Source organism: Papilio machaon, chromosome 26 (assembly GCF_912999745.1).
Source record: "Papilio machaon chromosome 26, ilPapMach1.1, whole genome shotgun sequence".
Taxonomy (NCBI): Eukaryota; Metazoa; Arthropoda; class Insecta; order Lepidoptera; family Papilionidae; genus Papilio; species Papilio machaon.
In genome coordinates, this window is record NC_060011.1 from 1,174,873 (window position 1) to 1,319,051 (window position 144,179).

Genomic DNA, 144,179 nt, shown 5'->3' on the forward strand with positions numbered 1-144,179 from the left:
TAGGAACTATTTTATCTTGTGTGCGTTTTTTTATTCCGCGCGGACGAAGTCGCGGGTAAAAGCTAGTTATATATAAAATTGTCAACACTCAATTTAAACGTATGCTATATTTGAAATAACACCCAATGTAAGGTCACATCAATTCGCGATGATTGTACTTCCCCTGTTATTGTATTGTTGTGTAATTTGTCACCACTTTTACTTGACTTGTCACGTCAGGAATAAGAGTACTCTTCTGCTTGATGTGCCAACTCAAATGATGCGTAGTTTATTCTATTTAAAGCTCGCAAGATATTTTCAATGTAACGGAAATGTCATCAAAATAAGATCAACAGAGTTATTATGAAACACAATTGCATGTTTATTTTTATTAATTTACGTACATGTCTATACTTTCGTTATTCTTTAGCTTAGGTATATTTTTTACTGCACGCCTTTTTACTTATAGGATATAGAAGTAGTAGTAAGCAACTGAGTGTCTAGCACGAACATTTGCGATACGAACCTTCGTAACGTTATCGACAAAATATGTCAAAATTTGTATGAGATTTGTTGGTGTACTTTACGAACTATAGGGCAATATAATTTTTGTCAATGACGTTCCGAAAACGTTATCAAGAACATTCGTGCTAGGCTCTCTGGCAGTAGAAACGTGTTAAAACGTTTTAAAAACATCTATTTACAGTATTTTAACTACTCATATCATAACGGTAACACGCCCGCGACTTGTTCCAATCTTTTGCCGTATGCTAGCAACCTTTTCTAATTCATATTGCATATTGCCACGATGTGCTGACAATGATAGCATAAAAAATACCAACCAATTCCATTAAACATTTCTTGTCCGGTGAGAGTGGCGCTGTTATCGCCTTCAATTGTATCAAAAATAATACGGAAATGTTCAAAGTAAGCACACAAGACAGCCCACAAGGATCTTATGGCACTTTACTATTCATTTATTGTCGTGCCTATATCCTAACATTAGTCTTAAACTTATTTGGTTTTTAAGAAAATAAGTAAAACAATAATAATATCGATGTATTATAGGCATCACTAGAGGTGCGTCAAGTGGGTCGTCGTGCGGTAAGCCAGCTGGCCGGCCGAGGGATGGGCGACGACGTACTCATCGTGCACTACAACGATGTCTACAACATCGAGCAGACTACTAGTGAGTGACGCAGCTATCGATAGTCGATTTTGACACATGTCATAAAATAATATCAATAGTTTGATAAATTAAAACTTTTTAATAAAAAGGTGGCTTTCGACTGAATGTATAATAGTAATGCGAAAATGTTAAATAAACGCCTAAAAATATCTATTAGTTTGGTAATCTGACAACAAAGAATACTTGAAAAACGGTGTATGTTTTCGACCTTGCAAAGTCTAGACTTCCCATTAGACCAAGGTGCAACGTAAGATATTTTTTTCGTACTACCACTAATTACTAATTTGTAAAGGTTATTAATGTAGGCCAAGGTAACTCTAGTACCATTTTAAAGATTATGCTGCTATTTTTAGTAGGTCCAAGTGATGTGCTCCGTACACGTTGGTGCTTGCCTTTGTTCGACCAACTATGTACAATTCACTACTGTCCATACATTGATATTGGCCGAGTAACGTTGGCTATATTTATTTGATTTTTATTTTCAGACACAGAACCGGTGGGCGGAGCGCTAAGATTTAGCACCGCCGTCAAAGCCTTGCAGCATCTTAACCCTCTTATATTGTTTAGTGGAGATGTTTTCTCGCCTAGTATGCGTGAGTATGTTTTTTATTTATTTATTAATAATTAAGATTGGTTTTCACTTTAAAAAAAGTACACACGAAAACATTTTGTTAGAACAATTTCAGATTTGTTTTAACCTTACGATAATTTTCACTAGTATGTATGTACAATCGGAGTTTTAAATAATATTTTTTTTTTCAGTCAGTACATTCACAAAAGGCGAACAGATGGTGCCCGTTCTTAATGAAATAGGAACTCATTGCGCTGTGTTTGGAAATCATGATTTTGGTAAGTTATTTAACAATCAACCAGACTTTAATAATAACATTTAAAATAACAATTGTGCATGCTCCTTTATTTGTATTACTCCATTTTTCACTATAAAGGTGTATTTCCACTGTCGAAAAACTAGTATAAAAATAATGACATTCATATCATATTATTAAAAAAAAGATATCGTGTTTTATAAAACTGTATTAGTTAGTTTATAAAATGAAAAATTATTTCTATTAATATTTTTTTGTATACTCCGCCCTAGGTCTAGACCTAGAGTCTGCCCCTAGTTAATCTGGATCATATATAGTCATTCCATACAATTTTATCAACATTTTCGTCCACAGATTTCGGATTAGAAGTCCTCTCAGGTTTAGTAGCTCAGTGCAACTTCCCTTGGCTGATGTCTAACGTGATCGACAACGAGACAGGTCGTCCCTTGGGGGATGGCAGGATAACACACGCGCTGATGTGCAATGGTCACAAGATCGGCTTCATAGGCCTTGTCGAACAGGTATAGGAGGTATAGTCGATTCACCTCATTTGGTGTTGGTAGGGGCGGTGTTAAACTAGCCATCTGACTTTTGGTCGGTTGGCAAATACACGTTTGATTTTTTTTTGTCATAATTCTATGTTAGAAATTTTTCGTTTTCGATTAAAATGGCGAAAGAATTTTTGAAATTCTTCCAGTAGTTTTTAAGTTTATTTGTTACAAATTTACTAAACTTTATAACACAAGTTTATTGGCATTCTTTTTTTTAAATACTTATTTAAAAATGTAAAGTTAACTCTTTTGTTAGTTTTTTTCGTGTATATAATACAGTTTAGTAATAAAATTGTTTAAACTTCCGTGAGACATAATAATAAATTTAATTAAATTCTTAATTAATTTATCTTACTAATATTATAAATGAGAAAGTTTAAATGAATGGATGTTTGTTTGAAGATATCTCCAGAAAGACTCAACAAATCTTGATGACATTTGGCATAGATATAGAACATAGTCTGGCTACTTATTAAGTACTAGCTTTTACCCGCGACTCCGTCCGCGCGGAATAAAAAAATATCCTATGTCCGTTTCCTGGTTCTAAGCTACCTGCCCAACAATTTTCACACAAATCGATTCAGTCGTTCTTGAGTTATAAATAGTGTAACTAACACGACTTTCTTTTATATATATAGATTTTAAAACCGCGCACACGGAGTCGCGGACGACAGCTAATAAATACATATATACGTTACATTGTAACTGTTTATACCTAGAATTTATATATTCCGAAATAAGACACAGGACATATACTAGTTATATTATTTTATTTCAGGAATGGCTAGACACATTAGCAACTATTAACCCGGAAGAAGTGACATTTATAGATTTTCTACAAGCAGGAACTAAACTGGCATCACAGTTAAAACGAGAGGTAAAACACAGAACACTATATGTAACACAGTTTCACTCGTTACTTAAAAGATAAAGGTTGAAATGTGATATTAAATAGTCTAAAACACACCTTAATAAATAAGGTTTCTAAGGAAAAAAGAATTTTTCAAATCCGATGACTAGTTTTTGAAATAAAAACGAACAAACTTTTTCATTCTTATAATCATTTTTATCTTGATATTGAACCTTATTACAATCGATATAAGACTCAATTTACTATGTTTTAGGGTTGTGAATACGTTATAGCATTGACACATATGCGTACCCCCAATGATATCAAACTAGCTGAAGGATGTACTGAGATTGACCTCATACTTGGGGGTCATGATCATGTCTATGAGGTCTTGGAGGTCAGTTTACTTTTAATCCGAGTTTTTATCGTTTTGTGCTATTTTTATACCTTTAACTATATAAAAAATATATAGTCATCTGTGTTTTGAATTAAAAATGTGTTTAAACCTCATAATATACATTTAAAATAGAATAATGTCTAATTTTTTTACTATAAAATATCTTAAGATGATATTAATTAATGTGTTATCACTAAATATTACAGATAAATAATAAATACGTAGTCAAAAGTGGTACAGACTTTAGACAGTTCTCTAAGATCAACCTCACATTTGGTCCTGAAGGACCACGTGTGGATATAGAAGCTGTAGATGTGACCAGCGCGTACGAAGAGGACCAGGCACTTAAGGCCAAAGTTGAGAAATACTCTGGTAAGACATTCTATGCCTAGGTCTAGATTATTTTACTAAAGAAAGTTATAGAAAGTATTTTTTTACATCTCTTTTAGTGTAACTATGTTACTTTTATTGTTATCGATTGACTATTTCGTATATAACTAGCAGAATATCTTGTTATATGCATGCACGCATATGCATGCATCAGGTATCCAAAAGTCCTGTCAAAATCTGCCTAACGGTTCTGGAGATTACCTGTAACAAACACAGATTTATGGACAGACAGACAAAAAATAAAAATTAGTTTATTGTTTTTATTAAAAATTTAAATAAAAAATGTGTTACGAAATATTTTTTTTTCGTTATTTCATAAAGACACTTATTTTATTAATGTTTATTAGTTTGATCCTTCGAGTCCGATTATTTTTTATTTTTTTTTATTCTACTATTGTAATTTTTAGATTAATTATTTTACCTTATATAATATATTCCAGCAATGATAGAAGGTAAAATGGACGAGATATTGGGCAAGTTCTGTGTCCCTCTAGAAGGTAGGTTCTCCTGCGTGCGCCGGCAGGAGAGCAACCTCGGCAACTGGGTGTGCGATGTGCTGCTCGCAGCCACTGGTGCTGACCTCGTCATCCTCAACTCTGGCACCTTCAGATCTGATCAGGTAAGACAAATGGTACCAGAAGACTAAAAGAAGACAAAGACACTTTGGCATATTTTAGATACAATTGTAATAATGTTTTTTTTTTTTATATTTTCCTTTTAATTTTTAATAATGCAATTAATGCCTCCTTAACCCATGTGGGTATGTAGAGATAAAGGATTGTCATTCAAAGCGGTCATACGATTTAAAAAAAATGAATTGGAGAACCAAGATAAGAGACCAAATACTTAGCGTATTTAACGCACAAAAACACAGAAGAATTGATAACCTTCTTCTTTTTTAAGTCGATTAAAAAATGTATGGATTTCGGATGCAAATGTAGACCCGAGAAAAACAAATCTCTAAATAGGTGGCTAGCTAGTATCAAGAGTGGGCTGTCATTTGTCAATTTTATACGTAATTTTCGGGTTTTTTTTGAAAAATTCAAAATTGATTTCTTATTGATTGTGACAGAATAAAAAAAAAGATCCGAAGTAGGAATGCATCCATAGCTGAAAAAGAAATCCATCTTTTACTTAAAATAATTTAAGTTCCCTTAATTTTTTTTTTTACTGAAATTTGTAGGAAGTCGTTGCTATGACTACAGTCCACAGAGTACTTTGTGTATTAAGTGTTTTTTTTTTTGTATATCTGTGGTATATTAAATGCTACTGTCGATTATTCTGACATCTGTAGTCAGTAAAAGGTCAGTTTTTTCTCCCTATTATGTACTCTGTGGCGTAATATTTTCAAGTTTTTAATCAAATTTCAGCCTTAACAGAATAGAAATAAGACATAATTTTGTCCTAGGTACATCCAGCTGGTGACTTTACTTTACGCGACTTGTCCACAATAATTCCTATGAGAGATCCGTTGGTGGTTGTCGAGGCGAGTGGTGATACCATACTCAAGGTTCTAGAGAATTCCGTCTGCAAATATCCCAGCTTAGAAGGAAGGTTTCCACAGGTAATATTAATTTGTTTTATACAGGTTGTTCCAAAATTTAAAAAATTAATTAATTTTCTTTTTTGTTTGAAAAATTTTGCTTTATATTAAATTAAAAGAATTAAACATCATTTTTTTTATTTATTTGATTTGTTTATCTTCAAACTTTAGAAATTTTTTCGTTGTTAGAATCTTCTGAACTATACAGGATGTGTATTATAGTACCAAACTTCTGAGTTGGCACGTCGCGGAGAAGAGTACTAATGTTTTTGACGTGCCAAATCAAATTTCGAGTACTAACTTATATAATCAAACCCAGGTGGCAGGTATATCTTTCGCATTCGACCCCTCCAAACCCCCGGGTCAGAGGGTCGAGGAGCAGGTGGTGAAGATAGGTGATGAATACCTGCAGCGGCAGCAGAAGTACCGGCTGGCGGTGAAGCAGTACTTACACGCCGGGAATGATGGCTTCACCATGTTGCCCAGCTGCCCTGTTCTGGTGAGATACTTTGATGAAGTGAGGAAGATTGTGAGGAAGCACTTTTTATAATACCAGCTTTCCTGTGGAGTTCGTAGTAATATTTTCTTCTTCAAGTTTTAGGATAAGTTGATTATTTGATGAAGTAAAGAAGAAATTAAGGAAGTAAAGGTAGCGGATTTTGTAACAATATTTTCTTTGCATTTCCTGTGTTGTGTTTTTTTTGATGAAGTAAAAAAGTATGACATACTTTCAAATGAAATTTCACATTTATTTTGAAGAAGTGAAGAAGAAAATGAGGAAGCACTTTTTCTTCTTTGTGTACAATTAGAACTTCGTCTTTACCCTTCCCATGTACTTAGGTGTCAGAGGACATGTGTCCGGAGGTGGGTATGGCTGTGCAGAACCACTTCGCTGCCATCAACATGCGCACGGGCAAGTCCCGTCCCTCCAAACATCGACAGTCACTGGTCACACTCAGCAGACGGTCAGATAATTATTTCAAAACATTTTACTTATTAGATACTAGCTATTGCCCGCGATTTCCTCCGCGCGGAATTAAAAAAAAACTTGATAACCTATGTGTTCTTCCAGACTATGTTCTACATCTGTACCAAATTTCATTGAGATCTGTCGAGCCGTTCTGGAGATATCTTCTAAGAAACATCCATCCATCTAAACATTCGTTTTTATAATATTAGTAAGATAGTATAGTTACCTAATCCGAGGCTAAAAAATAAGGCGAAATTACCACTTTTCCTGGTGTAAATTTCTTTAGTGTTGCCATTAATAAAAAATAATTTCCAATATTCTATGAGTAAATCATTAGACGTCAAATTTGTATAAAACACTCTATCCATAGATTATATATCCTATGGTTTTACTTAACAAATTATCTTGCAAAGTCAATCTTATATATAAAATTCTCGTGTCACGGGGTTCGAACTTGAACTCCTCCGAAACGGCTTGACCGATTCTCATGAAATTTTGTGAGCATATTCAGTAGGTCTGAGAATCGGCCAACATCTATTTTTCATAAACCCCCCCCCCCATTTAGTTTTTTTTTTTAACTGCGCGCGGACGGAGTCGCGGGCAACAGCTAGTAATATATGTAAGAAGGGAAGGGATCCAGATATGACGACTGATAGATGTATGGAAGTACTTATATATGTTTGCAAATGAGCAAGCAGCCACCTGATTCGACGAAATAGCGAAAAACTCTGTCCATAGACTAATATTATTTCTCCATTCTATGTATCTCCCCCCCTCTTTCAAATCCGTATCATTTCCTTATAAGAAAATGGTGGGAAAGGATTGTGGACTAAAATTAGTCCTCCGGCACCACACTCATCAGACTGTACGTGGAATTACTTCCACTTGACGCCAGTCTTCTGTGTGGTCGTGGTAATTCATCAGACGAGCTCCATTCTTGCACCCAACATTGTTGTTGGGATCTACCACTGTCAAATTTATGGTGTACTAGCTTTTACCCGCGACTCCGTCCGCGCGGAATATAAAATAGAAAACGGGGTAAAAATTATCCTGTCCGTTTCCTGGTTCTAAGCTACCTGCCCACCAATTTTCAGTCAAATCGATTCAACCGTTCTTGAGTTATAAATAGTGTAACTAACACGACTTTCTTTTATATATATTGATTAAAGTGTTATTTTTTTACGATTGTATTATTATTGTAGGCATAGTTTAGTAAAGATGTTGGATGGCAGTGAATTAGATGGTCCACCTCCGCTGCGGAGAACTTCTTCCGCTGCTGTTGAACCTTCAACACATCATCACAGGTGATTTTTTATATTGCCAAAAATATCCCCCTCTCGTTTCAATCTCAATGAAAAGATAAATAAATTTAATTTTAATGATTTTAAACTTATATGTGAAATAGTTTAGTCCTTCGAGTCGGATAAATTTGTGTTTGTATGTTTGTTGCCCGCAACTCTGCGTGGAATTAAAAATAAGAAATAGCTTATGTATTCTTCCAGACTATGATCTACATCTGTATCAAATTTCATCAACATCCATCCATCCAAACATTTATAATATTAGTAAGATTTCTTCAGATTGACTCGTCGTGCTTCGTTAGATGACTTGGAACAGAACGCTTGCGAACTTGCGCCTAAAATCGAGAACAGAATTATAGTATTAGATAAACCTGAGGTAAGTCTAGTATTTAATAGACGAATTTCCTTTATATTGTTCGTAAGAAACGAGATTCTTACCATGATTAGGTTGTTTGAGGTCCCGATATTTGCAGTTGCATTCGCCATGTTCACGGGTTGACTGGTGTTTTACGATAGTGTGAAAAATGTTAAAGATTACGGTCTACCTTCTTTCTGATTCTATCTTTAACAAACATTAGTCAACCCGTGAACATGGCGAATGCAACTGTGCCGAAATATTAAGAACTCAAACAACCTAATCGTGGTAAGAATCCCGTTTCTTACGAACAGTATTTTAGTAAAAATTACGAAAGTTTGAAGTTATGAATTTCCTTTACTAAACAATTTAATTAAAGTCCAAGATATATTTTTCTGGCTTATAAAAGTTTCTAACTTACCCGATTTTCTCGCTTATGGAGGTCGTCCGTCGGAACCGGACAATGACTCTCGCTTATAGAGGTCTCTCGCTTATCCAGGTTCGACTGTATTAGACAATACGGCAGGCAGGTACCGATAATTTTACAAATACCAACAATCAACGCTTGCTTTTCGCCGTTTCTGATAGACGACGTCTATAAATGGGAAATTCTGGTAAGAGAGGTACTATAAGCGAGAAAATTTTCGCGATCTCTCGCTTATCCAGGTTCGACTGTATTAGACAAAATGGCAGGTACAATTTATCAAATGTGTACCAACGATCAACGCTTGCTTTACACCGATTCCGATATATGACCTCCATAAGCGAGAAACTTCTATACGCGAGAAAATTTTCGCGGTCTCGCTTATCCAGGTTGGACTGTAGTGTTATTTGTGATTTAAAAAAAAACATTTCTTTCAGAAACTTCAATCACTTTTAGCTGAGAGAGCTCGTTGGGAATCTGATACGGTAATAAAAGAAGTTGATGATGAAAGTTCACCTTAAATATTTATTATTCAAATTTCAACCTAATCACTATTGTAATAGAGTTTATTTTCACAAGGATTACTTTAATTCATTATACGTATTCAAAGGATTTTGAATCAAAAGTTAGGTTTTTTTTTTCTTTTAATTTGAAAAATAATGACACTTAAGTTTAAACAAAAGAGATAAATTTTTTAAAATCTGTTATAAACACGATTTTTTTTTTAATTATTTTTATGATAAAAGTAACTAGTATCTCAATATTTTTGAGCATTATGTTATTACGTATTAATAATTCATTGTTACCATTATTTTTTAAAATATAAGTTTTGTTAAAATAATAATCGATTAATATTCCATTACATCGATAAAATATCGATTCTAAATTTAAAAAAAAACGATTTTTTTTACTATTCAGTAGAAAAAACTATCACGATTACTTTAAACATAGAACAAAGTAATTTTTTTTTATGCTTTTTTAAAGAGTAAATTATTTAGGTTATTATTAATATTAATTCACTACGTAATCTATTTTGTACACCGTACCATGTGACGTCACGTATAACCAAATAATATTAAATAGTGTTTTCAAAATGTACGCTATGCTTATAGTAATAAAGTCTATAATCGCTTATTGAGTCATCTACCTCATAATATTGCTTAGAGTAGTGAGTAGTTAAACGGCTTTAAAGTTACGTCTTCCTTGTTATAGCGGGACAGGTGTCAAGTCTCTTCAAATTTAATTGTACCTCTCGCTCGCGTCAAAATGACGTCATAATATTTGGAAATTCCAAAATTCTGCTCTTTGACAATTAAAAAAAAATAATAAAAAAACTGAAATAAGCTCCGTCCGAATGTCGTCTCTAATTGTAATTAATAATATCAGTATTTGACTGCCATTAAAAGTAACTCTTAACTTGTGAAAGACATAAATTGAAATAAAGCTAAGGGTATATTCCGATATACACTGCGAGCACTGCACAGTGCTATCACTGTAGAAAAATTCGTTCTGTTATGGACTGCCAGTATACTGCCGCAGTACCCTAGGGAAATACATGACATATTTTTAATTTGACAGTACTCCAAAACAGTTTTTTTTTTAATGAACTAGAAAACTTGAATACACTCATTTGAATGCTGAAAAATGTGGCTGACAGTATACGGGATTGCGTTCCATTTTAAATCGTAACCAGTATAACTGGCTATAAAGGAACAGCTTCACAGTATACTGAATTGACGTCACACTGTACAGTGGTCGCAGTGCATATCGGAACATACCCTAAGAGACTTGATACCGTCATTATATAGTGCATCTCGCTCGCACTTGCAGTTCTTATGATGTTTGTGAGTAGGATAGATATCGATAAATTGCACGCTGTGCACGATATGCCTCATTTGCTAGTAGCGTTGTTATATAATCGTAAATAAACGTATATAATTCTTTATTTACCTACTTTTTACATAAGTAATTTAGATGGTATCAAGAATTACTAAGTAAGAAGTAACACGACCGTTTCTTTGTCAAACATATCGTTCTGTATACGTTTGTTTTGTTCACTCTTTACATAATGGTCCGGGAGCCAGGTGCATTTTCGGTCAATTATTTCCTCGAGCGAAACTTCGTAAAATGCATAAGGGACTTATACTATGAATACTCGCGACCGTCAGCTGTGGCTACGTGGGTGGGGTGGGCAGTGGTAACCTCCCAAACATGGAGAAAAAAATAAATTTTTCAGTCATTTCCTCTCATTTGAAAATTTATCAGAGTATAGTTTATGTAGTACTAGCGACCCGCCCCGGCTTCGCACGGGTGCAATGCAAAATATACCTACTACAGAATAAATGCACAATTTATTTAAGGTACTTAAATGGATAAGGATTAATGCTGTATTGTTTAAAATCACTTCGTAAAAGAATAAAAATGGTTATGCTGGGTTATCCCTAAGAGATAGACATATACCATCGCGGACTTTTTTGTTGAACTTTTTAAGGTGAACAATACTGTAGTACATTATTTTGGTCTATCTCGTAGGGTTCAGCCAGCGTTTGCAATATAAGCGCAAAAAAACGTGCTTATTTACGACATCACATTAGAAAACTTTAAATTTATCAGTGTTTCTCTACTATATTATGCATTTATTATAGATACAAACCTTCCTTAAGAATCACTCTATCTATTAAAAAAAACCGCGTCAAAATCCGTTGCGTAGTTTTAAAGATCTAAGCATACATACGGACATACAGCGAAAGCGACTTTGTTTTATACTATGTATTGATTTTGAAAGAAAAACATAGTCAGCTGACCATAACACGGTGGATTATACGTCAGCTGGCTCCTTAACATGAAAAAAAAAAATTTTTTTTTCATGTTAAGGAGCCTTTTCGAAGGAGTATTTTCGATTGGGAGGGACTTGGTCATGAAAATCAGTTGCTGGCTCCCGGACCATAATAAATTAAACACGCAAAAGATTTTTGGCGGGATTTATGTGATTAAATGCTTTACAGTGCCTTCAATACTTGTTTATTAGTTTTAAAAATGTTTATGTAGAAATTAAACATTTTAATAATTATATAGTGAGCCTTATTCGCTATGCAATAAGATTGCTTTTGGAGTGTTACGAAATATCTTTCACGTATGACATTTACTGTCAATTTGTTTTTTTTTTTATTGCATAACTTGGTACATACGGCCAGTAAAAATTGTTTATTGTTTTTTTTTAATATTTATTTAATATATTGCTTACGCAAATTAATAATTCTTTTGATATTGTGATATATTGTTGTGAAAGATTAATTTCGAGATTTATGTGCTAAACATTTTAAAAGACATTATCTGTGTATAAATAGCAATAAAATTATTCGTTTGTAGTGTGATTTTACGGCCTAATAACCTTCCACTAATCGTGGGTTTCCGTGACAAAATCTCTATTAAACATCATCGTGGACAAAACATAGATAACAATATACTTATATAAATATATATTTATTTATTCAATATATATATATATATATATTTATTTTAAACGAAGATTTTGGTCTCAAAAACCCACGGTAATTCAACTACATAGCAATTACTATTGACCACAAGTAAATCGATGTTTACTATTACTGTGTTTCAATACAAGTAAAGATTTTTTTATGGCCAAAAATTTAAGTCTCGTTTTCATCAAAATTTAGTGGAAGTACACCTTAACAAATAAAACTGCCAATAAGTTGACTAGTTACAGAGGAGAAATTTAAAATCTCTAATTAATAAAAATATATTTTCAGTCATAATAATACTAATTGAATTAAATTTAAGTATTTTGTAGATTTCCATTTATGCGTTAGGTTAAATCTTTTACCAATCGGTTGTATAAAAGTTTGTGATATTTTTGAATAAATCAATAATAATTTGCTAATGTTATGTAGTTATTTTGTTTCTAATATACTATACGAAGATATGAATTTTTCTTTATAATACTCCTAAATATCCTATCCCTTCCCTTTTTCTTTTACGCAGCAATTAAATTGTAAGGCGCAATACACATTGAGCTCGCCGGGCCTCAGACATATGTCGGCAACTTTTTGTTTGCAGTCTAGTTGGCAGCTTCACTTATTACAACTCGGAAAATTTGGTCGGCGGCTTGAGATGAGAAATGTAAATGTCGTAAAAAAATACAAGCCTTCACTACAGGTCGAGCGTCGCCGGACAACTGAGCACAGGCGTACCCAAGCCGCTAACATGTCGGCGGGTAACACGCGCGGACGCATGTTGCCGACATGATTCTTTTCATACAGGCTGCCGGGTTGTGTCGGCGGCCCGGCGGGCTCAATGTGTATTGCGCTTTACAATTCATACTAAGCGTTGAATTAATACTGGCGAAACATTCACGTAAAACATGTGATAATTTCATAGGCAACTTCTAGTACTGTCTAATTATAAGGTTGGATTAACCGTAGGTTTCATTAGTGAGCAGAGCAGTGTTTCCCAAAGTGGGCGATAACGCCCTCTTGGGGTTTGAAACCTAGGAGGGGGCGATAAGAGGCCAAAAATATGCCCCCCATTGAAATTAATTAAAGTAATGAAATTGTGGTTTTTAAGTTTTAGGGCTGAATAAAAATTAGGGGGCTCTGAAATATAATTGATTTTCAAAGGGGGCGGTGAAAGAAATAAGTTTGACAATCAATGATATAGAGATAACAATATGTTTTAACCGAGATATTTGTCTCAGAAACCCACGGTTAGATTTTCAAGGATTAAGGAAAATTAAAACTACAATAATGAGATTAAAATTATTTCACATATTTATCGAAAAAACTGCCGACAGAAGGTTGTATTCATTCCATAATCATTACAATCATTGACACAATGTCACATTTAATGACAACATACAAAGCAAAGTGATACCACGATTAGAGGCTATCAACCTTACTCTAGAAATTCACTGTGGTGACACTTGTATTAATAAATATTGTTATCTCTTACGTTTTCTTTAACAAAAGAGAGACAACAAGATGTTCGAATCTGGATAAGCAAGAGTTATTGACCTCCATATGTGAGAAGAGTTAGAGTGAAACCTCTAAAAGCGAGGAAAATATCACGGACCCTTGAACTGTTGCTTATCCAGGTTAGACTTTTAGATACTAATTCGAGTGCAGTTACGCACAGTTACTAATAGTGGATATACAAAAATGCAGAAAGGTCGCCATTTTATCGTCTACCCGCAAATTTTAGTACAGCCAATAATTTACCTAATAGACCGATTAGAAAATAAATTGTTCTACATTATACACATGGCCTTAAAGCAACGAAAACGAAAATCGATTTTCAACATAGCTCATATTCCTAAATCGATTTAATAATTAAATCGATTTCTCAACAGGAATTTTTCAAAATTCGATGCTATTCCAATTCTAAACTTGATTAAAACATTTTACACCCAATCAAGATTTAACTAAAAAAAATACATTGAATCCAATAATTACTTGACTTCACAATTCAATTGCCTTATTTACAAAATTCATACCGATTAATATAGAGTAATATTTAAAATGAACACTTTGTAATGTCAATTTGTATGATCTATGCTTAGGCCAAGTAGACAAGGACACTTCGGATTTGAATGTATGGATTTGGATTTCAGAACGTGGATAGTATGGAACAAGTTGCTGGGTAACTTTTTTATATTTTTTGTCATCGGTCAAGGGTTGACAAGAGATTACTGGGTATCCTATTTTTAGCTGCCAGTCTTCGTGTCTACGGTTATCGTTACTGAGCAGATTATGAAAAATAATTATACAATTAAAATTGACATTACAAAGTGTGTCATTATGTGAAAATTAAGTAGACATTATGACACTTACAAACTACACAGTCACATAGCGGACTAATTGTGAAATACATGCGTACATTTTACGCAATTTTTTTTTACGACTACCCGAATTTCCTTTTTATATTGAATCTTTAAAACACACGACATTGAATAGAATATAATGCCTATATAAATATGTAATGCATTTAGAAACCATATTAGTGCTGTTTGAAACTTAAATTTTAAGCCGATTGTAAAAGAAATGAAAAAGTAACAAAAACAAACGCTGTGTGACACAGCCGCTTGGCTAGTCGCGCTAGTGGAAACGAGGTCTTAGATTTATTGCTTTTCGCCTACTTGATGTAGCTAGCTAAATACCTTAGTGACCGTTTCCTATAAACATTTGCAGTTATTTAAAATTGATTTCTCAATATTTTCGTATGGTAATTAAACACTGGTATACAACCCTGAGAAGTCAGGACTTGAAATCCATGGGTGGATTAGAACCCAACTATTTAATATACTTTTAAGCCTTTCTAACTACCCACATTAATTTTGCAATGAAATTTTGTTGCTCGGCATAAATATTTTGGTCACTAATACAATGTAAAAAATATTAGAAGCAAGTGTTTTGAACAAAGAAAATATGAAATTCTCATATAAAATGAATACATAATTTTCATCATAGTTTCGAGTATAATCATTTAATATGTAATATTTTTAATCACTAACAATGTAATTCTTATAAAGACTTATACAAAAGTCTACTACATTTTAACTTTAGGATAGTCATTTATGTTGCAGAAACTTCCATACAAACACATACCGAAAATCGAATTTAGTTGTTCCTAATACCTTAATTAATATAATTCCTTGTGTAAGTTAATAGCAATGTTCTTCGACATTAATTTGGCTATTGAAACATTACAGGGGTTGCACATTAATTATTAATGTATGGAAGTTTCAATTAATTTTTTAAATACTATTTGAAGTCAAATGGCAAGTGAACACAAACAGGATTAGGGTTGCCAATCCTTTCAATATTTTTACCGTACAAAATATACTTGCTACAAAACTAAATAAGTTTCAATCCATATAATATAATCATAAAATACCTTACAAACCCAATGTTGTACACGCAATTATTTACAAAACGCCCTGTTAGTGTTGAAAAAGTACATTTATTGCTTAGCTTATCACATTTTAACTTTACAAAGATATCATTCTTATTATGGCAACCCTATCTAAGAAAATAATGTTTTTTTTCCGAATAGAAATAAAAAACCCGTCTGCCAAATAGTGAGGTAGAAAAGTTTCTCAAGAAATATTTTCTTTTGTGTAGAACATGGGGTAAGTTCAAATCACATTTTGCTCAATTTTCTTTCAAAATTTCTTTCAAAGTTGAACCCATGAAAAAAAAATGTATAAAAGAGGGATTTAGAACATACTATATTATAATTTAGAAAAGTAATATCAGTTATACAGAATGTTCAATATTTCAACAATAAAAGCCCTGTAACTGTTTATAGAAATATTACTCAGATATGTTTATTTTTAAAGAAAGTTTTATTTGTAATAATTATCATTGCTTATATTATTTTTACATTCTTTGCCCAGAAAAAGTCATAACATTTTCTATTCAAATGAATGTTTGTAATCAAAGACTCCTTTCAACATTATTTCCTACAACATCAAAAGTTCAATTTTGAATTTTCCAGTGAATTCTCATTAGTGAAAAACATGCATATAACCGAAAAAAAATCATCTGTTTTCAAGGAAAATTACACGACGAATGTTTTTTTACGTATTTAAGATATATCATGCTAATAAAGACATTTATTTTTAAATTGAAAACAACACTGTCTGGTTATAAATTATAACAAAGTGCATGTTTTGTTTTTATATTATGATGATTTAAAGTCATTTACAATCCAAAGAGGAAAATTAAACAGGACCACATCAAATCCTTTCAAGGTGGCTTTTATATTTAAAATCTTTAGTTTTGCAAAAATCTCGAGATAAAAAGTGCTGTTTTATTATATGTTTACACACTGGCATCTATTTGATGCACGTGTCAAATAGTTTGAAGATATCCTGTTTATCAAGTCCATTTTTAAAAGAGTTTCTTGATGGAGCCATTATTACATTCTCTGGCAGTTTGTCTAGTTAAGAGTCTTGATTAGAATCTATTATAATATTGAACCCTACAAGCTAGTTTTCACTAGATCACTGCTATATCTTTTAAAATTATAACTTATTATATCCTTGTTTTCGTAGACTTGTCAGTAATAAAATATTCTATATAAACTACAGTCGAAAATAACTTGAACAGTGAAAGTTGCCAAGTTTATGAAAACAAATTGTGTTTGCACTTTTTATAAACATAAATCAGTGAACTTTTGAACTCCTGCCAGCTTGTTTAAAAAAAAACAAGGAATCATATGGCAGTGATTTATAATCATTAAGGCACTCTATTGGAAATCTAATTACAGCATAATATTTAAACAAAACCCTAAGTAACTCTCATCATTTGAGATAGGCAGAATGTGGAATTCTTGCAAAATTTATAATGAAATTTTATTTAAACTGTTAAATATTTCAATGCAATTGTGAATTTAAAGTTATTAATACTGAAAATTGTAATATTGAACCTACACAACAATGCAAATTGTTACAATATCATAATTAAGAGTAGTATGCACAAAAAAAATGTCTGTTGAAAGAATAACTCAAAATGTTCACAGTTTTCACAAAATAAATAGAAGGGCATTACATGGGTTGAGTGTTAAATTGTATGTGCAATTGTGTAGCCTAAACATGTCAACCAATTTTGAAATATCATTTTTTTACCCTATCTTTCTATATCAAATAGAATTAAAGAATTGTCTTATAGTGTTGACAGAAACACAATCAGTAACTTCTTGTTAAACCACAATCAATATGATTGGCAGACAGGATTTTCTAAATAAAAAAAAAAATAAAAACAATAAAATGAGACATCAAGAATTACTTATTTTCGAAATAAGTTGGGCCATTAATGATATATGAGTATTGACACTGTAGCTTAGTCGAATTCAGCACTTTCCTCTTAATTCTAGGTGTACTTGCAATAACTATATTACTTGCTTAATAAAATACAACTGTCACTGTACAAATCTAACGGTAGGATGAGGAACTCTGACCGGTTTATAAAAAATTCTCCATTGTCATGGCCTTAATTAACAAAAATGAAGACTGTTTCTATTTACGAATAAAATTTGTAGATTTGAGCAATGACAGTTATACAGCTGCCTCTGCATGACCAACCCTTTCGGAGAGTTTTACAAATCGTCAAATACAATGGATTGGGGGGATATTTACATTAAAAAAAAGTCGGTTTAAAGCAATGTCCATTTCATATTACACTAATAAGCGTTGTACAAATATCTTAATAAAACATCCACCTAAAAGGGTTGATCAAAACTTTGCCCGAGTGCAACCGGCAACCACACTTATACATGATTATGTAGAACAATCATACCAATGCATTCACATTGTCAATGTCCCCCGTTAAACAAAAAAAAAACTGTGATGCTTTCCTTGTAAATAAATAAGTCTGCTTAAACACTACACTGTTCGAACGGAAGAAAGTTCACAACCGGTTTTGACGGTTTCTAAGAGCCCTGAGGCGCGCACGGCGCGTCTTTGCGGATTATATATCGCCATTTTGACTAATTCCAATCCTCTTGATGAACTCTTCTTGCAACATCACCGTCTTAATCATGTTAGGATGGGCCCCATAGGCGATTGTTTTATCTGGCGTTGTGCAGTATTGTTGGGTACCATCAGTAAGGATTACTTGTCCATTAGTCAACCCTCCTGTTGCATCAATTGTATTCCAGTATGCCTCACCTGGTGAGGTTGTGTTCACTCCGGGAGGAGGAGCAGCCGGTGCCCCTGTGTACCTAAAGTAAGGGTTTTTCAAATCCAACGTATTAGAAGATGAAATATTTGTTCCTTCTAGATTAATCTCCATGGTCACATCATAACTCTGCCTCTTGTTTGCTAACAAAAGCACTCTGCCTGAAAGCGCCTGTCCTTGCTTGGCAAATATTGGAGTCTCAAGCAAACATCTTACTTGATACCAATGTGTTAGAGGTTCCGTTGGCGCTGTAGATAACCAGATATGCTGGGTATTGCCTGCAAATAACACATCGAACCAGAATGCAAGCCCATGACAAGTTCCAGACTGTGTAAGTTGAAATCTAAATGGCACTTCAATACGATGTAGGTCAGTTTCATTAGCATTGAGGAAATCAACAACGTGTCTCACCGACCTAGACATACAAATGCGGACATCAAATGTATCAACTATTGGTTGTCTAAAATATTCTTTCATTGCAGCTGTACGCAATGCACTTAAATCTACACCGTGGAAACATGTCTGATACCAAAAGTTTGCCTTGTTGTACTGTTCCATAAAGAGTGCATCGTCAGTGAAGGGAGCGATGTGTAAGTCACCACGAGTTGGGTACATGTTACCATTTGGTTTGAGCCACTTCTTTGCATGTAAATATGTCTCTAACATCCGTTCATTATACAACATGTAGCCCATTGGTTCAGATATTATCACATCTACACATTCAGGAAGTTCTATTTCTTCTATTTTTCCCGCGACTACGGTGATGCGATCATGAAGACCATTCGCTCGCACTAGGGCCTGCGCGTGATGTGCCATATTACTTGCCTCAACCGCGTACACTTTTCGCGCACCAGCTTGTGCAGCAAAGAATGATAAAATACCAGAACCCGCGCCAACGTCCAATACAACCTTGTTTTTGAAATCGTTAAGGTTCGATAAAATAGCACGCTGATACGTACTTGTCCTAACATAATCTTGCATCATGTTCTGCTGCTGACTAAGGTATCCATAGAATTGGAAGTACTGCATCGCGGACGAGTCCTCCGTGCGCACCGTAAACACGCTCGACGACCGACCTGCCTTAATTTTTGTGACCAGGAGATGGAAATTCTGACAGTCAGCGTCTGATGCGAATTTGAAAAACAAGGTTTCATTGTCAATCGTGAAGATGTACGACTGGCCCGCTACCCTTGAACACTCACTCAGATTGTGGACGGGAAATTCCAACAGCTCTTGCGCTAGTACAGGGTCGGCACGTATCACTTTTACACTTAGCCCTTGAGGATCGTAATCCACGTTTACGTTTGTAGGGAAATTGAATCGCGGCGTAAGAGCCCCGTCATTGTTGACGGCGGACACCGTCACTCCGCGAAACGTGTTCGCCATTTTAGTAATGCGGCACTGACTCGATACTTTTGTTTCAAAATTGTCCACGCGCGTAATGGCAAACAAAGAGAAATGCCGTTGAGAAGTTTGGGGCCGGTGTAAAATCGATCACTCACAAACTTCCTCCCTCCTTAAATCTATGGTTGGAGCGGCAGCGTGCTATTATTTTTTTATTTCGTTTGTAATCTTTGAATGACGATGCAACAGAAACCTTGCATTATGGATCCATTTATATTTCTTTTGTCGTAAAAATTATTTTTTGTTATTATTTTTTAATTAATTAAATTTAATATTACATTCATCTCATAAATAAAAATTTTAAATTAAAAGATGTATATTTTTGGTAAAATTGAGAAACGCAAAAAATAACGCGCAGTGTTGGATGCAACCCCTTCGGCTGTCAATCTGTTAGCAGTTAGTGAGTGTCAAAATCACGCCTTAACGATTAGGTTATAAAATCATATGTTTTGATTATAATTTAACTAAAAATGTCTAAGAAACTTAAAACTTTAAAATGGGAATCCGTCCCGATGGAAGGCTTTCCAGTTTCTATGTCAGATAAGCTTCAAGGTTTTGTTGGACTCGAAGAATGCACGGAATATGGTCTCGACAGGGATGGAAAGAAATCGAAAAAAGTAAGCGTTTAAAACTATTATTGAAATACCCACATTTAAAATTAATGTTCTAGCTCTTTAAACTATAACTTCGAAGTCTCCGTGCATGTTTTAAACCTATATTACGCAGTATAATACAGTACATAAATAAATTAGTTTTGCGAGATTATTTTTATCCATTTGATTTGGTTTGTTATAAATACTTTGATAAAACGCATAACTTCTACTTCGTACGTTAAATAAATTATATTAAATTCTAATGTTGCAGAAGAAGACCACACAAAAACAAAAATCAACAAATAAAACCACAGTTTTACGAGAAAACACTCTTATACCTAATAAAAAAGTGAAACTCGAAAATGGGTTTACTGTAGAAGTATGTGATATTGTAAAACCATCACTAACAAATGATATAATGGCAATAGAAAAAAAATGTATTGAAAAAAGTAAAGAAAATCAGCCTAGAATAAGGAAAGATGTAAATATAATAGATAAGAAAAAAGAATCAAAACCGAAGAAACGAAAGCTTGGTGATATAACAGAAACATGTGAGAAGTTAACACCGGAGGACATGTTGTCGTGGGCTGAATTCAAATTACCCGAAGAAATTATAAATGCTTTAGCCGAATTAGGATTTAAAAATCCAACTAAAATACAACAGTTGACATTACCAGCTGCAATTCATGGTAAGATAAATCGTTTTTTTTAATATTTTCACCCGAAACGAGTTTTATAAATTACACATTTGTTGCAAATCTCGTAAATTCCAAAATAAGAACACTTTTTCACATAACTTTAGATCAACCTTTAATTCGTTATTTAGAAGGAATGGATAAAATTTGACTTTTCTTTGGTACCTTATTTCGACATTGAATCATAGAGAAAAAAAATATATGTAGGATTATGATATTTGTCATCTTGAATAGATGTCTTTTAAAAAATAAAAGAGACTTACTCTATGTCAGAAAAGAAACTATGGTATATGACAATAATATAATAAAGTAGAAGAGTGTATCACCTTCTCAAAGGCCGGCAATGCATCCGGTCACCTTTAATTAATTATTTAGAAGGAATGGCTGAAATTTGACATTTCTTTATTACTACGATGTTCTTAAAAGCCGGCAATGCATCTGCAGTTCCTTTGGTATTGCAGATGTCCACGGGCATCGATGAACGCCTCGGTGTTCACGCTGCTCATTAGCTCCTAACTAAAATTAAATAAGTTTAACATTGAAAAGAATGTGTTGCCATTCTAAACTTGCCATAAATACACTTTTTATCATTGTTTCCAGGCCGAAGAGATATTCTCGGAGCTGCGGAGACTGGTAGTGGTAAAACATTAGCTTTCGGTCTTCCAATTCTATCCGGTATCATGAAATTAAAAGAAAAAGCTGAAGCAGGTTTGAATGTATACGAAATACCATACAAAAAGACATCAGTGAAACGGAAAGTAGCAACAAAAGAGAAAGTAAAAAAGAATGGAAAAAATAAAAAGAAGAAAACGAAAAATACAGAAGAGACATCTGAAGGTTATTCGAGTGGAGAAGACAGTGAGAATGGAAAAGAAAATGTAAGTCAAGAAGAAGAATTTATAGAAGAAATAGAAGTACCGATAAGGAAGAAAGAAATATCACTTGATGAAGGCAATGATAGTGATGAAGATTATGTTCACTTATCAGAGATGATAGATTCTGAAGATTTAGCAGAATCAAGCGATGATGAAGCAGATAGAGTGGAGGTGAATGAAAATGATGGTGAAGAAACTGATGGAGTTGATGAAGTTGATGAGAATGGTAATGAATTATTCATATTTATATACTGTTAAGTCAATTTATCTATAATATATGGAATGCTAAATTTCAAGATGATGCAGCCCTTCGGAGATGTCTTCCAACAAATATCCATCCATACATCTAAACATTTGCATTTATATTAGAAAGATTAAGACTTGATTGTTATAAAGGAATATATCTAACGAGAAAAGATGGTTTTCAACCTTTTTAACCCTTTTCTTATAAGGAAAAGATGGAAAGAGACTGCAGTTGACAGAGGAGGGAACACATAGATGTGCAAATATCCTCTTTTTGTACTTCTATTCCACTGTCATTTAAAAGTAGGCAAAGCTTCTGCAATTTTGGAAGACCATGAGTCTTTTAGCTTTTTTAGAGAATTCAAGCTGCTGCTTACTTGTTTCCTGCCTTATATTTAAAAATATCTATATTTTTTCCAGGTATTGGATGTGTTAAAGTAATAGACGATGTAGAAATGCCAGGTCATGTTGAAGTTAGAACGGGGAAACCTCTATATGCTTTAATACTGACACCTACAAGAGAACTGGCAATACAAATAAGTCGACATTTGATAGCTGCTGCTAAATACACAGGTAACATTGAATTAAAGTACATTTCCACTAAGGATTGTCGTTTCAACTAATTTGTTGATCTCCCTTCAATGTGTATAAAATTGACTGTTTCTAGTTGTCACTATTTGTATTGTAAACTAGCTGTCTCCTACGATTCCGTTCGCGCGAAATTAAAACCTTAATAAGTAGCCTATGTGTACTTTCAGACTATATTCTACATCTATGCCAAATTTCATCGAGATCCTCTAAAAACAGAAGTGATCGCTGCCCATAAACATCTGCAATTGTAGATGGGTACCTATCTTTAATCGACAGAGGAGGGGACGCACAGAAAGAGGATGTATCCTCTTCCTATGCATCCCCTCCCCCGTCAAATCCACTTCAAAACGTGGATAAAATTTGGCCTCCGGAACTCACACTCATCGGACTGTACGCGGAATTGCTTCTACTTCACGTCTGTCTTCTGTGTGGTCTATTCGTGCAACTGATATTGGTGCTAGCGTCTACCACTGTTAAACTCTATCGTCTCACGAAAATCTATAAATTTCGATACACAGGTATAAAGGTAGCCACAATAGTTGGTGGTATGGCATCAGTTAAGCAGGAGCGAGTGTTACACTCTGGACCTGAGGTGGTTGTGGCGACTCCGGGGCGACTATGGGAGCTTGTTACTCAGGGACAACCTCATCTGCAACAATTATCGTCCGTTAAGTAAGTGTTCACACAAACATTTGTAGGAAAACTTGTCGCTTTCATTTTGTTTGGAAAAACAGAGATAGCAATTGTATAAGTTTGCCGGCATGGAAACTTACTGTTATTTTCTATTAAGGGAAATAAGAGATAGAGAAGGTTCATCCACAATCATTTTGTATAGCTGTTTTCTATAGTTTTTTTATGGTAGAATGTGTCATATGACCAGCTGATTTGACTAAAATAACGAAGTGACCCATAGACATCTGAAACAAGTAAAAATTATCAATTGTCTTTGGTTAGTCACTGTTTCTTTTTCAATTAGGTTTTTAGCGGTTGATGAAACAGATCGTATGATAGAGCGCGGTCATTTCGAAGAGTTACAACCACTCCTAGAACGACTGAACGATGACGAAGCGCAGCGCAGCACGAGACAGAACTTCGTCTTTTCTGCCACTCTTACTCTGGTTCACGATCTACCGGTACATATGAAAGGGAAAAAGGTAAGTTAGTGTTTAAGAACTTTTCCATTAGTGCGACTAGTCAAAAAATTGAGCAGTAGCTTTCTCCCGCGACTCTTTCCGCGCAGAATTAAAAAAAACTAGGTGAAATAAATTCTCAAATTAATATTCGTCATTCACCGAGCTATATATCAACCATTTTATTTTTAAAAGTGTCAAACATACACCAATCAAAAATAATATATCAAACACGTAATTTTTGACAACAAATTTGCCCGTTTAACCGTTGGTTTCGGAAATCAAATCTTCTTTATTCAAAACTAGCTTTTACCCGCGACTCCGTCCGCGCGGAATAAAAAATAGAAAACGGGGTAAAAATTATCCTATGTCCTTTTCCTGGTTCTAAGCTACCTGGCCACCAATTTTCAGTCAAATCGATTCAGCCGTTCTTGAGTTATAAATATTGTAACTAACACGACTTTCTTTTATATATATAGATATATAGATATATAGATTTCTTCATCCCTGTAACCATTATCTTTAAAAAACAAAGATAACAATGTGTTTTAAACGTAACTTTTAGTCTCAGAAACTCACGATAAATCGCTTTACCTTACTTAATCTATTGTATAAATACGCGGTAAGAATATTTCAATATTCTAGGTTACAAAGCGCGGTAAAATAATAAACAGAAAGATAGAGAAGATGACATCACAGCAGAAGATAAAGAGACTTATCACAATGATAGGCATGACTGATCCTAAAGTTGTTGATATTACCACTGAGAATTTAGGTGAGTGTTACAAAAAATAAACCAGATAAATATAGTTTTTGGGTAATTTAATACAGTCGAACCTGGATAGACGAGAATCGAAGGGACCGCGATATTTTTCTTGAGTGTAAAAGTTTCTCGCTTATAGAAGTCCTTCGTGACCGGACAATGAATATCTCTTATAGAGGTTTTATATATGAAATATGTAATTCGCCATTTTGTAGTGGCAGCCATTTTGTATACAATGAAATTGAGTGTATAAAATTGTATTGTCATTTATATAGACAAAGAAACAAAGGTATACTAAATTTCAAGTTAAGATTTTAGCCCGGCAGCCAGTTACATTTTTGGTCAATTATTTCTTCTCGAGCGAAACTTTTAAAATGCATAAGGGACTTATACTATGAATACTCGCGACCGTCAGCTGCGACTCCGTGGGTGGGGTGGGCAGTGACAGCCTCCCATGCATGGAGAAAATAAAAAAAAATTCAGTCATTTCCTCTCATTTGAAAATTTATCAGAGTATAGTTTATGTAGTATTTTGAAAGAAAAACATAGTCAGCTAACCATAACACGGTGATGAAAAAAAAAAAAAATTTTTTTTCAATGATTTCCTCTCAACTAAAAATTTACCTGGTGATCCTTTATATGGTACTATGAATGAAAATTAATGTCAGCTTGCTGTATCTCGGTGGAAAGTTTGTCAGCTGGTACCTTGAAAGGTGTAACGCAACAGCATCTATGACCCACTGAAACTTATCAGCTGACGACTTTTCCCTTGACTTACAGCTAGCTGATTTTTTTTTTTATTATTTACTAGAGTATTTTAACAATTCTCTGGTACATTTTCATCAAGTTTCAGTACACCAGTAACAGTAACAGTACAACCTGGATAAGCGAGAGTTTTGTCCGTTTCAATTTCGTTTGTATTCAGGTTTGACTGTAATTCAATGTTAAAATTGTATATTTTTTTTCTTCATGCTTTTTATGTTTTCAGGTGCGGCAGAGACGTTAACAGAATGTCGTATAGCTTGCGCGTTAGAAAACAAAGACTCATATCTCTACTATATTCTGAAGAGACATCCCGGCAGAACTATTGTATTCTGTAACTCTATAGGAAGTGTTAGAAGGTTGTTGATATATTTTTTTTGTACCTTAAAAAGGTGGTGACAGCAAGCGGCTATTTTAATTCGCTAAAATGGCGAAACGTCCGCTACCCTTAAATCCACAATTACAGCACAGAAAGATAATATTTTCCCTGCCCATGCGTCCCCTCCCCTGTCTTATGTTGTTATATTCTAATGTTTAATTTGTTAACTGAGTGTGTTGAAATAATTAAAAAATATTATATTTGATAGTGGCGCCACCTACATGTTTTACTTTTTAAATACAACGCCATCTATTGGTAGTTTATTTATTTTTAGTTTTGTGTATGATATTTGATATTATGTGGGAAGCGAATTTAATTCTTTGACTGTGTACAGATTAGCTCAACTGTTCACACTATTGAAGTGCTCTCCACTGCCGCTACACGCAAGTATGCCACAGAGACAGCGCCTGAAGAATCTCGAAAGGTAAGTGTTGTTTTTTTTAAATTTGATGTAATAATTCTAATTTTATAACCATCATCAGCTCACTATACATCCCCACTGAGGGGCTCGCAGCCTACCCTAAGTTAGGTGTGACTAGGACATAGTCAATTCAGGTCCAGTGCAGGTTGACTTCACACATATCATTGAATTTCTTCTCAGATATGTGCAGCATCACGATGTTTTCCTTCATCGTAAGAACGTCGGATAAATGTACATATGTAAATCGAAAAACACATTGTTACATGGTGGTATTCGAACCCAGGTCCTGCAGATTGCAAGTCAAGTGCTTAACCAATGAGCAACCGACGCTCATCAATTTCATACATCCTACACTAAATATCTCACACACAAGAAAAATAATCATTTTTAAACGAATTTCAAAATGTACTTTCGTGAACATGTACATTATAAACAAAACTTTTGCTAAATGTGGTTTTTGTTCGTAATACTTTGTGTTGAATTAGCTCTGAAACTATTTAACCGATTAGAAAAATTCTTTCACTGTTGTGAAGCTACACTATCCCCGGATGACGTAGGCTATATTTATTACTAGATTTTTTTTTAATTCCGCGAGAAATCGCAGACAACTGCTGTACTTATAGGGTATACTTACGTTAGTAAAAAAAATTGATATTAGACGTGACTCATGCCTGTTTTAAAATACTATTATCAACTGTATTATATGAAGGTTCCGTGACGACCCTCACGGAGTGCTGATGGCTACTGATGTGGCAGCGCGAGGGTTGGATATCCCAGATGTAGACCACGTGGTACATTATCAAGTACCCAAGACTGCTGAGGTGAGAAAATCCATACGAACCATTGGCCTGAGGGACCAGTTTTTCAGCTGTGGTGACAAATTACGACCCAACTTACAAAGTAATCCAGTAAAAGTTGCTCTACAGCACCTTTTTTTACAGACACATTTAAAAGATTAGTCCTTATGGTTATTGTTTCCATTTCATCGCAATGTTTACGTAACGTTCAAACGATTATCGCTTTTAAAATGGAATACCGCCAAATACCCTGATAGTACCAGTTTTAATTTGTCTATTATTGCGTCTGTCTGTCTTTCTGTCGGTTAAATTCTTTGACTACATCTTTTTTCAGAACTACGTGCATAGAAGCGGCAGAACCGCGCGTGCTACCAAAGAAGGTCTCACAATACTTATGATGGACTCCTCTGAAGCCTACACGTACGCAAAGCTGCGGCGCACGCTGAACAAAAGTAAGTCTTATTGATATAACAAATAGGGTTCAATTTATGTTATCACAATTATAGTAGATACTTTGAACTCTACTGACACACTTTTATTAAATCTATATCTTACTAATATTATAATTGCGTAAGTTCATATGGATGGATGGATATTTGTTTGAACGTATCTCCTAAACGGCTGTACGTATCTTGATGAAATTTGTCAGATGTAGAACATAGTCTGGAAGAACATATAGTCTATTTATTACGTTTATTTTAAATTCCACGCAGACGGAGTCGAAGATTACAGCTAGTAGTTAATAAAATTGGTGTGTCTGTATGTAATATCGAAAAAAACATGTTTTGTGAACGTGATATTTTCCCTTTATCTATACCGAAAAACCAATTATTATTTTTATCTGTTTATCTGTCCGCAAGACGCGTTTTTTCCGGGTAATGTCCGGAACGGTTGGAAAGATTTTGACGTGACTTTGACGGGAAGGAAGGTAAATGATGTGTTTTTTAGAATTTTTATATGATTTTTTTAGCAACGGAACTACCCACATTCCCTGTGGATGAACGCAACATGTCCTCCATAAGAGACTTGGTGAAGTTAGGACGTGAAATAGACGCGTTATTGCTGCGGCGTCGACGCGGCGCGCAGGCGGAGGGTTGGCGGGAGAAAGCTGCTCGCGAGATGGATATCATCATTGATGATGATGATGTGTATCCTTTTTATCAAACTATACATTTTCATCAACTGTTATCTCCGGGTTCGAACCTATGACTAGGACATAGTCAACGCTAACCAAGTGCGGGTTATCTTCATACATATCTTTGAAATTCTTCTCAGATATGTGCAGCATCACGATGTTTTCCTTCATTGTAAGAACGTCGGATATTTTGGTACACTAAAAGCTACACTCGTTTGAACGTTTTGTACTAATAGGACATAGCTTTTAAATGTGTTTGTACGAAAAAATGTCAATCAATGGTACACAATTAATTGCTTTTTATTATTATCCCGTAGTTTGTGCTAATTATTGTTACCTAATTGGTTATTTGTAAGATGAGGCTTTTAGTTACAAGGAACAAGACAATTTTTCTGTAAGTGGGACATCGGGGATTACCGCGACTGTACTTGCCTTGGAGTGAACTCAATTTTTATTTTATTTTACTAATAACCTTCACTCGAAACCATAGACCGAGGAAAGAGATAGATCCGTCCATAGATAAAACATTGAACATAAAGAAGAAGCAATTAGAGTCATTATTATCAAGACCTATGTTTCCCAAAGGATTTTCGTTTAAGTTCCCAACGTTAAATACAATGGAACCTGAAAAGACCAATGAAAATGCTTTGCAGGTTAGATTTTTTTTAATATTCTCACATACGACAGATTTTTTAGACACTTTGTTAGTATGTTCTGAGGAAAACTAATAATAATATTGAAACAAATTGAGATCTTGTAATATAGATACATTATTTTTTGCTTAATTTTTTCTTTATTTTTTTCCTATATTTACCTTTTTTTATAATTTTTTTTTATTTTTCAATGCATGAGAACTTTTTAAAATACATTCATACATTTTTATGAAGAAAATATTTATATATATTTTAATTTTTAGGTTATGAAAAAGGCCATAGAAACGGGCGCAATTAAGAAAGAAATGAGGAAAAGTAAAAACGAACCTTTGTTAAAACTGCAAAAGAAATTTAAGAAATAAAACATTTTTTAATACACTTATTTGAATTTATTTTTTAAATCTAAAAAATTGAACCTTGAAGAATTTTTTGATAAATATTATTTATTACAAAATTAACTGTCGCCTCTCGTCTTTGTAGAGTAAGTATTTATAGAATACATAGGTGCTATTAATCCAAAAAAATACAGATTAGACTATGAAAAACCAATATATAAGCATCATCCATTTACCTTTTCCTCTAACAGTGGGTTTCCACTGCTGAAACATGTTACAAAAACATGATAATCCAGCTCCTTTTCTTCGAAGAAAACAGATAATATCTAACAATTATAATACATTTTCATCGAATAAAACATACAGTTAGAGAAAAAGATAAAAAAAATATAAACAGTCTATGTCTACTTTATTTCTAATCTCGATTACACTGCTCTATGCCTCAGTGACTTCACCGTCTATAGAATTAGTTCGAATGACGTCAGAGAAGTATCGGGCGGATTCTCGCTGCGTGCGCGTTCTTAATGTATCGTTGTAATCCACTTCGTAGAGACCGAACTTTACACTGGAATTAAATTTAAATTAACAATTATCACCTTCAGTTTACACTGACGAAACTAGTTTACACACATGTTGCCATAATTATCAGTTCACTATACGTTCTCACTGAGGGGATCGGAGCCTACCCTAAGTAGCCTAGCCATAGTCAACACTGGCCCAGTGCAAGTTGATTCCACTCATAACTTTGAATATCTTCTCAGATATGTGCAGTTTACATCACGATGTTTTCCTTCATCGAATGTATGAACATGTATGAATGTATGAACGTCGGGTAGATATGTTAATCAAAAATCCAAAAAACACATTAAGTACAAAAGGTACATGGCGGGATTTGAACCCAGGACTTTCAGATCAAGTGCTTAACCTCTGAGCCACCGACGCTCTATCAACAATGTTTTTGTACACTATAGAAATCTTATTATTATAAATCTATTTTTAAATTCTAGTCTTTGATTGGAAAAATACTTAAGACTATTTGATCAATGGTAAAAATACACATATTTAAAGAGAACAATAAAAAATTTATACCCATATCCATCTGTCCATTCAAAGTTATCTATTAGTGACCAGTATGTATATCCAAAAACTTTTGCTCCATCCACCCAAATAGATAAAAGAACCTGCAAAATTACACACAGAAGTAAATCATGAAAGAATAAAATACATAACTATAATAGCACAGTAGTAGTACTCTCCCCATTCCCATCATTTTCTCATAAGAAAATGATTTGACGAGGGAGGGGATGAAGTCATGTAACATCAGGTAACTCGTTTGCCATCATCTTACTAATATAAATGCGAAAGTTTGTATGGATGGATGTTTATTAGATGGTATCTCCTGAGCGGCTCCATGGATCTCGCTGAAATTTGACAAAGATGTAGACAGTAGTTTGGAAAAACACATGGGCTACTAATTAAGTTATTTTTTAATTCAGTGCTAACGGAGTCGCGGGCGATAGCTAGTATTCCATAAAAATAAGAAAAAAAACGACTAAAATACACTGAAGTAAACGGAAAAAATCGTAGTGGCATGAATGCGTTAAGTTTTTTACCTGTTCCAAATAATCTTTGATAAATTTGATCCTGTCAGGATCATCAAGTTTATGTCCCGATGTCGAATATCCGTTCTCAGTGATCAAGAAGGGAAGGTCGCCGTATTCCTTTCTCAGCCAGGCTATCATGCGTCGCATTCCTTCAGGATATATCTGAAAGGCGTATAAAAATAACTCAGATCCATGTAGATATAAAAGGAGCCTTATTGACCATCGTAATTTATATTTGGTAGAGTGAAGTAAATGCTGTAAAATAAAATAAATAAATAAACAGAAGTAGATTACATTGAGGGTATTGCTGACAGATTAAATAATAGCGCCATCTACTATTGTTTAAATGGAACTTAATTGTAGCCATGATAAAAATTTGCTCTCACTTGGCATTCACGAGTGATCGACGACGCATGGGCGCCACGATAGGGGTAAAGTACCACTGTTACAGGGAAAAAGAATTTATACACTATTAACTAGGGTAGTAGTAGATACGTATAACTTACAAGCATCATATCCGAGGCTCCCGAAGGCCAGCTTGGATCGGAGACCAGTACAGCGTTGAGCTCCGGTGATCCTGTTAGGTACCAAAAACCGGGATCCTCGCCCGGCTGGGCGGGGCGGATCAGACGCGTCGTATAGTGGTTAAACGCGCAGAAATCATACGACCCTGTCATAGAAGAATTAGTTATTACTAATCTGTAGTGGAAGAAAGAAACTGACAAGTAGTTTTTGAATTATCCATGTTATATTTTTTCTATGGCGTCGCGGCTCGCCACCCCTCACGTTCAATCTCCTGAAATGGCGTAAAGTGGATTGCAGAGTTTCATTTGGCCACGCCAAATAGATGTTCGTAATCTCTGCCTACCCCTCTGGGTTACATACGTGAGTTGTTCAGTGTAGGAAGGGAGATTAGGTAGATATTCCTTTTTTGTATGTTCTCTCTCTTATTAAGGTAGGCAACGTATCTGCAACCTTCTCTCTTTGCACTTCGCTATTTTTAGCCGACTTCAAAAAGAAGGAGGTTATCAATTCGACTGTTTTTTTTTTAAATAGTATAATCAGTTTGTGGTTCGCTTCTTTGGCACCTTATACTATTAAATACCTCTTATTAATTTAATTTCTTCTTTAGTGAAGCGCGGCAATCTTGAGATGTTAAATCCTTGCTTTTTGCTGTAGTCTTCCATGACCTATTCAATGGACGGCGGCCAACCTCCTTTCTTGGAATATATGGGATGCGAGTAACGCCCTGCCTATACAGATAAACAACTTTTTTTATAGATATCGTCTTTATAACCAATCTTGTTTAATGGATCTAATGGATTGGAATGTTTTAACTGTGGTAGACGCCAGCAACAACATCTGTTGCACGAATTGGTCAGCTCGCCCGATGCAATGTCACGACCACACAGAAGACAAGCGTCAAGTGGAAGCTGTTCCGCGTTATGTCTGATGAGTGTGGTGCCGGAGGCCTAATTTAAGTCTTCTTGCCCTTCCCATCCTATTCTTTTAAGGAAAGCATGGAAAGGGGAAGATTTGATGGGGACGCATAGAAAGGGGAAATACTCTTTACGATAGTCTACGTAAGAGCCATCGATATTTTCTTCCTTTGCTGTAATATATCGTTGATGAAGTAACTACAGGTGATTTAAATAACATGATCGTTCAAACTTACAGAGTGTTGCAAACCCAATTCTGCTAATTCTTCGTCAGCGGGTGTTAATGGTTCTATCCAAAGTAGATTATTAGCGAAAGATACTTTACCTACAAACCAAAAATATGGTTACTTTTAGGCATACTAGCTGTCGCCCACGAATCCGTCCGCGCGGAATTAAAAAAAAAACATTATAAGTAGCCTATGTGTTCTTCAAGAATATGATCTACAACTATGCAAAATTTCATCGAGATCTGTTGAGCCGTGGAGATACCTTCAAACAAACATCCATCCATCCATCTATAGACGCAACCATACAATATTTGTTTCGACGATTTATATTGTTGTGTACGAAGAGCCTAAGAGCCAAGAATACTCACCATGTTGCGAAGGTCGATAGTATTTCTCGTATATTCTGTAAGCTTTAGCGTGAGCGATAAGTATGTGCTTATTGCACAAATAAGTGCCGTAGATAGGTTCTTGAATACCAGGCGCTATAACACCACTGTTGTAGGCAAAGTCGCAAACTGATATAGCTTCGTTTATAGTTATCCAAGTCTTCACGCGATCGCCGAATAGAGAGAAGACGTAATTAGCATAATCGGCGAAGTAATCAGCTATCAATGGATTTGTCCAACCACCTAAAAAAAATTAGAAACTCTTGAATTCTCGATATGTGTACAGCTGATAACGAAGTCTGTTCTTAGATAACATAGAAAAAGAATGGCGCGGACGCCGCACGATTCTATTTTCTAGCGGTCGAGTGGTGATACCGCCATGTACAGACCATTCCACAACGCGGCACACACAGTACAGTACGCGGCAGTACGTTAGAAAGCTATCGGAACGATAACTTAAATACCTATATGAAATAGGCCCGCGCGGTTTCTAAGCAATTTAAAACCCGCGCGGTTCCTGCCGTGTCTGAACTGTGTCGTATATACTAGACGGCTGCAAATATGTAAACGGTAGCTGTATCTCTCCGTGTGGCGCCAACTTGTAGATTTCAACAGTGGTAGACGCCAACTACAACAATATCTTTTGCACGAATATGGCGGCTCGCCCGGTGAAATACCACACAGAAGACAGGCGTGAAGTAGAAACAATTCCGTGTTTCCTCTGTTGAGTGTGACACCTTATTTTAGTCCCTTTTCCCTTTCTACCCTTGAGGAAAGGATAAGAAGGGGCAGAGGACTAGACGCATAGGATGGGAAAATATTCTCTTTTTGTGTCCCCACCTCCGTCGATTAAAGGTAAGCAACGCATCTGCAAATGCTGATATCTATGAGCAGCAGTCGATTTGCTATTTCGGCGAATCAGGTGGCCGCTCGCTCGTTTGCCCACATATTATATAAACAATGTAATATAGTTATTATGTTGATGTGTATCATAACTCATTAACTAACCTAGATCTTGTATAGGTTGCGGTAAGTCCCAATGGTATAGCGTTACTACAGGCTCAATTCCCTTCGCTAATAGTCCGTCGATCAGCTTATTGTAGTAGTTCTTACCATCTTCACTTTTAATATTTATAAACCCAGTTGGCAGTAGACGTGGCCATGATACTGAGAATCTAAATTTAAAGCAAAAAATACATATACATACATAAATTAAAAAATAAAAACCGTATCTAAATGCAAAATTTTGATTCAATCTTTAACGTGAGTATCCATTGCTGTACAAAAAATATTATTATTATTCTCATTTCTGAAAATATTAAAAAAAACTCAGACAAAAATATTTTTTTGGAAAAATGTTCCGGCGTAGTACGGCTGAAGTCTGGATTAAGAATTCATTAAAATGGATTAATGAAGATTGGATTATTAATTTATTTCAAATGTCTTGGCGACTCCGAACATCACGCGAGTTGTTGCGGGGAACGCAATGTTAGGGCGTACAGGGATGCAGTGGAGGCGGCAGCAATCAGTGACCTTGAGCCTCTATTAAGATTGACGCGCCCTTTGTCTATATAGCCAGGGTGGACTGGTTGAGACCGGCTTGGTGAAGGGAAAGGCCGCCCTTGCCCACTACACCACACAATATGATGGCCATCAACTCGACCGTTGCATCGCGCGCGGACGGCTCGCCGTCACCTCGCGTGCCGCGTGCCTTATGCGAGTGCATGCCGCGGAGATAGCAAGGCGAGGCGGTGCGGCGGCGAGGAGTGGACGATTGTCCGTTAACCTTTAGTCATAAATAAAGTGTTTATCAGTTTATCTACTTTTTAATACCTATAAAAGTGAAGTCCTATATCACTGGCTATATCGATGTCTTGCTGCCAGTTGTGATAAGAGTCGGCCGCTACATCTCCATTTTCTTTATTCTTTACTGCACCAGGATTGGTATGCACAAACCTATCCCAAATGCTCTCGCCTTTATCTATAAACGTAATCACAAGAACATTACTTACTAGTCGTCTATGGTAGAGCCCACAGCAGTATTAGCTGCACAACCGGCCCTCCCGACTGGCGCAATATCACGACCACACAGAAGACAGGCATGAAGTATTTCCGCGTTTCATTTGATGAGTGTGCCAAATGTCAAATTTTAGCCCTCTTCCCTTTCCAACCCTTTTCTGATAAGAAAAGGATGGGTAGGGGAAGGGGATTTGGTTCTGGAGTGGACTTAAAGGGAGGGAAAATATCCTCTTTTTGTACTTTCCCTCTTCTACTCATACAGATGGGTAGGTTGCGTCTTAGCTATTTTGATCAAAGCAGGTGGCCGCTTGCGCTTTTACCATCTTCTATTACAAAGAAAATCCTGTCGGATATGGTATAGTATATAACTATAGTTTGTAATTACTAAATCATATGTATTTTAGCCGACTTCAAAAAGAAGGAGGTTATCAATTCGACTGATTTTTTTTTATGTGTGTTACCGCGAAACTCCGCCCCTGGTGGTCCGATTTTGATAAAAATTATTTTAATCGAAAGGAAGTGCTTGCAGATGGGTCCAATTTTTTTTTTTAATAACTAGAAGACTAGTAGATTTTAACTAATATAAACGTAATATATTACTTGAGTCTCTTACCACTAACGTTCCAAGCCCCTTCGATTTGATACGCAGCAGTAGCGGCGCCAAATATAAAACCAGAAGGAAATTCCCTTGGGTTTTTACACCAAACAGCACTTACTAATACACTGTTAAAGATAAAAAGAAAATGAAGTCGCTGAATTCTTACATTTAAATCAATAAATTTCATTTAAATCAATGATTCTCAAAGGTCCAGGTCGATCTTTTCAGGGTAAATGGATGATCTGGAGTATACTATAGCAGGAAATAAACAGGGTTCACAAGTTGAAACAAGGTTTCATTGAGTCAAATCAAATTTTAAAAGACTAAAAAAGATTGGAAATCTCTGTTTTGAATGCATTCGAAATACTTTTCCTGTAACTAAGGTGAAAGAATTTGACTCCGTACACATTATGAAGATTAATTTTATTTGATATAAAATTTATTGATGGTATTATTTTATGAAAGAAGTGATAATATGTTTTATAAATACTTAAGTAATAAACATGTATCTTATAATTACTGTAATCGTTTTATGATTCGCTTTCTGCGTCATAAGACTGCACAATCTTATAATGCGCATGTTTGGATGGATAGATGGATATTTGTTAGAACTTATCTCTAGAATGGATTAACGGATCTCGCTGAAATTGATGATGGTATAGATGTAGAACACGGTCTGGAAGAACACATAGCCTATGATCCCGGAAATGTATATGGTTCCCGTGAGATACGTTTGATTAACACATTTATTCGATAACTATGCAACGGATCAACATGTAATATATAAAATTCTCCTGTCACAGTTTTCGTCACCGTACTCCTCCGAAACGGCTTGACCGATTCTCATGAAATTTTGTGAGCATATTCAGTAGGTCTGAGAATCGGCCAACATCTATATTTCATAACCCCCCCCCCCCCATTTTTTTTTAACTGCGCGCGGACTGAGTCGCGGGCGACAGCTAGTATCTTATAGAAATTTGGCTCAGGTATATAACATAGTCTTAAGTAACTCATTTTCCGACGTTCTTACGGCGAAGGAAAACATCGTGATGCAACCTGCACATATCTGAGAAGAAATTCAATGATATGTGTGAAGTCAACCCGCACTTGGCCAGCGTGGTTGACGATGGCCTGGTCACCCCAAACTTGGGGTAGAATCCGAGCTCCTCAGTGGAGACGTCTAGTGAGCTGATGATGAATTAACTCATATCATACTATAGCCTATATCACCCGGGTATAGTGTATCTTCACAACAGTGAAAGAATTTTTAAAATCGATTCAATGGTTTCGGAGCCTATTAAATGCAAAGAAACAATTAAATTTTTCTCTTTATAATATTAGTACAGATAATTGCGTATCATCATCTCCCTGGTCTTTTCCCACTCACGTGGTGTCGGCCCACAAGGTTTATAAACCTTAAAGTTTTAGCTTAAGTATTTACAGCCGGCCGCCTGTCACCAACACTACTTGGGAGGTAATAATACATACAGATAATCGTGCATATTAAAATAAAAAGAAAAAACAATTATTATTTTATATTATTATTAAATTATATTGAAACAAACAATAATAAAAATAAAAACACATACACACACACGCATACGCGCGTGAAAACACACACGTGCGCGCTCGCGCACTTGTACAAGCATACCGTATAAATAAGTACCTATTTAAGACTTAGATTAAGAGAAGGCACTACCTCCTGTAACACAGCCCCCCCCAACCTACCACAGGAAGCAGAGTCCTAAGAAATTGTAAAATGTTGTAGATCAATAATTTTTTTTATTACATTTTTACAAATAATCTGTTGTAACACCATAAAAAAATATATAGTCTTTTTAAATCGTGAATTTTTAATCAGTCTTCACTATTTTTGCAATATATTAATATTAATAAATGACTTACGTAATTAACATAATGTCTAGACAACAAAAAAATTGCATACTAAGATACAAAAAAACTATATAAAACATACCTGAACACGGCCGTTTTAAAATAAAACATTTTTAAACAATAATTACTATAAATTACAAATTATCATATTTTTGCGAGTGGACTGCTTCCATTAAAAGTTACGGAAACACTGACAAAGGATACTGTTAACACACTTATATATTTAAGGAAGATTTTGGAAGTTTATCATTATATTTAAATCTACATATATACATGATAATAAAATTTAAAATGTGTGTATGTAATATCAAAAAAAAAACTTATTTCGTAAACACGATATTTGCGTTGCTGATTTTTAAATTTTTTGTCTGCCTGTCCGCAAGGCCACCTTTATTATATTACGTCTAATCTCAAGAACGGTTGGACCGATTTTAATGGAACTTTGATGGGATGATAGCTGATTAATAAAAAAACTATTTCAGATTCACACTCGTGTCTCCTTGTAAAAATTAAAATTTTTGATAAAAAAAATTAGAAATAATCTAACCTTTATTAATAAAAAAAAACGTGCTTTAGAATACATTCTAAAACATGTTTTTTTTTTGGAAAAATAAATAGTAATGTAAAAAAGGTAATGTAGATTGAAATTCGTTTTTCGATGTATATAAGTTTCGTGGTATACAAGTAAATTGAGCTCAATAGACTGAAGAGTAATAAAATTGATGTTTGCATTTTTAAATGCTCTTTTATCGCGTACAAAGCTATGATGATGACAAACGCAAGGAATCTCAAGGAAACAATTTTTATATGATAATAAACCTCTATTTTAAACTACTGTAATATTTTTCAGATATCTTAACGGCTCTTAAAACTTCGCGCGAGTCGCTGCGTAGAACACAACATTGTGTTTCGGTGTGAAGCGGGATGCGGGTGGAGGGCACTACGTAGCGACCCGATGACCTTGAGCCGCCAGGATATTTGAATAGACTTATACTATACCTTTAGCATTTTTGACTGTAGTTTGGGACTTACTTGTATATGTATGTATCGTGGTACCCGCTTATTGTCATTGAATTACTTCATTTAAATTTAAAATAACAGGCGTAGTGAGGATATAATGGATAGCGCCATCTGTTGGGTGTTATTTAAAACAAAGATTTTTAAAATTTTCAAGAAAGCTGAATAATCTTGAAGTTTTATTTCATTAATTTAGAATTTTAATTCCTACGTCAACTTTATGTGATTTGTGCAGATGACTCCCAATAATACTCAAGGGAAGAAGACTAGCCAATTGACACCTCACTTAAAATCTGTTCAGTTGTTTAGGCTTTAGACCGTCACAATGGAATATACATACATACAGACACTCATGTATAAAAAAAAACTTACATACGAGTTAAAATATTCCTCTCTTCTTCAGTCGGGTTATAAATAAAGTAATGCAGCAATTGATAAAAAAACACATTGGTACATAGCGGGTACTAAATCCGGACCTGTATTTTAAATTCCGGTGCATAACCTCTGCATCACCGACACTCTCAAACCTTTTATTTTAAAATAAACTAGGTATCGCTCGCAACTTCATCCGCACGGAAATAAAAAAATCATAGTAAGTAGCCTATGTGTTCTTCCACTATGTTTTACATCTATGCCTATAGATGTAAAACATAGTCTATATCTATATACCTATAGATCTGTAGAGCCGTTCTAGAGATACCTTTTAAAAAACAAACATCCATCTAAATATTCGCATTTATAATATTATTAATTTATTGGCCATCGAACTTAATGGAATAAAATGTAAATATTAACCCAATTACCTGTGCAAAAAATATTTAATTTAAAGCATCGCGATCTCTTTAATCTATTTTACATTTTCATTTAATTAAAATTCAGTTGCCCTCATTTGCAGTATTCCTGTTACATAAAAATTTGCACCTGGCAAGTAACTTAAGTTCCTCCCCTTGATGACTGTACGTACATAGTGAATGTAGAAATAAAATTATAACTAGGGTTACCAGGTCGCCAAACCTACTAGCCGGACAGACCAGCCAGTTTGGCCGGACATTTGGGTAGAAAGGTCGGACACCCTATATTATTAGGTACACTCTCGTTTGGGAAATGTAAAAAGCCTAACAAAATCCTGAAAACCGTTTATTTTGGCCGGACACGCAATCAAAAAGCCTACCAATGTCCGGCTTTATCCGGACGTCTGGCAACACTAATTATAATTATAATTAGTTTCATTTTAGTTTGAAAATATGGTAAGAGCGTTATAATTTAGAAAAAAAACTGCTTGCAACATTTTAAGATGAATGACGTTTACAGAAGACGATTAGTTGCATCAGCGTAAAATTGCTAATATTCTGTGTGTAGGCGTCAACCCAAATTAATATTGTTAGAAATGTGTATGGACATTCACAATCACAATTTGTCGTCAGTTTTAGATATTTGTTATGCTTAAAATCTTCGATTTACAATATAAATACAAAATTATCGTTATCGAAGCTTAAAATATTTGAATTAAAATACTTGCAATGTCCGCTCTATTAGTTACGTTATATTTGAAGTAGAACCAAAGTATAATGCGACAAATTTATCTGGTCCGGTAAGAGAGGCGCTGGTTTCGCGGTTAATTCTGTGTAAAACCTACATAGGCAATATGTATAGAAAATTACGTAACTAAAAATACGACAAAACAGTTATAGTCACACTAGGACAGTGATTATTATCAAAAAAGTAACATAAAATATATATTACAGACAAATATCTAAACTAGAACATATCGGGTACATTTAATAATTTCCGATGTCTAGCTGCAAAAGATTTCGATGACCGCCATCTTGGATATGAAAACATCATGGCGGCGATCGATATAAGGATTATAGGCAATGGTACATAAAACAAAACAGTAGAATAAAGTTCAGCCTTTGCGTTGTATTTATCAACATCCAAGGAATGACTTCTGATCACTTTAGCGTAGTATTTCGCTGAGGCTCGTGGTGTTCGTGTACGTTTTGGATCTGTCACGTTGACATCGTACAAGCCGAATTTGACACTGAAATGAAAAAAAAAAATGTTACATTTAATTAATTCGAACATTAAAGTATTAATCTATATCTATATATATAAAAGAAAGTCGTGTTAGTAACACTATTTATAACTCAAGAACGGCTGAATCGATTTGACTGAAAATTGGTGGGCAGGTAGCTTAGAACCAGGCAAAGGACATAGGATGATTTTTACCCCGTTTTCTATTTTTTATTCCGCGCGGACGGAGTCGCGGGTAAAAGCTAGTTTTATTATAAAATAAGGAATTGTATAACTAAGAAATTCGGACTTATAAGAGATATTTGAGTCAAATTGATATTTTAAATTTAGAAACTAGATAATTTTCAGTCAAATAAATAACAGTAAGGAGTCATATATTTCAATTTTCCTTTTTTTTATACCATAAGATGGCAAACGAGCAAACGGACAACTGGATTCGCCGCAATAGCGAGACGACCGTTGTCCATGGACATCCGCAAATGCAAATGCGTTGTCTACCTTTAATCAACGGGAAGGAGCCGCACAGAAAGAGGATATTTTTCCTTCCTGTGCGTCCCCTCTTCCGCCAAATCCACTTTGTATTCCTTAACCTTCCTTTGTATTATTTACTTTCTTTAATTTTCATTATTTGTGGCAACTTAACAAGTACAATTTATAAATAGAGATTTATGTTGTCATTTGACATCATAGTAAACATTTACCATATTTTAGAAACGCTAAAAAATATTAAATAAGTTATAGTTAATCAGCAATATTCTAAAATCAATATGCATACTTGTATCCGTCGCACCATTCAAAGTTATCTATCATTGTCCAAGCGGTGTAAGAAGTCACATTAACTTGGTCCTCAGTTATTGCCAGCCATACCTGAAAGAAAGAAGAATATATTTATAATAATAAGTAGCTGTTCACTTGCAATTAAAAGCAGAAAATTCCAATAATTTTGCTACACAAAAAAACTTTGTTTTGTTTACATTGCGTAAAACTTTCAATTGAAAATGTCTAAATCCAAATGTTCAAACGACAACGAAGACCTTCGCTATTTGAGAGTTACTGTTACCATGGCAACCATCCATCTTTGATGCTATTGGCTTGTAATTTTTGCCCCTTTCTCGTATAACAATTTGTTTTAATTTACTCATCCCCTTAAGTTATTACAAAAAAGATTTTTTCAAAATTATGTCGTGATTGCTAATATCGTGCGTTACAAGTGTATGCTTTATTATATTACTATGGGTAAGTTATATAACTCTGGTGTTGGCACCGACTAGTGTTAGACCCGTCGGAACTCTGCATCAGGATAAGTCAGACTAATAATCTACACTATTTGCTCTTCCAGAGTCCAGAGGGTGTTTGACATATATGTATATCTAACTTCAGCTATATTCATACAGACGTTCTGGAGATACCTAGTATTAAACATCCATCCAGCCAAACTTGGGCATTTATGACATTAGTAAGAAGTAAAATTACTCACAATCACAGCTCATTTGTCACTGCCAATGAAAACGGAATAGCCATATAAGAACATAGCGGTTTTTATTCATAAGTAGCTTTTACCCGCGACTCCGTCCGCGCGGAATAAAAAAAAATAGAAAACGGGGTAAAAATTATCCTATGTCCGTTTCCTGGTTCTAAGCTACCTGCCCACCAATTTTCAGTCAAATCGATTCAGCCGTTCTTGAGTTATAAATAGTGTAACTAACACGACTTTCTTTTACATATATAGATTTAAAATCGTTCGTAAGCTCTTGAGCACGAATGTCTGTCATACAATAAAGAGTTATACACTGAGTAAAAGTTAACTCACCTGTTCCAAATGATCTTTGTAATATTTGACTCTAAAGTCATCGTCTAATTGGCCGCTAAAGGAAGACACACCGTTCTCAAGTATCAAGATCTCGACGTCGCCGTACGTCTTCTTTAACCAGACCAACTTGTGACGTAGTCCTGGAGCGTACGACTGTAATAAAAAAAACTCTTTTAAACTAAATCGAGTGTCGGTGGCAGTGAATGGGTGATGACCCTAATAAAACAAATAAAAATTAAATTTTATGGAGGTAAAAATTAATAGCAAAAAAATACTTTACATTACTTTTACAATTTTTTTTAGAATTACTAAAAATTAAGACAAATAATACTAAGTGTTATCAGAGTTGTCAGTCGGGGTTATTGTTTTTTACTAACAGTGTAGTTTACTAAAAGTTGTTTAGTTTGAAATAGATTAGTACAGTCGAATAAGCGAGAAACCTTTGAGTCACCATAACAAATTGCGGTCTCTTGGGCTCTCGCTTATCCAGTTTTGACTATATAGTAGCAAAATATTACCCATAACCACATAGACGCAGCCTTCTTCCAATCCGGTTTGACGCTCATGACAGCCCCGAGCTCAACAGCGCCATCTTCCAGCGGCCAACTGCCGAAACTCTCGCCATCTTTCGCCTTACGTACAGTCCGTGACGTGTAGTAATTCATACCGTAATAGTCATAAGTACCTGTGTTAAAAAGATAAAAATAAAAAAATGAAAACTAGTTGTAAATATCCTTATTAACTCACGCAAATTAATATAGTCCCACAAGGATCCTATGACAGTTTTTAATTATACCTTTGATAAGATCAATCTCTTCGTTAGTGAATGGCGGCAGTCTTGAGCGTACGAATCCTTGCTTCTTGCTATTCTCTGCTATTATTCTCTCTATTTCTGGAGGCCAGCCGCCATCTTTACTGTATATTGGATGGGAATACATTCCAGTCTAATAACAAAAGAAACATATTAATAAAGACTACATGTATAAAGGCGATTGTCGCAATTTTTCCTGCTAGGCCTACTGAGATAAAGTTGTATAGTGCCATTCAAACTTCACAGTGACTTGTAATTTCGCACCAGATGATCCCCACAATTTTACGTAATAATAAGTGGCACGTAGTGTTCTTTCCTTCATCCGAAACTGCACCGCACAAACAGACGTGAACTAAAGTTGTTTAAATTGTTGTTAAAATCAAGACTTACCATGTATTGTCTAACCATTTCTGTTATTTCTTCGTCTTCTTCAGTCTCCGGCATGTGCCAAAAGATTTGATTTGTTAAACCAACTTTTCCTGTTACAATAATTTCCTTTTTAAAAGTGACATAAAATAAATACATTTATTACCACACATACAATATAAAACACATAGAAGACAACCTTGATATAAAGTGTCGCAAAAGGAAACCAGCTGAGCGAAGAAGGGACAGACTATACTGTCCCTGCGCTGGTTTTCGGCTGGCTAATAAGATATGATGAAACTAAATTGTTCAATATTACTGAATGGACCTTACCGTGATATTTAGATCTAAACTCTTCATCATAAATCCTCCAAGCTTTAGCGTGTGCTAACAACATATTTTTACCGCAAAGATAATTGCCGAATTCAGGAACTTTAATTCCGGGGGCAAAGAAACCAGTGTTATATGCTATATCACACGCTACAACGGGTTCGTTGACCGTTATCCAGATCTTGACACGGTCCCCAAATAACTTGTAAGCAACTCTAGCGTAATCCGCAAACCAGTCTGCGATATATGGATTTGCCCATCCTCCTGAAAGTAATGACGCCTGTTATTTTTGTCTGAGCAAATAACAGTAAATTATAAATTGCTATTTTAACACTGTTGTACGAGGGGAGGTCTAAAAGTTCGCGGAATGAAAGGGTTGTCAATGAAATATAACAATAAATTTATTTTTCCTTTTCAATATAATCACCCTTAAGTCTAATACATTTATTCGATCTATGAATTAATTTTTCTAAACCATCGAAAAAATATTTTTTGTCTTTGGCCTCAAAATGGGCCGAAATTGCCTCCTTCACTTCATTATCGTCGGAAAATTTCCTTCCCCTTAGCTCTTTTTTTAAATTTGGAAATAAATAAAAATCGCTAGGAGCCAGGTCTGGACTGTAGGGTGGGTGAACAAGTGGTTCGAACCCATGTGTGTGCAGAGCAGCCATGGCAACTCGGCTCTTGTGAACCGGCGCGTTGTCTTGCAAAAGCAACACACCCTTGGCCAATTTTCCTCGACGTTTTTCTTTAATTGACTCCTTTAACTTTTCTAATATGAGTGCGTAGTATTCTCCGGTTATAGTGGTACCTTTTTCTTTATAATCAATGAGTAATATTCCCTTACAATCCCAAAAAACAGTGGCCATCAACTTTCCCGCCGATTCTGACACCTTGAATTTTTTGGGAGGTGGTGTACCCTTTTTGTGCCATTGCATGGACTCCTGTTTGGACTCAGGTTCAAAGTGATGAACCCATGTTTCATCTCCAGTAACAATCCGCTCCAAAATCTGCACGGGCTCGTCTCCACACAACTCCAAAAAGTGCTTAGACGCGTCGACGCGCTGCTGTTTTTGAAGCGGCGTGAGCATTCTCGGCACCCATCTTGCACTGACTTTTGTCATGCCCAGGTGGTCGTGCAGGATACGCAAAATAGTTGTATCTGATACTCCAACAAATGCAGATAATTGTTTCTTCTTCAAACGTGTGTCTTCGAGTACAAGTTTTTCGACTTTTTCGACGATGTCTGATGTGGTGGCGTCAGCTGGCCGCCCAGAGCGAGAGTCGTCTTCAATTGAATCTCGACCATGTTTAAAAAGACCATGCCACTTATAAACCATTGTTTTACCAGGGCACTGATCTCCATAAACGGCTTCCATTTCATTTAAAATGGTTTGAACGTTTTTTCCTTGCTTGGTAAGGAATTTTATCACAGCGCGATGTTCAATTTTCTCCATAGTTGCAGTTTGCTTCCGGATTGACTTGTTCAGCAGGCGAGTACTCGTAAACGAATGGCACTATAGGGTTGAAATGTTATATATATACTAATTATGAGTGCCCAATTAGTATGACACTAAGCGAGCTACCCTATCCCCACTCCATCCCCTCCATTCCGCGAACTTTTGGACCTCCCCTCGTATGTAATAAATTATTTGATAAAAAATCTATATATATATATAAAAAAAAAATCGTGTTAGATTTGACTGAAAATTGGTGGGCAGGTAGCTTAGAACCAGGAAACGAACATAGGATAATTTTTACCCCGTTTTCTATTAATTAATTTTTTTATTCCGCGCGGACGGAGTCGCGGGAAAAAGCTAGTTAACAATAAAAAAGACATAAAATAGAATGTATTCAATTAAATTTTTATTTAAAGTAGATAAATTATTACCTAGATCCTGTATTTTCTGTGGCAAATCCCAGTGGTATAACGTCACTACGGGTTCAATGCCCCTTTTTATTAAACCATCAATCAATTTATTATAGTAATTTGTTGCATCTGCACTGATCTTATCAATAAAACTGGTTGGTAAAAGTCGGGGCCATGATAAAGAAAATCTGTGGAAGTTATTGACATATTATTAAGAACTATTGAAGTGCTGCAACTTCTCACTGATGAGTACAATTTAGTCGCTAATTGGATTGCTCTCTTTTGTAACATTTTTGAGGTTATATATATTTGTTTATATCTACGACAATTCTGTTGTGTCCTCTTGTGGCCTAAACAGCTGTATCTATTATGAGAAATATTTCCCTTGAAGTGTGTCACAGTACTGCAGGCGATTTTAGGACATTGCAATTTTTACAAACATTGCGGTCAAGATCGGGTCGGTCGAACCTTCACCTTGAATCAAGTTGTCATTCATCCTCTGAATGTGACTCGAATTCGATATGTTGTTAACTATTTCTTTTTATCTCTGACCTGTAAAAATGTAGTCCAAGTTCTGCAGCGATATTAATGTCATCTTCCCAGTTGTAGTAAGAATTGCAGGCAACATCTCCAGTGGCTCCATTTGTTATTATACTTGGCTTTGAATGCGTCAACCTATCCCAAATGCTCTCGCTTTTATCTGAAAAATAAGGCTGACTTTAATATTCAATCCGACTACTTTTTCTCAGTCACATTTCGTAAAGAAGAAAGTAAAGAGGAAAGAAGCTGAGATTAATTTAAAAATTACATTAATTAACATAATAAAACAAAGTACAAAAATTAGTCGACCGCCTTGTTAACAATCCTACTAATATTATAAATGTGAATGTTTGGATGTATGGATGGATAGATGGATGCTTGTTTGTCTCCAGAACAGCTCAACGGATCTCGATGAAATTTGTCATAAATGTAAATCATAGTCTGGAAGAACACATAGGCTACTTATTATGTTTTTTTTTAATTCCGCGCGGACGGAATCGCGGGCGACAGCTACTACATCATATTCTTTGACTGATATCTAGTATGTAGGTTAATAAAATTTGAATATTATTAGCACAAACAGTAATGAGATTGAATGTAGATTGAATGAATGGACTTAAATAAACAAAAAAATAATTACTATTATGTGAGAGAGATAAGGGACTTGAGATATTGCAGCTGATAGAGATGTATGGAAGAATACATTTGTCGAATCTCCGTAGGGAAATAGACAGATTGATGCTTAGTTTATGCCTGACAATGAGTTTCGTTTTGTCAAAGTTCTGAGTTTGGTCAAAACGCATATACGGTATACCTACTTCAAAATATCTTGCTATCTCAGTTTTGTAAAGGCGAACAACAAGGATGACATGTTTATATACTATTGCTTTGACACTGAAAACTTTTATGTTTACTTTATTTGTAAACTGTATTTTTATAACGTTTAAAATAAAGGACGCGTTTCGTTTATTTGAACTTAAATCAACTTTTACAACTGTTATTTATTATGTTCTGAATAATAAATATCTCGTTACTTTGCTCGTAAATCCTGACGTTTTCCTTTGTTATTGAATAAAACATTGTGTTACAAATTATCATATAAAGCCTGCTACATACCTTTAGTTGAAACTGCAGTCTTTAATTAACAGTTGAACTGTTTAGTTACAACATACATAAATTACTCTTATAGGCAATGTTGTAACTAATAGTTATAGGAGGGGAGGCGAAGCGGGGATTTTTGGGTTTACTCGAGCGTGGCAGTCAAACGTAAGGCGGAAACCTTGCACCTAACCCAGTATACCTACCATAAATTTGAAGTTCCATATAGAGCCGCACTTTTAGAATAGCTGGTCAGAATACTAAGTAAAAAAAATAGGTTATAATAAATACAAATTTCGGAGTGGCGTTATTTCCCTTCTACTTGAGCTTGAGCGCGGTACCATATGGAGCGTTTTATTTCTGGTAAGAGCACTTGCTCTGTTGCACTTGAGCACTATTAAATCGAATAGTTATTTTATCAACACACTGAACAGTTAAACTGCGCAGCTAAAACTGAACGTGTATAGCTGCCTTTACGATGGACTTTTTTTTAATACGTAATAAAGTTTACTCCAAAAAGGGGCAATTAGTATTTATTACAAAAAAAAACTGTTCATGTCTTTACGCCGCCCATTGTATTAACATCTACTTGTTACAATAATGTAATCAATGTTTTCTTTGTTATCATTACCGTAGTAGTGTCGAAAACAGGAAAAACAAACGAATAAATGCTTATGTAAAACCAAGGATGTGCTTTAAATATTTAGGGCTTTTACTTTTTAGCCGACTTCAAAAAGAAGGAGGTTATCAATTCGACTGTATTTTTTTTATGTGTGTTATTGCGAATCTCCGCCCCTGATGGTCCGATTTTGATAAAAAATATTTTAATCGAAAGGAAGTGCTTGCAGATGGGTCCCATTTTTTTGGTTTTTTTTTTTTAAATAACTAGAAGACTAGTAGATTTTGAATATAGCTTCAAAGTTTGTTGCGAAAATTAGGGACTTTTTGCTTTTTTGTATATTGTAATAGCATGTTTTGTTTGTAAACTTGTTTATTTCAAAGATGATGAGAGAGATGGCATTAATATGTGTTAAGACAATGGACATTCACATCTGAACAATTTTTGTTTGCAGTTGTTAAGTGCTTGTTGACGGCAGACAGATTCATTTAGAGGACAGAAACCTGGTGCACCGACCCTACGTAGGTGGGACAAGGTCAAGGAAATGATGATGATGAGTTGTTAAGTGCTTGACCGAAATATACACGATCACGTATGATCTCATATGTTAAAAAAAAGTTAATTTTAGCTTCATAATTAGGTGAGCTGCTTTAATACACTAAGGTGAATGAATGGATTCGGATTTCGAACATATGTGAATCTATATATATAGGGTGTCTCAGTAAGAGTGCACTTTTTAAAATTGAAATATTTTTTTTTTCATGCAAGTGGCAAGTCTGAAATTTTACAGTTGTCACCTCTGTTTATTCCGATTATTAAAAATGGAGCGCTTTTCGAACGAACAACACGTTATAATTGTGAAAACTTATTACGAAAATGGGGAAAATTACAGCCGAGAAAGTGCACCTAACGTGTCAACCATTCGAAGAGTGGTCAAAAAATTGATATGATAATAAGAATCCTTTGCGTCAACGTACCGGTCGGTCTCTGAAAACATTGCTACTGTAAACGAGAGTGTTGCCGAAAATCCGAAAACATCAATCCAACATCGTTCTCAAAAAATTAAATTTCACAATTTTTCGAAAAAAGTAATTTTCTCCGATGATCCATATGGATCCATGAATGGCTTCGTGAATACACAAAATTGTCGAATTTGGGACTCATAAAATTCTCATGCAATCCATGAGAAACAAATGCACCCCACAACGAGTAACTGTCTGGTGCGGATTGTGGTCAGGTGGCGTGATTGGACCTTACTTTTTTGAAAATGAGGCCGAAATTGTAGTGACTGTGAACGGCATTCGTTACAGGAATATGATAACGGACTCCTTGTGGCCTCAACTAAACGGTATGAATCTGGACAACATGTGGTTTCAGCAGGACGGCGCAACCTGCCACACCGCGAATGAAACAATCGACTTATTGCAGCAACGATTTCCAGAAAACATTATTTCACAAAATTTTGATGTCAACTGGCCACCAAGATCGTGCGATTTTTCTGTGGTGTTTTGTGAAATCTCGGGTTTATGCGAATAAACCCGAAACAATTCCTGAACTCTGATCGGAAATCCAACGCGTCATCGGTGAGATACAGCCACATATCTGTGCAAAAGTCATGGAAAAATTCATGAAAAGAGTAATGGCCTGTCATCGGAGCCGTGGGGGTCATTTGCCAGATATTTAATTCCATACTTAATCGGAACATGTCTTCTTTACAATACAATAAAAATATCACAACTCTGTCATAAAATACTTGTTTTTATTTTAAAATGAAAAAGTGCACTCTTACTGAGACACCCTTTATAAAAGAAAGTCGTGTTAGTTACACTATTTATAACTCAAGATCGGTCGAACTGATTTAGCTGAAAATTGATGGGGAGGTAGCTTAGAACTAGGAGATGGACATAATAACGTTTTTTATCTTGTGTGCATTTTTTTTTATTCCGCGCGGACGAAGTCGCGGGTAAAAGCTAGTATAGTCATAAGATGTTAGAACTCACCGCTTACATTCCAAGCTCCTTCGATCTGATAGGAAGATGTCGCAGCTCCGAATTTAAAACCGGGAGGAAACCTTCTAGAGTTGTATGCTGCCACCGCGCACACAAGCACACTGTTACAACAATAAATATTAAAAGATTTATAAAAAACTTATTGTATTACTCCAAAAAATACTGCTAGACACTGTTTAGTTAAACACGTGTTTTAACCCTTTGACCGCCGCTGGTTGATATTATTCACATCAACGTGGTTATATGTTTCACCATAAATATGTATCAACACAATGATATATAACTTTCGTTATAACCATAATACTAATCTATATATATAAAAGAAAGTCGTGTTAGTTACACTATTTATAACTCAGGAACGGCTGAATCAATTTGACTGAAAATTGGTGGGCAGGTAGCTTAGAACCAGGAAACGGACATAGGATAATTTTTACCCAGTTTTCTATTTTTTATTCCGCGCGGACGGAGTCGCGGGTAACAGCTAGTAAGAAATATTATAAATGCGAATGTATGGATGGTTGTTTGTTTGAAGGTATCTCCAGAACGGCTCGACGGATGTGGATTTTATTTGGCATGGATATAGAACATAGTGTGGAAGAACACATAGGCTACTAATTAAATTTTGTTTTTAACTCCGCGGGTACGGAGTCGCGGGTGACAGCTAGTGTTTCAATAACCATGATTTGTCAAATATCCCGAGCACATAAGATGAAAAAATTAAGTAAATCGAACAAAAAACCCATTAGTTCGACAACATGATTTCGAAATAAAACTAAATTAAGTTATTTTTTATAAATAATAAACATTAAAATATTTAAATAGCAACTCAGTAATTTACTCAGTTAATTATAGTTTTTTATTGTTGCAACATTGCCACAAGTTTATTTCGTGTGTGTGTATGTGTGTTTGTGTCATACACAATATTGGTTCAATTAATATAAATCCATATATATAAAAGAAAGTCGTGTTAGTTACACTATTTATAACTCAAGATCGGTCGAACTGATTTAGCTGAAAATTAATGGGGAGGTAGCTTAGAACTAGGAGACGCTGATACCTAAACGCGCGGCCATATTTTGATTGCAAGATTCAATCTTATTAATTGACTGCCATGCCCGAATAAATCACTGCTCCCCCCTCACACTAGTATCGTTTCGTTTCATCAATATATTTTATTCCTGAGTGTATAGAATAGTCTTTTTAAAATGTTGTTACATGTTTAATAATATTTATTGCGTATTATATCTGTAATTTGTTCTTCAGAATATATATCGCTATATATATAACCTGTCATGATGTATGGATCCGAATGTTGCGCTGTTAAAGGGACGGATGAAAAGACAGTACATGTGGCGGAAATGCGAATGTTAAGATGGATGTGTTGTGTAACAAGAGTGGATAGGATACCAAATGAGTATATTAGAGGAAGTCTGAAAGTAGCACCGGTAGTAGATAAATTGAGAAGTAAAAGGTTAGCGTGGTATGGGCCATGTTATGAGGAGGAAAGAATCGCATGTGGCAAGGAGAACGTTAAGTATGAGTGTGGAGGTACACAGGTAGAGGTAGGCCTAGGAAGAGATGGATGGATTGCGTGAAAGATGATCAAGAAGAGGGTGACAATGGAGATAATGGAAGACAGATTCATTTGGAGGATGGAAACCTGGTGCACCGACCCTACGTAGGTGGGACAAGGTCAAGGAGATGATGGACGCTATCTAAATACAAACTATCTATGCTATCTATATACAATAGAGGTTCTATATTTTGGTTGACAGCATTTTTTTAATGCCACTTACATTTAAATAAACACTTAAATGTTGTTTGACGCATCGAAAAATATACAAAGGTTAAGAAACCAATCTGACCCAGATATCAGTGAGCAAGAAGACACTTAAATATTTGTCGAATTTTATAGTAATATTTTTTAATCTAATTTTAACTATCTGATTATAAAAATAATAATAATTTATACAAAAAATAAAATAAAATAAATATTTTAGCAAACCGATAAAAAAATAAGTTACAGTTTTTCGTTTCGTGCCGTGAAATTCAGTTACACTTAAAAAAAAATTATAAACTTTTTCAAAGAAGAGTTTAAAAATATTTTTATACAAGTACTAGCTGTTGCCCGCGACTCCGTAAACGCGGAATTAAAAAAAAAAACAAATTAGTAGCCTATGCATTTATTCTTCCAGACTATATCAGAACATTTTTAAATATATGCCAAATTTCATCCAGTTACATGCAGTCGTTCATTAGATACCTTATAACATACATCCATCCATCTAAACATTTGCATTTATAATATTACTAAGATAAACAACGACAATGAAAGCCCATAGTCAAATTAAAAAAAAAAACATACCTTAGATCTACTGCTTTCAGCAACATAAAATAAATAAATAAAATATTTATGGTTAAAAAGAACATACCATAAAGCTACTGCTTTCAGCAACATCTCTTCAATTACTGAATACTAACCTAAAAGTTTATTACATTACGTCTCAAACTCGTTCCGTTACTCACTTCTGTACATAAAAACCTCAGTCAATCAACAATTTAGACTCAATGAATTGACTGTAGGCTACGGGAAGATTCGAATGACGTGATCAAACCGTGTAAGCTATCAGTCAACAATTTTTTTGCTGAATTGATAGACAAGTATCCTTTTTTCTTTTATAGCTCATGAATTTATACCCTAATGATCTAAAATAGTAGATTAGTTTGGATGGAAAAAAAAAATTTTTCATCGTCAGAATTACTATAATTTACTAAAATACTTTTCAATACAAATAAACGAGAAAACTGTCTCCAGTTTTTTTTTAATTTATACTCCACGCGGATCCTGTAATTATTTTTATAAGGCTCATTTTTAATGGATAAGCTTCCCACGATCAAATTTGACTGCGCAGTTAAAATTAAACGTGTGTGTCTTTAGTAACTGACTATTCACACTAATCATTTACTAGCTGTTGCCCGCGACTCTGTCCGCCTTGAATAAAAAAAAACTTAATAGTAGTAGCCTATGTGATCTTCCAGACAATGTTCTACATCTGTGCTAAATTTCATCAAGATCCGTTGAGCCGTTCCGGAGATACCTTCAAACAAACATCAATCCATCCATCCAAACATTTGCATTTACAATATTAGAAAGATAGCAAACAAACGTGTGGCAAACAAGCTAGCGGCCACCAAATTTTGCTATGTTAGTGAAGTGACCGCTACCCATAGACTGTTACAAATAACTATTTTGTCTACTTTATAGGACAGAGGAAGGGATGTTTAGGAAAGAAGAATACTCTTTCTTTCATTTACATTATCTAACTAATAAGTTTTCTAACAAGAAGTATTAATAAGGATTAAGTTTTCATTGTCAAACGTAACACCTAGACAGACAAAAAGTCAGCTACGGTTTTTTACAAGCGAATCGATTATCTATATAATATATTAGTCAATACAATAAATAAAATCAGTGTGTCTATACGTAGTACTAAAACAAAAATCATATTTCGCGAACATTCAATATTTAGAAAGAAAGAAAGAAAGATTTATTCAAAAGAAAAGGTGTTCATTCGACATGTGCTGCGGCGGGTACCGCAGCTCCGATTTACAATGAACCCTAAAATATGAGCACAGTAAACAACATAAAAGAAAAACTATAAATAAATATTTAGAATAAATACTCAGTAAAAGCTAGTTTATCTATATATATAAAAGAAAGTCGTGTTAGTTACACTATTTATAACTCAAGATCGGTCGAACTGATTTAGCTGAAAATTGATGGGGAGGTAGCTTAGAACTAGGAACTTTTTTATCTTGTGCGCATTTTTTTTATTCTGCGCGGACGGAGTCGCGGGTAAAAGCTAGTAATAAATAAATGAAGAACTGCTTAACTCACGTATGATCTTCCGGTGACGGCACCGACTAGTTTTGGACCCGTCGGGGTTCGGAACTTCTCAAAATAAACAATCTCCCTGAAGATGGACCCCTGTCCGAAACTAGTCGGTGCCATAACCGGATGATTATACGTGAGTTAAACAGTTCTTAAATAATTTAATTTTTTTGTCTGTCGGTCTGTCCGCAAATCCTCCTTTGTTTCGGGTAATTTCCAAAACAGCTGGACCGATTTTGACGGATGTGCGGGAGTAACTTAGGGTTTTTTTTTTACTATTCAGTACCGAAGAAGTCACGGGCAATCGCTAGTATTGAATAAAATAACTATATCTCAACTTCCTTTTTTTTGCAATCAATTTATAGACGTCGTGTGGTTTCCGAAATACATGTCTCTGTTTTTTTCCAAGAAAGTGAAATGTCAATTGTGTTAAATACTGATAATTTCGACCAAGGAATCTGTAGTACTCAGTACACGTCTCTCCGGACACCTGTATACTAACATCATGTTAACTAATTGAATTTAGTTTTTTTTATATCTGTGAATACGTTTTTTTAATAATAAATTAGTCTTTTGTATCATAAATTCTCATAGTAATTATTACATCTAAAGAAATAAAGCTTTTATATTCGCAAACATAAAAAAGTGGTCCTTTTAGTTATTGTAACAAATCATTCGGTTTTTTTGTGAGAAAAAAATTATTGTGTTCATTTTTTCAACCACAGTTAGGGTTGCCAACATTCTACAAAAGTAAACCCAAACTGTAGAAGCGATAAAAGACGACCAGTTACGTGTCTACTCTAGACTCCTTACAGCCGGAGCCGAAGCTCCTGAACGAAGCTTAGTTACTCATAAAGAGGTTTAGACTAAGCGCCATCTGCGCCCGGTCACCTCAAGCCCGGTGAAACTGTGAATGCCTGTTCAAGGTAAACAGTGACTGGTCAATCACAAAAACAAAATTTAGACTCCTTGCTAGATGATGAAAAAAAACTGTCTAAGAGTGACAGGTACTTAATAACTGATACAATATATAGAGGTAGATACTGAACAAGTTATAAATCGTGGTATTTTGGACATGTTTACTGTTTTTTATCGTATTTGATTGACGGTAGCGGTTGTTACTTGTGTTAGAAACTCGAACTAATAATAGAGATAAAATTGTATTATATCACTAAATATACCACATATGTACAATAAAAAATATTACATACTAGCTGTTGCCCGCGACTCTGTTCGCGCGGAATTAAAAAACTTGAGAGGTGTCAAGGGACACCCGGATGGAACGAAGTTCCTTTCGATTAATTAGTGAAGGAATTGTAATAATTTTTTTTTAATTTTATTTTTAAGTCGCGACACCACACTGTTCAATGCGAAATAGAAATGAAAATATCTGGCTTGCTTTCTATAAGAGAGAGAGAGACAGACAGAGAAACATGCGACGCCGCACAGCTTACAATAGCTTACTATAGCAAAAAGTGTCGTGACAACTTTTCGTAAGAATTTTTTCCGTCTAGCCCCCTTTCACAACGCGCGATAAGGAACTTCGTTCCAAAAACATAATAAGTAGCCTATGTGTTCTTCCAGACTATGTTCTATATCTGTTGATTCGAGATCCGTTCTCGAATCAACAGATATAGAATCCGTTCCGATCTTCTAACATCCATCCATCCATCTAAACTTTCGCATTTATAATATTAGTAAGATACAAAATACTCTGTACTTTGTACCTACTTTGTAACTGTAGTCATAGCAACGACTGCAAATTTCACGCAAAAAAGTCAACAATTAACATTTTTTTAAAAGATCTTATATATCTTACTAATATTATAAATGCGAATGTTTAGATGGATGGATGCATGTATGGATATTTCTTACCAATTAAATCCAGAACATCTGAACGGATCTGGATGTAATTTGGAACAGTGATTGTGAAATGAAACTACAATTTAAAGTTCATCTTTCATATATTTATGATATACTTCATGCGAGTGACTGCGTATTACATCTTTGTAATATTTAGCGGACGTTCGTGGAGTCCGCGGTCGCTTGGGGTCCGTGAAGTCCACTTCGTACAGGCCGAATTTTGTACTGAAATGTAAAAGGAGAGATCACTGCAATCGTAATGTTTTATCTTGTCATGTGCCTGCTAACCAAAGAGGTTTAAATGTAATTCTTATTATAGAGCGGACATTACGAGTACTTTTTAATATCTTATGCATAATCACACATAATTAGTACCGCAATCTGTCAAACTATACAACTGAAACTGTACTTTGGTACATCTTTTTGATTATCCCATTTATTTCGTAATGTTTCGTCTACTCATTTATGAACAGGTTAAATGTTTGGTTCTAATTGCAGTACTGCACTATCTACTGCACTACCTCGCTGTTGTGAGCTCATGTGAAATTGCATTGTTTTCAACACATCTCTTGAATACTAAGAGAGAGATTAGTACTTTCCTAAATATTTAATACTTTAAATACTTACATATATCCGTCTGTCCACTCAAAGTTATCCATTAACGACCACGCGGTGTATCCGGTCACATTAACACCGTCCTCGTTGATCGCGAGCCATATCTATAGGTAGTTGATAAAAAATAATATTGTATTATATGTTCAATAATCATTGTAAAAAATACGAATGTTAAAAACAAATACGCCTTTTTAAATTCCAAACGAAGCCAAACAATAGCGTTTTTTTTTCGTCTTGGCTTAACAATAGCGTTCGAAGCTATTAAAATGTTCGTTCATTATGCGTACTGTGGGCCTAACATTTATATTTGTGACAATTGGCTTCGTATTGTCCAATATGTCAAAATTAGTTTAGTTTTGGTGTACTTTACGCCCGATATATTCCGACGGGGGTTACAAATTACAATTATTTGTTATATGCCCACAGAAAGGATTGGTGCCGGTTTCTGTTCAGTTATTACGGATACCTTTAACAACAAGTTAAATAAGCAATTAGCTAACGCGTAGCTTTCGATATCAATACTACAGGGTATGTTCCAATATGCACTGCGAGCACTGCACAGTGCTATCACTGTAGAAAAATTCGTTCCGTTATGGACTGCCAGTATACTGTCGCAGTACCCTAGGGAAATATATGACGTCATAAATCGCCGCCATATTCTACTGTGAGCACTGGCGTTTTCGAGGTAAGGTACTCGCAGTACTTTGATCACGTGATCAGTCAAAACCACCCGAGTGCCTGACATCTTATAAACAAAGCTACAGTTTAATCGGAAAATGTTAAAGTTCTGTAATTAGTTTGGATTAATAAATAAAACAATGGAAGAATTGCAAAAATTAACCTTATTAGACTGTATTGATAATGAAAAACATATTCTTTTTTATGAAAAAGTACTTATTTTTATTACATTATAAATTCAATTTATAATTAATATTAATTAAAATATTTTTAATTTGACAGTACTCCAAAACAGTTTTTTTTAATGTACTAGAAAACTTGAATACACTCATTTGAATGTCGCGTCAAAAAATGCGGCTGACAGTATACGAGATTGCGTTCCGTTTTAAATCGTAACAGTATAATTGGCTATAAAGGAACGGCTTCACAGTATACTGAATTGACGTCACACTCTACAGTGGTCGCAGTGCATATCGGAACACACCCACAGTGACACCTTTTTGACATTGACAGAGTGACGTTAGTGGGCTGTTATAATTTAATTTAACTTTTGCCCCCCGGGGTCACAAACTTTATTAGTCTATAATAAATAATCAAAGTTTTTTTTTATTATTTAAAATAGCCTTATTCACTTCTAACATACCTGTTCCAAATGATCTCTATAGTATTTGACTCTGTCGACGTCATTCAGACCGTTCTTTCCTATGGCAAGTCCATTTTCTGTGACGAGAATTTCAATATCGCCGTAATTATCCTTGAGCCATTTCATCATATTCCTAAAACCGGGCGCATTGATCTATAAAAATCATTACATTTTTATTAGAAATTAACAGTTGTCCGCAACTTCGTCCGCGTAAAATAAATAAAAAATAAATATGGCCTATGTCAGCCGGACAGAGTGCTAAGTGTAGCTTCGTATTAGTGAAACTTTTTTTCAAATTGTTTCTGTAGTTTAGCAGCCTATTCAATGCAAACAAACAAATCTTTCCTCTATATATTAGTATAGATATAACTTTATCGACAGTTCAACTAGGAATTAAGTATTAAAAACAATCCAAAGAATACACTACGTGTATAATATAGTATCAGAATTATTATTATTATTATCTTACGTTCCGTAAGTTACTGAGACCAAAATCCCCGATATTGTTATCTCTTTTTTGTCAAAGATAATGACAGGGATGACGATATGTTCTATAAAAAGATTTTGGTCTCGGAAACCAACGGTTAGAAGGCTATGTTTAAATAACGCAATATAAATGTGACTAAAAATCTGTTATGAAAAAATGTTTTGAACACCTGATTTTTTTCAAAAGTTTTACTGGCTTTCCTAAAGACTTTCTTGAAGCGATGATTATTAATTGAATGAAAGCATACCCAGAACCAAAATGAATCCGTTTTCTTCCAAGTGGGATGTGTTTCGAAGGCTGCGTCCAACTCTACCGCTCCGGAACCCAGCGGCCAATATCTTATTACATCCCCGGTCCTGGATTTGCGGACTTGACGAGACGTGTAGTAATTGAAACCGTAGAAATCGTATGTACCTAACAATAATAATCTTACTTCTTACTAATATTATAAATGCAGATGGATGGATGGATGTTTGTTTGAAGGTATCACGGGACTCAACGGATTTTGATAAAATTTTACACATTTGTAGAACACATAGGCAAATTATTAAGTTTTGTTTTAAACATGCGTGGTGGAGTCGCAGGCAAAAGCTAGTTAGCTATAACTAACAAGGAATCGAAATAAAATAAAATACAGATTGTGATATTTTTTTAAACAAAAAAAAAATAGTGTGCTGAATTATCCACAACTTCGTCCTGCGAAGGAAAAAAATTTGAACTAAATATAGGCTGTCACCTTGGAATAGTGTAACTTCGCAACGGTGATAGTAGTTTTCAAATTGATTCAGTAGTTTTAGAGCTTATTCAATGCAAACAAACAGACATACAAACAATCAAATCTTTAATCTTTATAATATTTGGAATGAAAAAAAGAATTTTTACAACAAGCTCCACATTGATTCCACTAGTTAGTTAACTTTTATACGAAAAATAAACTAGTAGTGGCATTGAATGTATTAAGGTTTGAATTTGAATACATGTGTGATTTAAGGTTAATTATGAAGCAGAAAAAAACTGAATGGTTATTTATTGCCTATAACTGTGTAAATTAATTTCTATAATTATAAGGGAACGGTTGATTAACATAAAATTTAGAAGTAAATTTTAACTCGAGCTGTTTCCGGATTGTAATCAACTTGTAACTATGTAGTTAAAAAACCGGATTACTAACGAACGAACATAGATTAATAATATTTGAGTTGACACTTCTGGATTAAATGTATTCTATAGCCTAACGTGCCAACTCAAGTGCGTTAAGATGTCTAATAATAAGAATTATGTCCTAAATACCTTTTATAAGTTCAATTTCTTCTTTAGTGAATGGAGACAGTCTAGACCGCGGGTGACCTTCTTTTTTGCTTTTTTCTGCGATTAGCTTTTCTATCTGTGGTGGCCATCCACCCTCTTTTGTATAGATGGCGTGCGAGTACATTCCCACCTGTAATATATAATATGTATACTTTCAGATGCCCTGTTTTCACTAAAACACATGTACTGAAACATGTTAGCTCTGTCTGACAAAGAGGGTAATGTTTTTCGTTCGTATGTCAGTTTATTGGAACGAAGTTCCTTATCGCGCGTTGTGAAAGGGGGCTAGACGGAAAAAATTCTTACGTAAAGTTGTCACGACACTTTTTGCTATAGACGAATGAGCGCTACTTCACCATGGCAACGACGTGACAATATATAACGAAAATTCATAGAAATAAAATGTACTTCTTGTGACGACTTAAGTTTTTTATTCATAGAATAAACATTGGTTCCTTCACTAATTAATTGAAAGGAACTTCGTTCCATCCGGGTGTCCCTTGACACCTCTCAAGTTTTTTTTTTATGTATGTGGGTTTTTATGTGCCTAAAATTATATTAAATTGTATTTTAAAGAGAAAAGTAGGTTTAAAATCTTACCATGTATTGCCTTACTAACTCTGCCAATTCTTCGTATTCGCTCGAAGCGCCCTCTATCCAGAACAACTGGTTTGTAATCCCGGCTTTGCCTGTCAATGCAAGAGGAATACTAACAAAAAACCATCCAAAAACCTTGTCGAAAGTCTAAATAACTATAGTAATCTCAAAAACTTCAGAACATTCTTATTTATATTTAATTAATAATGACTCAAATGTGTTTGTTATAATTTTTTTTCTAAAAAAAAATCCAAAAAAATGGGACTAATCAGCACGCACTTCCTTTCGATTAAAAAAAAATTACAGTCGAATTGATAACCTCCTTCTTTTTGAAGTCGGCTGAAAATAACCTTAAAATATCATTTAAAAAGTAAAACATATATAAACAAACCATGATATTTAGGCTTGAATTCTTCATCATATATCCTCCAAGCTTTAGCGTGAGCTAACAAAATATTCTTATTACATAAATAACTCGCAAACTCCGGATCTTTTACACCGGGGGCGAAACTTCCAGTATTATAAGCTACGTCACATACAACGATTGGTTCGTTTATCGTCACCCAAGTCTTCACACGATCACCAAATAACTTATACGCAATTCTCGCGTAGTCCGCAAACCAGTCCACTATATAGGGATTCGCCCAGCCACCTATAAGAAATATGTAAAAATAATTAATAAATACTTTTTAAGCAATGCTTTTTGAAGATTGTGTAAATAACATTGATTAGCAGAGGAGAAAGTTGTGTGCACTTGTTTCAGTAGTGTTCGTGAAAAAAAAATAGCAATTATTTGCATAGACAGAATTGCAAATAAAAAAAAGTTGCAAATAAAAAAATAATTCACTTCAAAAGTTACCTACACATTGGTAGTTATTTTATAAAAAGGCACAACGTCAATTATATTTTATTACGTAATATCTAACTCACCCAAATCTTGCAATCTCTGTGGCAAGTCCCAATGGTAGAGCGTGACTACAGGCTGTATGCCTTTCTCTAACAGACCGTTGATAAGATTGTTGTAATAATCTTTGCCATCCTCACTTATTTTTTCACTAGTACCCATTGGCAGAAGTCTTGGCCATGATATCGAAAATCTACAAATAACAAAATCATTGAAAATAATTAAAAACTAAAACTAAGTTGTATTATAAATAACAAAAAGTATATAATGAAACCATACTAAAAATCATTATCTTAAATTTTAATCTAATAAAATTTTAATTAGCACTTGTAAGTATATTACGTTCTTCCTAATTTACTTTAAAACAATCTAATCTCAATAGCATTTTAATTTAATAGCGTAGTACATTGTCTTATTTACCAGACAATGTACAACGCTATTAAATTTAATATTACTTAAGCCCCCAGTGGGATTATTACATTATATTATATACTGTGTTTAATAAAAATTAATCGATAATAAAATATGGAGCGTTATTGTTAAGAAACCTGTCAAAATAAAATAGCAAAGTTGCAGTAGTATATTATGTGTAGATGTTTTTACGGTAGTTCTTACGAAATTATTTTTAACTAAATATTGCATTTTTTGTATTTTTATGGTATTTAATCTTATAAGATAAGTAAATATGATAATTCTAGTAGTAGATAAATAAATTTTAAGTGTTATGGGTCATTGATAACGACTTATGTTTAAGTAATCACCTGATATAGCAATCTGATTAAAACTCCCAAAAAGAGTAATTAACTATCAGAATTTAATCGCAATTTTAGTATGAAACAATAAATAATTTTATAGCCTGGTAACCTAAAATCTGTACCGGACCATAAACAGTAAACGATGATCAAAAATTTAGCCGATTTATAATTAAAACTTGCGCGCGACATTAATAAAAACTTATTAAAGTAGCTATGTATTCTTCCAGACTATGTTCTACATCGTACTAAATTTCATCAAGATCTGTAGAGCCGTTCTGGAGATACCTTCAAACAAACATCCATCCATCTAAACATTCGCATTTATAATATTAGTATGATTAAAAAATCATCCAAATATATATCACATATTGAGATATAAAAAAGTAAATAATAATCTAGACAAGTTTTTGTGTAAGCAAAGATATTATCAAAAAGGAAACATTCAAGGATTTTCATTCGTGCTTCGAAAAAATCGACATGTAATTTAATTTTTATATACGAGTAGTTGCCTTAAGAAATAATAACTTACATACATAATATTTCTTTAACAAAAAATAAAGTTTATTTTTATCGTAAATCTTTGTAATTCGGTGGTTACTTTAATTCATGTACTCCTTACGATACAATTAAATGAATTCAGAACACTTATGAATAAATCATGGGATTAAATAAAAAAAAACCTAAAAAATTTCTTACGTCCTGCAATTTAAATTCAAAGAGACTCAAATATTTTTAATATACATTTTATTCTATTAAATGAATTTGATTGAATCTAGTAAAAAAAGGACAGCTTGCACTGCTGTAGGTGAGTCCTTTTTTCCACTAAGCTAAACGACTGTAATTTCCATCTGTGGGTTCCGACTGCAATGATACATGATGCCGGAGTCCTAATTATAGTTTTATTTCCTTTTTTTATATAATAAAGTGGCAAACGAACAAACGGCCACCTGGATTCGTCGCAATAGCGAGGTGACCGTTGCCCATAGGTCCTTTTCACATTTTTCATAGGACAATCGCGTGTCAGCAGACTCTCGAAAAACTGTTGTAAATAAATCAAATAACTAATGTATCACCTGTAGAAATCCAATCCTAGTTCCGCAGCAATCCTGACATCTTCCTGCCAGTTGTGGTAGGAGTCGCAGGCGATGTCGCCATTGCTGCTGTCAATAATCACGTCAGGATTGTTGTGTATAAATCTATCCCAGATGTTTTCACCTTTATCTGTAATCATTACCGTTCGTACACTCATAAAATATTGTTGTTGCGGAACTTCAACTGTTAAAGATCTTTTAAGATCCGATTTATATTATTTTTTAATATTCACCGCATTCAAGCGTACGTGACCACTCATTTTAAGCATTCTGTCAAATATTTCATACGGTTTACGATCAATATGTCCGATGTTTTCACCGTTTTACCAATTCAGTCATGATTCACTTGTTTTCCTTATTTGTTCACTTAAAAACTCCAAGCAATGTCATTTGAAATTTCAGTCCGTGCACAGACTGAGTCAACTGCTGCTAGCCTACCGCTAAAAGCGATTCATGGGTGTCGGCTCTTAAGATTTTTTTTAAGCCTTATATTAGTTGGTTCGGCGTCATATATATTTAATTAAGTGTTCTTGATAATATAAAGAGCAATTTACTTACCACTTACATTCCAAGCACCTTCTATTTGATAGGAAGAGGTCGCGGCACCCCATTTGAAGCCAGGAGGGAACTTGCGGAGTTCACCGCAAACCACGCTTGCTAGCGCGCTGTAAAAAGTTTTTTCATACTAAAACATTTGACAGAAATTGGTGAAACTGTTGTTCTGAGGACGACAAAGAACGGTTTTTACCCTAAACTTTACAAAGCTAGCGCGTACCATCTTTAAACCACATCATCACTTCATCGGGTGGGATCGTGGTCAAGCGTTAGATTTATCAACTTAAAAAAACTATGAGGTTACAAACCTTCTTAAGGACCTGAAGGATTAATAAATGTTAGGTAAAAGTTTGATTTTGTTTTTGATTGGGCTTGTATTTATCGCTTGTACTTATATGCATTCATAATCGACAGTGTCCATTTCATGTCTGTTTGATTTTTTATAATAGAAGATGGCAAATGAACGGCTGTTACACCGAGGTGATGTCCATGGACAGATTTTGGTGAAAGTGAAACACAATACTATTATGGATGCGTTGCCGGACTGCAGCGATGGTAAGCTTACTCCTTGAAGGACCATATGTCGTACTTGTTTGGAAATACAACCAAGGACAGACCATTCCACAAGTTACAAAAAACCGCAATGTTGTAGAATACCAGCAATCCAACTGGTGTGGATTGGCCGGTGGTCTGTTATATCGTACGCTGATGAAACCTATTCAAAAACAATTTTCTTTCACAAACAATTCCGCGGAACAATCCCCCCTACATTAAAAACTTATCAAGTAAAGATTTACATATTCATTAAAGATATTGTAAATAACAATGACTGGTAAAATCTAATAACAAAAATTGTTATGTAATAATGCTACGATTTAAATTTTTATCATTACTATTAGTATCATTATCAACGTTTTAATCGTTATTATTTACTTCGCTAAATGATCGATAAACCAGTAAATAATTGTATTTTTATGTAATGATAAATTTTTAAATAATGAAATGTTCGGAAACGGTTTTAGCATATGCAAGAAAAAGAGAGAATCTTTTATATCTTATTTAGACTTTTAGGGGATGACTTTAGAAAAACTCCTTATACCGCTGGTCTTGTATTGACTACGTATCAACAGGAACCTCTGCGAAAAATGTCTAATCCCTTATACCCTTGGTAATATCATCATCATCAGCTCACTATACGTCCCCACTGGCTCGGAGTCTACCCTAAGTTAGGGTTGTAGCAAGGACTAGTCCAACACGCTGGCACAGTGCGGGTTGACTTCACACATATCTTTGAATTTCTTCGCAGATATGTGCAGGATGAATGTACATGTGTGAATAGAATGTCGAAAAACACATTGGTACATGGCGGGATTCGAATCCAAGAACCGCAGATTACAAGTCAAGTATTTAACTACTAAGCCATCGGCGCTCCAATATTCCAATTTCGATACAGGAATATAGAAAGAGATAAGAAACAAATTTCTGTGTTGTTATCTTACTAATATTATAAATGCGAAAGTTTAGATGGATGGATGTTTGTTTAAAGGCTCCGGAACGGCTGAACGGATATTAATGAAATTTTTCACAGATGTAGAACATAGTCTGGAAGAACACATAGGCTACTTATTAAGTTTTTTTTTTTAATTCAGCGCGGACGGAGTCGCGGCAGATAGTCATTAATACGTTTACGATATAACTGGAGGTCAAACAGTTATGTGGACCTAGCATGAATGTTCCTGAATTGCTTTCGTATCGACATCGTCAATTATTGAAAAAAAAAAAGTAAAAATTACTATGAGTACTCTTTGTGTGCGTCCATAGTGCGAGCCTAGCGCGGTTGCGACGACGGGCGCGAAGTATCATACATATGAAACGCGCCTTTGCGTCCATATTGTAGTGACTAAGGCGGAGGCCTAGTGCGACGGGACTGAGCGAGACAGCGCGCCTAAGTTTCAAACGCTTCTGTCCGCGCGTTTTGGCCCCACTACGGGCCTAGTCAGCGAGCGACCCAAAGCGCGGGTGGCGGAGGTAACAAACCAATTCAGTCTTGTCGCTCGGCGTATGCGCGTCTGTTTGTTTTGTTGGTCGTAAAATGGCGTTAGATACTGTAATGGCGAATTTTGTAGGGTATAATCTCAATTCTTCATATAAGTTAACAAATTCACCAGTTATTGCTCTTTTTTATTTATTTCGTGCACACCATCTCTAGTGTTCAACACCTCCCATGTCAGAATCGTACTGTCTAGTAAAAATAGCAAATCCTCGTCCATAATAGTTTACAACACCTGATATATATCAAAACGCTACAAGAGCTCGCGCCTTACTGTGGCCACCGCACGCCCCCGCTCGCCGCGCCCGCCTAGGCTCCAGTCACCGCGCTTTCAGTGTGGACGCACACTTTCAGAGTGCCGGCGGGCGCGGGTGCTAGCGCGGGCGCGTGTAAATCAAAATGTATGCAGACGCCATTTGCGTTCACAGTGCTCCCGCGAGCTGCGCGTCTTCATGAGGCGGGCGCGGGCGCGCGTGGCGCGGGAGTTTCTAATGGCTCAGTCCGCCCGTATCGTTCACAGTGATATAGCGTCTGTTAGGCGACTACGCGTGTGGTTCTAAACCATTTTGATTCACCCGCCGAAGCGTCGTCTCGTGTATTCAAAGAATTTATCCGGATACGTCCGTAAATCAGCGTATAATACATAAAATTCTCCAAAATTTTCTCTTCCTTTATTTAAATCGTGTGTGCCAAACTTCATATATTGAAATTTCCATTTCAAGTATGAATTTTCCATTAATAAAAACAAATCTTCATCCATGTCTTCTAAATACGTAGCAAAGTTTGAGAACGACCTATCACATGTGCAATGACACTCGTAGCTCGATCGCCACTGTGAATACGCAGACGCCAAGACCCGAGCGCCCGCGCCCGCCACCGCACCCGCTAGTGCAGTCTGAATAGTACCTGAGACTTTTGGTGTACTTTCCTCCCTATAGGGGGCGCTGCACAAATTATATAATAATACAAACTTTGTCGATAACGATACGATAGTCACAAATATTAACAGGACAGGACACATATTTTGGCAGTCAATAGGTTTTGAAACTCAAGTAAAGAAGTAAAACTAAAATTATTAATTTACAGCACGATAAAATTCTATTTATTTCAATCTTACGATGCAATTTGAATCATACAATTTTGTCAAATGCACAATGTTCATTTTTTAAATTAACTTTGTAATTTTTTTTATTTCCGTTGTTCGTTGAATATTGCTTCGTAGATACACCCAATCACGCTGCCCTACAAACTACCCTATCTTAGATATTTAAGGGTTAAATATTTATCTACCCGACTAGCTGACACCCGCGACTACGACCGCGTGGAATTAAAAAAAAATTGATAAGTATCTTATGTGTTCTTTCATACTATGTTCTACATTTATGTTAAATACTAGATTTTACCCGCGACTCCGTCCGCGCGGAATAAAAAAATAGAAAACAGGGTAAAAATTATCCTATGTCCGTTTCCTGGTTCTAAGCTGCCCACCAATTTTCAGTCAAATCGATTCAGCCGTTCTTGAGTTATAAATAGTGTAACTAACACGACTTTCTTTTATATATATAGATACTAGGTTTTACCCGCGACTCTGTCCGCGCGGAATAAAAAAATGCACACAAAATAAAAAAGTTCCTATGTCCGTCTCCTAGTTCTAAGCTACCTCCCCATAAATTTTCAGCTAAATCAGTTCGACCGATCTTGAGTTATAAATAGTGTAACTAACACGACTTTCTTTTATATATATAGATTTCATCAAGATCCGTTGTGACGTTCTTGAGTTACCTTCAAATAAACATCCATTTATTCATCTAAACATTCGTATTTATAATATTAATAAGGAGTAAGGATTGGTTTTGTACTTTTTAATTATTTTTATTTTTTATATTTAATATTCGCAAGTAGTAAAAAGATTACTAGTAAAAAGATTCAAAAATTTAAAAAAAACTTTGCGAGCTCGAAATCGTATCATTTAATATTGGAAGATACAAAAAAGGAACACTAAAAAAAAATTACAAAAATTCAATAATTATAGTAGTAAAATTTTGACAAATTACTAAAAAATCCAAAAGCACAAATATTTAGAACAGAGAAATTAAAAAAAAATATGTGGTTATAACTTAAGAAACTTTTTATCACCATCGAGTTTCTATGCACACTTACCAAAAGACGACCGCGCTCAACGCTACCATCTTGTACACTAATTTATATACACTTATCACATAATACACCAATCTATACCAACATGAGTCTCTACCAGATATTCAAATATCACATGTATTTTTACAGGACATAAGGTCTACTTTTCCTTGGCTAGTTTTTCGCCTAATCAAAATTAACAGTAGCGCTATCTGTTGATGAATAGGCAGTCAAATGCACATATCTACATAATTAGTTTAACGAAAGTAATTAATAAATAGATTATAAAAGCTGATAGATGTCCTAAAATAATATATATGGTGATACAAATATATTATGGGATCTGAAATACATATATTATTTAGATAGAGACTTCAAAAAAATCGATAATAATCATTTCTATATGTGGCTTGTATATCTTACTAATATTATAAATGCGAATGTTGAACACATAGGCAACTTATTACGTTTTTTTAATTCCGCGCGGACGGAGTCGAGAGCGACAGCTAGTATATGATATATGATACACATAATATGTATTATATTTTATAGCACTGTTTAAGAACAGAGCTTATTACAATTTTAGCATATGTTCTATGACATACCATTACAGAGACACGACTCAGTGTATTAATAACTTTGAACCGGTGGTTTATCCGTATTCGTACCAACAAACATGAGAGCGAAGTCAAGTTAAAAGTTCCTAGTACGAATATTTGCGACACGCGCCTTCGTAAATTCATCGACAAAATTTGTGTGAGATTTGTTAGTGTACTGTACGGCAGGTCGGGGCGCTGCACAAATGTTGGCGATGACGTTACGAAAACGTTATCGCATATATCACATACAATTCTGGCTAGGCCCACAGACGCCCATGACGTTCCAAACAGCCCTGAGCTAGAAATCATTGCAAACCGCACATTCTAGATAGGAGACTCGACCAACCATGAGCTAGAAATTGCGCTCTATAAATGAAAGAACTGATGGGATAAATTAATATATCATCAATTTTGTTTAATGGCACCTGTCATAAATAAAACATTCTGATTTACTACAATCAAATTGTTTTACTCTCTCTATCTGCGCAGACACCCACCACTCTTTCTTCCTAGTTTCAAAAAGTTTAGTTCATGATGTTCCAGTCTTTATATTTTTTAATTACTAACAATTCAAGTTTTTCTACAACGTTATCCGCAAGTTATATGGAACGCGCGAAGAACCATAGATTCCTTGGCCGAAAATATAACGATAGACGTCTTCCCGGACATCCTGTAGAATTCTTATTATCAAATGCTCATTGTATTGTAATGTATTTTATTTCGTTATTAAGAGTTTAAACAGAGAATATAAAATTATACGTTTAAATTAAAAATGTCTGTTTTTTTTCTACAGTATAAAAAGAATTAACTTGCTAGACCATGTTAATTAAAAAACTCTTAATTATTTTCCGCGTTTTTTGCATTTATTATGTAGTATAGTAAGCTCGTTGTATTCTGTTTTCGCTGTATACAGTACAATATGATTCAGTCAGGACCAATCAGTAACTATTGGATTAATTTTTTCGCCGGAGATTTAAGGAATATCGTAGCATAAAAACAACGGCTGTTATTTATTTGATATAGTCACCAACAAATCGTGAATGCCGCTCTTTTGTTATTTGCGTAGGCAAATTGTAAGGACTGGGCAAATTGCATATCTACCGAATTCATTCATAAAATTATTTATTACATTTCGTTGGGTTACATTTAATCGCAAATGAAGTGTTGAAAAATTGCCTAAATATAATGTCATTTTGTTTTCTCGTCATCAATTCTCTAGTGACCCGAGTCATTAACAGTTATCGGCACAGGTGGGCACAGTTAATCGAAAAGTTAACTTCGTTAATCGTTAATTAAAAAATTAACTTCGTTAATCGTTAAACCGTTAAATTCTCGAAAATTTAACGCAAGTTAAAGTTAATCGTTAACAGTTAACCATGCCAAAATTATACATACTAATTTCACACTTATGTGGCGACACTTTTTGAAATTGTAATTTGACTATACATTTATAGAATGTACACATTAGTATTAGAGACAAGTATGAATGCATTATAGTATATTTCATTACGGGTACGGAAAGCCTGTCATTGCAAAGAGTTCCGACAGTTGATTGACAGTTGGAACAAGTTGAATTACAGTTTCGCACGTGTACTAAACAACTATTTTTGATACAGTTGCGAAAAAATGAAGCAATTTAATAGAATAATAAAAACACAATAAACTCAACTAACTAAAATGTTTTATAACAACTAAAAGAATACAAACAGAGTTTTTTTTTGTTTTCTTCACCCATTCTGGGTAGGCAAAGGGAACTATGCCCAAACAACCAAGTCTTCAGTAGATTATTTTTATTGATATGAAATGAAAATGAAATTTAATGAGATGAAATGAAATGAAACCTAACCTAATTTATTGAATAAAATCATTAATAATCATTAGGAGCTTATTTTTAGAAATATTTGCATGAATCTTCAATGAGTTTTTTTTGTAAAAACTACGTGGTTGGTTTTTCTTTTTTTTTTGTTTTTTTTGACAGTTGGGAAAGAGAACGCACGAGTTTGGAAAAGCTTAAGAAAAAGCACGAATAAAAATGTGTTTTAATACAGTTGCTCAAAAAGTGGCGTATTGCAGGGACGAAGAGCGTTCGGAATGTGGGCTATTACAAACTCGTGCTTTTATATACTCGTAATGAAATATACTATTTCGAACCTTCTTTTGATTTTGTCCTGTTGGTCACGTCTTTCCCGGACGCTCTGATGCATCACACTTGCACGCGAACTTCACATATATCAATTATCAACTCGTTCGTTCACCATTCGAGTCGCCGACAGTCGCCCAACATAGCTGAACTTACGAGCGTGGCGTGGCGCGTAATTTAAACAAAATGACAGCACGTCTCCAAGTTTCTAATTTAACGATTAACGGACTTTTATTAACGGAAGTTGAGTTTAACGGAAGTTAACAAAAGCGTTAACACTTTTTGAAGTTAACTTAAAAGTTAATCCGTTAAGCAAAATGTTAACTTCGTTAATTAACGATTAACGGATTAACGAGTTAATGCCCAGCTCTGGTTATCGGTTTAGCAAATTTAAAAGTTCGTTCATGATTTACTGTAGGCATATCTTACCAAATAAATGACGATCGTTATTTGCTTGTTATTTGTCAATGAAATCATATGTCTGTATATGGATCTGTAATTTCTAAATAGTGTTTGAAGAATGGAACATAACTTTGTTGGTTAGTTGTTGGTATTAATACTAACAATATAATAAATTAATTAAATAATTAATTTATACGGGCATTGTGGCAATCGATGGGGGAGGTCTACGTACAGCAATGGACGAACTCAGGCTGATTATGATGAAGATTAATACTATACTATAAGAAAGACGAAGTCCAAAACACATAGGTTTTTCCCAAACGTATCTAGAAAAAACAGCACGAGTTTTATGCTAATTGCCTTTTAATGCTGTGAGTATTTTATGTGAACACGACGACATTACTTTGTCACAATTTAAAAACGTTATTTCCAAAGTACCTAATATTGAACAAATACAGTATGGAGAAACAGTATTATTTGTATTAAACAAATTGTAAATGTACCTATTACTTTTTTTAAGAGGCAGATAACAATGAAGACATGATTACAAGGAAAAGGTATCATATCACTTATGATTATGTATGGTTTACATTATGCCAATATAATAGTACTGGTAAAATATAACCTCCAACTGGCGCCAGTGATCCAAAACGGTCCATGCCAGGTCAGCTCTACTGTTCCACTGTATTCGCATAACCAATCATTACTAAAAAGAGCTAAGGTATAACGTTCGATTCTTTAAACTAAGACTTTTTATTTAATATCATTTCATCCCATTAGATACAAGCATAACCCAGCCGGTTAATTGTTCTATAGCGGATCTAAGACGGATGTTTTTGGATTTGGTTATTCTAAAATTTTGATTCAAAACCTCCCGATTAAAACTTTCCAAGGTTAAAATCTGGAAAAAAAAAATGTCATTATTCTTAATTTTAACGGTTGACTAAAAACCAAGTATCTAAGGCAGAAACATCATTCCAAAAACTATTTTTGTGATTTGACATATCTATGTGTCATCTAAATGTCATAAACATGTCATCGAATTCGAACAAAACGAAATACGTGAAATTTATTTAATTTCATCATTACAATAAATTTACCATATGTGCAATTTCTCCACAAGATAATAAGAAGTTATTAAAATCCCAACTTCAAGAATGTATTAAATATAAATTGCGCAGATAGATACAAAGAGGAAATCGGCAGTGCACAATCACAATGTCCAAAATAAAGAAATTATCAGGCTCTTTCCGCTATACGCAATGGGACCCGTGTCTGATCGTGTCTCAAATAGTGGCAATGCAGTTCCTTCTGTACCTTACTTTGTGCCTTTTGATCGCAGTGATGCAAGATTTGACGGGATCTACACGGACATTAGATCACATATTTCAATATCATGTCAGTAAATAATTAATTACTATTCTATTTGTCGTAAGAACTTTCAGATCAGATAGGCTTTAGATGTTAAAAAAGATTTAATAGCTTCTCCCAAGATTATACATTGAGACCTTTTTCAGTTTATCCCCTGTCCATTTAAGATAGGCAAATGTTTTCAACATATTGTTGTCAATGTCAAAGACAATGTCAATGGGGTCTCTTAACATCAGATGACATGCTTTTTTGTATGCCATATTGTATAAACGAGTATATCTAGATGACGTCGAACGCAATCTTAAAAATATCGGCATTAAGAGCTGGACGCAAACAGCACAAAGTAGACCAGTGTGGAGGAATTTACTTGACCAGGCCCACCCGCGGCTGTAGCGCCTCAGATGATGATGATGATATTGTATAAAGAAATTACTCATCTTTTGTTGAATTTTAATAGATACATCTAACTATCGTTGTCCCACTTATGTAAGGTCGGATAACCAGGTTTACATCCTCCATATTGATATTTCTTCTGTTATTTGAGTCATCACTCCATTCTTGATTATGTCACCATCCATGTAATCCAAAACCTATACCTAGACCCATCTCTACCGGCTTAACCCTCTACACTCATAACTCATACCTAAGTTCTCCTTATGCTATACATAATTTATAAATCATCATCACCTCCCTGACTTTTCCCATTCACATGGGGTTGGCTACAAGGTTTTAAACCTAAAAGTTTTGGTTTAAGTTTTATGGCTGTCCGTTCGCTTGCAACCAACCCTACTTGGGAGGGTTTCATAATTTATTCATATTAAGAAAATAATTCCTACTAGACCAATGAGATATCCTAAGTTTGTGTATATTTATTGTGTTATTAAAAGTTTTTTTTACATTTTTCAATGTTTTAGGAGATACATGTGAGAGATTTAGAGGGCCGTTCGGTGATAATTGCTTTTGGAATCAATGCAGTAATTGGTGCATTTCTTCTTTGGAATGTTGTTGGCAGAACTAAACTGTGCCTTGACTTTAGGTAAGTGTTTTAAACTGCTATTAATTTAAATTTTAGTATACTGATAGGTCCTATGTATAGCCAATGTAACAATTTGATGGTTTAACTTTTTGGTATTAAAAGATACCTCTTAGTTTAATTAATAACATGAACTAGACCAAATACTCATTTACAGGTGTAAATTTTATTTTTTGCTGAAGTAAAGAGGCCTATTCGGCCTATTTTCCTATATGGTTGAAACTTAAAGGAGCCTCTCCTGAAAAGTTATCAATTTGCAAATTGGCCCTTATATGTAGAAGCCATCATTATGTACTGTATATATAATCTATATATATATATATATATATATATATATATATATATATATATATATAAAAGAAAGTCGTGTTAGTTACACTATTTATAACTCAAGATCGGTCAAACTGATTTAGCTGAAAATTGATGGGGAGGTAGCTTAGAACTAGGAGACGGACATAGGAACTTTTTTATCTTGTGTGGTCTGGTGAAGTCGTGGGTAAAAGCTAGTGTTATGTAAGAAATAGGGTTTAAAAGATATGACAATCAGCTCCCAGTTCTATGTGGGGTCTAACTTGATCTACCATTTGTCAATTTCTTCATCATTCCCGTCTTAATAATGTAACCTTTTGCATAACCTATCCAATGACAAAAGTATTTTTTTATAATAAATTGTTCTAAAATTACTAATTATAATACAGTACAATCTCACTAATCCGGCACTATTAAAAACCGGAGGGTGCCGGATTATTCGAATGTTAAAAATAAAATAAAGCATTTCATAGAGAGAATAAATGTATGTAATGTATTATAGAACAATTGAATTAACATGTAGGCACATATGTAATTAACTAGTTTTGAAATAATCACAGGCACCCTCCGCCCACGCCTCCCTTTCCCCTCTATACCTATGCGCTTTGGTCGCACAGGTATAGAGGGGAAAGGGAGGCGTGGGCGGAAGGTGCCGGATTATTGGACGTGCCGATCTATCGAAGTGCCGGATTAGTGAGATTGTACTGTATTATAAAATCTGTATTGTACAAATATAATAATGGTTTTCAATCAAAAATGATAATCTAGTGTTAATAATATGTATAAGGATTAATATCTTTCCAGTTGCACATTCCATGGTTTACATTTGCTTGCGTGTTGGATATACAATGGGACATTTCCGACTACATTCTCATGGTGGACTTTGAATATAGCGTGTGCAGCTGTCACATGTGTGATGGGTGAATTCCTATGTATACGGTCAGAATTGCAAGCAATACCGCTTGCAGGAATAGGCTCGAAAGTGGATTTATGAAAATTGGCTATAAATTGATATAAAGTGATGTGACTTGTAAAGGATTGGTTGGAGTTCAGTGTTGATGTTTTTATAGAGAAGTGATTTAAAGTTTGTTTATTAACACATTTGATTTGGATTTCGAATTCACTTGGATATATAATATAGGTGCAAATTATTGGCATTGAATATGTTAACATAATTCAGCATTATCTATGTCAGGGATGGCAAACCATTGTGAACTGTGAAAAAATGTGAAGTAGGTATATTATGAGATGCGAACACGAATTTATGCTACGAAATGTTTAGAAAGTCATAATTAATTGATGGTATATCTAGAAACGTCATTAAAAATTTAATTAGGAAAATGGCATGTTGATATTTAAAGGTTTGCTACCCCTGCCTTATGTGGTGTGAATCTTGACCATCTTGTTGGCTCAGTTATAATAAAGGGTGTTCAATTGTAATGTAAAAAGTTTATCCATAAATGGAAATTGGAATGGTATACTTGTGACCAAAATTACTGATGCACTATCAGAGATGACTTGAATTTATTGCATGCATTCATTCATAATAACTTATATAAAAATATATATCCCTAAGATATAATTTGTAACACCAATAAGTATAGTGCAGGGTTAAATAATTTTACTTTCATGGTTAAAATGTATGTGGTATGACCTACTTAAAATGTCTCGAACTACAATCTTACAAATACATAAAATGGGAATCATTAGATGGATGGATGTTTTCTTAACGGTATCCGGAACGACTCAACGGATCTTGGTTAAATTTGGCACAGATGTAGAACATAGTCTGGAAGAATATATAGTTTTTTTTAATTCCGCGCGAACGGAGTCGCGGGCAAAAGCTAGTATTAGTATAATGAGAAGTCTAAAAAAAACATGTTATATAGTTTGTTTTTGATAAGGAAACATCTTGCTATTTCTAGAAAAATCTAGTTACAAGGTAATTAAATGCCTAAAACCATTGCTAGATTAAATTGCAAAATTACAATATTAAAAAGTCAGACCAAATTATAATCATTAAGTGTACACCAGATGTATGGGGAAAAAGTTAATTCAAGCAATTAATGTCTTAAGCCATCCATTGAGTTGTTTAACAAGATTTTTATATTCTAATGTTACATAAAAAGCAATATGTAACAAAATAATAAATTGTAAAAAATGAGAAATAAAAGAAATTAATTCATAAAAATATTTATTTTCAAAATTAATATTAATCAAATAATTAACAAACTGTTAATTGTTTGATTAATAAATAATTATATGAGTAATTATTAAACTTTACAATATTTATGATGTTGATTTTCTACCAACAGAACAGCAAAACAAAATATATTGGTATTTTTTTCACCGATTTGAGGATGACTATACATTTTGTTTGGGTGTTTGATAATTGGACAGTTCTTTTTTTTAAAGGCAAAAGTTCATGGTCATTACAGCCAAGTTTATTTCTATTTATTTTTGAATAAAATTTTAATTATCAAAACTTGTAATTTAATTTAATCAAAACTTTTTATTAATCTATACTGAATTCATTATAATATTGTAGGATTGTTTTTGGTTGTGTTCCTTTTAATTAAATTTAAGAGTCCAAAAATATTAATTGATATAAGTGATTAAGCTTTTACGTGCTTTGTTAAATGCTTTTATAAATTTGTTTTTTAAAGTTACATATTGAAATATGAGTATATAATTTAGTTGAATATTTTGTGAAATAGAAATTAGGTTTTTTTTGGTTGTAATTTGAAAAATTCTTTGCCTTTTCTTTATTAAATTACAACCTTCCTTTTAATTTTAAGTAATCTTTTTATTTTCATTAGACTTTTTAATTATCATTAACCTTAGTTAATGATGAATTATTATATTTATTTTACTAGATTCTTAGATGATGCAAGCTTTGATTGGCTACAACCATTGTATTTAAATAGAAATTCTGTGATTAAGATAAATAGACTTATTTCATAATTTTGTAATTTTATTGTAAATAAAATATTTAATTACATGTTTTTTTTTTGCATATTTTTCCCTATATTTATATAATACTAATCATACAATTAAATGTAACGTAATTATATTTATTCTTACATAACATTTGAAATAAATAAAAATCGATATTATATATGATTTCTTGAAAAACAGAAACATAAATAGATTTTTTTTGCTTGCATTGTGAATTAACCGAATGACACGAGTGTTATGTTTATCGCATCTACGTTAGTTTAGACAGTGTTTCCCAAAGTGGGCGATAACGCCCCCTTGGGGGCGTTTGAAACCTAGGAGGGGGCGATAAGGGGCCCAAAAAATTGGGGGCATAGAAATTAATTAAAGTAATGAAATTGTGGTTTTTAAGTTTTAGGGCTGAATAAAAATTAGGGGGCTCTGAAATATAATTGATTTTCAAAGGGGGCGGTGAAAGAAATAAGTTTGACAATCACTGGTTTAGATTATGTTGTCCTAGAACCTAAACGACTGAACCACACAGAAGACAAACGTGTAGCAGAAGAAATTCCGCGTTTCGTATGATGAGTTTGGTGCCGGAGTAAATTTAGTCGCTTTTCCCTTCACAACATTTTCTTATTAGGAAAGACTGGGAAGGGGAAGTGGAGGTTATTGGGAAAGTCGTATATGAAATTCTCTTTTTGTGCATCTCCTCCGTCGATTAATGGTAGACAATGCATCTTCAATAGCGGATGTCTATGGACAGTGGTCACTTCGTTATTTCGGCGAATTCAGGTGGCTCATGATAAAAAAAAAACTATTTTGACGAAGTGTTTAATTAAAAATATTGTTATTTTAAGTTTTGTATTACAATGTATGCTGCGTAAAAAGAACTTAAGTAAGCTTCAAGCATTCTAATACATTAGGTATAGTATCACTTTTGTGTTTGCACAACATTCTTAGAAGATTTAGTTTTTTCTCATTGGTCTTGGAAGATTCTAGTTCGTAAAGTGTGCACAGGTTTATCAAAAGGCTCTCGTTTAGACCTCTCTCAGGGTCAGAGTTGATAGCTTTCTGGAGTACCGCGATCGCTTCCTTTAAACGACCCATGTAGAGAAGACAGACGGATAAATTGTTGGCCACCTTTAAATAGAATTTTCTTTATGAATCCAAGTGAATTTAATTAAATTTATTCTGCGTATATCTTTAAGAAATTCAAAGTTAGGCTCTTCGTACACAAATCAAGGTAACGTCGAAACTGAGGTTGCGTTGCGAGTATCGTGTTGCGCGCGATCCGTTCACACGACGTTACGACGCGAGTCGTCTATTCTGTTAGTACAGTCACAGCCACTTCATTTCAACTGTTTAGATTTGAGTCACCATCTTGAAAGTTGCAGTGACTTTTCTAACGACAATCTTAACAAACAGGTTGCAAACGACTGTCTTTGGCGATGAAAACTAGAAAACATTGTATTGCGTAGACGCTTAGCAAGAAAGAGTTTCGAAGATTAACGTTGTTTTGTGTGCAAAGGACCTTAAAATACATTATTATAGTACCAAATTGACCAATACATGTAACCATAGATTTTCACTGTCAAAATGAAAACATTGTTTTTTTCTGTTTTTTAATATGGCAATTTATATGCTCTTTAGATAATTTCGTATGTTTCAAATTTAATTAAAATACATCAAAGTTAATCAAAACCTAAGGATCATAATATTAGACACAACTTTACACACCGTTAACTAAAACGTTAACTCACCATTATATTAGTTGGTTCCTGTTCTGCAGCTCTCGCGAAATTATTATATGCATCTTGGTATTTTCCGTACGCAATATCAATTAAACCTAAGTCAACGTATTCCCTGACATCTGGTGTTGGGCATCTGAACACAAACAATTGATTAATCAATTTTTTAACATTAATTAATAGATTTAAAAAAAAGTTATTCACATGATTAATGTAGTTAACCAAATAATTAATTATTAAATTACATAATTAACTAATTAAGGATCACTTACAGATGATGTCTCGTCTCCCTAGCATCTTCTAGATGTAACATAGCTGCCTTCAAATGTCCAGCTAAAAGCCACAAGCGGCAGAGTGCGCTCGACAGCGCCCTCTTCTGCGCCGGTGATGAAGCTTGCTTTTCAAGTGATACTAATATCTTACTAGCTAAACGATAGTCCTGGAATTAAATAATTTTAAATTAACCATCACCTGCAACTTTGTCTATTTAAAATGCTATATTTAATAAATAGTAAACGCCAAAATCTGTTGTACGAATAAGCCTTGACCAGTGAAATACCACGACCTCACAGAAGACTAGCATCAAGTGGAAATCATTCCACATATAGTCTGATGAGTGTGTTCCGGGGACCTAATTTTAGAAAGTTGCCACCTTTTCTTATAAGGAAATGATGGAAAAGGGATTTGACGAAGGAGGAGACTTTTCCATCGATTAAGGGTAAGTAAAGCATCTGTAAAAGGGGTTGTCGTTTGCTACAAGTTCTCACCTTTAGAGCAATAGCACAATTAACTATAGAATGCAACACTCTGGTCTGTCTGCCTGTCCACAATCTGATTGACTCCAATTTATCCGGTTCTGTTATAGTTCCTGAACCATCTTCAGTCTTCCCTTGCTGTAGATTTGATAGCATCTGGAAAAATTTATGATTTTCTTCTAATTTAATATACAAACTGGAATAGATAATAATGAAACAAACTGAATCGACGATAGTATATACTATATCTAGTAAGATTATAACTTATAATTACTATTCCTGCATGGAACGTATTCATTTCTAAATATAATGGACCTTAAGTCATGTTTAGATGGATGGATGTTTGAAGGTATCTCCGCAACAGCTCAACAGATTTTGATGAAATTTGTCACAGATGTAGAACATAATCTGGAAGAACAAATAGGCTTTTCAAATTTTTTACATTCCATGAGAACGGAGTCGCGGTCGACAGCTAGTTAATTAGTAATTTAATAAATATTAGTTTACCCGTTGTATAATATCCAACATAACATATAGTCGATCAGCTGCCTCCTCCGGTTTACCAACGTGTCCTGGCAACTCAGCGATTAGCAGCCGCAAGGAAAAAGGTACTAAAGAACCAGTTCGATTCTCGTATGCCTCAGGATAGAACTGTAAGATTACAAAAATCATTTATCACCGAATTTATAAAAAAAATTGTTGTCATTTTAGGTTTAAACCAAAGAAACTAATACTCCATTTAGTTGTTTAACTGTTACTAAGGGAGTTCCAGAGTTGAGTTACTTTGAAAATTAAATGTGTGGAATAAACAGATATATTAGGTAAAGATTAAAAATGCCTGAAAATGGAAATTCAGTATAACCAAGTTATGTTACATATTAAAATAAAAATGAAACACTAAAATCTATTACCTGATAAAACATATCTGGTTTACTGAGATCACCGAAGGGCTCAGCCTCTTTGAGCAGTGGCTCGTGCAGTTTTATGCGCAGCATGACTGCGAACCTTGTCAGCCAGAGCTGCAGCGAGCGGGGAGTGTGCTTTGTTGGCCGATGCATACGACCTACACCTGGATATATCTTATATCTTACTAATATAATAAACTAGCTTTTGCCCTTGACTCCATCCGCCCGGAGTTAACATAAAAAACTTAATAAATAGCCTATGTTTTCTTCCAGACTATGTTCTAAATCTGTTTTTTATAAAACAAGATGGCAATATAATCACATATTGACTAGATCACCTTGGCAACGGTTTAACATATGATATTAAACAAAATCTCGAATAACACATTAGCTACTTTTCACCCTTTTTTAAAAATTCTGTGCAGACAAAATCGCGTGCAAAAGCTAGTTTCATATTAGCTTGAACATCAACAACTATTGATAATTACCTTGTCCGGCAGCGGCTAACAATGTAGCAGTAAGATTGACAGCTGCCCTGAGGTATCCTGTACGGAGCAGTTCTCTCAAACCGGCCTCATCCCTGCTCACATGTTCCGCGCGCACGACACCACGACTACCTGCTGAACTCACGCCGAGGTATTTCACAGCCACCTCTTGTAGTGCATCTGCCTGTGTGTTTTAATCAATTGATTAAAATATTAATTAAGTGATTAATTATATTATTAAATAAATAACTAATTTGTTAAATTATTAATTAATTAATTAATTAAAAAATTGTGCCACTGATTAATTATATTTTTGACATTGGAAATGTGTATCATATATTTTGTAAATTTACTAACCAATTCTTCTTCCAACACTAAACCAGGCATAGTAAGAACATCTCTTTCAGGAAAGAATGATCCTGCGGGTGATGATTGGGCCTGGAATAAAATGTAAACATACATAAATAAAAGGAAATTTGTAAGAAAGTTTTTTATATATTAACAACACTAGATGGCGTTAGAGGTACTGTTGTGAAATTATAAAACTGGAAGTATGTCGAAAACCGCGGCGCGCGAGCGTGAGAAATGACTCATCTTTCCGGAAGCGTCCAAACCGGTCGATGACGTTCGCGCCTTTTGAAAACGTTCCTTTCTGGAATGGTCTGGGGCTCGACTCGGCCTATATAAATAGCCGCAGTGAGGCGAGCGAGTCAGTTCAGTTTGAGCTACCTTCGAGGCGACTTCGAAGCGACAACCAGCGATACAAGGGAAACCTACTACTTGGCTACGACCTAGGACATCGTTAGTGCTTAGTGATTGGACCTAGTGCTTTGTGTTGGACCTAGTGTTAGTTGAATAAAGTCTTTAAAAGAGTCAGCAGGTTTTTCTCTCCAAATCTTTCGAACCCTAGCACGTAACAATTGGTGTCGGAAGTGAGATTTGGAGATGCCATTGACTCCGAGAGAGGACTTCAAGGAAGGCGTCAGGACAAGGGCTCAACGTGCTGCAGTGGCCACGCCCATTGGGGACCAAGCTCCGCCCACCGTGGACCAAGCCCCGCCCATTGGCCCCACCTACCAGCCCCCGCCCACTGACCACGCCCCCCAGGCTCCGCCCACTTTGGCCCAGGCTCCGCTCACTTTGGCTCAAGCCCCACCCACTGGCTCCTCCCACCGGGCCACGCCTACTAAGGCCACGCCCACTGACTCCGCCCACCTGGCCACGCCCACCAGACAAGCCACGCCCACCAGCGACGCCGTAGCTTCTTCAGTGGCTCTTCAATTAAGAAGCTTAATCGAATTAATGGAGCTGCAAAGGGCTGAAATGCGGGAAATGAAGGAGTCACAAGAGTGCAAACTCGGTGCTGAAATTAAAGCGATTCGAGAATCACAAGAGCAACAAAGAGAACTTCAAGAAAAAGCGCTTGGAGCTATAAAGGATATTAGTGACACGGTGGGTAAGCTTCGAAAAGATGTCGACGTACTGGAAGAACGAGTTACCGGGTTAGGATTGGATGTCGAAAATGTGAAAACTGGCCTCACTGAGTTACAGAAGAAAGTGATGCGCCTTGAAACCGTGGGAGTTGCGATGTCTTGTGGAACTACCGGAGTGGCGCAAGGACCAAGAGTGAAAGTGCCGCCCTACGATGGCACTACTCCTTGGAACGCTTATCGTCAGCAATTCCAGACTGTTGCTAGTGCCAACGGTTGGACGGAAGAACAATGCCTGACCGCTCTCACTGTAGCGCTCAGAAGGCAAGCTTTGTCGGTCCTAAAAGCGCTGCCACATACAGGAAATGGGTTCCAAGACCTAATGGAGGCACTTGAATCCAGATATGGGGAGCGACACCTGGAGCACGTGTTCCGTGCCCAACTGCGTGACAGAGTCCAACGCTCAGGAGAAGGACTACAACAATGGGCGTTGGAAATTAAAAAACTCGTGAGGAAGGCGTACCCAGGAGCCGACATCAAGATGGTTGACACGAATATTGTACAAGCGTTTGTCGACGGAATCAAAGACCTGGAAGTCAGAGCTGCAGTGAGGCTTCGTCACCATACCTCGCTAAAGGAAGCATTGGCGCATGCTTTGGAGGTCGAGGCTGTTCGCCATGACATACGGCAGACCTATAAGATCCGCGAGGTCTCTGAGGAAGTCAGGGATGTAAAGGCTACTACGAAGAGAAGTTCTGGAGTCAAGTGCTATAAGTGCGGCGAGAGGGGTCATCTTCAGCTCAACTGCCCGCAGAAGGAGTCCCAGACGGCAAGGATGAAAAAGTGCGAGGAAGTTGTCTGGAGGAAAAAGTGTAGTTCGATGACAGGCGCAGCCTCATCAAACAGCAACAACGACGGATTAATGACTAAGCTACTCGATGACTGCAAACATTGTGTTAAGCAGGAATCTAATGAAGTCACATTGAAGCTAACGAGAACAAGTCCTTTGGGTCTCTGGGAGAGTGATTCTATGAGGGACGCTCAAGAAAAAGATGACGATATTCGGCACATCATCGCATGGAAGAAACGGGGTGACGTAAAACCAACCTGGAGTGAGGTTGCACCCACCGGCGCTGTTACTAAGGCGTACTGGGCGCAATGGGACAGTTTGATACTTCAAAACGGAATACTCTACCGGAAATGGGAGAAGACTAACGGTAGAGAGTTCCATCTTCAGATAATTGTCCCCAGAACTAGAGTACCAAATGTTCTCCGTGAAATACATGATGGCGTATCAGGAGGTCATCTAGGTGTCAGGAGGACGTTAACAAAAGTGCGAGAACGATTCTACTGGTTGCATTGTCGAGATGATGTACAGGATTGGTGCCGCAAGTGTACTACTTGCGCTGCTGTAAAAGGACCACAGACCAGGAGCCGTGGAAACCTGCGATTGTATAACGTCGGTGCACCGTGGGAACGAATTGCAGTTGACGTCGCTGGGCAATTTCCTTTAACGGAATCGGGAAACAAGTACTTTATGGTCGTCATTGACTACTTCACCAAATGGCCAGAAGTGTTCGCCATACCTAACCAAGAAGCTACAACAGTCGCTTCTAAGTTAGTCGAAGAAGTGATATGTCGTTTTGGTGTGCCTCTAGAAATCCATTCTGATCAGGGCAGGAACTTCGAATCGCAAGTTTTCCAGGAAGTGTGCAGGATTTTAGGCATGCATAAGACGAGGACCACCGCGTACCATCCACAGTCTGATGGAATGGTTGAGAGATTTAACCAGACCCTTGAGAGGCATTTGGCGAAATTAGTTGACGACAAACAAAAGGATTGGGACAAGTACATACCACTCTTCCTTTTGTCGTACCGAACCGCCGAGCATGAGAGCATAAAAGCTACCCCGGCGTATGTCAATTTCGGTAGAGAACTACGAATACCAGTAGATCTATTGACTGGAGGGTCACCGGAAGGACCAGAGACCGTACAAGACTATGTCTGCAATTTAAGGGAAAAAATGCGTTATATACACGCCTTGGTTCGGGAAAATGAGTTACAGTCAAGTGAGAACATGAAAACTAGATACGACCGGAAATCGAACACGAGCGGCTTTGAGGAAGGGTCACTGGTGTGGCTGCATAACCCAACTCGCCGGAAAGGAAAATCTCCAAAGTTGCAGACCCAGTGGGACGGACCATACAAAGTGGTTACCCGAATGAACGATGTGACTTATAGGATTCAGAAGCAACCAAGAGGGCCATTCAAAGTAGTACACATAGACCGGCTGGCGCGATACCATGGTAGTAACAACGATGCTCGGGACGAGCATCTTTAAGAGGGGAGTAGTGTTACGAACGTACATGGTCACGTGAAACCCTCTACTCAACACTAGATGGCGTTAGAGGTACTGTTGTGAAATTATAAAACTGGAAGTATCTCGAAAACCGCGGCGCGCGAGCGTGAGAAATGAGTCATCTTTCCGGAAGCGTCCAAATCGGTCGATGACGTTCGCGCCTTTTGGAAACGTTCCAGAAAGGAACTTTCTGGAACGGTCTCGGACTCGACTCGGCCTATATAAATAGCCGCAGGGAGGCGAGCGAGTCAGTTCAGTTTGAGCTACCTTCGAGGCGACTTTGAAGCGACAACCAGCGATAAAGTCTTTAAAAGAGTCAGCAGGTTTTTCTCTCCAAATCTTTCGAACCCTAGCACATAACAATATTATAAAGTGGCAAATGAGCAAGTGGCTAGCAATTTACACAATTGCAGTTGCATTGCTTTCCTTTAATCAATGGAGGTTGGGTAACAAAGGGGATAATTCCCCCTTCCCATGAGTCCCCTCCTCTGCTAAATCCACTTCCCCTTTCCATCTTTTCCTTATAAGAAAAGAGAAGGAACTAAAATGGAAACCAACATGTGTTGCAAATCCAAAGTCAAAATAAAGTCTTTGTTGGTGTCTCATAAAAAAAGAATCTTTTTTTTTCAAAGCTTTTTAAGGCACAAATCTTCTGTTTCTACGGATTTAATGGACAAACATGAATTAAATTATTGATTAAACATAAATTTTTATAATTTAAGATCACCTTTAACAAAGTTTTTGCAGCTTCTTCGCTGGGTATCCAAGCATCTCTGCGTCTGTCAGCTTCCTTGTCTACAGGTTGGTTCTGAAAACATTATTTATTGATAATAATTATGATTATTTCTACCAACAGTTAAGAATAACTGGCTAAGTCTAGGATACTTTGGATTTTTGAAATAAAAATAGACCTAGTAATAAATAGAGTATAGCCTAACTTACTTTATAATATTAAGTTATATATACTTTTATCTTACAACATTCACAATATAATTAGAAGTTTAAATATTATGATAGTTGTTGTGACAGTAATTTTATGTTGGATCAAAACGTGGTATAATATAGTGAACATACCTTAATACTCAACCCATCTATTGCTTCAGTTATTAAAGCTGGTGGAGCTGCTATAGCACTCTTACTGGATCCCAATTGGGGTTCCGGCCCGATAGTATCGAAGAATGTTGAGGGATCAGGTAGACTGGTAGCAGGAATAGATGTAGATCCACTAACAGTTGGCAAAACATTTCCAAAAGTTAACTCCTGTGTCACTTTAGTTTGAGCAAAAGATGTAGTCACATTTTGTGAGAAAACATTCGGTGTCTTAGTTGTATTGGCTGAAATAATACACGTATATCAATAAATAATCATTACAATGATTAAAATAATTAGATGTAATGTAAAAACCTTCGTTTTCTCCTAAATAAACACTTTGAATCATCTCCGATGGCGATGTTCCGATTTCATCGAAAAATTGAGATGCAGGCGGTACCTCGGTACTGCTAAAGTATTGACTCAACGAGGGTTTGTTATCCATTATTATTATTCACATTAGTTTTTTTACAATCAACATTGATAAGAATTCATTAACAGACTATAATTTTATAAACAAAGCAAAATTAACATGTCAGACTGAACTTGACAAACAGCTGTCTTATGTTGGTAATTCAGAAATCAATATAGTTATCATTTTCATTTTATAGGTAAGCCATTTTGTAAAATCAATTATTTCTCCGGAATTTTAAAGTTAAAAGAATAAGGAAAATAATTTTGTTCATCAAAATCTACATATTATTTACAAATAGTTGCTATTAATTTTCTTTTTTAATGTAATTGTAGATCTGTGTGAAAGAATTATAAGAATAGTGACATCTATGATTGAAATTGTTCATAAACTTGTCAGATATTAATAATTACAAAAAACACGGGCGAATTTTACGGTTCAAGTTAATAACACCTACTTATTCTCGAAGAGAATTCTTTTAATAGTTTTTCTTATCAGCTGCAGAAAGTTTTGCTGTTTGTTACTATAACACGACGCAGGTGTGTTGCTTGTTATTTTTGTGGTTAACTGTTTAAAATGGAGAACGTTGATCATCCTTTTTTGTATATTTGGTCGAATGTATGTTGCTGTGATTTTCTGTTACATGTTGTTGCGGTTATTTTCGTCAAATTACACTAAAATTTCATATTAAATTAATGAGTTTTTGTCTTATTTAGGCACAAATGACGAACCAAACATCCCCGGTTGAGGAGCAAGAGAAATTGTTAGATGAGGCGTTGAATATTGTCAAAGTCCAGGTAAACATGTAATTTAATTATAATTATTAACTTTTAGAATAAAAACAATATTATAGTATCTTAGTGCCTTTGTATGCTTGTAATGAACAACCAACCAAACATGGTTAGATTACATTGTTGATAAATATATGTTTTTGTTGTAGGCATTTCAGATGAAGAGATGCCTGGACAAATCTAAGCAGATGGATGCTTTAAAGCATGCATCCACTATGTTAGGAGAGCTGAGGACTTCTGTCCTATCACCTAAGAGCTATTATGAACTTTGTATCCTTTACAAAAACATTGTAATATATAGAAATATTGTATTTGTATGTGATATAGTTAAGTAGAAGCAGGTTACTTGTCTATTGGTGTCTTTTCCTTGTTTTCTTTTTTTTATGTCTGAAGGGGCAGGAGAGCCTTCATCAGAAATCATCTTGTGCGAGTATAAAAGCGGGTATGTCGGCAGGTAGGCGTGAACAGATCACGAGTCCTTGTTGCAATCGCAGTTGTTTAATAAGGGTTAGGTAACCAAAAATACACAGTGCAATGAACACTGTAGTGTCTAACCAATGCGACACCAACTTAATTAAGCGCTAGATTAGATTATTGTTAATTAGATGCTAAGCGATTCGTTGCAAGCGTGGTGCGCGGGCGCCGTCTCGAACAACACTGTTCAATGGCCGCCCTCACAACCATCGACAGTGACGCTTCGCTTGGCTGAAAAAGTCAACCAGTCATTTGACTTTGGTGGATACGCCGTCACGTCTAATTTAAAAAAAAATGTAAACAGTGCTTTGTAAAATTCCATACATGGCAGCTATTATGTAACTTTGCTATGCTACTAACTATGCTACTTTTGTGTAAATTACTGGATAATTGTAGTAATGCTGTATAGTACCTTATGTCATATAGTTACATGTCTGAAGTGTTTAACCAGAAATATTTAGAAACTAGCTGTCGCCAGCAACTCCGTCTGCACGTAATTAAGAACAAACTTAATGAGTAGCCTATGTGTTCTTTCAGACTATGTTCTACATCTGTGCCAAATTTCATCGAGATCCATTCAGCAGTTCCAGAGATACCTAAAAAAAAACCAACCAAACATTCGTATTTATGTATAATATTAGAACATAAGATTATAAAATAAATTATAAATTACTAGCTGTCGCCCGTGACTGTCCGCATTGAATTAAATTTTTTAAATTAGTATACTATGCCCTACATATGTGCTGAATTTCATAAGTGCCATTGAACCATTTTGTAGATACCTTCTAACAAACATCCATCCATTTATCCAAACATATCTATATATATAAAATAAAGTCGTGTTAGTTACACTATTTATAACTCAAGAACGGCTGAATCTATTTGACTGAAAATTGGTGGCCAGGTAGCTTAGAACCAGGAAACGGACATAGGATAATTTTTACCCCGTTTTCTATTTTTTTATTCGGCGCGGACGGAGTCGCGGGTAAAAGCTAGTTTATAATATTAGTAAGGTAGATAAACTGTCATCAAAATTCCTTAACACATATTCAGATATGGCTATAACGGATGAGCTCCGTCACTTAGAACTATACTTATTAGAGGAGTTCCAGAAGGGCAGGAAGGTGGCTGATTTGTACGAACTAGTACAGTACGCTGGTAACATTGTACCGCGCCTTTATTTGTTGATTACGGTCGGATTGGTGTATATCAAAACTAACACAAACCTCCGAAGAGATCTACTGAAGGTATGTTGCTTGTATTTGATATTTAAATCAGTGGTTTCCAAAATGGTGAATGTGGACCCCCCTGGGTCATTGGAAGAAAATAATGGAGACCCTTGACTTTTTTTAAACCTTGTTAATTTTGGAATTGAATACTGTTTTATTTACAAAATTTAACACTAATAGCATTGGTTTTTTTCTTTTAATAAAAACAAGTATTAATCTTTTTGTTTTAGGATTTAGTTGAAATGTGCCGAGGTGTGCAACATCCTTTACGAGGATTATTTTTAAGGAATTACTTGCTACAATGTACTCGGAACGTACTCCCCGATACTACAGAGGCACAGAATGAAAATGAAGGAACTGTAAGTCATTTGATGTTATAGTCAGCTCCTATAAAAGACCACCTAGAGGTAACCTACCCTAAGTTGGGGATGACTAGGCCCAAGTCATTTATTTAAGATTAATTTGTGGTTTAAAATAATCTTTTCACTTTCAATTTTATTATTTAATAGCTGTCGCCCTTGACTTAGTTCGTGCTGAGTAAAAAAAAACTAATTATTAGCCTAAATGTTCTCCCAGACTATGTTCTACGTCTATTCCAAATTTCATCAATATCCACACAGCTGTTATGGAGATATGTTCCTTACCTTACCTTCTAACAGAAATCCATCCATCCATCCATACACAAATCCATACATACAAACATTCACATTATTAATATTATTAAGTAGTAGGTAATATTAGGTTATTATTTTTAGTAATAATAAAATTTCACCTGTTTAGAAGTAATAGTAAAAATCTTTATAGTTTGAAAGCTTTAGAACTTCCGGTTATTTGAAATAGCAATGCGGCTGTAAGTTATAATCCATTTAGTTCCCTATCCTATTAACATTCCATTTAGTAGCAATTCCTTCCTATGTAATTCTAGTACATTACCTTTACTAGTTATTTAATCTGCACATAGTAACACATTCTAGCTCGCTCTTGTACTCTACTGAGTCGGCTGACAAGTTCATCTTATATATAAAATTCTCGTGTCAAAATGTTCGTTCCCGTACTCCTCCGAAACGGCTTGACCGATTCTCATGAAATTTTGTGAGCATATTCAGTAGGTCTGAGAATCGGCCAACATCTATTTTTCATACCCCTATTAAGTTTTTTTAACTGCGCGCGGACGGAGTCGCGGGTGACAGCTAGTTTTCATAACTAGTTTTCAAAGAAATTGTAGTATGTTTTCATTCACCATTGTAAGTTTAAAGCTTATGTGTATAACAGCTACCTTTTTTTTAAGTCAATTTGATTTAATTTTTTTTTCTTTAGGTACGCGATGCTATCGATTTTGTGTTGATGAATTTCGCTGAAATGAATAAGCTATGGGTTCGAATGCAACACCAAGGACACTCCAGGTGAGATTTTCTTGTTTTATGTTTTTCATTTTATACAAATGATGGTTATATGCTTGATAAAATTAAATAAAAGACGAAAGAATGGCGGTTCAAGGTCAGCTGTACCTCCTCCCCGTATCCCTTGTGTTTCAAAGACTCGTGCGATGTATGTACAGCCAAGATATGAAACCTCACCTTCTGACTTGTGTATTGGCAGTGGTCAATTCGCTATTTTACCGAAATAAGGTGGCCTCTTGTATTTTCCATCTATACTAATATAATAAACACACTATATAACGCAGAATCGTAGTAATCGTAGATATCACGGCGTATTTTTGAATAATTATTTTTCTAATATAAATTCCTATCTTTATGAAAGGCTTTAGACCAGTGTTTCCTTGGGGACATTTGGATTTAGAGGGGAGCAATTCGGAGATTTAAAAACTTAAGGCTACATCGTTACAATGATAGCCAGTGCTAAAAAATTTTAGAGACAAAAATCCGTTGCATTTAAACTATTTATATGTATTTTCGTGTTTAAATTTTTTATATGAAATTTATTTAGTCAGCCAAAAGTAGTATTTAATTATTTCTCTAACATTGTACATTTAGGCCTCGAGATAAATTTATTTCTAAACAAAATTTAAAAGGGGGCAATAGTCATGTTCATCCTGAAAAATGGGACATGGATTCAAAAAGGTTGGGAAACACTGCTTTAGACTATATATTTTCACGTCATTAACATAGGGGGTGAGTAAATTGGAAAAAAGCTTTTATGCGAGAAAGGGACAAAAATTGCAAGCCAATAGCAGCAAAGATGGATAGTTACCATGGTAACGGTAATTCTCAGCCAATAGCGAAGGTCTTCGTTGTCATTTGAACATTTGAATTCAGAAGTTTTTTTTTGATTCAGAGCTGACAAAGTCGCTGGTTACTAAATAAAATTTTCTTTGTATACAGGGACAAGGAGCGTCGTGAACGCGAACGTTCCGAGCTTCGTATCCTGGTTGGTACGAACCTGGTGCGTCTGTCGCAGCTGGAGTCTGTGACTGTTGAGGAGTACGGGCGGCTGGTGCTGCCCGGCATCCTGGAGCAGGTCGTCAGCTGCAGGGATGCGATCGCTCAGGAGTACCTCATGGAGTGTATCATACAGGTGACATATGGAATACTCCATACAAGATGGAGGATCAAGATTTGGTGGTTGACTTTTCTAGGGGATTAATTATTGCGTGGTATTACCTTAAATATAAGTCAAGAATTTACATAATTTAAATGAAAATATATTTGACTAAAAAAAAAAACATAATTATGTAAATGTCACTGAATAGTTTTCAAGTAGTCAGAGAAATTGATAAGCGTCATATCCAAATTCTGTCTTATATAAAACTTTTTTGTATAAAATAGATATTGCTTTAAGATATAAATAAATTCATCATCAGCTCACTATACGTTCCAACTGAGCAGCTCCGGAGCCTACACTAAGTTAGTGGTGACTAGGACATAGTCAACTACAGCCCAGTGCAAGTTGACTTCACACATATCATTGAATTTCTTCTCAGATATGTGCAGCATCACTGATGTTTTCCTTCATTGTAAGAACGTCGGATAAATGTATATATGTAACTCGAAAAACACATTGGTATATGACGGGATTCGAACCCATAACCTGCAGATTACAAGTCAAGTACTTAACCTCTGAGTCTTCGACACTCTTGAAAATAAAATAAATGTACTAATATAAATATGTATTGTTATTTTAATTTGCAGGTGTTCCCCGATGAATTTCACTTGGCTAATTTGACACCGTTCCTAAAGTCATGTGCTGAGTTACAGCCCGGAGTTAATATAAAGAACATTATTATTGCTTTAATAGAACGTCTGGCTAGTTATAGTCAGGTATGGATGTAATTTGTTTCAGTTTTTCTAATATTTTTTTACGTTTTTCTTGTATCTTTATCCGGTTGCAACTGACGGAATTAATTAGAAAAAATACTTATTGTCATCCCTTAAATTGTTTAAATTTTCCTAATACACCCAATACCAATACAGATAATAAAGCTTGATGGTCTTTATGTAATAGCGAAAACACAATTCATATTTCGAAATTACAATTTTTTTTTCTGTCTGTCCGCAAGACAGTGTTTGTTCCGGATAATCTCCGGAACTGCCGGACCGATTTTGAGGGGACGTTGACGGGAAGGTAGCTGATGCACGTGGGCATGTTATAGGCTAGTTTTTTTTAAAATCCTGAGTTGACGAAATCGCTGGCTACTGCTAATAATTAAGTAAAAACGGCTACTGGCACTGACTGAGTTCATTATTATTTAAACTTAGAAAAATATGTTTTTTTTGTATTAAATATTTAAAAGAAAGTTTTAATTAAAATAGTTATTAATTTTTCAGAGGAATGAGGGCAATGTTAATCTCAGCGTAGTTCTAGAAGATGGCAAAGAACAAGAAGTACAATTGTTTGAAGTATTCTCCGATCAAGTGGCAGCTATCACACAGGTAAGAGTAGAAAACAATATATTATCTATGATCTACTTTTGTCTCCAACAGCAGTAAATATTTAAAAAGTCAATATTGTCTTTGGTCATTATCCTGCAGTTTAAAAACATTAAAAAGTTAACATTATCTATGGTATACATTTCTCCTAACCAAGGCAAGAAATGATAATAAGTCTATGACTGTCACTTTTATAGCCACGAATGTAAAAAAAAATTGTCTATGCTGTAATATCTTTAACACTGGCAACAAACATTAAAAAAATACACATTGTCTATGGTCCAGAGCCGCACAGATATGGCGCCTGAGGACATGCTGAGTTTACAACTGGCTCTGCTGAAGTTGGCACAGCGCTGTCACCCGGACAAGTTGAATTATGTGGATAGAGTTCTGGCTCATACAGACAAAATTTGTGCTGATATACATCAGACTAGGTGAGTATGGAGATAAATGTAGAGTTAATGAACATATAGAAGTGGCAATAAATCAAAACGCTTTAATTAGTTAGGTTTTTGATGTTATCAAATCTAGATTTTAGTTGGATACTTTATATTTACTTTATCATCAGCTCACTACACGTCCCCACCGAGGGGCTCGGAGCCTACCCCAAGTTAGGAGTGACTAGACCATAGTCAACCACCCTGGCCAAGTGCGGGTTGGTTGACTTCACACATATCATTGAATTTCTTCTCAGATATGTGCAGGACATAGTCAACCATGCTGGCCCAGTGCGGGTTGACTTCACACATATCATTGAATTTCTTCTCAGATATGTGCAGGACATAGTCAACCACGCTGGCCCAGTGCGGGTTGACTTCACACATATCATTGAATTTCTTCTCAGATATGTGCAGGACATAGTCAACCACGCTGGCCCAGTGCGGGTTGACTTCACACATATCATTGAATTTCTTCTCAGATATGTGCAAGACATAGTCAACCACGCTGGCCCAGTGCGGGTTGACTTCACACATATCATTGAATTTCTTCTCAGATATGTGCAGGACATAGTCAACCACGCTGGCCCAGTGCGGGTTGACTTCACACATATCATTGAATTTCTTCTCAGATATGTGCAGGACATAGTCAACCACGCTGGCCCAGTGCGGGTTGACTTCACACATATCATTGAATTTCTTCTCAGATATGTGCAGGACATAGTCAACCACGCTGGCCCAGTGCGGGTTGACTTCACACATATCATTGAATTTCTTCTCAGATATGTGCAAGACATAGTCAACCACGCTGGCCCAGTGCGGGTTGACTTCACACATATCATTGAATTTCTTCTCAGATATGTGCAGGACATAGTCAACCACGCTGGCCCAGTGCGGGTTGACTTCACACATATCATTGAATTTCTTCTCAGATATGTGCAGGACATAGTCAACCACGCTGGCCCAGTGCGGGTTGACTTCACACATATCATTGAATTTCTTCTCAGATATGTGCAGGACATAGTCAACCACGCTGGCCCAGTGCGGGTTGACTTCACACATATCATTGAATTTCTTCTCAGATATGTGCAAGACATAGTCAACCACGCTGGCCCAGTGCGGGTTGACTTCACACATATCATTGAATTTCTTCTCAGATATGTGCAGGACATAGTCAACCACGCTGGCCCAGTGCGGGTTGACTTCACACATATCATTGAATTTCTTCTCAGATATGTGCAGGACATAGTCAACCACGCTGGCCCAGTGCGGGTTGACTTCACACATATCATTGAATTTCTTCTCAGATATGTGCAAGACATAGTCAACCACGCTGGCCCAGTGCGGGTTGACTTCACACATATCATTGAATTTCTTCTCAGATATGTGCAGCATCATAATGTTTTCCTTCACCGTAAGAACGTCGGATAAATGTACATATGTAAATCGAAAATCGAAAAACACATTGGTACATGACGGGATTCGAACCCAGGACCTGCAGGTCCTTTAGTTGGATGGTAAAAAGTAATTAGTAAACTAGACTAGAGGTTACCTGTGACTTTGTTAACAAAATTTAAGTAAACTACCTTACTAAATAAGTCCAACCGTTCCGGAGATTACCCGAAAGCCTTGCAGACATATAGACAGACAAAAAAATGGTTTTTCACTATGACAAATGTAAATATTTTTTTTTCTCCATAATACATACAGTACGCTCCAATTTTATTAATATGTATGGATTAAAAAAAAATTACTAATTCGGAATCGAAATTAGACTAGCTTCTGTGATACATGTAAGTTATTTATTACAGTGGGTAAATCCCGCAATAACAATATTTGTTAGGTCCACGAATTCGCCTCGCTCAGTGAAATACCACGACCATACAGAAGACAGACGTCAAGTGGAAGTAATTCCAACTACAGTCTGATGAGTGTGGTGCTGGAGGACTAATTTTAGTCCTCTTTCCCTTCCTATCCTTTTCTTAATAGGAAAGGATGGGAAGGGGAAGTGGATTTGGTGAAAGAGTGGACGCATAGGAAGGAGAAATATCCTCATTCTGTGCGTCCTCTTCTCCGTTAGTTAAAGGTAGGCAACTCATCTGCATTTGTGGATGTCTATGGGCAACGGTCATCTCGCTATTGCGGCTGATCCAGGTGTCCGTTTGCTCATTTGCCACCTTTTGATTTAAAAAATAAAAAAAACTTGAGAGGTGTCAAGGGACACCCGGATGGAACGAAGTTCCTTTCAATTAATTTTTGAAGGAACCAATGTTTATTCTATGAATAAAAAACTTAAGTCTTCACAAGAAGTACATTTTATTTCTATGAATTTTCGTTATATATTGTCACGTCGTTGCCATGGTGAAGTAGCGCTCATTCGTCGTTAACATACTTACAATAGCAAAAAGTGTCGTGACAACTTTTCGTAAGAATTTTTTCCGTCTAACCCCCTTTCACAACGTGCGATAAGGAACTTCGTTCCAAAAATTATTCATAATGATTTTTATTCCAGTGGTAAATCTCATCTGGAACACAATACACCTGTATTCAAAGAATTGATGAAGATTCTCAAACTACCCGCTGATCACTACAAGAATATACTGACATTGATCAAGCTGCAGAACTATGCACCTCTTATATCACATCTGAATCACCCCGGTAGACTGATGATAGCGGTACACCTGGTCAATGATGTACTGGATACGGATACATTGATCTCCACACCTGAAGATGTGAGTAATTTGGTTACTGGTATACTCGGTTCTAAATAGAAATTTTGTTAACTTGATACGTCCCTGGTAATCTATCCGATCCAGATGGATGTATGTTTGTTTGAAGGTATCTCCAGAACAGCTCAACAGATCTTGATGAAATTTGGCACAGATATTTAATTCGGTGGACATAAATTATGACAGCTCACTAACGCCCTCCTGTGAACATCAAAAGTATAATGTATCTGTCATGTCACTTTCTTTAAGTAGGTTTTATATATTTTCTGACAGAAATAGCAGCGTCTCTTACCTGTTTAGATATTCTTGTTTTAAGTAAAGACGTCTTTATGATAGCTCACTAGCGCCCTCCTAACAATTTCAAAAATAACACTGTTCTTTTCAACCTATACCCAATCTAGGTTTTAATATATTTTCTGTCACAAGTAGATATAGCGCGATAGTAGCGCCTCTTTCAGCCGCCAGATATTCTTGTTTAAAATTACGAAATATAGTCATATTCCGTAATTTTAAACGATTAATGTTTGGCAAATTTGTTCAAGTTATACAACACGTCTATTTTTGTATGTTATTATATTAAATACTAGCTTTTACCCGCGACTCCGTCCGCGCGGAATAAAAAATAGAAAACGGGGTAAAAATTATCCTATGTCCGTTTCCTGGTTCTAAGTGTGTGTATATGTTTTTCCAGACTATGTTCTACATCTGTGCCAAATTTCATCAAGATCTGTTGAGTTGTTCCGGAGATACCTTCAAACAAACATCCATCTAAATATTCGCATTTATAATATTAGTAAGATTTACTTATTGTTACAATTCAGGTGGAATCAGTATTATCGATGCTTGATGTCCTTGTCAAAGATCAACCGGACCAGGTCACATCGGAATTGGATGTAGAAGACTTTATGGAAGAACAAGGTTTATTGGCTCGGTAAGAACTTTTTACTTTGATCCACTGTAAAGATTGAAACGCTCCAAACTAACACATTCAGAGTTGTTTATAACTTTTTTTTAGTATTTAAATATGTGGCATTGAATGTGTTAAAATAATTTCAAGTTTTTTTTAGTCTTTGCAAAATAATTGTCCTTTTTTAGCTGATTTCAAAATGGAGTTTATCGAGAACTCTGTATTTTTTTATGTGTGTTACCACATTTCTAAGCTCCTATTGCTCCAATTTTATTTTTTTTTTAATCGAAAGCTAGTGCTTGTAGGTTGGTTTCATTTTTTTTAATTAATTTTTAGCTCAAAAACTGACTAGTAAATTTTGAGTTTCCCTTAAAAGTGCGATACGGAAGCATTGAAAATTTCTGTAGGTATTATTTTATTGTTTTTTTTTTTGTAAGTGGCCACATGAATTCGCCGAAATGGCGAATCGACCTCTGCCCATAGACATTCGCAATTGCAGATGCGTTGCCTACCCTCAATCGACTAAGGAGGAGATGCACAAAAAGAGAATATTTAATCTTCCTATGCATCTCCTCCTCCATCATATCCACATCCCCTTCCCATCCTTTCCTTATAAGAAAAGGGGTGGGAAGGGAAGGAGGACTAAAATGAGTCCTCCGGCACCACACTCATCAGACTGTACTTGGAATTACTTCCACTTGACGCCTGTCTTCTGTGAGGTCGTGGTATTTCACTGACCGAGGCAAATTCGTGCAACTGTTGTTGTTGCTGGCGTCTACCACTGTTATTCTTTGTGATTTCCTTTAGACTGATCCATCACTTCAAGTCGGATTCAGCTGACCAGCAGTACTTGATACTGAGTGCAGCCAGGAAGGCTCTACAAGGTGGAGGTGCGCGCCGCATACAGCACACCTTCCCACCAATATTATTCCACGCCTACCGCCTCGCCTTCCTCTACAAGGATCTCAGGGAACAGGTAATTTTGTCACACTCAGATAATTTTAGGCATGGGTAGGACCTAAAGGGATATAGGGCGGGGCCATTAGCAATCTTTGCCACGCCCATTTCCAAAGATCTGCAGTCTTAACCAACCACATGAGGTTTAAAAGCGTTGAGGCTTTTTGCTATAGATACCTATTTCCGTGACATTGACGCGTAGATGTCGCGAAAGCATCTAGGAATAGCCGGGTGATGAAACTATGTATTATTGCAGGACGAGATGTGGGAGAAAAAATGCCAGAAGATATTCCAGTTTTGCCACCAGACTATCAGTATGCTGGTCAAAGCGGAACTAGCTGAGTTGCCGTTAAGGTATACTATGACTAAACTATCTTGATATTTTCCAGCTATATGTACGGTAGTTGAACAATCTTGATACATTCCAGGTTGTACCTGCAGGGGGCGCTGGCGGTGAGTGAGGCTGCGTTTGCGGGACACGAGACAATCGCATACGAGTTTCTCTCACAAGCGTTTTCATTGTACGAGGATGAAGTGTCTGACAGCAAAGCTCAGCTCGCAGCCATCACGTTAATTATAGCTACCTTCGAACAGATTAATTGCTTCGGTAAGTACCGAATTGCTATGGTTTGCGTTCCGGAACGTTTTCATTCCGTTTTTTCCTTGTAAGAAATGGGTGAGAAAGGGAAGTGTATTTGATGGAGGACGCATAGGAAGGGGAAATATTCTCTTTCAAAGCGTCTCCTTCTACGTCACTTCGGTATTTCGGCGAATTCAGGTGGCTGTTTGTTCGTTTGCGACCTCATAATAATAAAAAAAAATCAAACTTGTTAATACGATGTTCTACTGTTCATTTTGTACAACGATAACTGAATCACTAAAACTTCTAACAATAGATGGCGTTATTACTAAAACTAAGAAAGTTATGATAGATGGCGCTGTATTGTACTTTCTTGTGTTGTAGGTTCAGAGAACGCGGAGCCGATGCGCACACAATGCGCGCTGGCCGCCAGCAAACTGCTCAAGAAGCCCGACCAGAGCAGAGCGGTCGCTCTCTGCGCACATCTCTTCTGGAAAGGACCTAAGGATGGAAAACAGGTAATCTTGGAAACTAGACTAGATTAGCAGAAAAATAGACTTTATGCAGAGTATTAACAGTTTAGGTAGCAAAGTGAGTAAAGGATAGATAGTTGGAGCTTACGATGAAATTCAGAAGAATTTTCAGTGACATCAATCTATCGCTAGTTGCAGAAATTCATACGAGTGAAAAAAAACTGTTAAAATTTGACACTATCTTTAACAAAATAACCCTTTATGTATTTTATTTCTAGTGGGCATTAAATGATGCATCTCGAGCGTTGGATTGCCTGAAGAAAGCAGCTCGGGTAGCTCAGCAATGTATGGATGGAGGTGTGCAGGCGCAGCTGTTGGCTGAGCTGCTGGGCCGGTACGCGCTACTGAGAGAGCGCGGCAACGCCAGTCTCACCACAGCACTCATTGACGCTGTAAGTCATACATCCGACTCGAAGGACTATAAGTTTATCTTTCGAAGGACCATAAGTTTATCTTTCGAAGGACCATAAGTTTATCTTTCGAAGGACCATAAGTTTATCTTTCGAAGGACCATAAGTTTATCTTTCGAAGGACCATAAGTTTATCTTTCGAAGGACCATAAGTTTATCTTTCGAAGGATCATAAGTTTATCTTTCGAAGGACCATAAGTTTATCTTTCGAAGGACCATAAGTTTATCTTTCGAAGGACCATAAGTTTATCTTTCGAAGGACCATAAGTTTATCTTTCGAAGGACTAATATATTATTGATCTTTAACGTTTAACGACATGTTATTCGACAGTGAAAACTCATAAATGACTGGTTTAAGTACTTATTACTTCATCAAACTTCCCACCAGATATTAATCGGATATTGTAGTTACACAAGTGAGACATCATGATTAATTAATTAAGAAAAGGCTTAACTCACGTTTGATCGTCTGGTGACGGCACCGACTAGTTTCGAACCCATCGGAGGTCCATCTTCAGGGCGAGTGTTTAATCCGAAGACTTCGCGGTCGCGTCGCGTCTCGCACTGATGGATATGGATCCCCGATGGGTCCGAAATTAGTCGGTGCCGTCACCGGACGATCAAACGTGAGTTAAGCAGTTTCTTAATTAAGTAGTTACACAAGATAGTGAAGATATCTCAAATCTCATGTTCCACTTTACCTTATTAAGCAGAAAGATCATTTAAGGCTGTCTTCCAGGTGATCCAGAAAATCAGAGAGGAGCTCGCCAACCTGGACCAGTCTGAGGAGGTGGAGCAGATCACGAAGCACTTCCACAACACGTTGCAGCATCTTAAGAACCGCATGGAGTGCCCCGACCCTGACGGACTAGGGTACGAGGGTCTTGTTCTGTCATAGATCCAAACCTGCCTTAACTCTGGGATGGTCCTAGATCTAGTTATATCCTTAGTTCAGGTACGGATCTAGGTATAGCAATATAGCACTAGAATCTTACTGAGATGTATTATTTTTTATTTGTGAAAAATGTAAAATTTATGAAATTAATCACTCATATTTTTATTTTTTTTGTATTTTTTTTTATTCATTGACAGTTTTGTAATATTTACATTTTAAGAACACATTCCTATTTCTGTCACCTGTGTTTTAGGTCACAAAATGTGACCTAGGTACGATGAAAATGAAAAATGTGAAGTAAATATGGAATATAGATGTATAAATATATCTTATGTAACTATTATGTTATAGTACACATATAGTATTTTTTTTATAAGTTTTTCTATCATTATATATTTGATTTACTTTGTAGCTCTCGTAAGATTATTGTTACAAATATTATGTAATTTATTATTAATAGTAAAAAAAGATTTTTGTTAGTATATAAATAAATATATATAAAAATGTTTTATGTATTATATGTATTTTTATTTGAAAATGCATTAAACCTTAATGGATATGAAAATGCTGATTTGATCGGTAACAATCAAATTTTAATTTTAACTCCTTCGCACAAAATTCATAATTTAATTACGAGAAAAAACAATTATAGCTAATACCTAAACCTCTTGACTTGTAATTTGCAGGTCTTGGGTTCGAATCCCGTCATGTACCAATGTGTGTTTCGATTTATATATGTACATTTAACCTACACATATCTGAGAAGAAATTTAAAGATAAATGTGAAGTCAACTTGCATTGGGCTGTAGTTGACTATGTCCTAGTCACACCTAACTTAGGGTAGGCTCTGAGCCCCTCAGTGGGGACATATAGTGAGCAAGGACATATAGATGATGAAAGGTACCTATATAATTTCCTTCGAAAAAAAAAAAATAGACTATTGTCTATGCAAACGGACCTCTTTACATATGTTTTTTACTCATAATTTTATATTTTTAAATTTAGAATAATTTGCTTTTTTTTATTATTCTAAAACGTATCAGTTGTAAATATATATTCCTTTTTGTGTTCCTTTTCGCCTTTTTTTAATATTTATTTTAATTATTTTCCAAATTATCTTAAACTAGCTTTTGCCCCGACTTCTGTCTGAATTAAAAAAAAACCTAATAAGTAGCCAATGTGATCCAGACTATGTTCTACATCTGTACCAAATTTCATCAAGATCTATTTACCTTTTCCAGAGATATCTTCAAACATCCATACATCTAAACATTCGCATTTATAATATTAGTAAGATTATCGCTCATGTTTTTTCTTCCTCTACATATACAAAATATAGGTTTTTTGTCAATGAAAATGCAAGTTTACAATATATTTGTGTAAATATTAATTTTACAAATAAAATACATTTATACCTAATCTAAAAGATTTTGTTACCTTGAACATTATTTCTATTGTTCAACATAATCTTCTCTTGTCGTTTCTTCTCTTCTTTGAAAGCTTCTTTGTTCGCCTTCTTCTCTATTCTCCTTTCTTTTCTGTATTCTTTTAGAAGACGTTTTCTTTCTTTCTTCTCTTCTGGCGATTCATCTTTAGGTCTAAAAAATTCACATTTTATTATAATTCTTCCATACAAAGATTATCAAGTTCTCCAATGATGTTAATAACGTAATTTCCCACTGCCATATTTATACTAAAAGTATATTGTTATATTCAAGAAGAATTGGAAGCAATGAATATTCCAACAAATTTACTAATATTATAAACTCGCTTTTACCCGCGACTCCGTCCGCGCGGAATAAAAGATAGAAAACGGGGTAAAAATTATCCTATGTCCTTTTCCTGGTTCTAAGCTACCTGCCCACCAATTTTCAGTCAAATCTATTCAGCCGTTCTTGAGTTATAAATAGTGTAACTAACACGACTTTCTTTTATATATATAGAGATGAATGTTGGATGGATGGATGTTTGAGAATATTTCCGGAACAGATGCATGGATCTTGATGTAATCCGGCATATAGTTAGAGCAGTGTTTCCCAAAGGGGGCGATAACCCCTTGGGGGCGTTTGAAACCTAGGAGGGGACGATAAGAGGCCCAAAAAATGGGGGGCATTGAAATTAATTAAAGTAATGAAATTGTGGTTTTTAAGTTTTAGGGCTGAATAAAAATTAGGGGGCTCTGAAATATAATCGATTTTCAAAGGGGGCGGTGAAAGAAATAAGTTTGACAATTACTGAGTTAGAGCATAGTCTGGAAGAACACATAGGTTACATATTTAGTTTTTTTTTAAATTTCAAGCGGACGTAATCGCTAACAACGGCTAGTATTTCATAAAATTAAAAACCAAAGATTTAGGTGGCATTGCCAATACAAAATTGTAATTATCACAGAGAATTATTTTTTTCTCTATTCTCTATGGTCATACCATAGAAATGTTTTTAAGTTTATTTTTCTTACCTTATAGATAATACGCTAAGTGTAGACAGAACAGTGTCAGCTTGTGTGTCCCCGTCATCATCAGAATTCTGATCACCATGTTCATGTTGTGCGTTGAACTTGGCCAATGTCTTCCGAGTCAATTTGTTATCTTTACCGAGTGTGTCTTTTGGAATGCCCGTTTTCGTGTTGATTGCAATTTTTTTAGGTTTCTACAAAAAAAAGCATAATTTAAACAATTTTTTAGCATTTAGCAGTTTTTAAATAATAGAATTTTTTTTTTTATGTTTGTAAGGAATAAACTTAAATTACTAGACAGATTTCAAACTTCTTTCACCGTTAGAATGCTGTATAGAGTAACATAGGTTCCATTTAAAAACAAAATGACACGCATATGACAGTCATTTATTAATCTATATATATAAAAGAAAGTCGTGTTAGTTACACTATTTATAACTCAAGAACGGCTGAATCGATTTGACTGAAAATTGGTGGGGAGGTAGCTTAGAACCAGGAAACGGACATAGGATAATTTTTACCCCGTTTGCTATTTTTTTATTACGCGCGGACGGAGTCGCGGGTAAAATCTAGTATATTATAGATTTATAAATAAATATGATGTTAATATTTTATTCATCATCATCATCAGCTCACTATAAGTCCCCACCCATTGAGGGTCTCGGAGCCTACACTAAGTTAGAGGTGACTAGGACATAGTCAATGCAGGCACAGTGCGCGTTGACTTCACACATATCTTTGTATTTCTTCTCAGATATGTGCAGCATCACGATGTTTTCCTTCATCGTATGAACGTCAGATAAATGTACATATGTAAATCGAAAAACACATATGACGGGATTCGAACCCCTTAACCTTTGAGCCACCAACGGACGCTCTCAATTTTATTATCTTACTAATATTATAAATGTGAATATTTGGATGTATAATGGATGGATAGATATTAGTTAGAAGCTACAGTTTCATGGATTTCGTTGAAATTTGGCATATTTGTAGAACATAGTCTGGAAGAACACATAGGCTACTAAGTTTTATAAATCCGCGCATACGAAGTCGCGGGCTACATCTAGTTCTTAACAAACTGATTTAGTAAATAAAGATTCAAAATACCTTAGGTTCCTCAATCAGTTTAGGATGATTATACAAGTTGGAGCAAGTGGACAGTATGGTCTCGCAGTCCCATCTCTCTTTAGGCTCCACTTCCACTGTCACCATCTCCTCCTCTGACTCTTCTTCTATCTCTTGTAGACGTTGCAATCTAGTAAAACACATAGTTAAATATATTTACACTAATATAAATTGAAAATCTGACATGTTTGTAATAAATTTTCTAAAAAAACAACTTGACAGATTTAAAAAAATCTTTTTCTATTGCAATGCTACATTTTTTATATGTATATGCTAAATGGCTAAAATAAGAGGCCGGGAAGTACAGATTGAATGATTTCAATAAAAGGTAGCTCTTTTTATTTATATCATCTGCGATTCCTCTGGTATTGCAGATGTCTATGGACGTCCATGAACACCTTGGTGTTCCCGATGCTCGTTTGCCCCCTTCTCTTATATATAAAAAAATTTCGGTTGAAATTCAAATACCAACAGCTTTTAAAGTTAAGTAACAATTTTTGATGTGAAACATCTATAAGATCAGGATCTTGTAAACCGAATTGTTGGCGTGGCGACGCTTGCCGTGGCGACGGGTCGCCACGCTATACTGAGGTATACATTATTATTATTATCATTATTTTTTTACATAGTAGGTGGCATACAAGCAAGTGACGGCTGCCCATAGACAACAATGGTAGATGTGTTGCCTACCTTATAATTGACAGACAATGGGATGAAAAGTAAGATATTTCCCCTTCTTTTCCTCCACTACTCTGTCAAATTCTCTTTCCCATCCCATCATTTCCTTATAAGAAAAGGATGGGAAGGGAAAGACTATTATTAGTCCTCCGGAAAGCACACGAACACACGCACAGACTAAACACCAAATTACATCCACTTCACTGTCTTCTTTAAATTATATAAAACTAGATTCTACCCGCGAGTCCGCGCGGAATAAAAAAATTCACACAAGAAAAATAAAAATGTTCCTAAGTCCGTCTCCTAGTTCTAAGCTATCTCCCCATCAATTTTCAGCTAAATCAGTTCGACCGATCTTGAGTTATAAATAGTGTAACTAACACGACTTTCTTTTATATATATAGACTAGCTTTTACCCGCGACTCCGTCCGCGCGGAATAAAAAATAGAAAACGGGGTAAAAATTATCCTATGTCCGTTTCCTGGTTCTAAGCTACCTGTCCACCAATTTTCAGTCAAATCGATTCAGCCGTTCTTGAGTTATAAATAGTGTAACTAATACGACTTTCTTTTATATATATAGATGTACAAAAGTGATTACAAATTTACCTTGCAATTTCCTTCTCTTTATCCAGCTTGTATCTCCTCTGCGACTCCTCAAACTCCTCAGCAGCTCTGAGCAGCATGTCATGTGAGTGCGGCATGAAGCCATCTATATCTTCTAAATCTAATGCTCCCAGTTCCGTATCGTCGTATTCCGCAAACATCTTAAATATGTGTTTTTGACTTTACTTAACATGCCATATTAATAATTACATCTTACTAATATTATAAATGCGAAATGGATGGATGCATGTTTGTTTGAAGATATCTCCGGAACGGTTTAACCAATCTTGATGAAATTCAGCACGAATTTGGGAAGAACACATAGGCTAATTATTACGTTTTTTTTTAAATCCGCGCGGACAGAGTCATGGGCAAAAGCTAGTAATAGATAAAGAGCACCAGTGATCATAAAAAAACTTTTTTTTTTTTAAGTAAATAGCACTTCTCATAAAAATCTGCATTTTCAGATGCATACCTTTAATCAACTGGTGAAGGGATTAGTGATTACAGTAAGAGTCTATTTCCCCTTCCCACGTGTCTCCTCCACTTCCCCGTTCGATTTTATACATATTATAATTCACCCATATAGCTTTGTATGTTAGGTGTTACAAGCTTACCTTTTCAAATCTATTGTCCAACAAGGAAAGACCTTCATTACGTCGTATCACACTAGAAGACATAGAATACTGAGAGAAACGAGACTTAGTATCGTCTTTGTCACGGTCTAGCCAAGACGGCATTTTAGGTCTCCCTCTTTCTTCATCCTGAAAAATAAAAGTATTCACGTATAAGAGACACATTCTGTTTGTAATATGTTAAAAGGAATTCTATTTAAAATTTCAAGGTCGCGTCACAAATAGCAATATTTCGTTACACAAGTGAGACAAAAGATACAAAAAAATAGGTTGAGTAAGAGACTGTTGTATTCAGGAAACATTACCCAAACAAACTAATGAATTATATTGTCTTACTAGCTGTCCGGTTTTTTTAACTGCCCGCGACTCCGTCCGCGCGCAGTTAAAAAAACCTTAATAGGGGTATGAAAAATAGATGTTGGCCGATTCTCAGACCTACTGAATATGCTCACAAAATTTAATGAGAATCGGTCAAGACGTTTCGGAGGAGTACGGGAACGAACATTGTGACACGAGAATTTTATATATTAGATTACTATTTATTATAATTTTATATATTGTATTAAAATATACTATATTATCAAAATAGTCAGTATTTTGATAATATAGTATATTTTAATACAGTTGCGAAAAATGAAGCAATTTAATAGAATAAAAAGAATTTTATTGGAAAATGGCGCCAACCGTAAAAGAATATAAGCAGAGATTTTTTTTGTTTTCTTCACCATTTCTGGGTAGGCAAAGGGAACTATGGCCATACAGCCTAGTCTTCAGTAGATTTTTTTTATTGATATGAAATGAAAATAAAATTTACCTGTGAATCATCATCTGAATCAAAGTCACTTGCAAATGCTTTGTCAGAATCTTCATCACCAGACATGCTCTCATCTTCTTCATCATAATCATCATCATCGTCATCACCTATTTATAATAAAACTTATTAGAACATTAACTTAGATAAATAAATATTTAAGTCTTACTACTACTATAAATGTTCTGGATTAAAAGAAAAAAAAATTAGAACAATTGGCCTGAGCTTTAAAAAAAAATAACTTTAGTCATCACAGGTAAAAATCATTATTTACCATGTGTTTATAATTAACTAGCTTTTACCCGCGACTCCGTCCGCACGGAATAAAAAATAGAAAACGGGGTAAAAATTATCCTATGTCCGTTTCCTGGTTCTAAGCTACCTGCCCACCAATTTTCAGTCAAATCTATTCAGCCGTTCTTGAGTTATAAATAGTGTAACTAACACGACTTTCTTTTATATATATAGATAACTAAAGTTGATTTTCTTTTTATAATGCTCAGGCTAATAGTTCTAATTTTTTTTTATCCAGAACAGTAGTAGTAAGACTACATACAACATTCCATTACAAAAAAATACCTTCTCCCATAGCCATTTCAATAAAGTTATCTTCCAGTTGATTGTCTGGGTCTTCAAAATCAAAGTCATCATCCAAGGCTGCTACAACTTCAGGGTCCAGATCCAAGCAGAGACCTGATGATATAAAAGATTATAAAACATATTCAGTAGAAAACATTTGGCATGACAAAACATGAGCCGTTAAGAGCTGCTGTCGTGGTTAGTTCTGCGAGATAATAAATAAAATTACTAAACCATAGGCATAAAAACTTAAAAAAAAAACTTGACAACAACTATGACAAGGATCTATTGACACATTTTTGACATATACAGAGGGGCGCTAGTCAGGTATCATAATTTAGTTAGACTTATTGCCCACCAAGATAACTTTGTCTGTCTAATAACTCTAAACATCATGATCTCCCCGGCCTTTTCCCACTCATGTGGGGTCGGCAGACAAGGTTTTACAAACCTTAAAGTTTTCACTTAAGTTTCTAAGACCAGCTGCCTGCCTGTCACCAACCCTACTTGGAGGCCCCTATAACTCTTAACATAAGTGTTCTTTTTGATGTGAAACATCTATAGGATCACTTGTAAACCGAATCGTTGGCGTGTCGACGCTTGCCGTGGCGACGGGTCGCCACGCTATACTAAGGTACAGATATATATTTTATGTGTTTAGTTTAATAATATTGAATATTATTTATTATTATTTTATTATTATTATTACTATTCCACATATTTATTAATTTTCTGATTTAATACATTTTTCTTAATATTATTATAATTATTATAATTATTGTCATTATTATAATTACTGTCATTACTATCATTATCATTATTTTTTATTTAATTATAATACCTATTTAATATTTTATGCATATTACTTGTACACACAGGATGTTTCACATCTGCCAGGCGTCCCATGGCGGCTCACATGTTTTTTTTTTTTTTAATACTGTTCTTTACCTTGTGAAGCAGCTTTATTCAACATTCCAACATCCTCTTCAACTTCTGAGGCGAATACAGAACTTGGCAGTTTCAATGTTTCTGATATTTCTTTTGTATCCTCTTTGTTTTCTGTATCCGTTTCTTTCTTATCTTTCTTTTTATGTGAACTTTTCTGTAAATGCATAAAAAATGCTGGAATCAGTATTTCTATTCAAGTATAATGTAAGGGTCTTCCAGAGAAGACTGAATAGACACTTCTAAACTTATTTATACCTTTCAAACATATTAATTAACATCAGGTAGGATTCTAGCCAAGTGTTATTTTATTTATACTAATACTATACTATATCTATACTTATTTTATATGTTTGTTTGTATTGAATAGTCTCCGAAACGACTGGATCAATTTAAATAAATAATTAGAACGAAGTTCCTTATCGCGCGCTGTGAAAGGGGGCTAGACGGAAAAATTCTTACGAAAAGTTGTCACGACACTTTTTGCTATAGTATGTTAACGAATGAGCGCTACTTCACCATGGCAACAACGTGACAATATATAACCAAAATTCATAGAAATAAAATGTACTTCTTGTGAAGACTTAAGTTTTTTATTCATAGAATAAACATTGGTTCCTTCGCTAATTAATAGAAAGAAAGTTCGTTCCCTCCGGGTGTCCCTTGACACCTCTAAAGTTTTTTTTTTTCACTGTTGGGAAGCTACACAATCGGGTGTTAGACTATATTTATTTACTTTTTCCGTATAGACGAAGTAATGGGAAATTGCTTGCTCCTTATAAAAAAAGTCTGTTTATTTTTATGTTTTTCTACAAAGGAGGTTATGAAAAAAAATTGGCATAAAATTTCTACTTACTGGCTGCAAGACCATGGTAACTTCTTTTGTATCCTTAAGATGCTGAAGATAGTTGTAATCATCATCAAAGTAGATGCCATATTTACGTTGCTCTTCCTTTCTCTGTTCTAAGGTTAAATCCTGTAAAAACAACCTTTAAAATGAAAATTTCGTCAAGAAAAGTATTTAAAGATTAGTGGAAATATTATTTTTAGATCATATACAGTGCTGATTGTAATGAATTGAAATTACGATGTAAGATTGAGAGGATTGTCCTCCTAGAAATTAAGATGATACCTACAGGATCTTTCTCTTTTTTTGGCGGTACTACAGCGTTAACTGGCACAAGAACTCGCTGTGGCGCTGTCTCATCAGCTATTAGAGGGTCTCTTTGGGAACGATGTACCAAGTTAAATGTTACAGCCTTCTTGCGGTCTATAAACTTCTTCTTGGTCTTCGGCTGGAAAAGAGCATGGAAATTAATAGGTGTTCTAACAAGTAGGAATATCGATTATCAAAAGAATGAAATGCGTTTACCATTTTGGAATGAGGAAAAAACACAAATTTTTTAAAAAATCTGCTTCACAACATGAAAAACATGTGTTGTTTTGGCAAACACAGATTAAAAAGAACACATTTGACAGTTTCATGAAATGTCAAAACAACGCTTTGATGGTGAACCAAATTATTACAAATAGTAAAAAACTTGAATTCAATGAACACGAACAATGTTTGTATGTTAATGGGATATATATGCATAAATGGGACACCTCGTTTTTGGTAACGATGAAACGGCTTGAACGTAAATAATTTTTAAAATTATAAAATACATGCGAAATGTATTATAAACCTTAAACACCTGACATTGACATTTGACATTATAAAATTTGTCAATAAAGATATAACCTAAAAAAAAATGGGTTTAATCCGAAAAAGTTTATATTACGGGCTAAATTTGAGAATATATACCAGTAATAATTTTTGTATAAATTGTATAAGAGCTAAAAGTTCGGCTGAAGCAAAAACGAAAACGTATTCACACACAATTTTGTTTCCGAAAACACTTTTTCCAACTCGTTCTAACAATGCTATCAAAGAAGAGGTTCAGAAGGTAAAAATATCTTTAATGTTGTGCTATAAATCCTTGCTAATAGTAATAAATTGAGTTAACACTTATGTTACTTCAGATGGCTCAGTTCGCAGAACTTTATACATGGCAAAGAGAAAACTTGAAAGGTCCTGAATTTGTTTTACATGATGGACCTCCATATGCGAATGGCGACTTACACATGGGACATGCTGTTAATAAGGTATCTTTATATTTATTATAACCATTTAGAAGTAAAGTATTGACAAAAGTCACATATATACTGTTGCAAGTTATAGGTACTTTTTTCTGCATTTTTAAACTTGTAAGGTGGCACATGCCTTTCTTAATTATTAAAATAATTTAAGAATTCTCTAAGACACACGGATCTTTAACTATAAGAAGTGTTCAAATCATATTTCAGATTATAAAAGATATAAACAACAGAAGTCAAATATTACAAGGCAATAAAGTCCATTATGTACCAGGGTGGGACTGTCACGGACTTCCAATAGAATTAAAAGCCTTACAAAAAGCAAAAAAATCATCAAAAAATATCTCATCACCTGTGCATATACGACAGATTGCAAGAGACTTTGCATTAGAAACAGTTACAAAGCAAAAGATGGCTTTCCAAAGTTGGGGTATTATGGCTAATTGGGATACTTGTTATTTGACATTGAATAAAAATTATGTACAAAATCAATTGAGACAGTTCTATAAAATGTATAAGTCAGGATTAATATTTCGTGCACTAAAACCTGTTTATTGGTCACCATCATCAAAGTAAGTTTGTTTAATATATAGCTGTCGCCCACAACTCCTCTGCATGTATTAAAAAAACCTTAATTAGTAGAGTATGTGTTCTTCCAGACTATGCTCTACATCTATGCCAAATTTCATTGAGATCTGTTGAGTCGTTTTGGAGATGCCTTCAAACAAACATCCATACATACATTCATTCATCAATCCAACTAAATATTCGCATTGATAATAATAGTAAGATATGGGGCATTTATTTATTTTACTGATTTATTATATTACTACACCTTTTTAATCTCTGTAAGGAGTCTCAAGTTTGTTTGTTTGTTTGTATTTATCATTTTAAGAACATGTATAAGTCTTTTCAAATATCTTGGCGGCTCAAGGTTATTTTATGTGAGCTGCTCTACCTCTATATCCCTGTATACTACACCTAACATTGTGTTCTGTTCAGTGACTCATATTAGGTAATTCGGAAAGTCATTTCGTTTGGAGTTTGAAATCGGTTGGAGCTGATAAAGGCATTATTAAACTGAGAAATAAACATAGAAAATAGAAATAAAAACAAAATGACTTTCCGAACAACCCAATACAACGTTCATTCCCAAGATATCTGACAATTATTCTTCTATTTTATTATGCAGGCGAGCTTCTCTTATGAAAGACTATAAAAGTTATCTTTTCAATTTTAGAACAGCTCTTGCAGAAGCGGAATTGGAATATGATCCACAGTTTAAGAGCAAAGAGGTTTATGTTAAGTTCCCATTGGAAAGTGTGCCTGTTGCTGCTAATAATGTTATTTCTGGGTAAGTATAATTTATCAAAACCCAAGAAAGCTTAGAAAAATCTTGGGTTTCTACTAAGGGTTTCCACTGAGAAAATTTTTAGCGACAAAATTTTTTATGTATAAATCAGCTGTCACCCGCGACTCCGTCCGCGCGGAATTAAAAAGAAAATTAATAGCCTATATGTTCTTCCAGACTATGTTCTACATCTATGCCAAATTTCATTGAGATCCGTTAGGCCGTTCTGGAGATACATCCATCCATCCATCTAAACATTCGCATTTATAATTTTAGTAAGAAGTAAACTTGCAGGGCGAGTCAGGCTCATGTTAATTAATATGGATTTTCCTAATTACTTTTTTTTTATATTCATAGTAAGGATATCTCAGCATTAGTATGGACAACAACACCTTGGACTTTAGTCGCAAATAAAGCTATATGTTACAATCCAAACATGAAATACAGCGTGTGCGAATTAAGTGACAAGTCAACTGATTTGTTTCTAATTGCCAGTGCACAAATTGAGTATTTGGAAAAGGTTTTTGGTGTGGAGATTAAGAAAATTATTGAATTTGATGGTAAGTTATCTTATCTATGGTTTCTGAGACTAAAATCTCTGTATAAAAATTGATATCTTTGTTTTGTCAAAGACGAGATTGTGATTTTGTTCTCAAAAACCAGTGATAAGTGAATAATATCATTTTACAGATCATACATTTTTTTAATTGATTAAATGTAATTTTTTTAAATAAGTTAAACACAAGTTTATTTTCTTTTTTACTATCTTTTTTTTTTCATTTCAGATAACTTAATAATTTAAGTTTTATCTCTAGATTCCTTTTATAAGTAGAATTATATTACATTATTTAATATATTTTTTACTTACATAATTATATTAATTAAAAAAAAAATAGTTTTGTTACTAATTTCACATTTTATTCCAGGTAAAGAACTACAAGGTATGAAGTATAAAAGTTTACTAACATCAGAGAAGCTTCCATTCTTAGAAGCGAGTCATGTGACGGAAGGGAAAGGGACAGGTTTAGTTCATACTGCGCCGGCGCATGGACCTGATGATTTTTTGGTCGCTTTGAAGAATAATATGACAGTGGTAAGTGATAAAATTTCTGTTTGTTTAATGTTTTTTCTGTTCAGAAATCTACTGATAGAATAAAAATCTTCTATAGTATCAATACGATTGGTGTTTTAAAAATTTAGGTCACTCAACTAAAATTGATGATCTGCAGATCAGCTCATGGCTCACATTTGTTGAGCCGATCAGTGAACCGGCTTACAGATCAGTTCAATTTGTACCTGTATAGAGTTACTAGCTGTCTCCCGCGACTTCTTTCGCGCGGATTTGAATGAAAATTGTACGCTATGTGTTCTTCCAGACTATGTTCTTCGATGACGTCTATGCCAAATTTCATTGAAATGCGTTGATTTGTTTTGAAGATAGCTTCTAATAAACATCCATCCATTTATCCATTCAAAGATTAAGTAAGCTGTAAGATGATTTGTGTTTGTATGTGCGGACTGCTAGTCTCCAGGCAGCATACAGCTCATCGAATGAGTTGTGAGTTTCCAATTTTGTTGTTGAGCCGCAGCTCAACGGTTCAAGTTTGTGAGAGCTGAACTTTTGAATCGGTTCAGAATTGATTTATATAAGACTATAGTTTTATTTTTAATACGTATTCTTACACGTTAGTGACTGACTTGTTTATATCTTCACAGGAATGTAATGTAGACGAATCAGGTCGTTATATAAATTTGGGAGATAGATTTGATGGTCTGTACGTCCTTGGAGATGGTCAAGACGAGGTTATTAATGTTCTAGAAGATTCCATTATTCATAAGAATGTATACATACATTCATATCCTTTGGATTGGAGGACGAAGAAACCTGTCATCATCAGAGCCAGCCAGCAGTGGTTCATTGATACAGCCGCTTTGAAGGATAAAGCATTGGTAAAGTTTACATTTTCACTAATGACATTTGAAAAAAAAAAATTTTTTCCTTTTTTTTTTTGTTTTTTTTTTTTAATATTCTCTTGTGTTGAAATTTTGCTAATTAAATTTGATCCACTTCGTGGTTACTAATTGAAGTGAAATTTTGTATGTATGGATAAATTTTGTGATGATGCACTTTTATTATGATATTGTACTGATCTGATGATGGACCTGGAAGTTGGTCAAAGGAACAACTTTATCCAGTTTCAACTACCTTGAATCGTCTTGATCAATAGTAATGTTATTATTTTTTTCTTTCTTTTTTTTTATTATAAAGAATACAAAAAAAGCTTATTTTTTCAAAACTTCTTTCTTTATTTAGATTTTATGTTGATAATTTCGAGTAATTTTAATTCAAATTTTTCTACTGTTTAAACATTTATAGTGTTAATTAGGCAGGTCTAGATAAAGTATCTCTGCTGCCACCGTCTAGCGCGGTTCAGTCTAGACAAGGTTTTCGAGCTCAGCTTGAGAAGCGACCCTATTGGTGTATATCTAGACAGCGCGCTTGGGGCGTGCCCATACCTGTCTTGTACAGCGGTGAAAGGGTTATCGTCGATGAGTAAGTTGAAAAAAAAGTAATATGACTACCACAATGACATATATTAATAAAATGACACATTTACTTTTGATAGTAAAAACAAAAAAATTAAAAAAAGGAAACCGACTTCAAAAAAAAAACTCAAACAAAATGCAATTAAAAGTAACAAAATAATGTCTTAACTACACTACAAAGTTTGAAAGTTTTCTTCTTTTTTTGTATACTAATTAGAGGTTTCCGTTTCAGTTCCTACTTAGGCCGAAACTGACTCCAAAATAAAAATAATTGTACAGTATACAAGAAAGAAGAAAATTTTATTATTTACAAGTGTATTCGAGACATTATTTTGCTACTTTTTAGTGCATTTCAAGAATTTTCTTGAAGTCGGGTGTTTTTTTTTTAATTTTTAACCATTTCAAAAGATATTTATAAGATATTCTGATGAATTTTTAATGTTTCTAATATCTAAGTTTTAATTCTATATTAATTTTAGTGGAGTTATAGAAAAGTTGTGCAATTTGATAGAAAAAAATAACACGGATGTTTGGTGGACTTGTGACGTCAGAGATCTGATCCCAGATGACGTCAGAAATAAATATAATTTGAAGTATGAAGAAGTTAGTAAAGGGAATGTAAGTTTCTATATTTTATTGGGTTTCCTTTAACAGTAGATCTAGATCAAAGGTTAACTTTACTACAATGAATTAGGGAAAATACCATCAAAATTGTTTAAATCTTGATGCGACAACCTGACAAACAGACAAAAATTCTAAAAATCGTCGTTTAAGTTTTGTAGTATTAATAAATAATAATAATAATGCTTCTTTGATACATATAACAAAAATCCATTTTGTTATACTAGGGTTAGTAAAGGCTTAAAAAACTAATGTTAGTAACAACGGTAAAAAAATGGGATCACATAATACATATATGGGGAGGGGTCTTTATATTTATATAACAGTTTTTTCTTACTAATATTAAAAATGCGAATATTTAGATGGATGTATGGATGGATGTTTGTTTGAATATATCTCCAAAACGGCTGCATGGTTTCTGATAATATTAGGCATAGATGTAGAACATAGTCTGAAAGAACATAGGTTACTAATTTTTTTTTAATTCCGCGCGGACGGAGTTGCGGGTGACAACTAGTCTATAAATATGGTTTTAACCAGGACATAATGGATATCTGGTTGGATTCCGGCTTATCGTGGCAGACATTGGAGGGCAAACGCGCTAATCTTTACTCTGAAGGTGTCGACCAGCTCACCGGCTGGTTCCAAACATCGTTGTTGACTTCCTTAGCTTTAACTGGGGAAGCTCCTTTTAAGTTAGTATACAAAATACTGTATCTTACTTCTTATTTCTTACTATATCTTTTTAATATTATACATGCAAATGTTTGGATGTATGTATGGATGGATGGATGTTTGTTTGAAGGTATCTCCAGAACGGCACAACAGATCTTGATAAAATTTTGCATAGATGTAGAACATAGTCTGGAAAACATAAGCTACTTAGGAAGTTTTTTTTAATACAGCGCGGACGGAGTCGCGGGCGATAGCAAGTATTAGTATAGATAAATGTATTTTTTATTCTAATATTTGTTGTGTATGTTTTTTTTTCAGATCGATTTTCGTACACGGCTTTGTAGTAGATGAGAAGAAACGAAAAATGTCCAAATCTATAGGAAATGTTATAGATCCTTATACTATTATTTATGGAGATAAGAAACAACCAGGTTATGGTGTAGATACATTGAGGTTAGTAGAACTGTCACTATTAGTTAAGTAAAAAGTTGAACTCTCACTATAAGTTAAGTAAAAAGTTGAACTCCCACTATTATTTAAGTAAGAAGTTGAACTGTCACTATTATTTAAGTAAGAAGTTGAACTGTCACTATTATTTAAGTAAGAAGTTGAACTGTCACTATTATTTAAGTAAACAGTTGAACTCTCACTATTATTTGAGTAAAAAGTTGAACTCTCACTATAAGTTAAGTAAAAAGTTGAACTCCCACTATTATTTAAGTAAGAAGTTGAACTGTCACTATTATTTAAGTAAGAAGTTGAACTGTCACTATTATTTAAGTAAACAGTTGAACTCTCACTATTATTTGAGTAAAAAGTTGAACTCTCACTATAAGTTAAGTAAAAAGTTGAACTCCCACTATTATTTAAGTAAGAAGTTGAACTGTCACTATTATTTAAGTAAGAAGTTGAACTGTCACTATTATTTAAGTAAACAGTTGAACTCTCACTATTATTTGAGTAAAAAGTTGAACTCTCACTATCATTTAAGTAAAAAGTTGAACTCTCACTATTAGTTAAGTAAAAATCTCAACTCACTGACTCCTATGATACTCAGGGGAAATAATGTTTAAGCTAAAGAAGGTTACAAAGGAACTCGCAAACATCCAGACATAAAAAAATATATACACACGAAAAACAATAACCTTTTTTAGTCGGTCGGTCAAATCAACTAATCCCAAGAAAAAGGCATTTTTTCATCATTTTTTACCTTTTAAACAGGTGGTGGGTTGCTAGCCATTCCACTCAACATTCACAAATCGTGATCAGCAAGAAACTTCTAGAAGATTGTCAAAGTGAGGTTATAAGAATTCGCGCCATAATCAAATATCTTCTAGGAGTTGTCAGTGACATGGACAAAGGAAATTTCGTTGTACAGCCAAAATTAAATTACTTCGATCAATTTATTATTATGGAAACATATAATTTTCTACAACAAATTACTGATCATTACAATAATTTTAGATACAATCACGCAGCGCAATCTATTTTATTTTTTATCAGTAATAAAGTATCAAGTTTATACTGTCATTGTATAAAAGATAGGTTATACTGTTCCGCAAAAGATTCTGACCAAAGACAATCCGCTCAATTAACAATTCATACGATTTTAGTCGCTCTGTGCAAAGCTATAGGACCTATTTTACCGCATTTGATAGAGGAGGCATGGCAACACCATACTTTATACGTGAAACCGTTTTATTTTACCAAAGAAATACCGATGCTGCCAAATAAAAATATTGATACATCTCTAATGGTAGCCATTTTGGAAATCAAAAGAGACGTTTGTGTGTTAAATAAAAATGAAAATTTAAAAAAGTTTAATTTGCATTTGAAATTAAATTCTGATTTGTTTTGTAAATTGAATACTTTGAATTATTCTGATGATGTTTACGATAGTGTATTGACAGAAATTCTTGAAGTTTCATCTGTCAGTTTAGAAGAGGTTAGAAATGGCGGGAAACCTTGGCACATTGAGTTGTCAAAGAGTAAGAAGAATCAATGTTTGAGATGTAGAAAGTATAATGTTTTAGATAACAGTGATAAATGTTTAAGATGTGAAAGTGTTGTTTCTGCGTTATAAAATTTAAAAAAAAATAGTTGAAACAGTGAAAAATGTAGTTACATTTTTTGAATAACTAGATGGCGTTATTCTCAATTTGATAATTCTGGTATTTTAAACTTAATAAAGTTGTTTATATTTTTAGAATTATAGTAGGATTAATATTAATAAGAAATAAGATTAATAAGATTGGAATTTATTTCTTTTTATTTGTACCCATACTATATTTTTCGCTGGTATTAAAGATTTTTTTTATATTTAACTAGCTTTTACCCGCGACTTCGTCCGCACGGAATAAAAAAAAAATGCACACAAGGTAAAAATTATCCTATGTCCGTCTCCTAGTTCTAAGCTACCTGCCCACCAATTTTCAGTCAAATCGATTCAGCCGTTCTTGAGTTATAAATAGTGTAACTAACACGACTTTCTTTTATATATATAGATAGAAGATAGCTTAGTCGTATAAAGGGTCAATTTTATTCGTTACAAAAAATCTGCCCTGTTCTCGTCCCCTGTCTATTTGAATGGACCCTTAGACAGTACTTAATAATCCTACAATTTCAATGGTTGGACACTGCCATACAGAATGTTTGTTGGATTATCATACGTGTCCTGTATGGGACGTGTCCGTCTATTGAATTGTCGGATTAGTGAGAATTCTACTGTATTTTGTTTGCATTTATATTAGAATTGTACATAAAATTGTACATAATAATATTTATATATGTAAGTTTAATATAAAAAATTCTTAAGTAATCCGAATAAAGTAACATATTTATTAATACTGTGTTTCTTTTACGTTTAAAAATCTTTACAAAGGGTAAGTTATGGGAAGTGACCACTTTTTAACACCGTATCCTTATTATTTGGGTAAATGATTAGTAATCATTTGCCCAAATAATTGGGTATTGCCAAGTAAAAATAAAAGTAAAAAAATAAAGTGTCCAGTTTTAGAGTTGGCACATCGTGAATAAGAGTATTTGTTTACTGGGTGTGCCAACTCATACATATTATTTTCAGTAACCTTCTCTCTACTGCAGTCACTTGTTAACACAACATATTGCCTTCCCTTATATTCTCTTTTATAAAACAGAGACGAATATAAACATACAAGTGTGACTGCAGTCGGAACCCACATTAATAAACAGAAGATTAATAATTAACGAAGTGCAGAGAAGTCTCAAACTGAGGCAAAACCGGATCAGCAAAATCCCTGTCAAATCGTTTGCCAAGCACATGTTTAAAGTACATTTTCACTGTTACATTATAATTTTTAATTAATTTACTGTAATCGTTTAAAATTCAGCCACAAGTGACTTCATGCATGTCTAATATTTTTTTATAAAATAACGGGTTTGCACGAGTGGGCATTTTATAAATATATTTAATCAAATATAGTCTACTCAGGAATTATGTAGCTTACAGAGCTGGGCATTAACTCGTTAATCCGTTAATCGTTAATTAACGAAGTTAACATTTTGGTTAACGGATTAACTTTTAAGTTAACTTCAAAAAGTGTTAACGCTTTTGTTAACTTCCGTTAAACTCAATTTCCGTTAATAAAAGTCCGTTAATCGTTAAATTAGAAACTTTAGACGTGCTGTCATTTTGTTTAATTTACGTGCCACGTCACGCTCGTAAGTTCAGCTATGTTGGGCGACTGTCGGCGACTCAAATGGTGGACGAACGAGTTGATAATTGATATATGTGAAGTTCGCGTGCAAGTGTATGCATCAGAGCGTCCGGAAAAGACGTGACCAATAGGATAAAATCAAAAGAAGGTTCGAAGTAGTATATTTCATTACGAGTATATAAAAGCATCAGTATGTAATAGCCCACATTCCGAACGCTCTTCGTCCCTGCAATACGCCACTTTTTGAGCTACTGTATTAAAACACTTTTTTACTCGTGCTTTTTCTTTAGCTTTTCTAAACTTGTCGTTCCCAACTGTCAAAATAATGTCTGTTAAAAAGAATAACCAACTACGAAGTTTTTACAAAAAAAAAAATCATTGAAGTTTTTATGATTCATGCAAATATTTCTAAAAAGAAGCTTCTAATTTGTTACAATATCAGATTTAATGATTTGATTCAATGAATTAGGTTAGTTTTCATTTTATTTCATCTCATTAAATTTCATTTTCATTTCATATCAATAAAAATAATCTACTGAAGACTTGGTTGTTTGGGCATAGTTCCCTTTGCCTACCCAGAATGGGTGAAGAAAACGAAAAAAATCTCTGTTTGTATACTTTTACGGTTGGCGCCATTTTCCAAGCATTTTAGTTAGTTGAGTTTATTGTGTTTTTATTATTCTATTAAATTGCTTCATTTTTTCGCAACTGTATCAAAAATAGTTGTTTAGTACACGTACAAAACTGTCATTACAACTTGTTCCAACTGTCAACCCTCACCTTCGGCTGCGCCTCGGCTCGGGTAGACATTTGTTGTAATGAAATATACTATAATGCATTCATATTTATCTCTAATACTAATGTGTACATTCTATAACTGTATAGTCAAATTACTATTTTAAACAAGTGTCGCCACATAAGTGTGTAATTAGTATGTATAATTTTGGTATGGTTAACTGTTAACGATTAACTTTAACTTGCGTTAAATTTTCGGGAATTTAACGCTTTAACGATTAACGAAGTTAATTTTTTAATTAACGAATTAACGATTAACGAAGTTAACTTTTCGATTAACTGTGCCCACCTCTGGTAGCTTATTAATGGAGAAATAATTTTTGAAATCGGTCCAGTAGTTTTTGAGTTCGTTTGTTACAAACATACGTAAAATACAAATTGTATATATTATTTTATAAGCTTTGAAGTTGATTTCACTAGTAGTAATACAATGCAGTATAAAGCACGTTTTCTTTGAGTTTCTGGATTGAATGGAAAAGTAATGATTTAAGATGTGTTTATAATTTGTACAGTGGAAGTGCACGTTAAGTTTTAATCCACGCAGTGAGTACAAACAATCGTAAGTCATAAATAAGTTTAGCGTACAGTTGATAGCGCGGCCTCGCTTTGTTCTTAGTTTTGAGGTTAAACCCGGTACGAACTGGCTCCTATGTTATCTGTTACGCCTTTGTACTGAAATGATTTGATTAATGTTTTTGTTGTGATTTAGCAAAGTTAGATTTACTGTTGAGTTGTAATGTATAAGCTTTTGGTTGTAGTTTTTAGTATTGTTGATTGCAATTACGTATTTGAACTCTTTGGTGGACATAGTTTGCATTCTGTCAAAGAGGTGGCATACTGGTCACTAAGACTTTTGCCTTTTTAATTTAGAAAAGGATAGGTGAAAAAGAGGAGAATAGCGCGGGAATTCAAAATGTTAACGTGATGTAGAAGTTATTATAGTTTGATGGAATTGTTAATGTACAATTTGTTTTATATGATTGCCGTGTTGATGTTTTCAATTTATACAATTAGGAGAATAATTACTATTGGATGGAGAAATCGTATCGCACATGACTGACATGTTATTGCGAGCACGTATTATGTTTGTATTTTTCAATTTTTATTGTATAAAACATCTGCTCTAAATATATGTCATCCCATTTGTCCGACTGAAAAAAGAAAAAAAAATTACATGTTTTTTAACAAGCGTTTCGGCAGTGTAAATGGCAATAAGTGACATTTGATATCCAAGATATAAAAAACTAAAAAAACAATACATTATACTGCCTAATATTATAAGATTTTTCCTTGTTTGTCAGTTTCATAGCATGAGATGACGTCATCTTGATTTATAAAGACGTAAGATTATAATGGCGAGGCTCGTTAGCTAAACAATTGGCAGGCGAAGATTCAAATCGAAATAGCTTTTTTAATCTGTCACCTCAGAATTACTGTGACATAATTATACATTACATGTCTGTTATTTTAACTCTATTCGACATCTCGTATGCGGTTACTGTATTATTCGTATTAATCTAAAGACAATGAGAGAAATGCTCTTTATATTTTTGTACGAGCTTTGATGTCGTCATTGTAGATGAGTTTTATATCTTACAAATTTCTAAATATAATTCAAGGTTATACTCATCATTGGATCACAATATTTGTTTGTATGTCCAACAGACTCGTTAGCTCAGTAGGTGAGAGCGCCGATATAAATTCCCATTTGATCATCGGAGGGCGGAGGTTCAAATCCTTCACGAGTCAGCTTTTTTGTTTTTGTTTCCCCTTTTTTTTTCTTAAACATAATGAGAGGAGTGAGGAGTACATTTTTATAAAAGATTTTATAAAAATAATAAAACCTTAGATACTCAGAAACCCACGATGAGTGTTAAAATGTAAATCTAAGCGACTTGTCAGATGCGCTAGGGACTATATCTATAGATCTTATTTACAAACTCTTTTTTTTAAACTAAAACATAGAGAATTTTGGCTTACATATTGCACAAAACGTTCCAAATAAACGTCTAAATGTGTACAGCGAACCTAAATTCGTCCAAATTGTGGCTGATTTTTTATTTATATGTATCCCGCTTGCAATCTCCGAACATATTCTGAAGGTACGTTTCTGTATCTATAGTAATGTTCTTGAAATGCCTTCATTCGCGTGAAAGCCGAGCTGAATATTTAGTAAAGTAAGGCACTGCCTATAAATTGAGGTAACTGACGTCACGCAGTATGGTATAAACTTTACCTATTTCGTTCACGTATTTCGTATTCATAGAAAGTTTTTTATAGGTTTATATACTATATAAACAATTTTCTATCCTTGGATTGGCTTAATCGGTACTATAATTAGATAGCTTTTGTCTAGGCGAAGTAGTGGTCAAAAGCTCAGCGTGCCCGCGGCCTCGCCACCATGAGTAGAAGGAACTGAGAGGTTTAGTGGGTATGCTTTCCACCCGGAAGAAATTTCCATATAACTACCGCGTCCATTATGCATAAAGCATTCCCATCTGAAAAAAAAGATAGCTTTTGACCTGTTTACTTACTCCTGCGAAATAAAAAAAAAACCTTAGTTACTAGCCTATGTGGTCTTGAAGACTATGTTCTACATCTATGACAATTTTTAGCGAGGTCCGTTCAGCTGTTCTAGACTCGTTGGCACGTCGGCTGTTGATACCGACTGCTTAAAACAGTCCGCGAGCCATTAGGGGTGTTAAGATTGGTGAAATACTGGAACATATATACAACATCTTACTAAATAGTATAAATGCGAAAGTTTAGATGGATGGATCGATGGATGTTTGTTGGAAGGTATATCCGTAACGGCTCATCAGACCTTGATGAAATTTGGTACAAATGTAGATAATAGCATTTTGGCGAAATACATAGTCTGGATGAACACAATAACACACTTACTATATTTACAACTTAGTAACTTTTTTTTTAATTCCGCGCGGACGGAGTCGCGGGCGACATCTAGTTTATACATAAATGTAACACCAATAAGTCTCTTAAACCACGACCTAGCACTTTAATATATGAGCTAAAAAATAAAGAAATTGAATGTATCTTTTATAAGCCTCTTTCAATATTCACGGTCACTTTAGTTTCGGTTTACGATCGACGGCGAAGAATCGAACGATGACGTCACAGAGTAATTTCCCTGGAGACCTCAATCACGGATCCCGCGACACTTAACATGCAAAGTTAGTACGAAAGTACTATGAAGGTTACGATGCGAATTTACAAGGACCTCTTTAATCATGTAGTTTGTGACGGAATTATGATGCTAGTGCAGGGATTATCAACTTGATTAGTCTAGAGATCAGTCAGAAGCAGTATACAGTATACAATTATGCAGTACTAGCTGTCGTCCGCGACTTCGTACGCGCGGAATTAAGAAAAAAACTTAATAAGTAGCCTTTGTGTTTTTCCAGAATATGTTATGCATCTGTGACAAATTTTATATAGATCTGTTGAGCAGTTCTGGAGATACCTTATAACATCCATCCAAATAGTCGCATTTGTAATATTAGTAAGAAGTCTTGTTAAAAGGTAAAAGATGGGAAGGGTAAGTGGATTTGACGTATGATAGAATGCATAGGAAGGGGAATATCTTACTGTTTGTTCACTTCTCCGTCGGTTATAGGGAGGCAACGAATCTGTAATTGCGGATGTCTATGGGCAGCAGTCGCTTCGCTGTTTCGGCGAATTCAGTTGGCCGCTCGCTCGTCTGATACCTTATGATATTATAAAAAAAGTAAATCATAAAACTGACAAGTATTCTTAGTCTTATCAGTGTGAATGTTTTTTCATGAGTTGTTCTCTAGTTCTATATAAAAAGTTAGACCTTTATCTGAATCAGAACAAGCGCGACTTTGCTGACAGACAGACATTCAGACAGAAGTTTTATAGATTTGTTTTTGCGTCACCAGCAACGAAAATACATCCTGTATACGAATTATGAGATTTTTTTATATTACATCCTGTATGTACTCCAATTTTATTAACATATAGATTAAATATGATCAAACGGCATAGTGATAATGCAAACGGCATTCATTAACGAGAGTCGATATGGATTTAGGTATAATTTAACTATAAAGGTGTCTATACACTTAATCGAACGATTATCCATAAAAGTAAAAAGTTATAAAAGCATAATGAAGTTAAGTCAATGGAAAATACGATATAAATGTTAAATTCTAATTTAACCTTTCATAGTACCAATTTCACGTGAAACTAAAAGCAGCGCTTGACCACGATCTCACTTTAAAGTTATGTTTAAAGATACTCGTACTTGTTTGTATGTTTAAGTGGCTATTCCCTCAACTTTTGAAGTTCTCTTTATAACAATTAGATTTATTTGTTTATTAGTCCTCGTGTACAGGCACCCTTAATTGCAGTTATGCGTCGCATTTCGATATATGATAGGACTAGCTTAGATTGGACATAGATAGTACACTGCTCTACGTTAATTGAAATTTTGGATGACGCCCGAATGATTTGATGCCTGTCTAGATCGTCTATTTCAATTAATGCGGTCGCTTTAGACTGAGAGGATAGTAATGATTTTAGCGTATGAATGTTAAATGTTTTTAAGTCTGTTCCTAATTAATTTCCTATAGGCAAATGATTAAGTAACTTAATAGGAATACGATCGCGATGTAAACTTTTTTTTTATATTATACGGTAGCAAATGAAAAAGTGACCATTTTAAATAGGCGAAATATGGAAGCCCTTTATTTAACGTAGGAGGAGAAAGGGGATATTTCTCTTTCCTATGCGTCCCCTCCTCCGCCTAATCCACTTCCCCTTCTTATCACTTCCTTATAATGGTGGGAAAAGAACGTTCATTAAATTAAGTATCCAACTAAGTCAATTAATCTGCACATATTTCCGAATAAATACGTATTATGAGTACGCGTTCGACCAGCGTAGTTAACTAAGGCCTAGTCAACCATGACTTAGGGTAGACTCGAGCCCCTCGAAAGACACGAATATGAGATGAAAACTAGACTATTCTTTTCCGCTTGTCTACAAAGAAATGCTTTATAAATGCGTTTATAAATCTTGTTCCAATTTCAAGTCAGAAATAGCTTAATGACCATCATGTGAACAATCTTCTGGTTACTTAATTTGGTTATGTTTCTTGTATTTAATTAACAGAGAGTTGAAGCTTCTTATTTTTTCTACCAAATAAATAAATAAAGAATCCTTCTGTCCGCTCATTGTTCTGTGTACAAAACAGTTTGCGATCCAACGGACTGTGAGCAGTAATTGAATGCCAGTCTCTTGTAATACGTTTTAAATTAACTTTATTAGTTTTCTGTAAGAATTATATAAAATGGCCAACGTTTACTATGATAGTTATAGTTGTTTGAAATAGTATTCTCTAATCATTGTTTTTGCTTAATTTTCAATTACATTTTCGTTGACGAAGACGCTAGCAACAGCTAGTACTAGATATATTCTTATCTACGTCTATTAATTTCAACGATGTCTTTTTATGTATAACCGTGACATTTAATAACAAATCATTGTTTGTTGTTATTCTAATTCTTTCTATCTAATACATAAAATTCTCGTGTCACAGTTTTCGTTACCGTACTCCTCCGAAACGGCTTGACCGATTCTCATGAAATTTTGTGAGCATATTCAGTAGGTCTGAGAATCGGCCAACATCTATTTTTCATTTTTTTTTAACTGCGCGCGGACGGAGTCGCGGGCGACAGCTAGTCTCTTTGTATTTTTTTTCTTTATTTTTTATTACTATTATTTTTATAAAGGTGCCAGCTGAAATCCAGCGCAGAGGCAGTTTAGTCTGTCGCTCCGTCGCTGAGCTGGCTCGCTTTTGCCACACTTTGTACCTTGTATGTGTGTGTTTTTCTTTTTAAATTTTATATGTTTTTTCTTATTTTTTTGTGTGGCAATATATGTTTTTTCTTTCTTTCTTTACATTTTATTAGTCCTTACCTTTTTATCCAGGAAAATGATATCGTAAAGTATTTAATAACAGTACTAAATGTAAACAATGCAATAATGCTAACACTGAGATTCGCATACATCAAGATGTATGACGGAAAATATCTTTTTTTGTAGATAGAAACGTAATAAAGTAGACAATAAAGGAATAACTTCATATTTGTTCTTTCATAACTAAAACGTCTGTTATATTGCGCAGAAAACGTACCGTAAACAAATATATTGGTACATATTAGATTGTAGTTATCCACCATCGGTTGTCCGTTGTACGGGCAATGTCGCAACCCTAATATTACAATATCACTTTTTACTGCTACTCGTATATATGAATTTTGATGTGCCTGTATTTATTTAATTTGCTAATTTAATATTTTAATTTAAATAATTAACTTTGTCAACATATAATTCATTGTTTTATAAATAAACAGATTAGTCTTTGTTACGACTAAACAAACTTATTAGAAAAGACGAAAAAAGTTAATTGTGTTAAATAAAAACGTATTTTTGTAAAAAAAACATGCTAAAGATAACCGCACTAATAAATTGAGTTTAAAAGCAACATTAGTTAATTTCCCAAGCGGCCTTTCTAATATTACGAAGCTTTTCTTTTCACTGGCGGTATTGTACGAAATTCTGAATTTAACTTCCACGTTAGAGTTTGAAAATTTATTTTAGTAAGTTATAGAATAAATTATAGTTATACTGGGTTTTAACATAAAAAACTTAAACAGTGTTCCAAATACATTTTAGCGTGAACATATGTCAACCCTTTTATACCGTGACTCTAGCGCCCCGCGCGTATTTTTTACAAATCATTATCATTGATACAGTGTTGTCATTGCTTAAAAAATAAAAAAAACAATGTTTGTATGTTCCCTATACGTTTGAAAAATCACTGACTCACTGACTGAGATGATCTGAGCACCAAAACCTAGATAGCTTGTCGGAATACTTAATGCGTTCACAAATCAACAATAAGTTCTTTTTACACAAGAGATGGTAGATTAAATCCTAAGATTACCAAAGTATATTTCCAATATTATTTAAATTAATAAATACATGAACATTGTAATACTAAAATTTGCTATTTTCAATCGCAGTATTTTGCATTATCTATAGGTTCTGACAATATTTTTAATTCAGAGGTAATTTATTTGATAAGTCGGTTTGTAAAGAGCTCACGTTAAAGACGCGGGGGTAGGGGGAGGGACGGTAATCAATTCAGGTAAACTGCCAGGTGTCAGAAAAACTTCCCTTCTCATTATACCACTGAATGTTACGGAAATTACTTTTTCTTATAAAATCAACTATAAAGATTTTTTACCTGTATTTGAAAATCAATTTTTAATCTGTATAGAAGATGGAAATTATGATGAAATATAAAATGTAGCAATGATTGATATAAAATTAATCAAGTTTTTGACTATTTTTTTGTAACCGTAGATTCTTACTAATAACACCTGAAAATAGAAATAAAAATAATTTTTTGTACAGTAATGAACAGGTTTGAAGAATAATGTGGCTATTCGAACATATCACTAGAGTATACTTGGTATACTCTTTCATACAGACTAACTAAGCTATTTCACCTGGTGGGCATAAATCAAACTAAATTATGACAGCACACTAGCGCCCCCCTGGTTTACACTACCTGTAGGTTTATATATTTTCTAATAGTACTGACCGCGACAGCAGCGCCTCTTACATGGGTTCAGACACCCTAGTTTGAATACAGTCGTCTCTTAGCTTACAACACCGCTCAAGTAAAAAATTGGCAGTTGTCACATTTTAATGCCATTACATGGAGCTGCTCATTCCGCGTCTAACCATTGGTCACATGATAATTGAAAGGTAAAGAAATATACTAAAAAAGTTAAAATAAAGTAAATCTAAAAAATAACGCTAAATAACGCTCACAAATCGCTAAATAGCGTATTTATTAAGAAATTACTAAAAAAACAACCGATTTTTTATATAGACAGTTTTTTCGTCTTTTTTTATATTACAAGGTAGCAAACGAACAAGCGGACACATGAATTCACCGAAATGGCGAAGTGTCCGCTGCCCATAGACATTCGCAATTGCAGATGCGTTGCCTACCCTCAATCGACGAAGGAGGAGACGCACATCGCTTCCTCCATCAAATCCACCTCCCCTTCCTATCCATTCCTTATAAGAAAAGGGTAGGAAGGGAAAGAGGACTAAAATTATGCCAACTAAAATCGTCTCCTGTAAAGTTGATAAAAATGAATTATGCATGTTGTTAGCTAAGAGACGAGATGCTTCAGTGGTTTTGGATTGATAAATCAGTGTAGTATGATGCCAATAGACAAGTATCAATTTTATTATCACAGTAGAAAAATTGTTTAATATTGTGGTTATTTTATATTACTGTACCGTTTCTAATACATTAAGCATGTCCCGTGAGCACACCGTACAAACCATTAATCCTTTTATAACATTAACTGTAACACGGAACTCATTATTTGCCCTGTAAAATGTTTTAAAGAAAACCAGGCGGGAAGCTGAGCTGTCAGTGTTTACCGCATCGGATTAATAGCTCCATTAGCTTGATGTAGATGGCGTTTATTTCGCTGCACTCTCTGTTGTTTTATAAGCTATGTTATATTCCAGAACTGGGGACTTAGCACGAATATTCGTGACACGCGACTTCGTAACGTCATCGACAAAATATGCCATTTTTTTGCTTATTTGTATTAATATTTTGTTGGTGAAGTTACAAAGGCGTGTGAAATTAATTCGTACTAGGCTCTGTAGTTGGTAGGTAAAAAGTTTTATTGAATTATTCATGACTTATCTGATTATTATTATTTCAATATCTTATTAGCTCCATCGTGATTGCAACCTGCAAATATCGGCAAAGAAACTCAAAGATACATATGTTTGAAGTCTACCAATCCACACTGGGTCAATGTGGTTGACTATGGCCTAGTCATTCTTAACTCCGAGTCTTACGGTGTGGACATTATTAACTGAAGACGATTAGCTGACAATCTCAATGGCATAAGTGACACAAATCCTTGTAGGACTTTCTTACTGTCTTACCATGATTTTTATATTCTTTAACATACTCGTAACTAACCGCTGATAACAGATTTTACTGAGACAAAGAAGTTTATCGCACTATAAATGGGGAGTTTTGTTTCTCTTATTTTAGAATAAATTTCTACGATCGGAATACATGCACAAAAATATAGTGTTATCACTCTAACACATTCAACTTACAGTAAAATAGAGAGAGAGACGCTCTTAAGCATGAAGAATTCATAAGTTATCCCAAATCCATCGCAATGAATTGAGAAATATGGACCCCGGTGTGAAAATGTCCCTTGAGGGTCCTTCGCAAAGTATTGGAAAATTTGTAGACCTTTCTTTAGCCAGGATTATTAGATTTATGACTACAAAGTATTTACAAGTTTTCAAATATTGTGTAGTGAAATATTATAAGCTTTTACCCGCGACTCCGTCCGCGCGGAATAAAAAATAGAAAACGGGGTAAAAATTATCCTATGTCCTTTTCCTGGTTCTAAGCTACCTGTCCACCAATTTTCAGTCAAATCGATTCAGCCGTTCTTGAGTTATAAATAGTGTAACTAACACGACTTTCTTTTATATATATAGATATATAGATTTGTGTTTTTTTGAAAAATATTTGATACATGTATTTTAGGTAGGGCGCAGTTACATTACTTGATAACTTGGTCGTTATACTGTATGCGTGGTGCGAGAGATTTCTTGTTCACGCATGCCATAGCGATCTCATGTGAGAACCCTTTTCAATGTTCGTTATTGCTCACATGCTTTGGGTGAAAGTCTTTACTTTTCCTTACCGTGCATTGTATTCGACACGTGCTTTACATTGACAGATCATTGTCATTATTGTATCGTATGCAGGGATTCCCCGCATACGGGCTAACGACAGAGTTATTGACTAATGAAACTACGCCCTTATTGATAGTAAAAATGGGGGGTTAAGCTTAGTTTCTTTGATAATTATATTTTAAAGAATCAAGCCAGTTTCATTCTATTCTCCTTTCGTATTTTATAGCAGTTCGTTAGAAATCGATTAATTAGGGGGAAACAAAAGCTAAAGGAAATTTTTTAAGAATTAAATCGTTCTAATTGGTGTCCAAATTACCAAAATTTCAGGTGAAGGAACAAGGAAAACTATGGAGTAGGTGTCTTAGGTTTATAATTATTTTTATATAGAAAATAAATTAAATGAATAATATTTTATCGATAAAATAAAAAAAAAGATAAGCTGGCAAATGAAAATCTCTTTAACTTACGCTAAAGTAAAAAAAATAAGCTTCTTTTTTATTTTTGGTTTGAAAATAAAATGACTTGATCAGACTTAAGAAATCATTATTTTTCTTTTCCAATTTAGAAAATAATTCTAATAGCAATAAAAATCACGTAGAAGTGTAAAATCTTACACATTGGCCGTTCAAAGCTAATATACTGCAAGATGGCGAATGTATTGCGATTTATGAGAACAATTATCTTTTATTGCTACCTCTAGTACTTTTACATCAACTATATAAGTAGCAAAATATTAAAAAAATATATTTACAGCGTTAAAAATTGTATTTAAAATAGAGGAAGCGAAGACTGTGCCCCTGTTTTATGGAAATTGCGCGAGCGGATAAACGTATAATTTTACGTAAAGTGGAGAATAATTTAAGTTAGAATTAAATTGATAGTTATCCCTTTTCATCTAATTACAAGTGAATTATTAAATAAAAAAGTAAAAAAAATCCGACTCGTGAAGGATTTGAACCTCCGCCCTCCGATGGTCAAATTGAAATTTATATCGGCGCTCTTACCTACTGAGCTAACGAGTCTATTTGGCGCGTACACAAATGTTGTCATCTTTTAACGCGTATAACCTTGAATTATATTTTTAAACTAGCTGTTATCCACAACTCAGTCTGTATGATATTAGAAAAAGATCTTAGTAAATAGCCTATGTGTTCTTCCAGACTATGTTCTACATCTGTGCCAAATTTTATCAAGATCGGTTGAGCCATTACGGAGTTAACTTCTAACATCCATCCATTCATCCATACATCTAAACTTTCGCATTTACAATATTAGTAAGATTGATGGAAATATAAAATGGAACGCATGCAGACATATAAGTGTTGTGATTTTGCGTGCTTTGGAGTTAGCACGCAGTAGGATGGCCGAATGTTGTGATTTTTGAGAAGATGTACGCATCCGGTTTAGTATTTACAAAATATTAATTCATTTAAATTAAGTGTTATCACTAATCAGTTATTTTAGTAAGTTTGTCAAATGATAAGCTAGGACAGCGGCGTCCATGTTGTTTTGGAAAAATACCGTGTTAGGAACGGAAGTACTGTTGGGGTAGTCTCACAAAAGGTTTTATAAGGAAGCATGCGCTGCGGCCTATGGCAGTCTTTCCATCCGTCATTAAAGTCGTTATTCCGCTGTTAGATTATATTTTTTAAAATACTATTGGAATTTCATTAAATAAGTATGATTCCGTTTTACTTATAGTTACTTACACTTGAGCATATTTCGTCAGTTACCCCGAAATTACTCGAATTTCACTGCCGAAAACCTGTATAAAGTCATATGTTTTTGCTTAGCTCTGTTTTATTTTAAATTATAAGGGTAATATAATTTTCTACAAGTATACGAAACTGTAACTAGAAACAAGAAGACGTGGTCGTCCTAAACAAACTTGGCGGCGCTCAGTGGCAGCCAACATGAAGACAATCGGGTTGACATGGCTCGAGACCAAACGCAGAGCCCAAGTTAGAGCGAGCTGGCGGTGCACTGTGGACGCCCTTTCCCCCACTACGGAGATATATGACATTAAGTCAAGTCAAGTTATACGAAACTATGGCAAGAGTTACGTCTTAGAGATCGGGGATAGTGAGACATAAAAGTAACTTGAACTAAAGTTCAGATGGGCCATAGTTGTCATGGCTTTTGAATCTAAGGTGACAAAGTCACAGTGTAGCACTAGCCGTCGAATTATATCACCAAAAATATGAAAGTCAATAAATAATGATTAACCTTTTTGGTGGCCGAACTTAAGCCGAAAATAAAGCTTTTTAACGCTTATACATAATTGGGACCTTGAACTTTAGCAATGCTAATGGTGAATTATAAGAAATGTTTTGGTATATACTTACTAATATTATAAAGTAAATCTGTCTTTCTTTCTTTTTTTAAGATAAAACTTTTTTAATTTTATAAGATGGATTCGCGGAAATGACGAAGCGGCTGTTTCCCCTGGACGTCTACAATTGCAAATGCCTTTAATCGACGGAGGGGACATACAGAACCTACATAACAGTTCCTATGCGTCCCAACCTCCACCAACACCACTTCCCCAAAGGGAAAGGGAATTAAAATTAGGCCACTGGCACGCACACTCATCTCAAAACGCGGAATTGCTTCCACTTGACGCCTGTTTTTTATCTGGTCATTGCACTGAGCAAGCCGGCCCATTTGTACACCCAAAGAATATTGTTTCTGGTCACTGCCTAACTTCAATATTTTGTAAATAAACTTCTCCTTTTTATAATTCTTGCGGATGAAATTGACCATAAATTTTAGTTTACACGTCGCGTGCTCGCGTGTCATAAATGCGTAGCGTTGCTTAATAACACGGGGCGTAACAATACGTTATAAATGTTGGGGATAACGTATTAAATGTAAATCCTTTATCAAGTCACGGAACTATAAGTTTGGAATTAGTTTTGAAGCTTTATTTGGCAAAGGTTTTTTTTTATTAAAAGAAGCGACAGACAAAAGACAATTGATCGTAGATAAATTAAAATTATTATTTTTTTTGTATTTTTAATTGCGCTGAACTCAGAGAGAAATAAAGACATGATTTTAATATAAATTTCTACAACGAATTTAATCTGTCAAATACTTGTATAGAAAAATATTGTTATCCCATTTTAACTCGTTGAAAAAAAACAAAGATAGCAATATTTTTACACTGATTTTTCTGCAGTGTAAACACCTACGGTTATGAAATTATTTAAGTCAAGGAATCGAACCCGATGTTATCACAATACAGCTAAAAAGAATGTCGATATCTTCGCCACATGGGAAATTACCTGAAGTCATGTTTATTCCGTTCATTATTACGACCTGTGGAGTTAAACAGTGCTTGAATATTTAGAGACCTTTTAGTAGACATCATCATCATCAGCTCACTATACGTCCCCACCGAGGGGCTCGGAGCCTACCCCTAGGTTCGGGGTGACTAGGCCATAGTCAACCACGCTGGCCAAGTGCGGGTTGGTTGACTTCACACATATCATTGAATTTCTTCTCAGATATGTGCAGGTTGCATCACGATGTTTTCCTTCACCGTAAGAAGTTTAGTAGACATATGTACTTGAAATTAACGGAGTTAGAACAGTTACAATTATTTTTCTATCTTCATTACTTTCCGTAAAAGACTCGGAATGTATAAAAAGCTTTGTTATAATTATATATTTTAAATTTGACATACGTCGGTAAGACATAATTTTTTATAACCACGTTGACTTCCATAATATCAATCACCGGTGTTCAAAGGGTTAAAACACGTGCTTAACTAAACAATGTCTAACTGTATATTTGGAGTAATAAAGCTAATTTCTCAGATATTATTCTAAATAATTATTCCGTCTACGCCTAAAATACCGTCTTCTAATTAACAAGAATATTTAGTCTGTGCAAAAAGTTTCTTAATAATTTAGGTGTCCGTGATTCGACTTCAAGTTTCTTCCAATTAAGTTTTATAGTCAAGTCTGTTAATTAAATTATTAATTTTAATATTCATTGCTGTTCTTAGGTACGTCTGAAATAAAATTTATTAATCAGAGCGAGTGAAGAGAGCCCTATACTATCCCACAACGCTCACAGTTTTGTGGAACACTTTACTAAGAAACTGTTGCTTTTTCAGATTTAGGCTTTGGCGCAGTAATTTCAATTAATTTCTAGATGTATCTTATATTCGTAGAAGTTTATTTCTTTAACATTATTATTAATCTTGATATAAAGCTGCGAGACTTGGATATTGACCCTTAAAGAGGAAAATATGCTTCTGGTGGAAAAATAATGCGCAAGATCTTGGGCCCAAAGCAAAGAGAAGACGACAGCTGGAGAACCCGCTATAAAGCAGAAATCGAGACGCTGGTGGGCGAGCCGAATATCATAGGAGAAGCCAAAGCTCACAGACTCCGATGTCTTGGCCACCTTATGATGATAGGGGAAGACCGGAATGCCAAAGCAGCGTATCTCGGGACTACGACTGGCCGCCGACCTGTCAGCCGGCCTAGATACAGCTGGCGAGACGCCGTAGAGCTAGACCTGCTGGAGCTACAAGCGATGGACTGGCAGAAGAAGGCACAGGAGAGGCGACTCTGGCGATCTCTTGTGTCGGAGGCCAAGACCCACTTTGGGTCGCTGCGCCAGCGGAGTAAGTAGTAAGAAACTTAATAATAAACCCACGACAAGTCATGTTGGTTTTTAGAAGGGAAGGAAAAGTATAACGAAATGTTTTGTACATGAATTTTGGGTGTAGAAATCTACGTTAACATGTAAAATATGTGCCAAACTTGCAAAGTTTCTCGTAACTTCCTTCACAAATTGCAAATGTTCAATCCAAATTAATATTGTATTAGGTTCTCAGGTGCAGTCAGCTTACCGGCTACTGCCAATTAACAACGTTTTACTCTAAAACAGACATTGCAATTTCTCTGTGTAAATTTAGTTTGAGTTTCCTAGTTCAGTGTATAAAGGCCAGATTAAAGCTTGTAATTTCGTATTAACCTTTTCTATTGTTTTTACGCATGTATTTACTACCAAAAGTATTGCTTTAAGGGATCTTGTTGAAGCGTTCTACCTTGTCATAATTTGTAAAATATAATTTGAAAAAAAAGCATCTTTTAATCGATAGATATAGGTTTTTATAATTTTCTAACAGATGGCGTTAGAAACACAATAAAATAATGAAACAATTAAATACACGGATTACTACAAGCAGTCTATCAAGCATGTTATCTACGATTAAGGGCCAATGTGCATAATTACAATGAATTTGTCGATACAGACTGCTTCAAGCAGTACGTATATCAGCGAATACTCTTAATGGGCAACAATCTAAAAAAATATGTGGCAAATTTAAACAAGCTGAGAGTTACTAATGTTATTATTTGTATAATACGACCAAATAGAATACATATCGAATTCCCTTATAAGAATGTATTGGAAGACTATAAATCTAATTTAATAGTTGTATTTCAAAGCGTCTTTGCGAAGAGTAAATTACTGTTCGTTGTTCGCCTGCGATACTCCTCAATAAAGAACTTTGCACAGAATAACGTAATAACAGAGAGTTGCGAATAAAATAAATTACATTAAATAGAAATATGAAAAGTCAAAGTGTTTTTTTAATAAGATAAGAGGTAAACGGTCAGAAGAAACACCGAGGTGTTCAACAGCGCCCATGGGCATCTGTAATACCAGAGGAACCGCAGATGCGTTGCCAGTCTTTAAGAAAATGATACGCTTGCTTCTTGAATAAATGTATGGAGAAAAATTTGAGTTATACTCGTTAATAATATTTCTTGAAAGATAAAGAATTTCACATCTGATGTCAAGTTAAAACTCTTATCGATAATCTTTTATAATTACTTGCATGTACTTTTTGCAGTTTGTAGAGAGTTAAGAAATAATTTAATACACTCTGATGTTATTTACTCTGTGATCGTTAAATGATGAAGCTTACATGACGTGTCTGTCCGTGATGCACTACTCATGCTGTAATGGCGTTCTTTGAACATCCTGCTCTTTGCAATCTAGAGTAATAATATGTTGCTATAATTATGATAAACATTTACAAAGTGTACTTACACTATTTCAACACTTATATGAAATAGCTGTTACCCGCGACTCCATCCGTGACCAATTAAAAAAAAATTTTACGGAGCCATTGTGTTCTTTCAGACTATGTTCTACATCTGTGCCAAATTTCACCAAAATCCGTTGAGCCGTTCCGGAGATACCTTCAAACAGACATCCATCTATCTATCTAAACATTAACATCTATATATATAAAAGAAAGTTGTGTTAGTTACACCATTTATAAATCAAGAACGGCTGAATCGATTTGACTGAAAATTGGTGGGCAAGTAGCTTAGAACCAGGAAACGGACATAGGATAATTTTTACCCCGTTTTCTATTTTTTATTCCGCGCGGACGGAGTCGCGGGTAAAAGCTAGTTTATAATATTAGTAGGAAATAAGATAAAAAGTCTGTAAATTGTCCTTAAATTATGGTACATGAAAGACATTTAAATACAGTTGAACCTATATAGCGATAGTCCAAGGAACCGCAATATTTTTTTATTTTTACTCGTAATTCTCGCTTATTGAGATTTCTCGCTTCTCCAGCTTCGACTGCGTAGCAATGGAACATAAAGTCTGATCCACGTCAGATACGGTTTTAATATGTAAGGCAAGCTGTTAAATCGCTGGAACAAATCCAATGCCAGTTTCATATAAAAGGTGTGTTCGCTTCCGTTCCGGTTGCAGTGCTAAATTTGTTCCTCGCGCTAATTGTCCAATAGTAAGTGTAAAAGAAAAATAGATACATTTTTGTAACTTTATATGCATTTACTGGTATATAAAACCTGTTACTTTAAAGGGTGGTTGCTATTTTGACTATACTATGAAGCTACAAGTAACATATTCTAGTAAAGTCACAAGACGCATACAAATTCTAAACTTCTTGAACAATTTACGGGTTGAAGATATGTTACGGGAATGTTAAAAAGACGACTTTTGCGTTCCTTTCATTTGAATAAATTTAATTCCCTTAAAAGCCGAGTCGAATATTTGCGGGAAAGAAAGTTCTAAATTTATAAATTCTTAATGGGTTAAAGGTGAAGGTGTAGGTCGTTTATATCTAAAGAAGGAAGACACTATATTTAGCTAAGAAAGACTGGCACTTGAGTTGTGGCACATCGATCAGAAAAGTATTCTTGATTCCGAAGAGCTAAGTCAAATGCATAGACAAATCTACTATATATATATAAAAGAAAGTCGTGTTAGTTAGACTATTTATAACTCAAGATTGGTCGAACTGATTTAGCTGAAAATTGATGGGGAGGTAGCTTAGAACTAGGAGACGGACATAGGAACTTTTTTATCTTGTGTGCATTTTTTTTTATTCCGCGCGGGCGGAGTCGCGGGTAAAAGCTAGTGTTTAATAATTTAGAAGCAGTTAAGGCGCAGTTTCGTTAGTCGATAACTCAGTAATAAGTACGCGCGATGTGAGAGGATTCTTCTTCGCTCATGCGAGAAGCGTTTTCATTAGTCATTAGGGCCAATATGCGTTGGGCGATAGTCCTAACGTCTACTAACCGCGTATTGTCCTCGTCAGCTGAGTCCTCGCACGATGCTTGCTTTACATCGACTGATAATTTTTATTAGTCGTTAGCCCGTATGCTTCCCGCACGTATAACAACCGAATTATCGAACAATGAAACTGCGCCTTTTTAGTCTTGCTTTGTAAAATATCGTACCCAATTTTAGAACGTTAACAGTACAATTTAATAATGCGTTTCCACTGCATAAACTTCTTTACAATAAATGACATACTATCTCTGTTTTTATTCAATAAATAATAGGGTAAAAATATTTTAGGGAAAATACCCCTTTTTCTGTTCAACTGTTAACTATTTTCTTGCAATAAAAATATAAAATAGAACCATCAAAGACTTGTAAGGAGTTTAAGTACTTCTCTATAAATCCAGAAACTTGAAGGCGATCAGGGAAGTAATATGAACTCTTCAAACTTTGCCGCAGGAGAAGTATCCGATGGCCAAATTAAATACTTTTTACAAACTATCAAGACAAATACGTTTTTTTTTCTTTTCTTTTTCAAATGCGATATGCATAGTTGGATACTTAAATTCGTTATCCACTAAGGTTGTAAATAAGAGCTTTAATTTAGCATGTACTCGAATATATATCTATGACAAGATTTCGACCTAATTGCAGGGTATTATAATATTGCTGGGTAGGAAATAAACGTCCTCGACTGTAAATTTTCAAAACTGAAATTAAATAATACTTTCCTATCACATTAATTAAATAAACTGTATAAAATATGAGACAAAGTTGTAGTTTCTAGAAACTTCCTTTACAAATAGCTACCGTTCGAATTAAATCGATTTTGTATTAAGTTTTCAGGCTGCGAGCTAACTGGTGCCGGGTATTTTCCAATTAACACAATGTTTCCTGTTAAATATTTCCTTACTAGTATGTCTTTTAGTAGAAAATCCTCTTAGAATGACGTAATCTTACTAATGTTATAAATGTGTATATTTAGATGGATGGATGGATGTTTGTTACAAAGTATCTCCAGAACGGCTCAAGAATCTCGCTGAAATTTGGCATAGATGTAGAACATAGTCTGGTTGAATACATAGGCCACTAATTATTTTTTTAAGAACGGAGTCGCGGGCGACAGCTAGTACAAAATATATTTTCTAGTCTGACAGACAATACTTTATTTGAAAATAACCGAGATCTTCATACACGTGGCTAGCGTTGCCAGGCGTCCGGATAATCCGGACATAGGTAGGCTTCTTGATTGCGTGTCCGGCCAAAATAAACGGTTTTCCGGATTTTGTTAGGCTTTTTACATTTCCCAAACGAGACTGTATCTATTAATACTGAGACAAAATCCTAAATAATATAGGGTGTCCGACCTTTCTACCCAAATGTCCGGTCAAACTGGCTGATCTGTCCGGCTAGTAGGTTTGGCGACCTGGCAACCCTACACGTGGCAATGCCAAAGTATAAATTATCTAAAAAGTCGAAATAAAAAATTTAATAATTCAAAAAACGTCAGTGCCAGAAAAAAATTTCATTAGAAACGAAAATTATTTTTAATTTATTCCATAGATTTTGTTACTCAAAAACCTTCTAAGGCGTGTTTAGAACATACTACTAAAGTTTCATCAAAATCTGCACAACGGAATAGAAAAGCGTAGGAGACAAGTTTATATACAAACTAGCTGTCGCCCGCGACTCCGTCCGCGCGCAGTTAAAAAATGTGGGGGGGGGGGTATGAAAAATAGATGTTGGCCGATTCTCAGACCTACTGAATATGCTCACAAAATTTCATGAGAATCGGTCAAGCCGTTTCGGAGGAGTACGGGAACGAAAACTGTAACACGAGAATTTTATATATTAGATATATTTTTTAAAGGTTAGACGAAAATATTGTACCTCCTTTGTCAATCTTATTGAGCCTAGTTTAAGAATATATAAGAGGTGTTTCATCAAATAATAAGATATAAAAAAAAAAACAATATTATCACAGTATTCAAGCCAAGCGGCGATCCGCGTAATATATTCATGAAGAAATAAAATTTTCAACGTATTGGCTTTTGTTATATTTATCCCATCCACCTTGAAAGCTGAATGGAGAGAATGAAGTTACTTTACTTTTTTTTTTAATTCATCGGAGATTTTTCTTTGACCGTGGCAAAATTACTTCAGTATTGTTCTCTAGTCTTTTGTTTCGGTTTGCATACATTTAACAGGTACATTAAAGGTTTTTTTTAGATTTAAAAGTACCCGAAACTAAAATGTATATACGAGTATCAATGTGTGATTCCTATTGAACTGATCGAATCTATAAAATCAATCGGGTCAATGGGAAAAAAATCCTATTAAGTTGATCGAACATTGTGACAGGACAGTTGCAAAGCGGAGTCTGTACTTTTTGCCTACCTTTCTATTTAACGGGTGAGTTTTTATACAGGATGTTTTTTGATGATTCGAAGAAACGTAGTCGAAATATTGAAAATGGATTTTTTCATTTCATCATCATCATCATCTCCATGGCCTTTTCCCACTCACGTGGGGTCGGCACACACGGTTATAAAACCTTAAAGTTTTGGCTTTAGTTTTTACGGCCGGCCGCCTGCCTGTCGCCAACCCTACTTGGGAGGAATTTGTTAAAATTAAATATGATATAAAATGAATTCAAAAAAAGCAAAAATAAAAATAAGTAAGAAAACATTACAAATAGAAAAACTTTAAGTTCTTGTCGCTGCAGTGGATGAAAATGGATTTTTTCATTTAAAAGAATCAAATTGCATACAAAGATTAGTATAAATATAATTGACTAGGAGTATAACAACTGCCATGCGGAAAAATATGCAACTAAATGCATATACTAGAGAGTTATGTAATAAAGAAGATTGAATCACCCCTATTTAGGATTTTTTATATTATTGATTAGGCGATAAAATTACTAATCTGAATTTATTTCTCTTCATTGTAACCAACATTGTTATAAATTATCCATACAACGATATCAAAGTATATAAATCTATATATATAAAAGAAAGTCGTGTTAGTTACACTATTTATAACTCAAGAACGGCTGAATCGATTTGAATGAAAATTGGTGGACAGGTAGCTTAGAACCAGGAAACGGACATAGGATAATTTTTACCCCGTTTTCTATTTATTTATTTTTTTATTCCACGCGGACGGAGTCGCGGGTAAAAGCTAGTTTGCGATAAAATATTTTTGACAAGGGTCTCTCCATTGGTAAGTGTAATCACGAACGGACGTAAATTAAAGATGTCAAAGTTTTCAATGTGACGTGATTTCATCGTCCTTATTAATACAAATTTATTTCACTTCCGCGGACAAAATATTTGTAATTTTCTTCAAATGTTAAAGATATTTTTCTTAGCAATTTTTTATACAGATGAATAGATTTCAAACACACTTCTGTAATGAAAAATAATTTATAAATTTTATTTTCATATCATCTATAGTAATATTATTAAGACGAAAGATTTTAGTGTTTTTTAGCCGACTTCAAAAAGAAGGAGGTTATCAATTAGACTGTTTTTTTTATGTGTGTTACCGCGGAACATTCCATTTTTTGTTTTTTTTAATAACTAGAAGACTAGTAGATTTTTTTGAACACAAATATAGAAACGTTTTTCAATATAAAGGCTAATTTTACTAATATTGTAAATGCGAATGTCTGGATGTACTCGTATGTATAGAAGGATGTTTGTTAGAAGTTATCTGCAGAACGGCTAATCAGATCTCGATGTAATTTGGCTTAGATATAGAATATAAAGTAGAAGGACACGTTGGCTACTCAGTAATAAAGTTTTTTTTTAATTCCGCGCGAACGGACTCTGGCTACAGCTAGTCTTCCACACATCTCTATTAGCCGTCATATCTGAATTCACTAGCTTCTTACGCACATCCTCTATAACTATCACGTCATTAAAATGTGACAATATTATTATTATTATCATCAGCTCACTATACATCTCCACAGAGGGGCTCGGAGCCTCCCCTAAGTTAGGGGGGAGTAGGCCATAGTCAACCACGCTGGCCTAGTGTGTTTTAGTGGTTGACACGATGTTTTCCTTCACCGTAAGGACGTAGGAAGAAATGTACATATGTAAATCGAAAAACACATTGGTACATGGCGGGACTCGAAACCAGGACCTGCAGATTGCAAGTCAAGTGCTCAACCCCTGAGCTACCGACGTCCTATGTGACGATATATAGACGTAAAATTACAAGCGTAATAAACAAATTAGGAACAATATTAAGAGATACAAGAACAAGCTGACAGCAAGGTTCAGGCTTTGCTTATCAAATGTAAGTTCTCGCTTGTGAGTTGAAATAGAATTAAGTAATATGCTATGCAATTATATTGTCAGTCATGTTGTCGAGTTTCATTGTGTAGAGAGAATAGAAGGTAAATGTTTTGAAATTAGTTATATTGAAAGTTTTGTAATCTTTAATTTGTAAAAGAAAATTAGTTAACTGATAAATAATGAGTGAATGATGACTTAATTTATTATAAGTTGTTTTGTTTTTATAAGAGAAAGGGGACAAACGAGCGACGATAACACCGACGCCCATGGACAACTTCAACACTAGAAAACCTGGAGATGCGTTATCGGCTTCTTAGTAAGAACTTTGGTCCTTTTTTGGTGGGGGAGGGGGAGGAATCTTCGTAAGATCTAGTCTTTGTTAGGAAAGACAGGGTTATGTTATAGATATATATAGCCTATGTCACTCGGGCATGGTGTAGCTTCTCAACAGTGACAGAATTTTTCAAATCGGTTCCGTAGTTTCGGAGCCTCATTGCAAACAAACAAACAATCAAATCTCTTCTCTTTATAATATTCGTATAAAAAAAAACTTGAGAGGTGTCAAGGGACACCCGGATGGAACGAAGTTCCTTTCTATTAATTAGTGATGGAACCAATGTTTATTCTATGCATAAAAAACTTAAGTCTTCACAAGAAGTACATTTTATTTCTATGAATTTTCGTTATATATTGTCACGTTGTTGCCATGGTGATATAGCAAAAAGTGTCGTGACAACTTTTCGTAAGAATTTTTTCCGTCTAGCCCCCTTTCACAACGCGTGATAAGGAACTTCGTTCCAAAAATTGAATTGAGATTTAGTTTTAAACTTATGCTGAACTCGACCTTTTGTAAAAAAGTTTTACATGGAACAAAGCCGCGTGATAAACTTAGCATTATAAAAAGGAAACAAATGTTAACGAGCATTCTTTTATCTTTTATTAAATTTCAACAAAAAGCTCGAGTTAACCGCGGGCACATAAGAAGTTAAGTCGAGTGTAGGACAAAGGGCTGGCCTGGGGTAAGCAAGTGAGCGGAGTTTAACTATAAAGTCTAGGTTACTCCTACAACACCGAGTACAATTCTTTGCATGATGTAAAACATCAAATGTCAAACATTAAACGTTATTGTGTAATACGTATTGTGCATATTAGATTATATATTATGAGTTCCTTTCACATATATGTAAAGTATAAATAAAAACAGTATTACTAATATTATACATGTCAATGCTTGGATTGATGTATGGATGGATGTTTGTTAGAAGGCATTTCGAAACTACATTTAACTAAAAAAAAAAATTTAAATACTCCTACTAACTTCAAATTCATACATTTTTTAACGAAACAATTAATTCAAATTTTATACACAGGTTTAATAACTTTATTTTATTATATAAAATAAAATTGTTTTATTTTTACAGTCGAAGTAAAAGTCTAGAGTCGTAGCGACAAATGTAGCGAGAGATAACGAGCAGCCTGCACAAAGCTTCCTTAGTGTCGCGACACATTGGCATTACGCCGCCGAACGTTCGTCTGAAAGATGATCACAGTGTTATTAAAATACTCTATGATAACGTAGAAAGTACAATCCGTACGACGTAGCACCAAACTTTGTTTTAAGTGACTAAATATTCCAACAAAACGCATTCGTATTCTGATAGCAAGTAAGACGCTGTCATCTTACAGTTCTATTTTTTACATGTATAAGGTAGAAAAGAGCAAGCGACCACCTGATTTGCCGAAACAGCAAAGCAACCGCTGCCCATATACACTTTGCCTACCTTTTGATAAAACGGAGGAGGGGACGCACAGAAAGAGAATATTTGCCTTTACTAGGCGTCCCATCCACCGTCATCCTTTCCTTATAAGAAAGGACTGGGAAGGGAAAGAGAACTAAAATTAGGCCCCCGGCACCACACTCATCAGACGAAACCCGGAATAATTTCCACTTCACGCCTGTCTTCTGAGTGGACGTCGTATTTCACCGGGAAACCGGCTCATTCGTGCAAGTGATGTTGTTGTTGCTGTCGTCTACCACAGTTTATTACAGTCTGCTAATTTTTAACTTATAGCAAGTGTGTCGCTACACTTATAGTTAATCCATTCTGTCGCCACTAACAACTTGTATTACCTCCTAGATATCTACTGCATTTCAGTCTGATTATTGCAACTATAAGAGAATGATTTTATTTTCACATTAAGGCATGTCCACATCTAATCGCGAGAATCCAAAAATAATTACTGTATAATTATGATTTCATATGTTTTATTAAGGGCTATTCACACAACATATACTTGCGCGTTCACAGATGATTCACATTGTTTTATTTCTAAGCGTCGATTCACACTGACTTTGCTCATTTGTATAAGCTCATTACCATTCTAACATTTTAATTATTTAAATTCTATACTGTTATAGAATAAATATCTTTTCGTGTTAAGGTCTGTCCACATAACGTCAAATCGCGTCTGCAAAAACGATGTATCACAGTGAATTATTTTACATAGTAGCTTGTACAGTCGTTAACTAAAATAAAACTGAACAGGTCACCTTTGTTGCAGACAGCAAACAGTTGTAACGAAGTGCTGGCAAAGTCCAACAAAGGTACAGTCAATTCGAAGAGCTACGCAAATAAACAACAAAGGCTTTCCACGATCGAAATTCTGATGACCGAACCTCTTTCGCACTTTAATTGCCACGTCAACGGATTGTGTATTTATCTGAATCAGCAAGTAAACGAGTTTGGTTTTTTTTTTAAATTTTAAATCGAAAAATGCACGTTCGATTTTTCTACGAGTCCATTTTTTTCTGTTTTTAAACAGTTTTTTTATTATACTAGCTGTTGCCCGCGACTTCGTCAGCTGAGAATTTAAAAAAGTAGCCTAGTTAATATTTATTTATTTATTTATTTAAATTCTACTGTTCTATATTGCCATCAGCTACCTTCCTGATAAGTTACGTCAAAATTGGTCCACCCGTTCCGGAGATTACACGGAACACACAGGTTTTGCGTCGGACATACAAACAGACAAACAGAAAGACAGGCAAGAATTTTATAAATTTTTCTTATCAGAGCAACACAAAAACATTACGTGCACGTAATATGTATTTTTTCTTAACATAACATACAGACACTCCAATTTCATTAATAACTATAGTTTAGAAGCATATTATCATCCATACAAAACATCTTTATCCCAGTTTCTATTGATATTGTAATTTAGTTTTTACCTACTGGACCAGAGAAGTTTGCCGGACTATACTTTAGTTCCATTTTTGCCCACTGGGTATAAGTTTGTGCCACAACATCTACTTCTGTGGTCAGTTCTTGACAGTTGAGGATTTCAAATTACGTTTGTACAAACAAACTTAGCTTCAATTTTGCACACATTTTAAAATGCAAAGTTGGTTGTATGTAGTAACTTGTATAATTATAGAGTACCGAAGTTAGCCAGGTCCATTATAAGTACATTTAAATGCATAGCAAGTTATGAACTTGACTATCAAGAGATTGTGAACTTTTGCAGTTTGCA

At 34.8% G+C, this 144,179-nt stretch overlaps 11 protein-coding genes across 14 annotated transcripts in view; 5 read left to right on the plus strand and 6 right to left on the minus strand.

The window, feature by feature from the left end:
• Positions 1–9,375, plus strand: part of LOC106718263 (mannosylglucosyl-3-phosphoglycerate phosphatase) — a 14,013-nt gene extending 4,638 nt beyond the window's left edge. Inside the window, exons 3-16 of one of the 2 annotated variants that reach the window (XM_045684453.1) lie at positions 1,048–1,168; positions 1,654–1,761; positions 1,931–2,017; positions 2,350–2,516; positions 3,325–3,423; positions 3,671–3,793; positions 4,000–4,165; positions 4,624–4,802; positions 5,592–5,747; positions 6,046–6,225; positions 6,567–6,691; positions 7,899–8,000; positions 8,277–8,373; positions 9,214–9,375. In XM_045684453.1, coding sequence (XP_045540409.1) covers positions 1,048–1,168; positions 1,654–1,761; positions 1,931–2,017; positions 2,350–2,516; positions 3,325–3,423; positions 3,671–3,793; positions 4,000–4,165; positions 4,624–4,802; positions 5,592–5,747; positions 6,046–6,225; positions 6,567–6,691; positions 7,899–8,000; positions 8,277–8,373; positions 9,214–9,297 — 1,794 coding nt within the window. In that variant the 3' untranslated portion in view covers positions 9,298–9,375. The remainder of the gene's footprint in view (positions 1–1,047; positions 1,169–1,653; positions 1,762–1,930; positions 2,018–2,349; positions 2,517–3,324; positions 3,424–3,670; positions 3,794–3,999; positions 4,166–4,623; positions 4,803–5,591; positions 5,748–6,045; positions 6,226–6,566; positions 6,692–7,898; positions 8,001–8,276; positions 8,374–9,213) is intronic. The other variant, XM_045684454.1, reaches the window with a different exon arrangement.
• Positions 9,376–17,267: 7,892 nt separating this feature from the next.
• LOC106718273 (histone-arginine methyltransferase CARMER) lies at positions 17,268–19,997 on the minus strand. The gene has a single exon (XM_014512324.2). It carries the CDS (start codon positions 19,855–19,857, stop codon positions 18,262–18,264), a length of 1,596 nt encoding a protein of 531 aa, XP_014367810.1. The 5' UTR covers positions 19,858–19,997; the 3' UTR covers positions 17,268–18,261.
• A 268-nt stretch (positions 19,998–20,265) lies between these two features.
• LOC106718264 (ATP-dependent RNA helicase DDX24) lies at positions 20,266–29,274 on the plus strand. Its single transcript, XM_045684434.1, has 14 exons — positions 20,266–20,492; positions 20,740–21,157; positions 21,764–22,264; positions 22,702–22,854; positions 23,391–23,544; positions 23,849–24,026; positions 24,648–24,777; positions 25,754–25,886; positions 26,241–26,330; positions 27,037–27,148; positions 27,459–27,576; positions 28,095–28,272; positions 28,750–28,912; positions 29,176–29,274. The coding sequence occupies exons 1-14, from the start codon at positions 20,346–20,348 to the stop codon at positions 29,272–29,274; spliced, it is 2,574 nt and encodes an 857-aa protein (XP_045540390.1). The 5' UTR covers positions 20,266–20,345.
• A 58-nt stretch (positions 29,275–29,332) lies between these two features.
• LOC106718267 (myrosinase 1-like) lies at positions 29,333–52,388 on the minus strand. The gene is made up of 12 exons (XM_045684593.1): positions 52,350–52,388; positions 49,909–50,018; positions 46,204–46,351; positions 45,673–45,839; positions 43,785–44,045; positions 43,476–43,564; positions 43,071–43,218; positions 42,793–42,959; positions 42,275–42,427; positions 41,255–41,331; positions 30,337–30,351; positions 29,333–29,812 (listed from the first exon to the last, which is right to left on the minus strand). The coding sequence occupies exons 1-12, from the start codon at positions 52,373–52,375 to the stop codon at positions 29,683–29,685; spliced, it is 1,491 nt and encodes a 496-aa protein (XP_045540549.1). The 5' UTR covers positions 52,376–52,388; the 3' UTR covers positions 29,333–29,682.
• On the minus strand, positions 31,963–37,596 carry LOC106718278 (myrosinase 1-like). The gene is made up of 7 exons (XM_045684594.1): positions 37,496–37,596; positions 35,536–35,645; positions 34,737–34,884; positions 33,912–34,078; positions 32,886–33,146; positions 32,527–32,615; positions 31,963–32,104 (listed from the first exon to the last, which is right to left on the minus strand). Exons 1-7 carry the CDS (start codon positions 37,522–37,524, stop codon positions 32,042–32,044), a joined length of 867 nt encoding a protein of 288 aa, XP_045540550.1. The 5' UTR covers positions 37,525–37,596; the 3' UTR covers positions 31,963–32,041.
• A 3,367-nt stretch (positions 52,389–55,755) lies between the features above and the next one.
• On the minus strand, positions 55,756–67,553 carry LOC106718268 (myrosinase 1). The gene is made up of 11 exons (XM_045684592.1): positions 67,516–67,553; positions 63,309–63,415; positions 62,733–62,880; positions 60,931–61,097; positions 60,392–60,652; positions 60,004–60,092; positions 59,386–59,533; positions 58,343–58,509; positions 57,609–57,761; positions 56,300–56,391; positions 55,756–55,897 (listed from the first exon to the last, which is right to left on the minus strand). The coding sequence occupies exons 1-11, from the start codon at positions 67,542–67,544 to the stop codon at positions 55,756–55,758; spliced, it is 1,503 nt and encodes a 500-aa protein (XP_045540548.1). The 5' UTR covers positions 67,545–67,553.
• A 4,100-nt stretch (positions 67,554–71,653) lies between these two features.
• On the plus strand, positions 71,654–75,084 carry LOC106718277 (protein SYS1 homolog). Its single transcript, XM_014512327.2, has 3 exons — positions 71,654–72,030; positions 72,918–73,039; positions 74,150–75,084. The coding sequence occupies exons 1-3, from the start codon at positions 71,851–71,853 to the stop codon at positions 74,337–74,339; spliced, it is 492 nt and encodes a 163-aa protein (XP_014367813.2). The 5' UTR covers positions 71,654–71,850; the 3' UTR covers positions 74,340–75,084.
• A 2,025-nt stretch (positions 75,085–77,109) lies between these two features.
• Positions 77,110–85,619, minus strand: LOC106711788 (trafficking protein particle complex subunit 12). 2 transcript variants are annotated; one of them, XM_045684446.1, is made up of 11 exons: positions 85,372–85,619; positions 85,042–85,301; positions 84,695–84,775; positions 80,536–80,616; positions 80,182–80,362; positions 79,700–79,851; positions 79,296–79,439; positions 78,801–78,944; positions 78,306–78,472; positions 78,046–78,169; positions 77,110–77,425 (listed from the first exon to the last, which is right to left on the minus strand). In XM_045684446.1, exons 1-11 carry the CDS (start codon positions 85,499–85,501, stop codon positions 77,177–77,179), a joined length of 1,713 nt encoding a protein of 570 aa, XP_045540402.1. In that variant the 5' UTR covers positions 85,502–85,619; the 3' UTR covers positions 77,110–77,176. The 2 variants fall into 2 exon arrangements, with proteins under 2 accessions (XP_045540402.1, XP_045540401.1); XM_045684445.1 differs by having other exon boundaries at positions 79,700–79,857.
• Positions 85,620–86,008: 389 nt separating this feature from the next.
• On the plus strand, positions 86,009–99,394 carry LOC106718272 (vacuolar protein sorting-associated protein 35). The gene is made up of 18 exons (XM_045684405.1): positions 86,009–86,086; positions 86,185–86,265; positions 86,409–86,529; positions 87,787–87,980; positions 88,193–88,321; positions 89,280–89,365; positions 90,305–90,497; positions 91,112–91,240; positions 91,748–91,852; positions 92,135–92,283; positions 94,799–95,018; positions 95,837–95,946; positions 96,730–96,898; positions 97,136–97,233; positions 97,308–97,486; positions 97,844–97,977; positions 98,211–98,384; positions 99,142–99,394. Exons 1-18 carry the CDS (start codon positions 86,045–86,047, stop codon positions 99,298–99,300), a joined length of 2,472 nt encoding a protein of 823 aa, XP_045540361.1. The 5' UTR covers positions 86,009–86,044; the 3' UTR covers positions 99,301–99,394.
• Positions 99,395–100,680: 1,286 nt separating this feature from the next.
• LOC106718270 (protein LTV1 homolog) lies at positions 100,681–108,603 on the minus strand. 2 transcript variants are annotated; one of them, XM_045684508.1, is made up of 11 exons: positions 108,506–108,603; positions 108,270–108,428; positions 107,990–108,109; positions 107,137–107,290; positions 106,189–106,302; positions 105,613–105,719; positions 104,781–104,927; positions 104,167–104,324; positions 102,863–103,010; positions 101,756–101,946; positions 100,681–100,895 (listed from the first exon to the last, which is right to left on the minus strand). In XM_045684508.1, the coding sequence occupies exons 1-11, from the start codon at positions 108,506–108,508 to the stop codon at positions 100,718–100,720; spliced, it is 1,479 nt and encodes a 492-aa protein (XP_045540464.1). In that variant the 5' UTR covers positions 108,509–108,603; the 3' UTR covers positions 100,681–100,717. The 2 variants fall into 2 exon arrangements, with proteins under 2 accessions (XP_045540464.1, XP_045540465.1); XM_045684509.1 differs by having other exon boundaries at positions 105,613–105,711; positions 106,187–106,302.
• A 281-nt stretch (positions 108,604–108,884) lies between these two features.
• On the plus strand, positions 108,885–116,567 carry LOC106718271 (isoleucine--tRNA ligase, mitochondrial). The gene is made up of 12 exons (XM_045684501.1): positions 108,885–109,079; positions 109,156–109,278; positions 109,480–109,841; positions 110,510–110,623; positions 110,978–111,180; positions 111,547–111,713; positions 112,337–112,570; positions 113,008–113,174; positions 113,647–113,785; positions 114,329–114,483; positions 114,782–114,916; positions 115,685–116,567. Exons 1-12 carry the CDS (start codon positions 108,885–108,887, stop codon positions 116,544–116,546), a joined length of 2,856 nt encoding a protein of 951 aa, XP_045540457.1. The 3' UTR covers positions 116,547–116,567.
• Positions 116,568–144,179: the final 27,612 nt, after the last annotated feature.

Bases quoted from the DNA above. Each gene is read 5' to 3' on its own strand.
- LOC106718272 (XM_045684405.1), top strand. From the start codon at position 86,045: ATGGAGAACGTTGATCATCCTTTTTTGTATATTTGGTCGAAT. The intron at 97,978-98,210 runs GTAATCTTGGAA...TTTTATTTCTAG, and splicing joins GACCTAAGGATGGAAAACAG to TGGGCATTAAATGATGCATC. The intron at 98,385-99,141 runs GTAAGTCATACA...GCTGTCTTCCAG, and splicing joins CCACAGCACTCATTGACGCT to GTGATCCAGAAAATCAGAGA.
- LOC106718268 (XM_045684592.1), bottom strand. From the start codon at position 67,544: ATGGTAGCGTTGAGCGCGGTCGTCTTTTG. The intron at 61,098-62,732 runs GTGATACATTAG...TGTTATTTGTAG, and splicing joins CTAGGATTGGATTTCTACAG to ATTTTCGATATCATGGCCAA. The intron at 57,762-58,342 runs GTATGCTTTCAT...TGATTTTTATAG, and splicing joins CGGATTCATTTTGGTTCTGG to ATCAATGCGCCCGGTTTTAG.
- LOC106718271 (XM_045684501.1), top strand. From the start codon at position 108,885: ATGGGTTTAATCCGAAAAAGTTTATATTACGGGCTAAATTTGAGAATA. The intron at 110,624-110,977 runs GTAAGTATAATT...TTATATTCATAG, and splicing joins GCTAATAATGTTATTTCTGG to TAAGGATATCTCAGCATTAG. The intron at 113,175-113,646 runs GTAAGTTGAAAA...TATTAATTTTAG, and splicing joins GAAAGGGTTATCGTCGATGA to TGGAGTTATAGAAAAGTTGT.
- LOC106718270 (XM_045684508.1), bottom strand. The intron at 105,720-106,188 runs GTATTTTTTTGT...TATTATAAATAG, and splicing joins TGAAATGGCTATGGGAGAAG to GTGATGACGATGATGATGAT. The intron at 104,928-105,612 runs GTAAATTTTATT...TTTATTTTTCAG, and splicing joins ATTCAGATGATGATTCACAG to GATGAAGAAAGAGGGAGACC.
- LOC106718264 (XM_045684434.1), top strand. From the start codon at position 20,346: ATGTCTAAGAAACTTAAAACTTTAAAATGGGAATCCGTCCCGATGGAA. The intron at 20,493-20,739 runs GTAAGCGTTTAA...CTAATGTTGCAG, and splicing joins ATGGAAAGAAATCGAAAAAA to AAGAAGACCACACAAAAACA. The intron at 22,265-22,701 runs GTAATGAATTAT...TATTTTTTCCAG, and splicing joins TGATGAAGTTGATGAGAATG to GTATTGGATGTGTTAAAGTA.
- LOC106718267 (XM_045684593.1), bottom strand. From the start codon at position 52,375: ATGTTGCTGAAAGCAGTAGCTTTATG. The intron at 44,046-45,672 runs GTAATAATTTAT...CATTACTTTCAG, and splicing joins ACAGAAAATACAGGATCTAG to GAGGATGGGCAAATCCATAT. The intron at 43,219-43,475 runs GTAAGTCTTGAT...TTTTGTTATTAG, and splicing joins AAATGGTTAGACAATACATG to ACTGGAATGTATTCCCATCC.
- LOC106718277 (XM_014512327.2), top strand. From the start codon at position 71,851: ATGTCCAAAATAAAGAAATTATCAGGCTCTTTCCGCTATACGCAATGG. The intron at 72,031-72,917 runs GTCAGTAAATAA...TCAATGTTTTAG, and splicing joins ATCACATATTTCAATATCAT to GAGATACATGTGAGAGATTT. The intron at 73,040-74,149 runs GTAAGTGTTTTA...ATATCTTTCCAG, and splicing joins AAACTGTGCCTTGACTTTAG to TTGCACATTCCATGGTTTAC.
- LOC106711788 (XM_045684445.1), bottom strand. From the start codon at position 85,501: ATGGATAACAAACCCTCGTTGAGTCAATACTTTAGCAGTACCGAGGTA. The intron at 80,617-84,694 runs GTGATCTTAAAT...ATTTTATTCCAG, and splicing joins CTGCAAAAACTTTGTTAAAG to GCCCAATCATCACCCGCAGG. The intron at 79,858-80,181 runs GTAATTATCAAT...AGATATATCCAG, and splicing joins GTTAGCCGCTGCCGGACAAG to GTGTAGGTCGTATGCATCGG.
- LOC106718278 (XM_045684594.1), bottom strand. From the start codon at position 37,524: ATGTTTTATTTTAAAACGGCCGTGTTCAG. The intron at 34,885-35,535 runs GTAAGAGACTCA...TTACGTTTATAG, and splicing joins AGGGGCTTGGAACGTTAGTG to ATAAAGGCGAGAGCATTTGG. The intron at 34,079-34,736 runs GTATTAAAAAGT...CTTTAAATTTAG, and splicing joins ATAGGACTTCACTTTTATAG to ATTCTCAGTATCATGGCCAC.
- LOC106718273 (XM_014512324.2), bottom strand. From the start codon at position 19,857: ATGGCGAACACGTTTCGCGGAGTGACGGTGTCCGCCGTCAACAATGAC.